This window comes from Oncorhynchus gorbuscha, linkage group LG11 (genome assembly GCF_021184085.1).
Source record: "Oncorhynchus gorbuscha isolate QuinsamMale2020 ecotype Even-year linkage group LG11, OgorEven_v1.0, whole genome shotgun sequence".
Classification (NCBI taxonomy): domain Eukaryota; kingdom Metazoa; phylum Chordata; class Actinopteri; order Salmoniformes; family Salmonidae; genus Oncorhynchus; species Oncorhynchus gorbuscha.
In genome coordinates, this window is record NC_060183.1 from 67,051,042 (window position 1) to 67,194,951 (window position 143,910).

General features: G+C 43.8%; 1 protein-coding gene and 1 non-coding gene across 2 annotated transcripts; both read left to right on the plus strand.

Annotated features, from left to right (window-relative positions):
- The first annotated feature begins 10,172 nt into the window (after positions 1-10,172).
- Positions 10,173-108,187, plus strand: LOC124049148 (formin-binding protein 1-like). Its single transcript, XM_046370517.1, is given in 18 exon segments — positions 10,173-10,301; positions 30,469-30,584; positions 46,688-46,744; positions 46,975-47,122; positions 64,785-64,847; positions 67,455-67,559; positions 77,662-77,790; positions 82,560-82,706; positions 85,486-85,689; positions 87,498-87,551; positions 87,554-87,682; positions 93,248-93,262; positions 96,646-96,755; positions 102,465-102,597; positions 102,759-102,889; positions 103,010-103,161; positions 103,331-103,489; positions 105,235-108,187. Coding segments are annotated over 18 exon segments (1,905 nt in total). The 5' UTR covers positions 10,173-10,256; the 3' UTR covers positions 105,243-108,187.
- A 7,739-nt stretch (positions 108,188-115,926) lies between these two features.
- On the plus strand, positions 115,927-116,055 carry LOC123989654. Its single transcript, XR_006830609.1, has one exon. It is a non-coding gene; the product is annotated as a U6atac minor spliceosomal RNA (small nuclear RNA).
- Positions 116,056-143,910: the final 27,855 nt, after the last annotated feature.

The following is a 143,910-nucleotide window of genomic DNA, read 5'->3' on the forward strand; positions in this document are numbered from 1 at the left end:
GTCCAGGCAGTGCTTGTAGGTCAGCTATTCCACTACCATTCCAGACCACACTTGTCTCCCTTGTGATCGAGAAAGCAGAATGCATTATAATACTAACACTTTTATTTAATGTAATTTAATGCTTGTTGGTGTGGTACCTGGGAGTCCGCATTGTAGCTGAAAATTAGGGATGCAGTCAGTGTGTTTGACGTTTTGTTTAGGCTAGATGTAGGCAGTACACACACTACATGTCCTAATGGGTTTGTCTTGGAACCACACCATAGAACAAGGAGAGTCTTAATAGGAAGGTCTGAGTTGACAGGATATAGGGCTGTGGCTTCTCAGAAGCTACTTTTTCAGAAGCTACTGTTACACACACCACACTGTGCTGTCATTGTCAGCCATGTTGTAATCAGCCAAGTGACAGCTGATTTTCACAATGCAGCCAGACAGCTCTCCTCCCATGTCTCACACATACAACCAAGACAGCATCATAATCAAAACCGGTTGTGCCACGGATTGACATGAACTCGCTTGATTTAGCGAAAGCTTTTTTATGAACATATTTTAATATAATATTTTGCATCAATAATGATATTTAAAAATGTAAAACATTCTATGATAATGACCTTTGTGGGCAAACAGTTGCTAGCGAAAGTCACCCCTTGCACAGTCTTCACATTTTGCTGAATTAAAATGACATCTCTAAAGGATTACATTAGATTTTGTTTGCCGAGCTCATGCACGTGTTTATAGTACAGCTATAGTACAGCCGAGCTCATGCACGCATAGTACAGCTATTAATCATTTTGAATACGATTCTACTAACCTTGCACAACTCTTAGGGCAATATAATCATTGTTTTTGTCAAAATGACTCAAGCTCAGTCAATTTGATTTGGAATCATTGATGGACAACAATATTCAATGCTTGTCACTTATTTTCAAGCCGATTTCAGTCAGGAAAAATTAAGACTTGTTCCGCTGAAAAATACAACTCTATCGTAGGTTTAGGTTTTCAGAAAACTATGGCAGTTTTTCCTCTTAACTTTTTACCTGTCCTTTGCACCTTTCATATTTATTTTGATCCTAACATACTCCCCAGACTCTGCTGGTAACAAGCATACCCATAACATGATGCTGCCACCACAATACTCATTCACACCTGTAATGTGTGCCAATGGTGCTTCCACTAAGTATTAAATATGGCAGGTCTGCCAGAGAACGTGTGACGAGGCGGAATTTTCCCAGCACTTTTCAATCAGGTGTGACTTTTTGATTTAGTTTAATAAAATATATTGACGATACGGGTTAAAAAGATGGAGCAAAGTCTGTCATTTTTTTACCGATTTGCCTCATGATTTGACAATTAGCTCACAATTGCTCTGTCCTTCACATCGGAGTCCTACTGCAGGCTCTGTGCATGTCTTGACCAATCCGATTCACGGAAATTGTAGGCCGGCACCACCGTAGTGAATGATAGAGAGCAGCGCCATTGAGGCAAGCTCCATTTTGAAGAAGACAATTTTCCTCTTCATGATTGGATGAACCCTACTGATGACCTGGTTGGACATGACTCTAACAGGGTCATCAGAAGGGATCTGCTAATGAAGTTGATGTTGAGCACCTGAAGCATTCGCACAAGATATAAATACATGCATGAGACACATGCATACTTGCCGAGCTCATGCACGTGTTTGCATAGTTCTGCTTATGCTTCAGGTGATACTGGTAAAGTATGTTCAAATATAATTTTATTCAAAATTCTGGCTAGTAAAGGTCGTGAGAGGAAACTGTCCTGAACATGCATTTCTACCCGACGTAGAATTCAATGCAATTTAATGTCAGGTTTCCAGGCAAGGGTGGAGCTGAATACCACTGACAATTCCACAGTTATGACGCCACATTTCATCCACCCACTCATGTTCCCTGGTACTAAATGTAGACTAGTCAGTTAAGCTACAACAGACATCGAACGTTGAAGAAAGGCTCTGCCTTTATTCAGCTTGTCTGCTTTTGGTGCCCAAAGGCGGGCACCTTCATTCTTAACCAACTACATTTTAAGAGGGGCTTCGGATGTTCAGAAGGATGGATTCCCAGAAGACCACACACATACACACAAATCCCGCGCCATGTGTCGTAAACTCCGGCACGAGCGTTCTGAAAATTATAGGACTGCTACAGCAATTTTTACAGAGCCCTAATAAGTAGTCGCAGCCTCTGGAATTCCTTGTTTGCCTTTTGTTTCAGATTTTGTTGTAGTTGTGCTGTAAAATGATAGCTTGATGTCTCATCATGATTCTTCCGCTGCTCTACCGTTCACTACATACTTCAGTCTGAGACTGCCATCATTGAAGTCGTTTGTGGTGACGTCACAATGAGAGCTGTTGTATGAAACAAAGTCATCAGCAATTGGATCATCTCTAACCAATCAGAGTATCAAAGCCAATGATGCATTTTCTAAACGTCGCTTTACCCACATGTTTTCTGACTCTGGCCCAATTAGGGGTGGACTGGGCAAGAAATCGGTCCAGGCCAATTTTTTTCTCCTCTTTAGCCCCCCATTATTAGTCATGATAATTATAATTTTGCACAAAAAAAACACTATCACATGGCCATTCCACCCTTGGGCCCAACTCATCAGTTTCTGGGACCAATCAGAATGGTTAGAATGTGTTTGTGTTCTAGAAATCGTCGGAGGTATTCATATCCAGATTCATTGCAGAGGATAAACTAACTGGGTGTGGGTGTGGTATTGTGTTTGGGTCGCCAGGAAAGTAGAATTTGCCAATGGTTAAACATTTACTGGTAAATGTACTGTGTGGGATACAATTAGGCCTAGATCCTAGTGGCCTATTGTGTACTTCATATCTGATACATGCTTCAATCTCAGCGATGGGAACAGGGAAGTTGTAAATTGTGTGTGGTTGTGGCGAGTTCCTTGCCTCCTGCTGAAGTCAGAAACAGCCAGGTCTGGAGAAGGTAAAATCTAGTACGTGTATCTCCTCTTGAAGGTCAGCTCTCCTGGTCTAAAGTTCATGGAGACCAATGTTAGTGCTTCAGAGGCCTAGTATTTCTATGTTATGACTTCAGCCCTATATCTCTTACTACCTGAGTGCCTGAACAAGAAGCACTGCTCTGCTGCCCAGGCACTGGGTATAGAGCATTGCCCCAGGGTGTTCCAAACACTTTCATGTGTGCTTTCCGACATGCTTTCTCTCTAAAAAGCATGTGTTAATGTTGCAAATAATGGTGTATTACAACCAGATGCTCAGTGCTTTGATAGGACTGAATGACACCCAGACACTAGTTGTAGTTTAGATTCCAGTTACAACCAAACAGAACTCTACAGGTGTGAGCTGGGAATGAAGGCTAGAAGTGGTAAAGCTGGTAGTGAGTTCAGTGTCCCTGGCTGTCATGTTAAACTCAAGTTAGGATGGGATGTGCGCTGCCCTCTCTCCTTTGTCCTGTGGTGACATCTCTGTTGTCATTTGTAGAACAAGTGCATCTTAACTTATTGTTGTAGGCCTAGTAGAAGGAACATGATGCGAGCAGAGTTCAGCCATTTATTGGTGTGTTATTACACTGATTGCTGTTAAATGGCTATGTGACAGACGGGGAAGGAGTGGTGGGGCACCACATGGTGCTTGTCAGGCTCAGCTCTTGGTGTTTTCAGCCTAAGCACAGAGAGGAAGGAAGTGATATGTCAGGAAGTGTGGTCACCGTCACAGTCAAGCTGTGTTTCTGAACCACTCGAGAAGAACATCACTGGAGATAGTTATAGGCCTTCCTGTGATGTGACGCTCTCAGCTTTTTTCTGTGGGTCTTGAGGAGAAAAGGCAGGGAAATGCCAAAATAGCCTACGCTTAATTGCATTCTAGGTTAAATAATGCGTTGAGCATCATTAGAGAGTGTTCCATTTTGTTATTAACGGTACATTGCTGTTTTGGTCAGTCACTCTTTTCTGTTTAATTTTGAATCAGTCTTAGCTGAAATCTGTTTTTAGCTATCGCTTCATTGTAACAATGCAGCAACTCGCCAATGCTTTCCGAATGGTTGTGAGAGTGACTTTTGAGGCAGAATGAGCTGTAGCTCTACACCGTATGTGGTAATTCCAGTCATTTTTTCCTTACATCAAATGGACACCTTTGTGTGTGTGTGTGTGTGTGTGTGTGAGTCACTGTGAGTGAGTAATACCAGTAATATACTACCAATGGGTTAAGATAACAGATTTAAAGTTATTGCATTCCATCATAGTGATTATAGATAATAGTCTACCTCCATGTAATGATACTGGGGATGAATGTTGTCATGTCTAAATTAAAAGCAATAGGTTCCTGGCTAGTGTGAGCTCATCATCTCATCCCTTTAGTTAGTGATGTCATCCATAGGCGACTCCTACACTGCACTGCCAGTCACTGAAGTAAAGTCATTTTATTGGAAAAGCCATTCGCTTCTCTCCTCTTGCATGAGGCTGACTTAAGAGAAAAACAGATTTCTATTGACCTGCAAACTTGCATTTTCCACTTGACATAGAGAGGAGAGAGTATTGAACAGTCTAGACCAAACACAGAGAGTTGACCCGGTAAATCTAAACCACATTCTATTAGGTGTCTGTTATATTTGGACAAATCCTTTCTCTCAGCCTTGCAGCTCCAAATTCCGTGTTACACAGTCGGCCGAGTTGTTGTTTCTCATTGGTATTCTTGATGATTCAAAAAGGAGTATGGCCTATGACAAAAATAGGTCATATTACTCTTACCTGTTAACTTGGTATGTTTTGGTCTGTTGTGAAGAACATTTTTTTTTAGCTGGTACTAACTATAGTCCCACTGGTTCCATATTTCATGTGAAGGCCTAATTTTGTAGATTATTCTTTGGTCCAGAGGGCATGTAGTCTGTCCTCGGGTGGCTGTGTTCATCTTCCAGTCCAGCAGGAGGCATAAACTAGGGATGCACGATATATCGCTGAACATATCAGAATCGGCCGATATTATCTAAAAATGCCAACATTGATATTGGCCGATGTCTAGTTTAATGCCTATGTGCAAAACCGATGTCAAAGCTGACGTGCATACCTATATAATGTAGGTACATGACGTAATGACGCCAAGGAAAAGTTTGCGCTACACAGCATTCCTAACCTAGCCTGTGTCTGCTGTGTGAATTGAGCAGTCAACAAGTCGAGCAGTCATTTGAAAGAGTAAGAACATTTCAGCGAGACAACAAAGGCAAAATCCATTAATGGCAAGATAATGGAATTCATTGCCCTTGACAATCAATTGTTCTCTGTCGTGGGTAATGTTGGCGTTTGCCGACTGGTCGAACACCAGTACACACTACCAAGTGAGCTATTGTTCAGATGTTGCCCTACCGGAGTTGCACAGTAATAGCGCCACTGCTATTAGCTTCACGACATACATACTATGGAAGGCTGCTTGGGTCTTTGCATGTCAAAAGATATACAGTAGCACGGTCAAAGCTGTACGAAGAAGTCTGCAAACAAGCAAATACTGGCCACGAACGATGTGTTTGCAATACCACGTTGGTAATAAAGCATAATTTGTTAGACCGCAACTTCTGGGGTAGCTAGCTTTAGTTTGGTACCTAGCTAGCACCAATACAACCAGCCTGAAAACAATTACCAAATCAAATCAAATCAAATTTATTTATATAGCCCTTCGTACATCAGCTGATATCTCAAAGTGCTGTACCAGTAGGAACTGCAGTCATTTTCATTATTTTTAGCAATGATTTAGGAATCCTTGTGAGTAAGTATTAGCTAGGTTGCCACTTGCTGTTCGCCTATTGAAATTGAACTTCAGTTCATGAAAATAAATAGCTAGCCAGCTACTTAACCCTGTTGCCTCAAAGCTAACGTTATAAGCAGCCAGCTGGCTTCATCTGGCTAGTGAGGCGCGATTGTCATTTTGCTATGTTTTTGGGGAAGAACATTGTTTGCATCCATGAGCTGGCTAGCTTTTTTTATGATCAGCACTGTAGTTGCACGAGACAACTTTACCAGCATCATAGCATACGTATTGATGAATCGTTGTGACATATGAAATACAAGTGATTGTGTAATAACTACGTAAAAAATGAATGAACGCTTAAAATTATCATGCGACGTGCAGTCATATTCAGGTCCTGATTGGTCAACAAGCTTATGACACGTCAAATAGTGTTGTTTAACGTGTATCTTTTTTGACACGCAAAGACCCAAACGGCGTTCCATAGAAAATACTCAAATAAGGGCCTCCTGGGTGGCGCAGTGGTCTAGGGCACTGCATCGCAGTGCTAGCTGTGCCACTAGAGACTCTGGGTTCGAGCCCAGGCTCTGTCGCAGTCCGGGTTAGGGAGGGTTTTGCCGGTAGGGATATCCTTGTCTCATCGAGCACTAGCGACTCCTGTGGCGGGCCGGGCGCAGTGTACGCTAACCAGGTCTCCAGGTGCACAGTGTTTCCTCTGACACATTGGTGCGGATTGGATGCGTGCTGTGTTAAGAAGCAGTGCGGCTTGGTTGGGTTGTGTTTCGGAGGACGCATGGCTTTCGACCTTGATCTCTCCTGAGCCCGTACGGGATAATAATTGGAGAAAAGGGGGTAAAAATCCCCCCCCCCCCCAAAAAAAAGAACTGAAAAGACCCAAATGGCGTTCCATGAAATCCTGTTTGAGAATGAAATGACTCACCAAATGAACAACGAAACAGCACAGCAAGTAAGTGAAATAAATAGGTTTTGATCATGTTTTAGTGTAAATGCCAACAAAATAACTTTTTGGTGTGTGTGTGTAAACTAGGCAAGTCAGTTAAGAACAAATTCTTATTTACAATGAAGGCCTACTTTAAAACAAATGGAACACGCCCCAAATGGAATAGCCCAAACAGTTCACTTAGGATGTTACATGCCTACATTTAGAAATTAGGTGAAAGTTGGAACTGTCACCCTTGGCCATAAAAGTCAGGGGTTAAGGGTCACAGGTCATGCTGTTGATGGTAGTCACTGTCATTATCCACATGACATGTTTGTATAGGGATATTTACATTTACATTTAAGTCATTTAGCAGACGCTCTTATCCAGAGCGACTTACAAATTGGTGCATTCACCTTATGACATCCAGTGGAACAGTCACTTTACAATAGTACATCTAAATCTTAAAGGGGGGGTGAGAGGGATTACTTATCCTATCCTAGGTATTCCTTAAAGAGGTGGGGTTTCAGGTGTCTCCGGAAGGTGGTGATTGACTCCGCTGTCCTGGCGTCGTGAGGGAGTTTGTTCCACCATTGGGGGGCCAGAGCAGCGAACAGTTTTGACTGGGCTGAGCGGGAGCTGTACTTCCTCAGTGGTAGGGAGGCGAGCAAGCCAGAGGTGGATGAACGCAGTGCCCTTGTTTGGGTGTAGGGCCTGATCAGAGCCTGGAGGTACTGAGGTGCCGTTCCCCTCACAGCTCCGTAGGCAAGCACCATGGTCTTGTAGCGGATGCGAGCTTCCACTGGAAGCCAGTGGAGAGAACGGAGGAGCGGGGTGACGTGAGAGAACTTGGGAAGGTTGAACACCAGACGGGCTGCGGCGTTCTGGATGAGTTGAAGGGGTTTAATGGCACAGGCAGTGAGCCCAGCCAACAGCGAGTTGCAGTAATCCAGACGGGAGATGACAAGTGCCTGGATTAGGACCTGCGCCGCTTCCTGTGTGAGGCAGGGTCGTACTCTGCGGATGCTGTAGAGCATGAACCTACAGGAATGGGCCACCGCCTTGATGTTGGTGGAGAACGACAGGGTGTTGTCCAGGATCACGCCAAGGTTCTTAGCGCTTTGGGAGGAGGACACAATGGAGTTGTCAACCGTGATGGCGAGATCATGGAACGGGCAGTCCTTCCCCGGGAGGAAGAGCAGCTCCGTCTTGCCGAGGTTCAGCTTGAGGTGGTGATCCGTCATCCACACTGATATGTCTGCCAGACATGCAGAGATGCGATTCGCCACCTGGTCATCAGAAGGGGGAAAGGAGAAGATTAATTGAACATTAATTAATTTATATTTTTGTTCTTGACCTAGGCCTACACTCTTAGAAAAAATTGTTCCAAAACTGTTTAGCTGACCCCATATGAGAACCCATGTAGAACACTCTGTGGAAAGGGTTCTACCTGGAACCACAAAGGGTTCTTCGATCGAACAGCTGGAGATCCCTTTTAGGTTCTAAATGCCACTGAAGGAGATGGCTGCCGTTTTTCGATCCCGGAAATGTGCAATTGTGTATGTTTTTTAGCGTTATTTGTAAGTTATTTTGTCCATAATGTTTCTGCCACCGTGTCTTAAAACAGACAACAGATCTCTGAGCTGTTTCATCTGGAAATGTGACTCTGGGATGGAATTACATGGGGCATCAGCCAGGGTTAACCTTTCTTCTGGTCTGCAAGCCCCATGAGAATGTCATAATGGAGTTGAAGTTGAACCTCTTATATGATAAGATCGTCACTTAGATTATTAAAGGAAGAAAGACAATTAAATAAGGAGAGAAATTCCCCAAAACAAGTGCACATACACTGTGTGTACAAAAGATTAGGAATATATGACATTGACTGACCTGGTGAATCCAGGTGAAGGCTATGATCACTTATTGATGTCACCTGTTAAATCCACTTCAATCATGTAGATGAAGGGGAGACAAAATATTTAAGTGCCTTTGAACGGTGTATGGTAGTAGGTGCCAGGTACACCAGTTTAAGTGTGTCATGAACTGCAACGCTGCTGAGTTTTTCACAAACATTCTGATTCCCGTGTGTATAAAGAATGCTCTATCACCCATCCAGCCAACGGCAGGCCAGTGGTCGAAAATGGGTCATTGATGAAAGAGGACAAAGGAGGCTGGCACGAGTTGTGCAGAGCAACAGACAGGCTACAGTTAGTCAACTGACATCCCAGTACAGCATTGGTACCCAAAGACCCATAAAAGAATGCACATCTTGTCGTACCTTGACACGAATGGGGTATGGCAGCCGACGACCTTAGACTTCCACTTCTTTCAGCAAAAAACAAACTGTGGTTGGAGTCGGCTAAGGAAAGAAAACACTGGACACTGGAGAATATGAAAAACATTGCCTCATCTGATGAATCCTGGTTCCTGCTGTTTCAAGCTGATGGGAGGACTAAGGTATGGAGAAAACCACGAGTACATGCATCCATCATGCCACATGTCAACATTGCAGGCTGGTGGTGGTGTGATGGCGTGTGGTGTGTTTTCATGGCACACATTGGGCCCCTTGTTAAAAGTGGAGCAATGTTTGAATGCCACAGGATATCTGAGCATCATTGCCAAACAGGTGCATCCCTTCTTGGCAGCAGGATAATGCCCCATGCCAGAAGGCTAGGAATGGTTCCACCAACATGACAGTGAATTCAGCTTACTGCAGTGTCACCAGATCTCAATCCAATTGAGCATCTGTGGGATGAGATGGAACGAGCTATTTGGAGTAGAAATCCACTACCAGCCAACTTGACACAACCGTGGGAAGCATTGGAGTCGACATCCCTATGGAAAGCTTTCGACACCTTGTAGAGTCCACATGGACCAGCATCTCTGTGGAAAGCTTTCGACACCTTGTAGACTCCACGTGGACCAGCATCCCTGTGGAAAGCTTTCGACACCTTGTAGAGTCCACGTGGACCAGCATCCCTGTGGAAAGCTTTCGACACCTTGTAGAGTCAACATGGACCAGCATCCCTGTGGAAAGCTTTCGACACCTTGTAGAGTCAACATGGACCAGCATCCCTGTGGAAAGCTTTCGACACCTTGTAGAGTCCACGCCCCAACGAGTGGAGGCTGTTCTGAGGGCAAAAAAGTGGGGGACTCAATATTAGGAAGGAGTTTTCAGTGTTTTGTATTTCCACTGTGTATATAATGTTGTAACATGGCAACCAGCCAGGTGATGTATTTTCCATGTCAGTCAGAGTGAGCCCTAGACATTTAGATTCCCATAATTTTAATAAGCTTTCTTAATTCATTTACACACTAAATGGATCGTAGCAAGGAGTCCATATACATACTACACAATTCACTTTAGTACTCAATCCTATACTGCTCAATCTCAGCTCTGAAAGGGGAAATAGGACAGCAACCTTTAGTGGTCGTTACTTTTAACACACCTTTTTCACTTCTCTTAGGAATTTGGTCAGGTGCGGTATGAGAAAGAGACAGACAAACACATACAGACAGATACTCACATTTATACTCACACATTCCTATACACAGACTGAGGGAGCCCCATTTCTGACGGGCCTGCCGATGGAGTCAGGGAGGGCAACACTGCTCAAAGAGCAGCAACTGAAGGTAAGTTTTGGCTGAAACACTACTCCACATTGATCGAACACGACAGATGTCTATTCCATTTTGGTTCAACATAATTTCATTGTAAATGACGTGGACACAACAAGGCTTGTACGGTATACCGTTTACTTAGTATTTCAAAATACCAATGGTATGATTTTCCATATCGCCTTGCGGTGGTGCATGCTAAGCCACTGCTTTTAACAAAGTTAAGTAATGCTCTAAGAAACCTCATGAACCTCATTGTTTGTTTGAACGACACTCATGCATCGATAGTTGTAATAGAGACAGTGCCGAGCTGTTGTCGGGTAAGTTAGTTTGTGCTGTACTGAGCTGTGAACGGGCCGAGGGTTTTAGAGTTTTCACTCTGGTTTCCTGAGTTCCTTTTCCCTTGCCTGGCCCCCCTGTTCCCTGTCCTGGCCCCCCTGATCCCTGCCATGGCTCCCCTGTGGTTCACTTTACATTCAGGGCACTTCTGGGGCTGAAACCTGAGCCTGCTTGTTTTCTCTCCGTGAGTGTGCGGGGGCGGAGATAGTCTAATATTAAGTCTACAACCCCTTCCTCTTGTTGTCACAGGGGTCTCCATTTCTTCGCTTTCTCCTCTTCACTACTCCTTCACCCACCTGCTGAGTGGCAGTGTTATTAATGTTTCCCCCTCCCCTTCCTCTCTGACTCCCTCTCTGACCTCCCCAGGAAGCCTACAGAGTGTTGAGTAGGTTCACCTCTGATCTGCGTGTTCCACATTACTCCAAGGAGGAAATTAGAAAAGAAAGAGAGGAGGGTTGGAGATAGGGAGAACCACATTTCTCCACAGGAGAGGAGAACAAGGGACAAGGAGAAAGAGAGGAGCGTTGAGAGCGAGAGGGGAAAAAAGAGGCCTGTGATTGAGTGACATAAAAAGTGTTGAGATATGCAGGAAAAGGGTAGCAGCAGCCTAATGATTTGCATGATATTATGGGTCCTTTTCATATGACGTCTGCCTTTTTGTCATTGGGTGGTTTCACTGGAGTTGCCTCCTCTTTCTCATTCGTTCCTCTATAGGGAACTGCTCTCCTGAAACCGGTAGCCACCTCAACGACGCCGGGCTATAAAAGTGAAACTTCTCCACAACGTTTCTAAGACTAATAGCAGAACCTTGACTCTACGATTCAATAGGGTTCTGTTTCAGGTCTACCGCCTACACTGAGCTTGTTAAGACAGGTGTCAGAGTGTCTGGTCTTCTGCTGAGTTGGAGAGGGTATACTGTTGTTGAGGAGCCATACTGAGATTGTTTGAAGCTACAGGCTTGTGTTGAGGCTTGTGTTAACCAATAGTTAATTGAACTGAAACATTCACAGCAGATTTCCCCTGAACTAATCAGTGATTTACACCTACACACGATGAGCCTTGATCAGAAGCAAACCGGGTGAAGTCAGAAGAAGTGAGAGTGCTACTAGTTTTTCTCTGAAGCAGAAGTTGCTCCTGGGCTCACATGCTGAATATTGTCTCTCACGCACCACCCGTGTTCCTTAGCAACCTAAGAGGAACTGAATAAATATTTATCAGATTTTAGATCGAATGACAGAGAAAACACACAAACAAAGCAAACTCTTGACTTACAGATTGAAAAGTTGAGATTTACAGATGTTTATTGGAGAGTAAGAATTGAAGATGTTTTCATGCAAGTCGTGTGTTTGTGTGTGTCGTATGAGAACAGGATTTCCTTCAATGTTTCAACTAATCTCTACGTCAGACCACAGAATGTTCTCTCTGTCTCGGTCTGTCTCTCTCTTTCTCTCTCTGTGTCTTAGTTCAAGCCACGCGGGGCTGGGCGGGGTGTGGAGGAACTAGTCCCGTCTCCATGGGTAACAGTTTGTGACACGTGCCAGACTCGGATCTTACGATTAGCTTTTTCCCCTGTCTGACAATGATAAGATTATGGCTGGTGCCCCACTTGCCAGATCCCTCCTTGAGATCATCCATCTAGTGTTTATGAGCCTGGACCTCTGTGTCTGCCTTAGGCCTGAGGGGAAGACTGTTTCAGTCCATGTACTGATCTGGTTCAGTATCCCTGAAAGTATAGCTCTCATGTTTGATGCATGTTCAATTGGTCTTCCCTCAAGTGATGAGTCAGTACAGCCTAATACTTTTCAGGGTTGATATCTGGGATCTGACATATGTCAGAGAGAGTGAATATTGTTAGCAATGAAATAATTATTGAATCATTGCAGGTTGAATGTTGAGACAACACACTTGAGATCCCAAAGCCAACTCATCCCTGCACTGTATGTAGGCTATAATGATGTGTGTTTTTTAAAATTATAAATAGCCTAGATTGATGTGTATTGGGTACAGCCATCATGTGTGACCACTCCTGACTCGCCATTGATTTTGCTCTCTACTGGCGAAGGCAAATGATTGGCTGATTGCTTCAGTCAGTTCTAGTGCGAGTCTCCAACGGTGACAATTGCCTCAAGGTAAATCTATTCATTCTCCTGCTGTCAGGTGTTCTATAAGAGCCTGACAGGTCTTTGCCTTTGGACGACAGAGAGACAGCTAGCATCACTTCTCACTTACAAATGTAATCAGATGGCCATGGAAAGCCAATTATGGTCATTCATCTGTGATTTTCTCCAGTCCAAAAACAGATGTTCCTCTTAAATTTTTCGCATCACCTAGCTAACACAAAGAAGAAGAACACCCTCCCACTTTAATTAGGCCTTGTTCCATGTTTCTTCCTTGTAAACTTTTGCATTATTTCCGCTTTACTCTCAAGTCAGGTTTCACTACTGTTCTCTCTGTGACCTCAACCAGAGCCACCAGTAGGGAACTGTGAAATGGACTGGCCAGCTAATGTCAGCATTACATCTGGTGAATTGATCACCTTTTCTCTGTGATTTTAAAACAGGGTGGTATAGAGTAAAGTGCTGGTTGTTGTAGCTCTGCTATAAACAGACTGCCAGTGCTGGTCTCAATCTTCTCATTAGCAACCCTTTTGAGAGAAATATTGGAACAGAGTTACAAATGAGCTCAACATCTTCTGGAGTCTAATAAATATGAAATGAACAGTGTGCCTCTCAGCCTGTCTGTTCTCTCAGCCTGTCTGCCTTTCAGCCTGTCTGTTTGCTCATATCTCCACCATTAGGTATTGTTCCTGTTGCTTCCTCACCCTTGACAGCACTTCATTACGCCTGGTGTTGTGTGGATGTTTCCTTTTTGGAGGAAACAGGACCATTGATTGGTCCCCTGGAAGGAGGAACTGTTGTTTCTTTGGCGTTGGCTTGGAGGGAAGCCAATACATGTTGTGCTGGAGGGGAAATGTACATTAGAAACAGGAAGTTGTTGTGATGCCCTGATAGTTCTGCATCAAGTTATATCCTGCAGTGTTTCCAGAATTGTACTGTGAAGGATGATAGTGAAAAGAGAGAAAATTAAACCAGACCAGGCATGATATCTATCACAAATCTGTCCACCACCATGTGCTCCCTCCCCAGTGATCTAGAATGCAGGGAAACGGTCGAAAAGCTATTGGCGCACCTCCAAACACAAATTAGACTCAAGGGCCAGATACTTGCTAAAAGTCACTCTGGACAAATGTCTGTGTAAAGGGTTCTACGGCTAGAAGGAACATCTAGTGTGCCGCTGATTTCACAGTACAAGTCTTTTATATAAAAAAAATGATAACATGCCAGATGTGCTTGTATGAAAGAGGACTCTGTACTTTGGAAGGCAGGTGAATTGAATGGCCATTTGATGTGAAGTGATTCAGGGATTTAATGATTTGGCCCAGGCCTATTTCTTGTTTCAGTTCATCTTCATTGTCTGCTAAGTATCCTCCCAGTTCTCTGCTGCCAATGACTGGAATGAATTCCCTCACTAACCTTAAGCATCAACTGTCTGAGCAGCTCACCAATCATTGCACCTGTACACAGCTCATCTGTAAATAGCCCACCCAACTACCTCATCCCCATACCGTTATTTTTTTGTTTTGCTCCTTTGCACAGTATCTCTATTTGCACATTCATCTTCTGCACATTTATCACTTCAGTGTTTAATTGCTAAATTGTCATTATTTTGCCACTATGGCCTATTTATTGCCTCACCTCCCTAATGTCACTACATTTGCACACACTGTTTATAGATGTTTCTATTGTGTTATTGACTGTACGTTTGTTTATTCCATGTGTAACTCTGTTGTTTGTGTCGCACTGCTTTGCTTTATCTTGGCCAGGTCGCAGTTGTAAATGACTTGTTCTCAACTGGCCTACCTGGTTAAATAAAGGTGAATAAATGATAATAAAAGTAGCTGTGTGAGAATGAACCATATCCTTTTAGGTAGATCCAGCCTCCATTGCTTCCCCACTCTCTTTCTCTTTTTTTCCCCTCTTTCTTTCTCTCTTTCAATTCAAGGACTGTATTGGCATGGGAAACAAACGTTAACATTGCCAAAGCAAGTGAAATGGATAAACAAAATTGAAATAAACAATGAAGTGAACAGTAAATATTACACTCACACAAGCTCTCTCTCTCTCTCTCTCTCATTAGGTCTCTTTTCCTCCTTCCCTCTCTCCTTCTTTCTCTCCATTACTCCTCTTTCAAGACTGCAACTGGTACAGATCTAATGCTCTGATGAACTAAATAGATTGTGTGTGTGGTTCTGGGGGTTCACTAAAGGCTCATGGGGGAGGTTTTTAGTGAGGAAAAGTGGGTTAATTCTGTCTAAAACTCCCCTCAAATCCTTAAATGAATTAGATTAATGCTCAATTTTAGCATAAAAATGTATAACCAGATGTCAGTTTGTGTTAGATTGTAAAGCAGTGTAGACCACACCCCAAGACCCTATGTGGCCCGACGCTTTCATGTCCAATGTTCTCATCACTGCAGATCATCTTCCATCCAGAGCCTAATTAACAGCCTGTCCCTGCCAACATCCATTTCCACAATGGTTTACTCTTTGACACATACCCATGAATGCAGCTAGTCTTCAAATGGCCACATGGAAGTACAATCAAGTTCTGACCACACTGCTGCCCTATGTACATAGTCATGGAACACTGGTTATTTTAATAATGTTTACATACTGTTTTACCCACTTTATATGTATATACTGTATTCTAGTCAAGGCTCATCCAATATAATGACTGCTGTACACACCTTTTCTGTTCATAAACAGTCCATACTGTCTTTACACACCAATATATGTATATATATTTATATACACACCAATATATGTATATATATTTATATACATTACAGTGGGGCAAAAAAGTATTTAGTCAGCCACCAATTGTGCAAGTTCTCCCACTTAAAAAGATGAGAGGCCTGTACTTTTCATCATAGGTACACTTCAACTATGCCAGACAAAATGAGAAAAAAAATCCAGAAAATCACATTGTAGGATTTTTAATGAATTTATTTGCAAATTATGGTGGAAAATAAGTATTTGGTCAATAACAAAAGTTTATCTCAATACTTATATATATTTTGTTGGCAATGACAGAGGTCAAACGTTTTCTATTAACACAAGCATCTTGCTGCAGATAACATCTGCAAATCTGTGTACGTGACCAATACACTTTGACTTGAACATGCCATAGTGACAGCCAGGAGGCAGAGCAGTATGCAACTAAAACAAAACTCCTTTATTTGGTGGTTAGATGACTGGTGATTTAAGAGAATATCTTTATTCATGGACCGGTACATGGCTGATAAACAGATGTCTCGACTGAATTGAACTTCTCTCTCTGTGTGTGTGCGAGAAAGAGTTGTTTCCTCACGTGGTCTAAATCAGCAGAAAAGCAACTGGAAATATATGAGCAAACTTAACATGTGTATATATTTGTATGAACATAAGATTTAACAACTGAGACATAAACTGAACAGTTTCCACAAACGTGAGTAACAGAAATTGAATAATGTGTCCCTGAACAAAAGGGGGGTCAAAATCAAATGTAACAGTCAGAATATTGTGTGGCCACTAGCTGCATTAAGTACTGCAGTGCATCTCCTCCTCATGGACTGCACCAGATTTGCCAGTTCTTGCTGTGAGATGTTACCTCACTCTTCCACCAAGGCACCTGCAAGTTCCCGGACATTTCTGGAGAGAATGACCCTAGCCCTCCGATCCAACATGTCCCAGAAGTGTTTAATGGGATTGAGAACCGGGCACTTCGCTAGCCATGGCAGAACACTGACATTCCTGTCTTGCAGGAAATCACGCATAGAACGAGCAGTATGGCTGGTGGCATTGTCATGCTGGAGGGTCATGTCAGGATGAGTCTGCAGGAAGGGTACCACATGAGGGAGGAGGATGTCTTCCCTGTAATGCACATTGTTGAGTTTGCCTGCAATGACTACAAGCTCAGTCCGATGATGCTGTGACACACCACCCCAGACCATTTTTTATTTTTTTTATTTTACCTTTATTTAACCAGGCAAGTCAGTTAAGAACAAATTCTTATTTTCAATGACTGCCTAGGAACAGTGGGTTAACTGCCTGTTCAGGGGCAGAACGACAGATTTGTACCTTGTCAGCTCGGGGGTTTGAACTTTCAACCTTCCGGTTACTAGTCCAACGCTCTAACCACTAGGCTACCCTGACGGATCCTCCACCTCCAAATCAATCCCGCTCCAGAGTACAGGCCTCGGTGTAACTCTCATTCCTTCAATGATAAACACGAATCCGACCATCACCCCTGGTGAGACAAAACTGCGACTTGTCAGAGAAGAGCACTTTTTGCCATTCATGTCTGGTCCAGTGACTGTGGGTTTGTGCCCATAGGCAACGTTGTTGCCGGTGATGTCTGGTGAGGACCTGCCTTACAACAGGCCTACAAGCCCTCAGTCCAGCCTCTCTTAGCCTATTGCGGACAGTCTGAGCACTGATGGAGGGATTGTTCGTTCCTGGTGTAACTCGGGCAGTTGTTGTTGCTATCCTGTACCTGTCCTGCAGGTGTGATGTTCGGATGTACCGATCCTGTGCAGGTGTTGTGACACGTGGTCTGCCACTGCCAGGACGAGCAGCTGTCCATCCTGTCACCCTGTAGCGCTGTCTTAGGCGTCTCACATACGGCAATTTATTGCCCTGGCCACATCTGCAATCCTCATGCCTCCTTGCAGCATGCCTAAGGTACAGATGAGCAGGGACCCTGCTCACCCCTTTTCAGTCAGTAGAAAGTCCTCTTGAACCATAGCTAAACAAGCATTTGTGTAAGAGTATTGATAGCTAGCATAGCATAGCATAGCTAAATGCTAAATGCTAGTTTGCTATGGTTGAGAAGCATAATTTTGAAAATCTGAGATGACAGTGTTGTTAACAAAAGGCTAAGCTTGAGAGCTAGCATATTGATTTCATTTAATTTGCGATTTTCATGAATAGTTAACGTTGCGTTATGGTAATGAGCTTGAGGCTGTATTCATGATCCCGGATCCGGCATACTGCTCGTTCTGTGCGCGATTTATTTTACCCCCCCCAATTTCGTGGTATCCAATTGTTTTAGTAGCTACTATCTTGTCTCATCGCTACAACTCCCGTACGGGCTCGGGAGAGATGAAGGTCGAAAGTCATGCGTCCTCCGATACACAACCCAACCAAGCCGCACTGCTTCTTAACACAGCGCGCATCCAACCCGGAAGCCAGGCGCACCAATGTGTCGGAGGAAACACCGTGCACCTGGCAACCTTGGTTAGCACGCACTGCGCCCGGCCCGCCACAGGAGTCGCTGGTGCGCGATGAGACAAGGATATCCCTACCGGCCAAACCCTCCCTAACCCGGACGACGCTAGGCCAATTGTGCGTCGCCCCACGGACCTCGCGGTCGCGGCCGGTTACGACAGAGCCTGGGCGCGAACCTAGAGTCTCTGGTGGCACAGCTGGCGCTGCAGTACAGCGAGGAGACTGAAAAGATTTGGCATAGGTCCCCAGATCCTCCAAAAGTTCTACAGCTGCACCATTGAGACAATCCTGGCCGGTTGAATCATCGGCTGATATGGCAACTGCTCTGTATCCGACCGTAAGGCGCTACAGAGGGTAGTGTGTACTGCCCAATACATCACTGGGGCCAAGGTAGAAATGAGCAAATATTTCTCTTTTTTTATAAAAAGTATTTTTTAAACTCAGCCTACCTTAGGCTTTCCGAAAGTATGCTACAAGAGAATTAATTGACAAGAAAAGGAGAGAGAGACAGTCAATTTCATACTATTGCCTATCATTAAAATATAAAGAAATACATGTCCATAGTCTATTTATCAGCATTGATTAGTCCATGAATTAAGTGAGGTGACGAACAGGTTTGACTCAACATTTTTTAGAGGGTTTGACTAACTGAACAGTGGTGTGATTTTACAGTGTAATCTCTGAGATAAAGAAATATGCAATCTACATTAGGCCTTTATGTCACTAAGGCACATTTTTGTGGTGATACTCACTGGTCTAGTGTACAAGTTTGTGTGTGTGTGTGCACAAACTTGTGTACTGTGTGTCCGTGCATTTGTGAGGATACGCAGTTTGTGTGTGTGTGTCTGTCCCCTCGGCCCAGGGGTTACTGACTTCTCCTGTAGAGAGTATTGTTCCCACCCAGTCCGCTGGACAAAGACTGTGCTCGGAACCCGGCTCAGCATCTCCCACTAAATATTTGTCCTTGTGGTCGGATGCCCACTCTCGTGAGACACACTGAAGAAATGCATTGACATATTGACATACACAGGGCTCAGAGGAAACTGATATTTTGCTCCATTGTGTGCTGTAGTTTATTAGACAGGCCAGGTCCAGAGCTTCTCTTGGTGCATGCATTGTAGACTTGCTAGCAGAGATGGGATATTCATTGGGGGGGTTAATGACTAATGAGTCTGTCCTATACCACCAACCAACCAATTAGGGATATTTTGTGCATCAGAGACTCAATGAGAGAGAGTCTTAGAATGACCTCATTGAAAACCCCCTCTCACCTCTCACTTCTGTTAAATAGATATGACATTTAGACTACAGGAGATCAAAAATAATGCTGTATTACAAAATTACTTTTCCCCTGTTAGTAAAACAGTGATAATATTGCTATACTGACCTGTGGTCCTCACCTTTGGCTCTGTATGTTTCATTTACTAGATAATGAGTTGTATGTTTACCAACAAGTGCCAACAGAATAGCTTCTAGGCTACATCATGTGACTTGGTGCACATAGGTCCAGTTCTGTAACTCAGCATCAAGCTGTGGGGAGCTTCCTCAAGATGCTCCCTCCTGATCTATTATGTCATACATAGAAACCAAATCTCTCTAATCAGCCTAATATTTGATACTACTGTAGCCTATGTGATAGTTTTCAGTGGAACTACTTATTCCTTCCTTGTAACAAGGACACAGAGTTTGTCTCTGTCCATGTGAACTGACCAGGAAAACTTCTGTGACGTAGTTAGGCCTATAGCCAAGGAAAACCTCTGGGCCCTAGTTAGGCATATAGCCATGGCATTTTACCTTGTCAGGTCACATGGTCAGGAAAATCGCCTCTTAGCCCTCCCTACACATAACATCTGGTCCACACTTCTATTCTACTATTATGTAAAGGATCACTGACTGAGACAATTACTTCTAAGCCCTCTTTAGCTATTGTCATTTTCCTCCTCTTTAAACACCCAGCAGAACATCTGTGTCCTCTGTGCCCCCCCACACTCCTCTGTTGGGACATCTGGTGTCCCTCTCTCCACGTTTCCTGTGGTGGAATGGTATTTCTGGAGGAACAGTGGGAGACTGCTTTTTAATGTGTTCTGTCTGTCTGCATTATAGTAATACTGGTGGTATACCGCAAAGAGACTCCTAAAATAACTTGCTACATACAATTTATAGAATTTCCCATGTGAAGAAAATAATTTAGGCCAGATGATGAGTATAAGATAGGTTTGAAACCATGATGCTTTGAAAAAACACTCCTATTTAGGATATTTCTGTGATTATGCAGTAATATGCTGACTATGTTTAGGCTTATCTTTAGCAGCTGATCGGTGTGTGCATGTATACTAGCAGCATACCACCCTGCATACCACTGCTGGCTTGCTTCTGAAGCTAAGCAGGGTTGGTCCTGGTCAGTTCCTGGATGGGAGACCAGATGCTGCTGGAAGTGGTGTTGGAGGGCCAGTAGGAGGCACTCTTTCCTCTGGTCTAAAAAAATATTGGGGACACTGCCCTGTGTAGGGTGCCGTCTTTCGGATGGGATGTTAAACTGGTGTCCTGACTCTCTGAGGTCATTAAAGATCCCATGGCACTTATTGTAAGAGTAGGGGTGTTAACCCCAGTGTCCTGGCTAAATTCCCAATCTGGCCCTCAAACCATCAGTTTAATCCCCAGTTTACAATTGGCTCATTCATCCTGTAACTATTCCCCAGGTTGTTGCTGAAAATGAGAACGTGTTCTCTGTCAACTTACCTGGTAAAATAACGGATAAATAAATAATGTGATTTACAGAAACGTGTAGGTCCATGACTCTTGCTCATTTGGACAACTACTTAACGGTCTATTAGATTAGGGCTGCCCCCGACTAAAAAAAACTTCTTAGTTGACTGAAAGTCGTCTGTTCTTTTGGTTTGATGAAATAAGACAAATGCCTCAAGTGGGTACAAGAGATCTAGATAACGAGAAGAAAAAAACTTTACCTGACCCAACTGTTCTTGTCCCGCTCGTGCTGGCTTTCACAGATTCTGCCATCACTGTCCTGAAGTTGCAGATATTAGGCTACACGAGGAGTCCACAACCTTTCTCATGTGGAATGCCAATTTACCTTACCCTTTCTACCGATCTGCGTGCCAGCTATGGTTTTCATATGCACATTACCATAACAGTTTTATTTCATTTATAATAATGTCTTTGTATCTCAAAATCATTGTCATGTGGTTAATCAAAATTCTATCCTAATCTAAATGAAAATGATACAAACTTAAAAAGTAACTTCTATTGCCATCGCCAACTATCTAAAAATAGCCTACATAAAGCCAACAAATAAAAACATTGCAGCTTGCAGATTTTAAAATATCCTATATATCACATTGGCTACACATGGTCTGTCTGCAACAAACTTGAAACATTGTATCAACTGTTAACTTGGGTCTGGCACGAAGCTTGCACTGGCAAACTTGCAACATTGTATAAAATATTCTGGGCCCTAAGAGTTTCCCGTGCCAGTGAGCTCGGGCTTGGGCAGAAGCTCACCGGAGCTGAGTACCGGCACCTCTAACTTTCAACTGCTTGAGCTCCTGTTCCTTTTATAGAATATTAGCTCTAAAGTATTGTGGAGCACCTGCACCTAAAAATGAACAGTACCAGCACACAAAATGAGTATCGGAACCTATTTCAGTCCAAGTCAAACACTGATAAGTAATCAGGTAGGCCTATTTTATGACATTTCCACTGAATCAGAGCATGACATTTTTCCCTTTCACGCGAAGTGGTTATCGAATGGGAAAGAGCTGGAAACATTTTTCAAATACATTCAGGAACTATTTGTAATTCTCAATGGGATGTAACAACATACCTTGTTTGCTTGCTGTTTGAGGTGAGGAAAACAACATTACTTTGAGAAGCTCCACAGGTCATTAGTGGTGGTGAGTTAAGCCAATCAGAATTTTTTATTTTTTTATTTATTTCACCTTTTTTCAACCAGGTAAGCTAGTTGAGAACAAGTTCTCATTTACAACTGTGACCTGGTCAAGATCAAGCAAAGCAGTGTGACAGAAACAACAACACAGAGTTACACATGGAATAACTTGTTATGGCTGCAATCCCCCTATCGGGATAAGTGTCATCAACAACCGCTGAATAGCATAGCGCTACATTCAATAAATATTACTACAAATATTTATATTCATGAAATCACAAGTACAATATAGGAAAACACAGCTTAGCCTTTTGTTAAAAACCTCTTGCAACTAGGGGGCACTATTTTCATTTTTGTAAAAATAACATTCCCAAAGTAAACCACCTGTTTCTCAGGACCAGATGCTAGAATATGCATATAATTGACAGCTTAGGGTAGAAAACACTCTAAAGTTTCCAAAACTGTCAAAATATTGTCTGTGAGTATAACAGAACTGATATTGCAGGCGAAACCCTGAGGAAAATCAAAACAGGAAGTGGCTTCTATTTTGAAAACTCCATGTTCCATAGCCCTCCTTTGCTGGATTTAAAGGGATATGAACCAGATTCCTTCTCCAATTGCTTCCTCAAGGAGTCAACAGTCTTCAGACATAGTTTCAGGCTTTTATTTTGAAAAATGAGCCAGAACGATAACATCGCGTCAAGTGGTCACATGAGTTTTGCTCGCGCAACAGAGTTTGGATAGGTATTGCTTTTCCCTCTCCTACTGTGAAAGACATTTGCGGTTTATATATTATTGATTATATATTTTAAAAACAACCTGAGGATTGATTATAAAAAATGTTTGACATGTTTCTGTGGACATTATGGAAACTATTACGATTAACTACGATTAATTTGATTGCTTTTCTGATTTTCGTGACCAAGCTTCCTGATGCTAAGTGTACTTAATGTTTTGTCGTCCGATCGATAAACTTACACAAACACTTGGATTGCTTTCGCTGTAAAGCATAATTTCAAAATCAGAAAAGCAATCAAATTAATCGTTTACCTTTGATCTTCGGATGTTTTCACTCACGAGACTCCCAGTTACACAACAAATGTTCCTTTTGTTCCATAAAGATTATTTTTACATCCAAAATACCTCCGTTTGTTTGTCGCGTTATGTTCAGAAATCTACAGGAAAAAGCGGTCACGACAACGCAGATGAAAATTCCAAATAGTTTCCATAATGTCCACAGAAACATGTCAAACATTTTTTATAATATATAATCAATAATATATAAACCGCAAATGTCTTTCACTTTAATTAGGAATTGATAGTTAGAGTCTATCAAACACAAACAATTCACACAATGAATTTATGAAATAATGAAGGTGCACAAATTGGTGGGAGAGCGCGCATTCTGGAGAGAGAAGTGCATCTGGGCGCATGGTCAATCCGACATCTGCATTGGCCATGCAGCATTTACGGTGATATGGCCTCAGCCCTGCCGTGCAGCATTTACTGTGATATGGCCTCAGCCCTGCCGTGCAGCATTTACGGTGATACGGTCTCAGCCCTGCCGTGCAGCATTTACTGTGATATGGCCTCAGCCCTGCAGTGCAGCATTTACTGTGATATGGCCTCAGCCCTGCCGTGCAGCATTTACTGTGATATGGCCTCAGCCCTGCCGTGCAGCATTTACTGTGATATGGCCTCAGCCCTGCCGTGCAGCATTTACGGTGATATGGCCTCAGCCCTGCCGTGCAGCATTTACGGTGTTACGGCCTCAGCCCTGCCGTGCAGCATTTACAGTGTTACGGTCTCAGCCCTGCCGTGCAGCATTTACGGTGTTACGGTCTCAGCCCTGCCGTGCAGCATTTACTGTGATACGGCCTCAGCCCTGCCGTGCAGCATTTACGGTGATACGGCCTCAGCCCTGCCGTGCAGCATTTACTGTGAAAGGGCCTCAGCCCTGCCGTGCAGCATTTACGGTGATACGGCCTCAGCCCTGCCGTGCAGCATTTACGGTGATACGGCCTCAGCCCTGCCGTGCAGCATTTACGGTGATACGGCCTCAGCCCTGCCGTGCAGCATTTACGGTGTTACGGCCTCAGCCCTGCCGTGCAGCATTTACGGTGATACGGCCTCAGCCCTGCCGTGCAGCATTTACGGTGATACGGCCTCAGCAGAAGTCAGGGCATTTATACTTCTTTGCGGGGCAGTGCAGAGCTGTTGTCAAGAAAGTGAGTTTGTGTTTTCTACAGGATGTCCTGCCCCCACCTACCATCAACCAATCATGTCAATGCAGAGCTGTACAGAACCCCTGCATACAAAATGTGGGAGGCACATGGCGATGCAGTACGGAGTTGGATTTGACCTTTGCATGCCTCCTGGAGGCTGTGCAATTGTGTCACACCCTCCATATGGAGCCTCCCACCACATTTTTGGATCAAGCATAAATGGGCTTTTAGCCTCTGCAATGGATTAGCTCACTGAGATGTTACTAAAACAATCTCGCTAGATCAACAGCCTATCGACCAAACAATCTACCAGTCTACTAATTGGCGTCAGCTGTATATTAGATATCATTCCCATATTTCAGATGACCTGCTAGGAACACTGACCCCTCACCTCTCTGGCCTATTGATTTCCTCTTGTGACTCTGACAAGGGTTTTTATTGAGAGCACTGACCTGTAAAGATGTGTTGGAGGTAGTTGTAGTGGCTATACAGCCTACAACAAATGGAGTGTAACTTACTGTAGGGTTTGACATAGACCAGTCCTAGCCTGTCATGATTGGAGGCGTCTTTGAGTCAGCCTAATCCTGGCTAGCATCAGCAGTCTTCCATTAGTATGAAAGTACAACAGCAAACCACCAACTTGTGGTTATGTGCCAACAAATGAATCTGAATCTGAATATAAAAAGCTTATATAGGAGGTTTCTCTAGATCTGTGAACATTACTTGACTATCTATTATTTTGGAAGGCTCTGAATGGATGATTTCATTATTTTTCCTTTTATCCTCTTTCACAACCCCTCAAAAAGAGAGGGCACCATGTCAAACATTTCATCAGAAGTTTTTGTCTTCCTTCTTCTAAGACCTGTCGTAGTGAATCAACATGTAACAAGGCTTACAGGACAATTATTATGCCGGTCTAGTTTCTGGCTGTTGAATTGTAGCTCTTTGGTGTTCTGTTCTGACAGAGATTAAAAAGAAGCAACCACAGCAGGCAGTCCCTCTGGAAAACTGATGTGTCAATGGAATGTGTTTGTTAGTGTGCAAGAGAGAGGGAGGGAAATAGAGAGGGGGGCCGAATAGAGATTGAGAGGGGGGAGTGAGTACTTCAATGATTTGCAGACCCTCTCTGAGTGTTGTTGACCGATCACCTTCAGGGGCCTCTACCACCCCCTGTGGCTTAAATAAGAAATGCACAAACCAGGTTATTACCTAGGGGGCTTTATGCATAATCATTGCATTAGTTTACAGTAGCAACAAAAGTAATCTTTTACCTTTCATTCCATGTTAGAAAAGTGGAAAGTGTTGGGGAGAGTAGGAGGAGGAGGAGGAGGAGAGAATGGGAGGATGGTAAGGAGGTGGTAAGAAGAAGAGTGGTTTGGAATGTAGCCAGATAGTCCATTCTCATACACAGTGGCAGCAGCATTCTAGTGGTGGCTAATGTATTATATAGAAGCTGGCTGCTGTCCACACTGTGTCTGATATAAAAGGCAGAGCAGCCTGGATTATACCAGGAGTGATATGGTATTGTAGCACAGAAAGAGAAGGAGAGAGAGGCGCTATGTCCCATAGTCATGTTTTCATCTGAGGTGTTTTCAATATGAAGGCAGATTTTATATAGACTTCAGAAATTGATTGAAACAATGATGAAGTGTTTCATGAAGCGGAACCCCAAGATGCTGGTGAGCTTTGACTGTCTGCCCCTCCCTTTTTTCTGCTGTTTTGATGTGTCAAGGTAATAGAATGTGGTGATGATGGCTCTGTGTGATATTAGCGTGAGCCTTTGACACAGATTCCCTCTCTGTAGTTTTCCTTGATATTTTGTTCCAATGTGCCTGTTATTCAACATTTATTAGCCCTTTTCCGCCTGTGGGAATCATCTGGCCAAGGGTTTGTCCTTTTTTACTGGAAAGCCCGTCTCTATCTCATATCTGCTCTCGCTCTCTCTCTCTCGCTCTCTCATGAACTAGCCTAGTATTCATTTATTCAGACATTTGTCACATTGTAATTGTGACACATCTTTCGCAGAAATGTCCCCACAGTCCTGCTGCCGTGTGCTGTCCAGGTAATGAATGAGGTGATGTTGGTCATCACTGCATTTTCCTTAGTCAAAGTGGTCCCTCTTTCTCTCCACTCCAGTGCCCTCCCTCTTAAATCCTCCTCTTCTCTCCACTCCACCTCTTTTCCTACCCCCTTTTTTCCTCTACTCAATGAATCATTCCCCGTCTCAGGTCCCACTGAGACCACCTCACGCCTGACGGAACATTTAGCTTGCGTGCTCCCAGGCTACGGCTGGTCTCAGATGTAGAGTGTGTGTAGGATTGTGAATGTCTGTCTCAGTCAGGACTGAATCTCTTGCTCCGGGACCCTCGTTGCTTTCAGACAGAGGAGTGCTTCTCTCAGACAGATACGATTTTGGTCCATGTGGTGGAAATGGGGACAAGGAATAACATATTGCTCTTAAACTTCAGAATTGTCTGGGGAATGATACCCTTTCTAACCTAACCACAGTGAGGCTGCCTTAGCTATTACTCTGGGAAGGGGAGGGTTGGACCTTCGTTTGATTTTAACGTTGGACAGGGGTGTACCTTTCCCCTCTGCAACTATAGGATACCATGCTGCCTCAACTGAGAAGGGTAATGTGATTTTGTTTTAGTGCAAAATCCAAATAATTGATGCATCAACAAGATCTGTGTTGGATTCCGGAGGATATCACTTGAAAACATTCATTTAAACACTTATTTTTAATGTTGTCATCCACGTGTGTGTGTGTGTGTGGGGGGTGTGTGTGTGGGGGGGTGTGTGTGTGTGTGAAGGGTGTGTTGTATGTGTGAGTGAAGGGTGTGTTGTATGTGTGAGTGAAGGGTGTGTTGTATGTGTGAGTGAAGGGTGTGTTGTATGTGTGAGTGAAGGGTGTGTTGTATGTGTGAGTGAAGGGTGTGTTGTATGTGTGAGTGAAGGGTGTGTGTGTGTGTTGTGTGTGTTGTATGTGTGAGTGAAGGGTGTGTGTTGTGCGTGAGTGAAGGGTGTGTGTGTTGTGTGTTGTGCGTGAGTGAAGGGTGTGTGTGTGTGTGTTGTATGTGTGAGTGAAGGGTGTGCGTGTGTGTGTTGTGCGTGTGTGTGTGTGTGTTGTATGTGTGAGTGAAGGGTGTGTGTGTGTGTGTGTGTGTTGTATGTGTGAGTGAAGGGTGGTGTGAAGGGTGTGTGTGTGTGTGTGAAGGGTGTGTGTGTGTGTGTTGTATGTGTGAGTGAAGGGTGTGTGTGTGTGTGTTGTGCGTGAGTGAAGGGTGTGTGTGTGTGTGTGTGTGTGTGTGCGTGAGTGAAGGGTGTGTGTGTGTGTTGTGCGTGAGTGAAGGGTGTGTGTGTGTGTGTTGTGAGTGAAGGGTGTGTTTGGATGTAGTGAGGTTGTGGAGGATTACTCTATTATAGCACTTATGTATTTGGATGAACAGCATTATGTGTTTCTATGGTGAGATCCTGTTGAGCCGCTGCTATACAGTGTTTTAATGAACCATTCACTGTGGGGAGATTTGCTGAATCTAATTGACACAGAGGCTGACAACGAGCGTCGAGCCCTTCCTCAGGGAAGAAGGGATGAGGAGAAAGAGGGAAGAGGAGCGCATGCTGTAGAGAGAGGGGGGGGGGGGGTGACAAAAAAAATATGATAGAGAGGAAGCTACTAGGGCTTCTTTTTTAAATCAATCGAATAGCCAATTGTTTTGCATCTCACATTTCTTCACATGAGTGGGTTGGTGAGTGGGTTCATGAATGAGTGGTTGTTGCAACTGAGGGACGTTGGTGTGAAAAGACCCTCCAACTGAATGTTGTCCTTGTTTGCCCTAGATGGCAAACATCCATGTTTTATGACAGTACCAAGCTACATTCCTGGTTTGATGCTTCCATTCATCCCTACATTAACAATCATCATGTATTAAACATGTGTTTGCCTTCATGTTGGCTGTAGCATTATGTTCATTGCAGCAATGGTACAGACTCTGATCCACAGTCGCCCCCCCCCCCACAAAGACCGAAATTTTGAGCATCAAGCACTTATGTTAAGCTGTTCAAACCACATCCACTTCCTGTGTCTGAGGCAGCTAGCTGTAGCAGTCAGGCAGTGTAAAAAAGGGATTAAAGCAGCACAAAGACACCCCCACTCAGAACCTTGTCGAGCTCATAGGACTGGTCTGGGACAGTCGCTCAGTGACAGTTGGGGAATATACTGCATGAAGTGCTGCAGGCAGCTTTGGTTGGGTTGAGGAGGACAGACATTGGGTTTGGGTTGAGGTGGACTACAGATGATGGAGGAGAGGATGGGGAACTGTTGGAGCTATACCAAGGTGAATGTAAAACTAACCCTAACCAAGCTGTATCGTCTGTGTTCCTTTGCTAGTACTGTCAATGGACGGAGACGCATCATTGCAAAATGTTCTGAGGGGTAGGCTACTCGAGTGTGTGATCCACTACAGTAGGGATGTTTTTTGTACAGTGTAACTGTTGTATATGGACTCGCCTGTTTGTAGTGTAGCCTATTTCTATTCTCCAGACATTTAGGCTGAAATCAGGTGTTTTAACAAGGTGATAGATAAGGCAACATTATGCAGCATCCTTCAGTTTGTCCGTATTCTACACATGCTTAGGTTATATGACGGAGAGACAATGCATAGAAATGATGAATTTGACAATCGTGCACCTTTTCGTTCCTGTTAGACTGTACAGTACTGATGAGGGACAGTGTTAAGGCGGAATAACTGTATTAAGCTATGAATAATGTACAAGGCCATTGTGGGTTACGGTACTCTAAAACTAGCCTACATTTGAAGTCTTTACTTGAGTGAAGGAGACTGAATGGGTTTCTGTAAATGGTGAAAAGTCCCTCTGAGTCAGGGCCAGTTCATCGGTGGAGGCGTTTCTGCTTGTAGCCAAAATAGCTTACAGCAATACTACAGGGTTACAGTGTTTCTTCTTGTAACCTCAATACTGTATAGCTACAATGTTTCTTCTTGTAACCTCAACACTGCGTAGCTACAATGTTTCTTATTGTAACCTCAACACTGCGTAGCTACAATGTTTCTTATTGTAACCTCAATACTGCATCGCTACAATGTTTCTTATTGTAACCTCAATACTGCATCGCTACAATGTTTTTCTTGTAACCTCAATACTGCGTAGCTACAATGTTTCTTCTTGTAACCTCAATACTGCGTAGCTACAATGTTTCTTCTTGTAACCTCAATACTGCATCGCTACAATGTTTCTTCTCGTAACCTCAATACTGCATCGCTACAATGTTTCTTCTTGTAACCTCAACACTATATGATTAGTGTTTCTGCTTGTAACCAAAGTACAGCAATACTACAGGCATATATTATCCCATAGAGGACAATGTGGGTCATAGCCACACTATTAGCTGTTTATGGAACCTCCAAACATCACAATGACGTCAAAAACATGAATTACACCTATCAATAAGTCAAGCATTTTATCTGATTGGTGGCTTTGGCTGGTAAGTCTCTTTTGCAATTGGTACAGCTAGCTCCAAGAAGGACTAGGCACTAAGGTAGAAAGGCCAGCTTGTTCCACTGTTAAATTCAATTACCTGAACTCTTTTTATTCGACCCTATTAGCTTATTAGAAGGCAGGTGTGCCAAATAGACTTGGATAATAAGTTAGATGCACTATGCAGAAAAGCACTCTGCCATTTCCTTGTTGCTAAAATTTGAATAGTTTGCCTAATTTCAGTTTGTGGCAAAACAATCAAGTAGTGTAGAGAATTATAGTACCACCTAAACTGCTGTGAAATACCTTTTCCATAACAAAAATATTATATCTTCAGCTGATTGAATCTGGTGTACAAAATCGAAAGTAAAAGACGCAAAAACAAACATTAAAAATGGGACGCATAGGAATAGTGCATATAGAACAGATCTACCGCATCTTAGACTTGCTTTCAAAGAGAATGAAAGATCTAATATTTCACATCTCTATGTGAATTTTGTCGGGTCGTCTAAAAAGTTACATGTTAGAGCTTTAAGTGCCCGCATCAAAGTGAGAGAGTATAGCTAAATGTTGACTGTGAAACCCTTGGCCTTAGTGAAGGGAAAATATTAGCACGGCGTTGTGAGTAATGTGAGCAGGCGTTGTACAGCCATTATAATGTATATCTAGAAACGTTAAACTCGTTGGTATTTCAGTACTACTGGCAAAAAGTGAGGCTAACATGTTGTCAACACATGTAAAAGGTCATGTAGGAAACTTTTCGTCCTCGCAGCTAGAAAGGATTGCGTTTGTGGCACTGAGAATCCGCCACAACAAAATCGCAGAACGCTCTTCCTAAGTATTGGGATGTTATATTCATGCCTGTTTTTCTCTCTCTCTTTCTGTTTGCAGGATCAGTTTGATAACCTAGAGAAGCATACACAGTCAGGCATCGAGTTCGTGGAGAGGTACAGTAAATTCGTCAAAGAGAGATCGGATATTGAAATCAGCTATGCAAAGCAGATTAGGTGAGTGTTTCTGTTTTGCCCTGTTATGATACTGCAAGTCTAGTTCTCTGTCTAGATATTTCACCAGTGAATGAAATGGATAGTATTCTTCAATAATTCAATCATTTCGGCCTCAGCCTTCTTCAGCATACAGAGTATAACATACAGTGCATTCGGAAAGTATTCAGACCCCTTGACTTTTTCCACATTTTGTTACATTACAGCCTTTTTATAAAATGGACAAAATAGTTTTTTCCCCCTCATCAATCTACACACAATACCCCATAATGACAAAGCACCGTTTTTGCAAATGTATCAAAAAATATATGTATCACATTTACAGACCCTTTACTCAATACTTTGTTGAAGAAACCTTTGGCAGCAATTACAGCCTCAAGTCTTCTTGGGTACGATGCTACAAGCTAGGCGCACCTGTATTTTGGGAGTCTTCCATTTTTCTCTGCAGATCCTCTTAAGTTCTGTCAGGTTAGATGTGGAGCGTCGTTGCACAGCTATTTTCAGGTCTCTCCAGAGATTTGTGATCGGGTTCAAGTCTGGGCTCTGGCTGGGCCACTCAAGGACATTCAGAGATTTGTCCCGAAGGCACCCCTTTGTTGTCTTTGCTGTGTGCTTAGGGTTGTTGTCCTGTTGGTATGAGAACCTTTGCCCCAGTCTGAGGTCCTGAGCGCTCTGGAGCAGGTTTTTATTACGGATCTCTCTACTTTGCTCCATTTCCCTTTGATCCTGACTAGTCTCCCAGTCCCTGCTGCTGAAAAACATCCCAACAGCATGATGCTGCCACCACCATGCTTCACCATAGGGATGGTGCCAGGTTTCCTCCAGATGTCACACTTGGCATTCAGGCTTCTCTGATTTCATCAGACCAGAGAATCTTGTTTCTCATGATCTGAGAGTCTTAAGATGCCTTTTGGCAAACCCCAAGGGGGCTGTCATGTGCCTTTTATTGAGGAGTGGCTTCCGTCTGGCAATTCTACCATAAAGGCCTGATTGGGGGAGTGCTGCAGAGATGGTTGTCCTTCTAGAAGGATCTCCCATCTCCACAGAGGAACTCTGGAGCTCTGTCAGAGTGACTGTCGGGTTCTTGGTCACCTCCCTGACCAAGGCCATTCACCACCCATTTCTCAGTTTGGGCAGGCGGCCAGCTCTAGGAAGAGTATTGGTGGTTCCAAACTTCTTATATTTAAGAATGATGGAGGCCACTGTGTTCTTGGGGACCTTTAAAGCTGCAGAAATTATTTGGTAACTTTCCCAGATCTGTGCTTCGACACAATCCTGTCTCGGACCTCTACGAACAATTCCCTCGACCTCATGGCTTGGTTTTTGCTCTGACATTCACTGTCAACTGTAGGACCTTATATAGACTGGTGTGTGCCTTTCCAAATCATGTCTAATCAATAGAATTTATCACAGGTGGACTCCAATCAAGTTGCAGAAACATCTCAAGGATGATCAATGGAAACAGGATGCACCTGAGCTCAATTTCAAGTCTTGTAGCAAAGGGTCTGAATAGTTATGGAAATAAGGTATTTTGGTTGTTATTTTTTTTGTAAATTTGCAAAAATGTACAAAAACATGTTTTCGCTTTGTCATTATGGGGTATTTTGTGTAGATTGATGAGGATTTTTTTTTAGAATAAGGCTGTAAAGTAATAAAATGTGGAAAAAGTCAAGGGGTCTGAATATTTTCCAAATGCACTGTAATTATAACATATATCTTGTGTACATAAACTGACTTTTAGTGTCTTGAAAAATGCTTAAAATGAATTGAAAAAAATGAATATTTTTTATTTATTTTTAATTTCACCTTTATTTAACCAGGTAAGCTAGTTGAGAACAAGTTCTCATTTACAACTGTGACCTGGCCAAGATAAAGCAAAGCAGTATTGTTTAAGATACTGTATTTCACTGCCATTAAAAACAAGCTTTATCATGTTTCCACACAGACATATTCACTGACAGTTTGACAGTGTACACCTTATTCAGCCTGCAGTGAACACATCACTACTGAGCTTGTTTAAGTGAGGTCATATCAGAGAGCTCAGCCTGACAGACAGAGGGATGTTAGCTTTACCCAGGTGGATGGCTAGATAAACAGAATGATAATGCCTGTAGCCGAAGTCTCTCTCTTTGTATTCATAGTTTCTCTGTAGTTTCTCTCTTTCGCTCTGTCTCTTTCTGTCTCTGTCTTTCTCTCTCTCTCTCGCATGACAGTGTATTCTTGGTGTTTTTTTTGTTGCTTGAGGACAGAGGAAATAAGGTTGGCGACGGGTGGGGGGTGGGAGGCATGTGTTTCCATAGTAACAAGGTATCAGTATTATCATCCCCAGCCAGTGCTGACCCACATTTCTCTTTATCCAATCATGGTGGAGTATCAGTCGTTTAGTTCTGCCCCCTTTTTAAATACCCCCAAGCCCTACTCTCCTCAAATAGAGTAGGGGTGAGGGTGTGAGGGCATACTCTTCCTAGGCTCTCTTTTACCCCAACAACAAACAGAAGTCTGCCCAAAACAATCCCTTATCTGGTTCCCTAGAGAGGGCCAAGAGGAAGGCTAAAGAATCTAATTACTGACTACTGACCAACCCCCACCCATCACCCCTCATCTGCACCCTTAAACCCCTAACCCCACCTACTTCTCATTCTAGGTAAATATCCCTTCACTAAGGAGATAATAGAACTAGCAGATCCTTACTCTGTTTGCATGGCACACACACACACACACTCACGTAATGACCTAATTAGTTTCCGTATGTGTCTCACTTTGGTATCTGTGACCCAGGGATAGTCTTTCCATGTTGTGATGTGTTTTATTGAACCTGACGACTCTGCAGATGTGGCAGTCAGATGTTTTAATTCACTCTGCTTAAACAGTATAACTGTAGGACTCATCTCTTCATCTGAAACACATTTGTTTTCCACGTGGATGGCCTTCTGCTATCACAGGAAGATACGATTTGCAAGTTACAGAATGGATAGGCCTGTTTATAAAGCTTTTTTGGGTTAGACACAATGTGCATCTTTGTGTGTGTTGTTTGTTTCTGCATCCGGACTAATTATTCTCCCCCTGATAAAGTTAGCTCGTTAAAGCAGGTTGAATCTACTGGGCACGCTCAGACCCATAGAACACAGCCCTGCTACAGTAGATCTAATAAACACACTGAAATGGGCCCTTTGGTCATCCATTCGTCACTCCTTTATGCTGGAGGAAGTTTGGTTCGCTACTGCTGTTTTTCTCTTTTTCCTCTCCTCCTTCTCTTTCCTGCCTCTCTTCTCCCCTGTTGTTGTCTCTTTTTCCTCTCCTCCCACTCTTTCCCTCTCTTTTCCCCTGTTGTTGTCTCTTTTTCCTCTCCTCCCTCTCTTTCCTGACTCTCTTCTCCCCTGTTGTTGTCTCTTTTTCCTCTTTCCCTGACTCTCTTCTCCTCTGTTGTTGTCTCCCTCTCCTGCCTCTCTTCTCCCCTGTTGTGTTGTTGTTGTCTCTTTTTCCTCTCCTCCACTCTTTCCTGCCTCTCTTTTCCCCTGTTGTTGTCGTTTTTCCTCTCCTCCCTCTCTTTCCTGCCTCTCTTCTCCCTCCTCCCACTCTTTCCTGCCTCTCTTCTCCCCTGTTGTCTCTTTTTCCTCCCACTCTTTCCTGCCTCTTTCTCCCTCCCTCCTCCCTCTCTTTCCTGCCTCTCCCCTGTTGTTGTCTCTTTTTCCTCTCCTCCCTCTCTTTCCTGACTCTCTTCTCCCCTGTTCTCTTTTCCCCCTCCCTCTCTTTCCTGACCTCTCTTTTCCCCTGTTCTCTTTTCTCCTGACTCTCTTCTCCCCTGTTGTTGTCTCTTTTTCCTCTCCTCCCTCTCTTTCCTGACTCTCTTCTCCTCTGTTGTTGTCTCTCTTTCCTGACTCTCTTCTCCCCTGTTGTTGTCTCTTTTTCCTCTCCTCCCTCTCTTTCCTGACTCTCTTCTCCCCTGTTGTTGTCTCTTTTTCCTCTCCTGCCTCTCTTTTCCCCTGTTGTTGTCTCTTTTTCCTCTCCTTCCACTCTTTCCTGCCTCTCTTCTCCCCTGTTGTTGTCTCTTTTTCCTCTCCCTCTCTTTCCTGCCTCTCTTTTCCCCTGTTGTTGTCTCTTTTTCCTCTCCCTCCACTCTTTCCTGCCTCTCTTCTCCCCTGTTGTTGTCGCTTTTTCCTCTCCTCCCTCTCTTTCCTGCCTCTCTTCTCCCCTGTTGTCTCTTTTTCCTCCCACTCTTTCCTGCCTCTCTTCTCCCCTGTTGTCTCTTTTTCCTCTCCTTCCACTCTTTCCTGCCTCTCTTCTCCCCTGTTGTCTCTTTTTCCTCCTCCCTCTCTTTCCTGCCTCTCTTTTCCCCTGTTGTTGTCTCTTTTTCCTCTCCTCCCTCTCTTTCCTGACTCTCTTCTCCCCTGTTGTCTCTTTTTCCTCCTCCCTCTCTTTCCTGACTCTCTTCTCCCATGTTGTTGTCTCTTTTTCCTCTCCTCCCTCTCTTTCCTGACTCTCTTCTCCTCTGTTGTTGTCTCTCTTTCCTCTCCTGCCTCTCTTTTCCCCTGTTGTTGTCTCTTTTTCCTCTCCTTCCACTCTTTCCTGCCTCTCTTCTCCCCTGTTGTTGTCTCTTTTTCCTCTCCCTCTCTTTCCTGCCTCTCTTTTCCCCTGTTGTTGTCTCTTTTTCCTGACTCTCTTCTCCCCTGTTGTTGTCTCTTTTTCCTCTCCTCCCTCTCTTTCCTGACTCTCTTCTCCTCTGTTGTTGTCTCTCTTTCCTCTCCTGCCTCTCTTTTCCCCTGTTGTTGTCTCTTTTTCCTCTCCTTCCACTCTTTCCTGCCTCTCTTCTCCCCTGTTGTTGTCTCTTTTTCCTCTCCCTCTCTTTCCTGCCTCTCTTTTCCCCTGTTGTTGTCTCTTTTTCCTCTCCCTCCACTCTTTCCTGCCTCTCTTCTCCCCTGTTGTCTCTTTTTCCTCCCACTCTTTCCTGCCTCTCTTTTCCCCTGTTGTTGTCTCTTTTTCCTCTCCTCCCTCTCTTTCCTGACTCTCTTCTCCCCTGTTCTCTTTTTCCCCTCCCTCTCTTTCCTGCCTCTCTTTTCCCCTGTTCTCTTTTCCCCCTCCCTCTCTTTCCTGACTCTCTTCTCCCCTGTTGTTGTCTCTTTTTCCTCTCCTCCCTCTCTTTCCTGACTCTCTTCTCCCCTGTTGTTGTCTCTTTTTCCTCTCCTCCCTCTCTTTCCTGCCTCTCTTTTCCCCTGTTGTTGTCTCTTTTTCCTCTCCTGCCTGTCTTCTCCCCTGTTTTTGTCTCTTTTTTTCCTCCTCCCTCTCTTTCCTGCCTCTCTTCTCCCCTGTTGTGTCTTTTTCCTCCTCCCTCTCTTTCCTGCCTCTCTTTCCCCCTGCTGTTGTCTCTTTTTCCTCCTCCCTCTCTTTCCTGCCTCTCTTCTCCCCTGTTGTTGTCGTTTTTTCCTCTCCTCCTTCTCTTTCCTGCCTCTCTTCTCCCCTGTTGTCTCTTTCCTCTCCTCCTTCTCTTTCCTGACTCTCTTTTCCCCTGTTGTTGTCTCTTTTTCCTTCCTCCCACTCTTTCCTGCCTCTCTTTTCCCCTGTTGTTGTCTCTTTTTCCTCTCCTCCCTCTTTCTTCTCTTCTCCCCTGTTCTCTTTTCCCCCTCTCTCTTCCCCTCTCTTTTCCCCTGTTGTCTCTTCTCCCCTGTTGTTGTCTCTTTTTTCCTCTCCTCCCTCTCTTTCCTGACTCTCTTCTCCCCTGTTGTTGTCTCTTTTTCTCCTCCCTCTCTTTCCTGCCTCTCTTTTCCCCTGTTGTCCTCTTTTTCCTCTCCTGCCTGTCTTCTCCCTGTTGTTGTCTCTTTTTTCCTCCTCCCTCTCTTTCCTGCCTCTCTTCTCCCCTTTGTCCCCCTCCCTCTCTTTCCTGCCTTGTTGTCTCTCTTTTCCTCCTCCCTCTCTTTCCTGCCTCTCTTCTCCCCTGTTGTTGTCTCTTTTTCCTCCTCCCTCTCTTTCCTGACTCTCTTCTCCCCTGTTGTCTCTTTTTCCTCCTCCCTCTCTTTCCTGCCTCTCTTCTCCCCTGTTGTTGTCTCTTTTTCCTCTCCTCCCTCTCTTTCCTGACTCTCTTCTCCCCTGTTGTTGTCTCTTTTTCCTCTCCTCCCTCTTTCCTGCCTCTCTTTTCCCCTGTTGTTGTCTCTTTTTCCTCTCCTCCCTCTCTTTCCTGACTCTCTTCTCCCCTGTTGTTGTCTCTTTTTCCTCTCCTCCCACTCTTTCCTGACTCTCTTTTCCCCTGTTGTTGTCTCTTTTCCTCTCCTCCCTCTCTTTCCTGACTCTCTTCTCCCCTGTTGTTGTCTCTTTTTCCTCTCCTCCCACTCTTTCCTGACTCTCTTTTCCCCTGTTGTTGTCTCTTTTTTCTCTCCTCCCACTCTTTCCTGCCTCTCTTTTCCCCTGTTGTCTCTTTTTCCTCTCCTCCCTCTCTTTCCTGACTCTCTTCTCCCCTGTTGTTGTCTCTTTTTCCTCTCCTCCCTCTCTTTCCTGACTCTCTTCTCCCCTGTTGTTGTCTCTTTTTCCTCTCCTCCCTCTCTTGCCTGACTCTTCTCCTCTGTTGTTGTCTCTTTTTCCTCCTCCCTCTCTTTCCTGACTCTCTTCTCCCCTGTTGTCTCTTTTTCCTCCTCCCTCTCTTTCCTGCCTCTCTTCTCCCCTGTTGTTGTCTCTTTTTCCTCTCCTCCCTCTCTTTCCTGCCTCTCTTTTCCCCTGTTGTTGTCTCTTTTTCCTCTCCTCCCTCTCTTTCCTGACTCTCTTCTCCCCTGTTGTTCTCTTTTTCCTCTCCTCCCACTCTTTCCTGACTTTCTTCTCCCCTGTTGTCTCTTTCCTCTCCTCCTTCTCTTTCCTGCCTCTCTTTTCCCCTGTTGTTGTCTCTTTTCCTCTCCTCCCTCTCTTTCCTGACTCTCTTCTCCCCTGTTGTTGTCTCTTTTTCCTCTCCTCCCACTCTTTCCTGACTCTCTTTTCCCCTGTTGTTGTCTCTTTTTCCTCTCCTCCCACTCTTTCCTGCCTCTCTTTTCCCTTGTTGTCTCTTTTTCCTCTCCTCCCTCTCTTTCCTGACTCTCTTCTCCCCTGTTGTTGTCTCTTTTTCCTCTCCTCCCTCTCTTTCCTGACTCTCTTCTCTGTTGTTGTCCCTTTTTCCCCTCCTGCCTCTCTTTTCCCCTGTTGTTGTCTCTTTTTCCTCTCCCTCCACTCTTTCCTGCCTCTCCTCTCCCCTGTTGTTGTCTCTTTTTCCTCCTCCCTCTCTTTCCTGACTCTCTTCTCCCCTGTTGTCTCTTTTTCCTCCTCCCTCTCTTTCCTGCCTCTCTTCTCCCCTGTTGTTGTCTCTTTTTCCTCTCCTCCCTCTCTTTCCTGCCTCTCTTTTCCCCTGTTGTTGTCTCTTTTTCCTCTCCTCCCTCTCTTTCCTGACTCTCTTCTCCCCTGTTGTTGTCTCTTTTTCCTCTCCTCCCACTCTTTCCTGACTTTCTTCTCCCCTGTTGTCTCTTTCCTCTCCTCCTTCTCTTTCCTGCCTCTTTTCCCCTGTTGTTGTCTCTTTTCCTCTCCTCCCTCTCTTTCCTGACTCTCTTCTCCCCTGTTGTTGTCTCTTTTTCCTCTCCTCCCACTCTTTCCTGACTCTCTTTTCCCCTGTTGTTGTCTCTTTTTCCTCTCCTCCCACTCTTTCCTGCCTCTCTTTTCCCTTGTTGTCTCTTTTTCCTCTCCTCCCTCTCTTTCCTGACTCTCTTCTCCCCTGTTGTTGTCTCTTTTTCCTCTCCTCCCTCTCTTTCCTGACTCTCTTCTCTGTTGTTGTCCCTTTTTCCCCTCCTGCCTCTCTTTTCCCCTGTTGTTGTCTCTTTTTCCTCTCCCTCCACTCTTTCCTGCCTCTCCTCTCCCCTGTTGTTGTCGCTTTTTCCTCTCCTCCCTCTCTTTCCTGCCTCTCTTCTCCCCTGTTGTTGTCTCTTTTTCCTCTCCTCCCTCTCTTTCCTGCCTCTCTTCTCCCCTGTTGTTGTCTCTTTTTCCTCCTCCCTTTCGTTCCTGCCTCTCTTTTCCCCTGTTGTTGTCTCTTTTTCCTCTCCTCCTTCTCTTTCCTGCCTCTCTTCTCCCCTGTTGTCTCTTTCCTCTCCTCCTTCTCTTTCCTGCCTCTCTTTTCCCCTGTTCTCTTTTCCCCCTCCCTCTCTTTCCTGACTCTCTTCTCCCCTGTTGTTGTCTCTTTTTCCTCTCCTCCCTCTCTTTCCTGACTCTCTTTTCCCCTGTTCTCTTTTCCCCTCCCTCTCTTTCCTGACTCTTCTCCCCTGTTGTTGTCTCTTTTTCCTCTCCTCCCTCTCTTTCCCGACTCTCTTCTCCCCTGTTGTCTCTTTTTCCTCCCTCTCTTTCCTGACTCTCTTCTCCCCTGTTGTTGTCTCTTTTTCCTCTCCTCCCTCTCTTTCCTGACTCTCTTCTCTCCTGACTCTCTTCTCCCCTGTTGTTGTCTCTCTTTCCTCTCCTCCCTCTCTTTCCTGACTCTTCTCCCCTGTTGTTGTCTCTTTTTTCTCCTCCCTCTCCCTTTCCCCTGTGTTGTAATTGTACTGTATCTTCACGTTGTCTGGAGTCTGTTAGATCTTTGGTATATCTGTTCTATGGTCTCTGGGGCTGAACAGGGTGATAGCTCTCTGCTCTGTGTGAAGTATCTTACAGATGGTTGGTGAGCAGTTTGGCACCACTACTTCAGCCATTAGCACTAAATGCTCAACAAGACAAACACCTCACTCTGCTCTGCAGATAACATGGCACTACACTGCATCAGTAGACATGTCAAAAGACATATCAAAAGAGAAATGGCGGAAAGTTTGACCTCCACTGTATCGAATGGATAAACGTGCACAATGTTTCAAGGAGGTTAACACACTGTTCCTAGGCCATCATTGAAAATAAGAATTTGTTCTTAACTGAGTTTCCCAGCACGGTAACACACATTGGTTTAATCCACAGTACAAGACAGTAGGTTAAGGTCCGTGTGCATACTATTTAGGGGAATGGGTATTAAAAATACACTGTGTGGCACAGTATCACTCAATATGGGGCACAATAATTCATATTCCATTACCCCAACACACACACACATTGGTCTAATCCTCATTAAGTAGGCACCCTCTGGTTGTCTATGTGTTGGTTAACTATGCTACGGAGGAGGAGGAAGGGCAAATGCATTCTGCCATGACATCTGGCCATGAGTGAGAGACGGCCAGGTTCAAAAGCGAGGGAAGAGAGGTAGATCTGCCTAGCAACAGAGCAGACACAAGGTTAGAGGAGTAGGGGGGTTGTGGTAGAGAGAGAGAGAGAGAGAGAGTCACGTTCGTTATAAGGATCAGACCAAGGCGCAGCGTGGTATGCGTACATTACTGAATGAACACCGAATAAACCAACAAAATAACAAAACAAAATGTGACTCTATACAAAATAGTGCTGACAGGCAACTACACATAGACAAGATCCCACAAACACCAAAGGGAAATGGCTACCTAAATATGATCCCCAATCAGAGACAACGATAAACAGCTGCCTCTGATTTGGAACCATATCAGGCCACCATAGACATACAAATCACCTAGACCTACAAAAATCCTAGACAATACAAAAACTAGCGTACCCACCCTAGTCACACCCTGACCTAACCAAAATATAAAGAAAACAGAGATATCTCAGGTCAGGGCGTGACAGAGAGAGAATACATGCTTTAGTTCTTTTACATTTACATTACATTTAAGTCATTTAGCAGACGCTCTTATCCAGAGCGACTTACAAATTTTACCACGTGCATGATTCATTCTTGATGGAGTTATTTATTTGTGTATATATGTGTGTATATATATGTATGTATATATATGTATGTATATATGTGTGTGTGTGTGTGTGTATGTGTGTGTATGTATGTGTATGTATGTATGTATATATATCTATTATTATATATATATTTTGATATCCATGTATGGGACAAGGTATGTATGTATGTATGTATAAGACCCAGGCTGGGATCAAACCCGGTCTGTAGTGATGTATATATATGCACTGCGATGCATGTATGTATTATATATATGTATGTATATATATATGTATGTATATATATATGTATGTTAATATATGTAGTATATATATGTATGTATAGTCTATATAATGATGATTGTATATATTTTTATGTTATGTATGTATGTATGTATGTATAGACTATGTATGTTGTTAGTCATGTATGATTATGTATGTATATGTCCATGTTATATTGGTACAGTAATATAATAGTATGTATTTATTGTAGCACAATATTTTTTCTTCCATTATACATGATGTATGTATATGTATGTATGTATATGACCATGTTGTATGCAGGGGTTCTATGTATATGTACTGTTTCTATGTCGACCTGTATATGTATATCATATGTATATATATATACCTCACCTCTATTCCTACTGAAAGGGTTAATGGTCCAGACATCAGTATAGTAAACAGCAGCACACCATGCATGAGTGAAGAGGACCTATACAATGTGACTACCATTTGCTATATGTAGCATGCCTCAATTATATATGTATATATATGTATGTGTATATATATGTATATATATGTCTGTGTGAAATCTAATTGGCTTGTCTGTATGTATGCCGTTTGTATATGGATTCTTCTAATAGGTTTACCTATTTTTATTATGTATGATTGATAGCCTATGTATGTATATATGTGTGTGAATATATGTGTATATATAGTCTGTATTAAACTGTGTACACATATGTAAAAATGTAGCTGGGTGATATATGTGTATATCCAACTATCACTATTAAACAAACAAACACAGGAACAGAGAGAAAGACAGTACTGGGTGTAGTATATATGTGTATGTGTTATATATATATATGTATGGGTACATATATATATATATGGACAGTGCGTAATATATATATAGATATGCATGTGTGTAATATATATACATATGTATGTGTGTAATATATATATATATATCGATGTGTGTAATATATATATATATATGTATGTGTTCAGGTATATATAACTATGGGTGTCCTATATATTAACCCTTATGTGTGTAATATACAGTATATGCATGTGTGTACATATATTTAAACAGCATACTACATACTAAATCTGTATGTGTGTAGCATGTTTTATTTGATATATGCATGTGTGTGCCAGCAGGCTTGTGCAGCCTATATCATAAATATATGTATGTGTGTAATATATATAAAATATGTATGTTTAATTATATATATGACGTGTGTAATATATTATATATATGTATGTGTGTTATTTTTATATATATATATATATATATGTGTGTGTGTGTGTGTGTGTGTGTGTGTGATGGTGTGTGTGTGTGGGTGTGGGTGTGGTGTGTGTGTGGTGTGTGTGTGTGGAGTGTGTGTGTGTGTGTATATCTTTTTTACCCCTTTTGATATCCAATGGGACAAGGACATCCTGGCCCAAGACCCAGGCTGGGATCAAACCCGGGTCTGTAGTGATGCGTCTAGCACTGCGATGCAGTGCCTTAGACCGCTGCGCTACTCGGGAGGCCTATACTGCCTTGTTAAGGGTGGAGTTCGGCTTGCATGGTAGTCTAATAATGATGATTGTCTAATTTTTCTTCTACCAATTATAGACTAGTTGTTAGTCAGCATGATTAATATTGTCCATGTTATATTGGTACAGTAATATAATAGTCTTTATTGTAGCACAATTTTTTTTCTTCCATTATACAGTTGACATTAAAAGGGCAGCTATGACCATGTTGTTGCAGGGGTTCTGTTCTACTGTTTCTGTCGACCTTCATTCTACTCACCATGTAGGACCTCACCTCTATTCCTACTGAAAGGGTTAATGGTCCAGACATCAGCATAGTAAACAGCAGCACACCATGCATGAGTGAAGAGGACCTAGCTACAATGTGACTCACCATTTGCTGCCTGCCTGCCAACCAGCATGCCTCAATGCTTCCTGATTCACTCTGCGTCTGTCTGCTGAAATCTAATTGGCTTGTCTGGTCTGTTGCCGTTTGTAGGTGGATTCTTCTAATAGGTTTACCTATTTTTATTGGCTGATTGAGTAGCCTAGTATGTGTGGTTGTGTGTGAATACATGCGTGTGCTTGTTAGTCTGTATTAAACTGTGTTGACACACGGAAAAAATGGAGCTGGGTGATGAGTTGATCCAACTATCACTATTAAACAAACAAACACAGCAACAGAGAGAAAGACAGGACACTGGGGAGACGGAGTGAGGGTTAAAGAGAGAGGGACAGAGCGAGATAGAGGCAGAGAGAGGTGGAAGCGAGCAAGACAAAAGCGAGGTAGAGATGTGAGTGCATGAATCTCAGTATATTCGTCACACGGTTCAGGTTCAGGACTCTGGGGTCCTCTCATTAACCCTTCACTTACAGTACAGCTGACAGTTTTAAACAGCATACTACATACTAAATCTGTATGCCAGCCTGTTTTATTTGACACACTCATCTTGTGCCAGCAGGCTTGTGCAGCCTATGTCAGAAAGAGGGTGTAGTCTGGAGGAAAAAAGCATGTTTCTTCATGGTGACTGTGAATTTTTGATCCTGGGGCCATAAGCATTATTAATGGAACAGAGTGCGTGGAGATGGAGGTGGGAGGGCGGAGATGGAGGTGGGAGGGCAGAGATGGAGGTGGGAGGGCAGAGATGGAGGTGGGAGGGGAGGATGGAGGTGGGAGGGCAGAGATGGAGGTGGGGTAGGGGAGGGATGGAGGTGGAGGGGAGGCATGGAGGTGGGATGAGAGGGTGGAGGGGAGGCATGGAGGTGGGGGGGGGAGGTGGGTGGGGGGAGGCATGGAGGTGGGAGGAGAGGCATAGAGGTGGCAGGGGAGGCATGGAGGTGGGAGGGGAGGCATGGAGGTGGGAGGTGAGGGTGGGAGGAGGCATGGAAGTGGGAGGAGAGTGTGGGAGGTGAGGCATGGAGGTGGGAGGCATGGAGGTGGAGGGGAGGGTGGAAGGGGAGGCATGGAGGTGGGAGGAGAGTGTGGGAGGGGAGACATGGAGGTGGCAGGGGAGGGTGGCAGGGGAGGCATGGAGGTGGCAGGGGTGGTAGGGCATGGAGGTGGAAGGAGGAGGTGGGAGGAGGCATGGAGGTGGGAGGAGGTGGGAGGTGAGGCATGGAGGTGGGAGGCATGGAGGTTGGAGGGGAGGGTGGAAGGGGAGGCATGGAAGTGGGAGGAGAGTGTGGGAGGGAGACATGGAGGTGGGAGGGGAGGGTGGCAGGGGAGGCATGGAGGTGGCAGGGGAGGCATGGAGGTGGAAGGAGAGGGTGGGAGGGGGGTGGCATGGAAGTGGGAGGAGAGTGTGGGAGGTGAGGCATGGAGGTGGGAGGCATGGAGGTTGGAGGGGAGGGTGGAAGGGGAGGCATGGAAGTGGGAGGAGAGTGTGGGAGGGGAGGCATGGAGGTGGGGGGAGGGTGGAGGGGAGGCATGGAGGTGGCAGGGGGAGAGGCATGGAGGTGGAAGGAGAGGGTGGGAGGGGAGGCATGGAAGTGGGAGGAGAGTGTGGGAGGTGAGGCATGGAGGTGGGAGGCATGGAGGTTGGAGGGGAGGGTGGAAGGGGAGGCATGGAAGTGGGAGGAGAGTGTGGGAGGGGAGACATGGAGGTGGCAGGGGAGGGTGGCAGGGGAGGCATGGAGGTGGCAGGGGCGGTTGGGAGGTGGACGGAGGCAGGGTGGGAGGGGAGGCATGGAAGTGGGAGGAGAGGTGGGAGGTGAGGCATGGAGGTGGGAGGCATGGAGGTTGGAGGGGAGGGGGTGGAAGGGGAGGCATGGAAGTGGGAGGAGAGTGTCGGAGGGGAGACATGGAGGTGGCAGGGGAGGCATGGAGGTGGAAGGAGAGGGGGTGGGAGGTGGAAGTGGGCATGGAAGGGGAGGTGGGAGGGAGGAGAGGCATGGAGGTGGGAGGGGGGGAGGCATGGAGGTGGGAGGAGAGGGTGGGAGGTGGAGGCATGGAGGGTGGAAAGGGAGGCATGGAGGTGGGAGGGGAGGCATGGAGGTGGGAGGAGAGGGTGGGAGGGGAGGCATGGAAGTGGGAGGAGTGTGGGAGGTGAGGTATGGAGGTGGGAGGCATGGAGGTTGGAGGGGAGGGTGGAAGGGGAGGCATGGAAGTGGGAGGAGGGTGGGAGGGGAGACATGGAGGTGGCAGGGGAGGGTGGAAAGGGAGGCATGGAGGTGGCAGGGGAGGCATGGAGGTGGGGTGAGAGGGTGAGAGGGGAGGCATGGAGGAGGGGGTGGGTGGGTGGGAGGAGGGAGGTGGGAGGAGAGGCATGGAGGTGGCAGGGGAGGCATGGAGGTGGGAGGGGAGGCATGGAGGTGGGAGGGGAGGCATGGAGGTGGAAGGAGAGGGTGGGAGGGGAGGCATAGAGGGGGTTGGAAGGGGAGGGTGGGAGGAGGGCATGGAGGTGGCAGGGGAGGCATGGAGGTGGGAGGGGAGGCATGGAGGTGGAAGGAGGGGTGGGAGGGAGGTATGGAAGTGGGAGGGTGGGGAGGTGAGGCATGGAGGTGGGAGGCATGGAGGCAGGGGAGGGTGGAAGGGGAGGCATGGAAGATGGGAGGAGGCATGGAGGTGGCAGGGGAGGGTGGGAGGGGGCAGGCATGGAGGTGGGGGGAGGCATGGAGGTGGAGGAGGTGTGGGAGGGGAGGCATGGAGGAGGGGGTGGGTGGGTGGGAGGGGAGGTGGGAGGAGAGGCATGGAGGTGGCAGGGGAGGCATGGAGGTGGAAGGAGAGGGTGGGAGGGGAGGCATGGAAGTGGGAGGAGAGTGTGGGAGGTGAGGCATGGTGGTGGGAGGCATGGAGGTTGGAGGGGAGGGTGGAAGGGGAGGCATGGAAGTGGGAGGGGAGAGGTGGGAGGGGAGACATGGAGGTGGCAGGGGAGGGTGGAAAGGGAGGCATGGAGGTGGCAGGGGAGGCATGGAGGTGGGGTGAGAGGGTGAGAGGGGAGGCATGGAGGAGGGGGTGGGTGGGTGGGAGGGGGCAGGAGGTGGCAGGGGAGGCATGGAGGTGGGAGGGGAGGCATGGAGGTGGAAGGAGAGGGTGGGAGGGGAGGCATAGAGGGGTGGGTGGAAGGGGAGGGTGGGAGGGGAGGCATGGAGGTGGGAGGGGAGGGTGGAAGGGGAGGCAAGAAGATGGGAGGAGAGGGTGGGAGGGATGGAGGTGGGAGGGGAGACATGGAGGTGGGAGGGGGTGGGAGGCATGGAGGTGGGAGGGAGGCATGGCAGAAAGCACTCTGGTATATATGGTCTGTTGGCACGGTGACATGAATATCAGTAATGGAGGAGGAACACAGTGGAGTGCTATTATAATAACCCATTGGGATAGTAAACACATTATAATAAACCATTGGGATAGTAAACACATTATAATAACCCATTAGGACAGTAAACACATTATAATAAACCATTGGGATAGTAAACACATTATAATAACACATTGGGATAGTAAACACATTATAATAAACCATTGGGATAGTAAACACATTATAATAAACCATTGGGATAGTAAACACATTATAATAACCCATTAGGATAGTAAACACATTATAATAACCCATTAGGATAGTAAACACATTATAATAACACATTGGGATAGTAAACACATTATAATAACCCATTGGGATAGTAAACACATTATAATAACCCATTGGGATAGTAAACACATTGTAATAATAATAATTTGGTGGGTACTTATGGTACTTATATGTTTCCTGCTTCACATGTGGAAATTATTTGTTTATATGTCAACTCCCCCTGAGACACCCTTGGATAGTGGGGTCATGGCCAGGATCAGCCACAATCAGCGGTGACACTGGAGCAATTATGGTTAAGTGCCTTGCTCAAGGGCACGCCGGCAGATTTTTTTCACCTTGTCGGCTCGAACTCGAACCAGTGACCTTTTGGTTACTGGCTCAGCGCTCTATCCACTAGGCTACCTGCCACCCAAACAAATCATAAACATACCATAGTAGTAACTGTATACAGTATATTACTGTGGTTGTAACTAGTAGTAACTATATATATATATATATATATATATATATGCAATATTATTGTGGTTGTATCTAGTAGTAACAGAACCCTGCTGCTTGTTATTTTTTTCACAGGAATCTATCAAAGAAGTATCAACCGAAGAAGAACTCAAGAGAAGAGGAGGAGAACAAGTGAGTTTGGCACCCAGACACAACCACACAGTTACTTAAATCACTGTTATATACTGTATTGCATTTGGATTGTTCGTTAGGCTATTTCCTCTGTTGGTAGCTAATGAAGTAGGCCTAATGTTTCTCCCGACATCTGAGCATCTTATAGCACCCTAGATAAGATGCTGTGTCAGGCCCCTCTACGTCGCCGCCTTCTCTGACATCACTTCCTTTGACATGTGACCTGTCAGATACACGTCATGCCGGGCCTTCCTGTCAACGCTGAACGAGCTGAACGACTATGCAGGACAGCACGAGGTCATTGCTGAGAACCTGACCTCTCAGATCATCACTGAACTCTCACGGTACCTCACAGAGCTCAAGGCAGAGAGGAAATCGGTGAGAACACATACACTTCCTGTTTGTATTCTGATCCATCTACTGTTTGTTTGCGCTATATATTTTATATATATCTATATCCATCCATCCATCTTCCTGGTCTGTTTCTCAGTATTCGGTCTGTTTATATTTCTGTGTATGTTGTTCCCTCTCTGTCTCGCTCTGTCTTTACATCTATTGTTCTCTCCTACACTTTTTACCCTTAAATATACAGTTTACTTTATAGACAGTAAAACTAGGCTGTAGCCAGAAACCAGGCACATTTGCCCACAGGAAAGAGAGAGAGAGCCAGGCCCATCCCCTCTGTGTGTGTCACGCCCTGACCTTAGAGATCCTTTTTATGTCTCTATTTTGGTTTGGTCAGGGCGTGAGTTGGGGTGGGCATTCTATGTTTTGTGTTTCAAATCAAATCAAATGTACGTGCACCACTCTTCACCTTGGTCCAGTTGCAGCCAACCGCACAAAGACATGCCACTGGGCCAACATGACTCCATGCCTGCATCTCAAATGGCACCCTATTCCCTAGGGCTGTGGTAAAAAGTACTGTACTATATAGGGAATATGGTGCCATTTGGGATGCTGTCTATGACTCCTTTATATGGAACAGATCATAGACTTCACTATCATATCTTATCATTAAGAGCTTATTTTTCTCTTATGAACCACCTGGCAAAGATGCATGGAACATACAGTCTATTTAAACTCTGAACTCACGTTTTTCCTTCCCATTATAAAGTAATTTGTTAGAGCAGGAGAGGTGCAGAATGCAGCATTAACACAGTAATAGTATCTTAGAAGGAAAAAAGAGAACAGAAAAGAGGGGCTACCTTTTAGACATCTACCTTCGTCAAACAAGAGGGGAAATGACTCAACTGGAAAAAGAGCAGTTTGTCAGAAAAGCCATCACAACCTCTCATGTCACGGAAGCTCAGCGAGGGGAATCCATTGAAGAAAACTGCAAAGAGCAGGTTGCCAGTGGCTGACATGACCTTTCAGACTGACCTCTCTAAGCATTTGTATACACACCGCACAGTCAAGAACAAGCAGCAAAACTGTATGATCTCCCTCCTTACCTTTAAAAGACCACGTCAGGAAGACAGGAAACACTAACGGATTATTGATTCATCCATTTTCCTCTTAAAGCTCATTTAGAACAACAAAGAGGGCAGGGGGGATTTCCAGTGAGCTCTAACTGTCTCTGGGTTTGTTTGAAGAAGAATCCTCAGGCCCTCAGCTTGGCCTGGTTCTGGCCCCGGGTCTGGGTCTCTGTTTGTCTAGTGTCTTGTCTTGTGTTTGGCACTGCTTCCAGAGGATTGGCCCTCATTCATTCGAATGTTCCCCCTCAGACTATCTGCAAGATGCTACTGTGGCCTACACACACACACGGTATCCATTCACATCCAGCCATTATTATGAGCTGTCCTCTCGGCAGTCTCTACCATACGTGTTAAGAGAAGGAATCAAGAGATGCTAGAACAAGGAGTAACCAGTGATACAGTAACCAGTGATACACAAACCAGTGATACAGTAACCAGTGATACAGTAACCAGTGATACAGTAACCAGTGATACAGAACCAGTGATACAGTAACCAGTGATACACAAACCAGTGATACAGTAACCAGTGATACAGTAACCAGTGATACACAAACCAGTGATACAGTAACCAGTGATACAGTAACCAGTGATACAATAACCAGTGATACAGTAACCAGTGATACAGTAACCAGTGATACAGTAACCAGTGATACAGTAACCAGTGATACACTAACCAGTGATACACTAACCAGTGATACAGTAACCAGTGATACAGTAACCAGTGATACAGTAACCAGTGATACAGTAACCAGTGATACAGTAACCAGTGATACAATAACCAGTGATACACAAACCAGTGATACAGTAACCAGTGATACAGTAACCAGTGATACAATAACCAGTGATACAATAACCAGTGATACAATAACCAGTGATACAGTAACCAGTGATACACAAACCAGTGATACAGTAACCAGTGATACAATAACCAGTGATACAATAACCAGTGATACAGTAACCAGTGATACACTAACCAGTGATACAGTAACCAGTGATACACTAACCAGTGATACAGTAACCAGTGATACAGTAACCAGTGATACAATAACCAGTGATACAATAACCAGTGATACACTAATCAGTGATACAGTAACCAGTGATACAATAACCAGTGATACAGTAACCAGTGATACAATAACCAGTGATACAATAACCAGTGATACAATAACCAGTGATACAATAACCAGTGATACAGTAACCAGTGATACAGTAACCAGTGATACAGTAACCAGTGATACAATAACCAGTGATACAAAACCAGTGATACAGTAACCAGTGATACAGTAACCAGTGATACAGTAACCAGTGATACAGTAACCAGTGATACAGTAACCAGTGATACAGTAACCAGTGATACAGTAACCAGTGATGCAGTAACCAGTGATACAGTAACCAGTGATACAGTAACCAGTGATACAATAACCAGTGATACAGTAACCAGTGATAAACCAGTGATAAAACAACATTGGAACTACTGTTGCTCGTTACCTGACACATCCCATTCCTTCCTGACGGATTCTATGGTACCAGTTATGTTGACGTAGATCTGTCCACAAGAGATTATATCAGCTCTATACCAACAAATACCCTTCATCCAGAGATGGTAGGCTCTCTGTTAAGCAACATTAAAGTGGCTTTTCCCCCCTCACTCAATTCCATAGCTTTTGTCAGTTTATTGGTTTGGAGGGCAGTTAATGAGTTTTATCTGTATGATGGTGATGACTGACCCTGTGTTCTCCTATTCATCTATAGTCCGTCTTTGTTACTGACACATATCACTATCCCATAGTTCCCTCTATTATGGAACCACATAGTGTCAGTCTTTGACTGGTTCATTGGCACATGGAGACAATGTCTGGAGCTCGGTTTTGGCTGTGTTTGTTCAATGTTGTCACAGTTTGTTGTTGGTCTACTAGAGTACTACATGATAAGAATGCTTCCAGCATGTGGATTTTGTGGTTTTTCCTTGTGCTTCCAGGAGAAGTTGTCAGCCTGATGGGCTGTGACCTGGTGCTCAGCCTGATGGGCTGTGACCTGGTGCTCAGCCTGATGGGCTGTGACCTGGTGCTCAGCCTGATGGGCTGTGACCTGGTGCTCAGCCTGATGGGCTGTGACCTGGTGCTCAGCCTGATGGGCTGTGACCTGGTGCTCAGCCTGATGGGCTGTGACCTGGTGGTCAGCCTGATGGGCAGTGACCTGGTGGTCAGCCTGATGGGCAGTGACCTGGTGGTCAGCCTGATGGGCAGTGACCTGGTGGTCAGCCTGATGGGCAGTGCCCTGGTGGTCAGCCTGATGGGCAGTGACCTGGTGGTCAGCCTGATGGGCAGTGACCTGGTGGTCAGCCTGATGGGCTGTGACCTGGTGTTCAGCCTGATGGGCTGTGACCTGGTGCTCAGCCTGATGGGCAGTGACCTGGTGCTCAGCCTGATGGGCAGTGACCTGGTGGTCAGCCTGATGGGCTGTGACCTGGTGGTCAGCCTGATGGGCTGTGACCTGGTGATCAGCCTGATGGGCTGTGACCTGGTGGTCAGCCTGATGGGCAGTGACCTGGTGGTCAGCCTGATGGGCTGTGACCTGGTGGTCAGCCTGATGGGCTGTGACCTGGTGGTCAGCCTGATGGGTGTAACCTGATGGTCAGTGTGTCACTCTGTCTAGCAGCCAACATCCTTGTCGTTGTCATGCCAAACACACAGCAGAAAGAGACTGGTACAGCCTGTTGTGCAGTGCACCTGTGTTCTGACTGTGTTGTTGAATATTATACTGTACAGTATGTCAGTGCATGTCGATAATATGCAAAGCTCGAGAGCTACACATGCTCATTCATAATTTCTGATTCTATCTGTGTCTGTTACTAGTTTGCTTGTAGTAACAGTACTGGATATATAAAACATCTGAAGAAGCTGTCTAGAATAGAAACAGGTGGCCTTGTTCAGAGAGACCCTCTATGGTAAACGTTTGGCCCAGAGTAAGTAGCCTATTATTTATACTGCATGGTTATTTATTCAGCTGGGCGAGAACAGGGATACGTTCTGCCTCTCTTCAATCAATCAAATGTATTTATGAAGCCCTTTTTACACCAGCTGATGTCACAAAGTGCTGTACAGAAACCCAGCCTAAAACCCCAAACAGCAAGCAATGCAGATGTAGAAGCACAGTGGCTAGGGAAAACTCCCTAGAAAGGCAGGAACCTAGGAAGAAACCTAGAGAGGAACCAGGCTCTGAGGGGTGGTCAGTCCTCTTCTGTCTGTGCCGGGTGGAGATGATAACAGAACATGGCCAAGATGTTCAAACGTTCATAGATGATCAGCAGGGTCAGATAATAATAATCACAGTGGTTGTAGAGGGTGCAACAGGTCAGCTCCTCAGGAGTAAATGTCAGTTTGCTTTCCATACACATGTAATCATTAACACACACCTTCATAGTCATAAACACTAGTCATCAGTATCTAGCATAGTCATTTGTTTTACAATTGAACGATCTGCAGACAGACAGGATCGTCAAGTTCCTGTCTATGACTGGCCCTCCTGGGAGGCTTACAGGAGCCTACTGGCCTTTCATTGGGACAGGACAAGACAGGTTAATCTGTCTACAGTACAGAAGGAGAGGAGCAAAAATTGAATGGCTGAGGCTATGAATACTGAGTTTTCTCCCCTGCCCTCTAGAAATGTATTTGTCATGTGTAAGGATCCGAATCACGTTCTGCGTGTGTGTTATTAACACACATTCTCTTTACTCACCCTCTTCTGAACCCTCAACCAATATAATCGATATGATGATGTAGCCTCTGTCTGTCTCTGACGCATATTTCTGAACCGCTGCAATTCAAACGAACGTTCCAGAAATATACATGAAGGGCCGGCTACAACTTTCTCCGTCTGTTAGAACGGATATTGCTGTAGCACAAGCAAGACACAGTCTTCACATTGCATTGGGGCAAAACAATTAGCGTTTTGTGTGATGATGTCATCTTTATAGTTATGCTGAGATATAGCCAGGAGTCCACCCATACGTAGAATGTATGCACACATGACTGTAAGTCGCTTTGGATAAAAGTGTCTGCTAAATGGCATATATTATTATTATTATTATATTATTCAATGGTGATGGACTGGTGATGACTGCCTGCCTGTGTCTTGCTTGTGTGTTATGCTGTGTAGGCTACATAGTTGGCCTAAATAGCTGCATATAGCACCCCTCCTGAAAAAACATGAAATTGCTTGACAACCTCTTTGTGTCATGCTTATGTTTGCAATAGTCTACTGTTACAGCAGACAAATACATGTTTGTTGGAACTGTTTAGTGTACAAGTGGCAGCGGAGTGACTGAGCAGCAGCTGAAAGGAGGTAGGCTAGTGGATCCTGCATGCGTAGAAATCTCTATTTTTCTCAGCAATTCGGGTTACAGACAATCCTGAACCGCAGCCACTCCTTAAATGAATACGCTCCATTATTTCCACAGTTATGGAGCTTGATTTGTACTGTAACCTCCCTCCCTCCTTCCTCAACCCCTCCCATTTCTCCCTGGTTGAACTCTCGGTAAGCCCAGCTCTGGGGGGCAGGAAGGGAGGAGAGGCGGATCAGGGTCGAGGTCTCCTGTTGTCTCCTCAGCCCAGACAGACCCAGACCTCATTCATAAATGACGGTTTCTCACTGTACCTCCACACTGACTGAAGTGGCCCTCGATGAGCTAAACATGAGGGGTAGTGTTTCACTCTGTTTTCATAGCATCTGATGTGTCGGTGTAGACACACTGGTGGATGAATTGTGGGTCTTTATATCAGTCAGTCAGTTAGTTAGTGTGTCTTGCTAAGGTTGCATAACCTAGCTGCTTTGGGTCGCTAATTCTCCAGACCTGACAGTGAAAAATGTGCACCTGCGCACTGATTACATAGCAGAGAGACACACACAGAGGTCCACAGAGTAGCTCAGTGTGGAAGAAGAAAGTGTCCTCGTGTGTCTCCCTGAGAGCTGGTAAAAACATGGAACACATCAAATGGACAACACAGACCATTTCACTGGAGAGAGAACAATGTAAGACAAAGAGAACATTGAAGAACAGTTTGTCTTTTTCTGACCTCTGCACTATCGTGTCATAATAGGGAACTACAGTGGCAAGAAAAAGTATATGAACCCTTTGGAAATACCTGGATTTCTGCATAAATTGGTCATAAAATGTGATCTGAAAAATGTGTCATTATCCTAGGGGTTCACATACTTTTTACAACCAACACTGTGAATGTTTAAATTATATATTAAAAATAGGCAAGACAAATATAATAATTTATGTGTTATTAGTTTAAGCGTACTGTGTTTGTCTATTGTTGTGACTTAGATGAAGATCAGATCAAATTTTATGACCAATTTATGCAGAAATCCTGGCAATTTCAAAGGGTTCACATACTTTTTCTTGCCACTGTATATCAGTCTGTTTGTGAGTTGTTTTTCTCACACTCACTGTGTGCACCAACAGCACCATATACATGTATCTTGAGGAGTCGGCCTCTACACAGAGCTGGGGCACGGTTCTCTTTGGACCGGCCAGGGCAAGGAGAGGGAGGCCAGTGTGGAGAGAGAGAGAGAAGACCCCTCTGATCCTCTTGCCCGGTCTGTCTATTCTTCTCCAGTCCCACAGCTCCTACCATAATACACATCTCTCAGAGAGGATGATGATTGGACTAATGAGTCTGGCGTGGTGTGTGTGTGTGTGTGTGCTCGCTTGTATACATGCGAGAGAGAATCAAGTAGTGTGTGTGAGAGAAAGAGAGGACATGTAGTCGTTTCGTGTCACGGGAGAGTCCGAGTGCAAAGATTGGAAGCAAAATAATCTAACTTGTGACGGTTTCAAGGCTCTATACAGTGTTGTGGTTTTGTTCTCTTCACAGCCACATTCATTGGTCATGCTTGGCTGGTGGCTATGGTACCTGGAGCCAATCCATCCAGCCAGAGCAGGGTCATGTTAGGCCATCTCTATATAATGGTTCACTAGTCTGCTCTCTACTGTACCAGGAGCGTAGTGGGCAAGCATGGACAATTACTTTGTCTGGGATAAGAAAACATGTGTCCAAGTGAAGGGCTGCCAACTGAACCTGGCATCACAAGACAAATGATTTCAAAATCTCTTCTGCCTGACTGGGACTCAACCCATTTTTTAAAAACATTACCCCAAATCATTACTCCTTGGTAGCCCCAAGCCCTGGAAGTCACATGTTGCTGTTCTGAAGAGGTGAGGAGAGGGAAAAGAGGGAGGTAGGAGAGGGGGGTAGGATGAGGGGAGGCTTTGTTGGGGAGATCAAAGTGGTGTTTCCATAACTATACGGGCTGGATGGACCTGGGCCAAGAGGATCGCTGCAGCAGCCTAGTCCAGAAATGTAAATATGGACAGACAGTGCTTCTCAGTGTCTGCCAGTCTGTCTATAGACCATATTGCCCATACAGATGCCAATATAGTCTATGTTCTCACCAGAATACCTACAGCATACCACCCTGCATTCCACTGCTGGCTTGCCTCTGAAGCAAAGCAGGGTTGGTCTTGGTCAGTCCCTAAATGGGAGACCAGATGCTGCTGGAAGTGGTGTTGGACAGCCAGTAGGAAGCACTCTTTCCTCTGGTCTGAAAAGAAATATCCCAATGCCGCAGGGCAGTGATTGAAGACATTGCCCTGTGTAGGGTGCTGTCTTTCGGATGGGATGTTAAACTGGTGTCCTGACTCTCTGTGGTCATTAAAGATCCCATGGTACTTATCATAAGAGTAGGGGTGTTAACCCCAGTGTCCTGGCTAAATTCCCAATCTGGCCCTCATACCATCATGGCCAGCAAATCATCCCCAGCTTCCAATAGGCTCAGTCATCTCCTCTTCCCTGTAACTATTCCTCAGGTTATTGTTGAGAATGTGTTCTCAGTCTACTTACCTGGTAAGGGCGCAGTGGTTAAGGGCGCTGTACTGCAGCGCCAGCTGTGCCACCAGAGACTCTGGGTTCGCGCCCAGGCTCTGTCGTAACCAGCCGCGACCGGGAGATCCGTGGGGCGACGCACAATTGGCATAGTGTCGTCCGGGTTAGGGAGGGATTGGCCGGTATGGATATCCTTGTCTCATCGTGCACCAGCGACTCCTGTGGCAGGCTGGGCGCAGTGCGCGCTAACCAAGGTTGCCAGGTGCACAGTGTTTCCTCCGACACATTGGTGCGGCTGGCTTCCGGGTTAGATGTGCGCTGTGTTAAGAAGCAGTGCCGCTTGGTTGGGTTGTGTATTAGAGGACGCATGACCCTCAACCTTCATCTCTCCCAAGCCCGCACGGGAGTTGTAGCGATGAGACAATATAGTAGTTACTAAACATTTGGATACCACGAAATTGGGGAGAAAAAATGGGGTTAACATTTAAAAATAAATAAATAATAACAGTACCAGTCAAAACACCTACAGTACTCATTCAAGGTTTAAAAAAAACAACTATTTTCTACATTGTAGAATAATAGTGAAGACATAAAAACTATGGAATAACACGTATGGAATCATGTAGTAACCAAAAAAGTGTTAAACAAATCAAAATATATTTGATATTTTAGATCCTTCAAAGTAGCCATCCTTTGCCTTGATGACAGCTTTGCACACTCTTGGCATTCTCTCAACCAGCTTCACCTGGAATGCTTTTCCAACAGTCTTGAAGGAGTTCCCACATATGCTGAGCACTTGTTGGCTGCTTTTCCTTCACTCTGTGGTCCAACTCATCCCAAACCATCTCAATTGGGTTGAGGTTGGGTGATTGTGGATGTCAGGTCATCTGATGCAGCACTCCATCACTCTCCTTGGTCAAATAACCCTTACAGAGCCTGGAAGAGTTTTGGGTCATTGTCCTGTTGAAAAACAAATGATTGCCCCATGAAGTGCAAACCAGATGGAATGGCATATCGCTGCAGAATGCTGTGGTAGCCATGCTGGTAAAGTGTGCATTGATTTGTAAATAAATCACAGACAGTGTCACCAGCAAAGCACCATCACACCTCCTCCTCCATGCTTCACAGTGGAAACCACACATGCAGAGATCATCCGTTCACCTACTGTTTCTCACAAATACATGGTGGTTGGAACCAGAAGTCTCAAATTTGGACTCATCAGACCAAAGGACAGATTTCCACCCGTCTAATGTCAATTTCTCGTGTTTCTTGGCCCAAGCAAGTCTCTTCTTATTATTGGTGTCCTTTAGTAGTGGTTTCTTTGCAGCAATTCAACCATGAAGGCCTGATTCACGCTGTCTTGTCTGAACAGTTGATGTTGAGATGTCTGTTACTTGAACTGTGTGAAGCATTTATTTGGGCTGCAATTTCTGAGGCTGGTAACTCTAATGAACTTATCCCCTGCAGCAGAGGTAACTCTGGGTCTTCCTTTCCTGTGGCGGTCCTTGTAAGAGACAGTTTCATCATAGCGCTTGATGGTTTTTGCGACTGCCCTTGAAAAAACTTTCAAAGTTCTTGAAATTTTCCTGATTGACTGACTTTCATGTCTTAAAGTAATGATAGACTGTCGTTTATCTTTGCTTATTTAAGCTGTTCTTGCAATAATATGGACTTGGTCTTTTACCTAATAGGGCTTTCTTCTGTATACCACGTTTGCCTTGTCACAACACAACTGATTGGCTGAAACGTATTAAGAAGGAAATAAATTCCATAAATGAATTTTAAACACCTGTTAATTGAGATTAATTCCAGGTAACTACCTCATGAAGCTGGTAGAGAGAATGCCAAGAGTGTGCAACGCTGTCATCAAGGCAAAGGGTAGCAACATTGAAGAATTTTAAATATAAAATATATTTAGATTTGTTTAACACTTTTTTGTTTACTACATGACTCCATATGTGTTATTTCATAGTTTTGATGTCTTCACTATTATTCTGCAATGTATAAAATAGTCAAATTAAAGAAAAACCCTTGAATGAGTACTGTAGGTGTGTCCAAACTTTTGACAGATACTGTATATTTCTACTGCAGTTGGGTCTGAATCAAAAACCCTGGGCTTTGTTCTAGAGTGAATAGCATCATATGGTGCCCATGCCTTGTAAAGCTGCCTGAGTTCAAATCATACACTTAGAAAACTCCTACAGTACTGTATGCTTAGATATTCCACCACAGCCCCGTCTTCTATACTAGAACATTGGATATTCTTTATAGCAGCTTGTTTGGGGAGCAATGTTTGTGTCTCAGTATCTGAGTCCCAAATGGAATCCTATTCTCTATATAATGCATTTGGAACAATGTGATTTGTTTATCTTTTATAGACGTCTTCCCCCTAACACACTGTCTCAGTTGCCTCTGCTCTTGCAAACTTCCCTCTGAAATGTTGTCATGGAGAAGAAAATATTTGCTTGACGGAGAGAGTTGTTGTTCCGGTCTTCTCTGTGTCTTGTGAAAAGACTTGCCGCCTGCCTCTCTCAGTGCGGTGACCTGGAGAGGTAAACATTCTTCTTTACTGTCAGTTATGATCGGCTTACAAACCTGTGATCTTTTAAAGGGGAGTTCCTTTTGGCGCTTTATAATAATAATATATGCCATTTAGCAGACGCTTTTATCCAAAGCGACTTACAGTCATGTGTGCATACATTCTAGAGGTCCCGAGACAACCCACTACCCTGACGTTACAAGCACTGGATGCTCTACCAACTGAGCTACAGAAGGACCTTTATGTTTCAGTTGTAGAGCTGAGACACTTGACTACGTCACTGGACTCTCCAATGCATTTCTAGTGGCTCACATCAATCAATCAATCAAATGTATTTATAAAGCCCTTTTTACATCATTGCCGATCATTCAGAGTTAGAGACAGCAGGTGTGGTAGAGGGAGTCTGAGAGAGGGAGTCTGAGAGATATCATGTCACTGTCTCAACCTACTCAAGTGACGCACCCCTCCTAGGGACGGCATGGAAGAACACCAGTACGCCAGTGACTCGGCCCCTGTAATAGGGTTAGAGGCAGAGAATCCCAGTGGAGAGAGGGGAACCGGCCAGGCAGAGACAGCAAGTGCGGTACGCCGCTCCAGTGCATTTCTGTTCACCTTCACACCCCTGGGCCAAACTACACTCAATCATAGGACCTACTGAAGAGATGAGTCTTCAGTAAAGACTTAAAGGTCGAGACCGATTCTGCGTCTCTCACATGGGTAGGCAGACCATTCCATAAAAATTGAGCTCTATAGGAGAAAGCCCTGTCTCCAGGGCTCTGGTATTTTCTGTATATCAGGGTGCTAGTTTCTTATGACAAATGTTTTTTTGTTTTTAATGGGTGCAACTGTATCTAGGGTATTACGCAAGGTTAAATTTAGTTCCTCAGTTAGTACTCTGACGTTCTTGGGTAGGTAGAGGGAGTATGGAAGGGCATCTAGGAATCTTTGGGTTGTCCGAGAATTTATAGCACAGCTTTTGATGATCCTTGGTTTGGGTCTGAGCAGATTATTTGTTGCGATTGCAAACGTAATAAAATGGTGGTACGATAGTCCAGGATTATGCGGAAAAACATTAAGATCCACAATATTTATTCCACAGGACAAAACTAGGTCCAGAGTATGACTGTGGCAGTGAGTAGGTCCAGAGTATGACTGTGGCAGTGAGTAGGTCCAGAGTATGACTGTGGCAGTGAGTAGGTCCAGAGTATGACTGTGGCAGTGAGTAGGTCCAGATAGAGACAGAATGCGTCGAGGACTTTTCCATGTGAATATTGAAGACACCAAAAATGTGAATATTATCTGCCATGACTACAAGGTCCGATCGGACTACAGGGAACTCAGTGAGTAATGGTGTATACAGCCCAGGAGGCCTGTAAACAGTAGCTATAAAAAGTGATTGAGTAGGCTGCATGACTAGAAGCTCAAAAAACGAAAACGCAGTCTTCTTTTTTTGTAAAATGAAATTTGCTTTCGTAAATATTAGCAACACCTCCGCCTTTGCGGGATGCGTGGGGGATATGGTCACTAGTGTAACCAGGAGGAGAGGCCTCATTTAACACAGTCAATTCATCAGGCTTAAACCACGATTGTCAGGCCAATCACATCAAGATTATGATCAGTATTAGTTCATTGAATATAACTTCCTTGGAAGTGAGGGATCTGACATTAAGTTGCCCTATTTTCAGATGTGAGGTATCATGATCTCTTTCAATAATGGCAGGAATGGAGGTCTTTATTCCAGTGAGATTGAAAAGGCGAACACCGCCATGTTTAGTTTTTCCCAACCTAGATCGAGGCACAGACTCTGTCTCAATGGGGATAGCTGAGCTGACTACACTGACTGTGCTAGTGGCAGACTCCACTAAGCTGGCAGGCTGGCCCTGTCTCATTGTGGAGCTAGAGGAGTTAGAGTCCTGTCTATGTTGGTAGATAAGATGAGAGCACCCTCCAGCTAGGATGGAGTCCGTCACTCCTCAGCAGGCCAGGTTTGGTCCTGTTTGTGGGTGAGTTCCAGAAAGAGGGACAATTATGTACAAATTCTATCTTTTGGGAGGGGCAGAAAACAGCGATTGAGTTGTGAGACTCTGCTGTAGAGCTCATCACTCCCCCTAACTGGGAGGGGGCCAGAGACAATTATTCGATGCCGACACATCTTTCTAGCTGATTTACTCGCTGAACCTATGTTGTGCTTGGTGACCTCTGACTGTTTCATTCTAACATCGTTGGTGCCGGATGTGGATAACAATATCCCTATACTCTCTACACTCGCCAGTTTTAGCCTTAGCCAGCACCATCTTCAGATTAGCCTTAATGTCGGTAGCCCTGCCTCCTGGTAAACAATGTATGTTCGCTGGATGATTATTTTTAAGTCTAATAATAATAATGGAGTTGCCAATGACTAGGGTGTTAAATTTTTCAGAGCTAATGATGGGAGGCTTTGGTGTCTCAGACCCCTTTTACGGGTGGAGGAGAGACCAGAGAAGACTTGGATTCTCACTCGTTGCTTAATGGGGAGATCCGGTTGAAAGCTTCTGTCGGCTGAATGAGCGACACCGTTTGAGCATTCCTGCAGCATTTCCTTCCAGAAGCCATGGCAAAATTGTCTGGCTGCAGGGACTGTGTGAGGGGATTTATACTACCATCTGTACTGATTGGTGGCACAGATGCTGTTTCATGCTTTCCTACACTTAAATTACCCTTGCATGATGATTGCATCTGAAACTGGGCTTGTAGCACAGCTATCCTCACCGGAAGGCGATTGTTCTCCTGTATATTATGAGTACAGTGACTGCAATTAAAATGCATAATGTTAATGTTACTACTTAGCTTCGGCTGGTGGAGGTCCTGTTGAACCATGCCCAGATAAAGCGTCCGGAGTGAAAAAGTTGAATTAAAAAAGTTGATAGAGGGGAAAAATAAAAAATATAAAACTGTAATTAAAAAGTAAAAACTGTAAAGTTGGCAGGTAGCAAAGAAACGTTAGCAACAAACCTCGCAGCAGCATGTAAACAAGTCTACAAGTTGTGACCGGCTCCAGGGTGGGCCATTCTCTTTAAGAGCTGAAGGAATTCCCCTAAAACAGTTTGAGAACTTCCCCATTTGACTCAGCTTCCCCAAAGATAGTCGTGGTTTCCCCAGTAAGACAAGGACGTGAGAAGTGACATTTCCAAGGTTCTGTCTAAACCCAGTTCAGTCATATTAACTTGACCAGGGTTTCCCAAACTCAGTCCTTGGGACTCCAAGGGGTGCACATTTTGTTTTTTGCCCTAGTACTACACAGCTGATTCAAATAATCAGCTAATCATCAAGGTTTGATCATTTGAATCAGCTGTGTAGTGTTAGGGCAAAAAACAAAACATGCACCCCTTGGGGTCCTGAGATCTGAGTTGGCTTAGACATTTACAGATATGTGCTCTAAATAATAAATTGGGTACAAATGAACTCTTGTCTTTCTTCTCGTGTGTGTGTGTGTGTGTGTGTGTGTGTGTGTGTGTGTGTGTGTGTGTGTGTGTGTGTGTGTGTGTGTGTGTGTGTGTGTGTGTGTGTGTGTGTGTGTGTGTGTGTGTGTGTGTGTGTGTGTGTGTGTGTGTGTGTGTGCATGCATGCATGCTGGCCGGCGTGTGTGTGCAGAATACAAGAGTTACTGTCGGGCCATTTAAAGTAGAAGCATTGATACGCCACTGAAATACAAGCGCTGGGCTTTTCATTCTCTATAATAATCTGTGTCTTTTATTGAAAGCCTGGGGAAGACATCGATATTCCACACAGCTACTGAGGTTGAGACCAGCATAGACTGGTGCTTGCTGGGCATAGCTCTCTTTCATTTGTTTCATTGATATCAACTGCTTCAATTAAATGTTCTACACTGTTTTATAATAGGAGTGATACATTCATTATTAGGCCTTTATAACACACCATGTTCTGTCCGTTTATGTATCTTTTGAAATGTTCAGAGACAATCCAGAGAAGACTGCAGAGAAACGTGTTCTGCCTTTTGGCTGAGTTGGGCTCTCATTCCTTCTCTCACTCCTTCTCTCATTAATTCCCTGGAGGGGGGAAGGCCAAGTGCGGCCTGTTAGGAAAAACACCCAGCGTGTTTACTGAGCATGCCCAGACCGACAGCTGCCATGTCCTCCCTGTGCAATATGCCACATCTTAGAATCTCTCTGTCGTTCCGTCACTATCTGTGTCTGTCTGGTATCTCTAGATCCTTTCAGTCACTATCTGTGTCTGTCTGGTATCTCTAGATCCTTTCAGTCACTATCTGTGTCTGTCTGGTAGCTCTAGATCCTTTCAGTCACTATCTGTGTCTGTCTGGTAGCTCTAGATCCTTTGTCACTATCTGTGTCTGTCTGGTAGCTCTAGATCTTTTCAGTCAGTTATAATAATAATAATAATATATGCCATTTAGCAGACGCTTTTATCCAAAGCGACTTACAGTCATGTGTGCATACATTCTACGTATGGGTGGTCCCGGGGATCGAACCCACTACCCTGGCGTTACAAGCGCCATGCTCTACCAACTGAGCTACAGAAGGACCACAGTTATTTCTCTCTCTCGCTCGCTCTCTCTGATCTTCATGTAAGTCACAACAATAGACAAACAGTGTGCTTAAACTAATGACACACAAATTATTGTATGTTTCTTGTCTATTTTGAATAGATAATTTAAACATTCACCATGTAGGTTGTAAAAATGATGTGAACCCCTAGGATAATGACTTCTCCAAAAGCTAATTGGAGTGAGGAGTCAGCTAACCTGCAGTCCAGTCAATGAGACTGCCTTGAGAGCTGCCTTGCTCTATATAAAAACACTCACAAAATTTGAGTTTGCTATTCACATGAAGCATTGCCTGATGTGAACCATGTCTCGAACAAAAGAGATCTCAGAAGACCTAAGATTAATAATTGTTAACTTGCATAAAGCTGGAAAGGGTTACAAAAGTATCTCTAAAAGCCTTGGTGTTTATCAGTCCACGGTAAAACAAATTGTCTATAAATGGAAAGTTCAGCACTGTTGCTACTCTCCCAAGGAGTGGCCGTCCTGCAAAGATGACTGCAAGAGCACAGCGCAGAATGCTCAATGAGGTTAAGAAGAATCCTAGTGTCAGCTAAAGATTTATTGGCATCTCTGGAACATGCTAACGTCTCTGTGGACCAGTCTACGATACAGAAAACACTAAACAAGAATAGTGTTCATGGGAGGACACCACGGAAGAAGCGACTGCTGTCCAAAAAAACATTGCCGTCTGAAGTTTTCAAAACTGCACCTGGCAAAATATTCTGTGGATGAAACTACAGTTGTTTGGAAGGAACACACAACACTATGTGTGGAGAAAAAAAGGCACATCACACCAATATCATAAACCTCATCTCAACTGTAAAATATGGTGGAGGGAGCATCATGGTTTGGGGCTGCTTTGCTGCCTCAGGACCTGGACAGCTTGCTATCATCGACGGAAAAATGAATTCCCAAGTTAATCAAGACATTTTGCAGGAGAATGTTAGGCTGTCTGTCCGCCAATTGAAGCTCAACAGAAGTTGGGTGATGCAACAGGACAAGGACCCAAAACACAGAAGTAAATCAACAACAGAATGGCTTCAACAGAAGAAAATACGCCTCCTGGAGTGGCTCAGTCAGAGTCCTGACCTCAACCTGATGAGATGCTGTGGCATGACCTCAAGAGAGCGGTTCACACCAGACATCCCAAGAATATTGCTGAACTGAAACAATTTTGTAAAGAGGAATGGTCAAAAATTCCTCCTGACCGTTGTGCAGGTCTGATCCGCAACTACAGAAAACGTTTGGTTGAGGTTATTGCTGCCAAAGAAGGGTCAACCAGTTATTAAATCCAAGGGTTCACATAATTTGACCACCCTGCACTGTGAATGTTTACACGGTGTTCAATAGAGACATGAAAACATAGAATTGTTTGTGTGTTATTAGTTTCAACATATTGTGTTTGTCTATTGTTGTGACCTAGATGAAGATCAGATCAAATTTTATGACCAATTTATGCATAAATCCAGGTATTTCCAAAGGGTTCACATACTGTTTCTTACTACTGTATATGTTGGTCATGCCTCAGTACACACGTGTAACATTTGGGGGAAATGAAGATGGGTGTCCTGTCCCCAGGCAGGGTAGCCATCAGCAGCTTCTCACCTTCCTGTCATATGTCACTAGTGTCCGGACACTCTAACCAATCAACCAGCTTCTGTTCTGCTCATGGACATAATGCATCGCTTTCACACAGACATGTAACGCTCCTCTACACCAATGAAGGTCATTGTGACTGAAACGCCATCATCTTTTCAGTCTAATAAGGGGCAGTAATGTAATATCCATCTGTAGGTTCAGAAAGGTGCAGAAAGTAGTAATCTCCATCTGTTTTGGGACAATCCTTTTGATGATGAATGGATAAGTCATTTTGAAGTCGCAGGCTGTAGCTGTGCACCTGTGATCTAGTGCTTTGTGCCAATTGGTCTGTCACTGTAATCAAATCTGTGCCATCTCCTGGGATTAAGTACAAACGTCTACTGCAGGGATCATCAACTAGATTCAGCCGCGGTTCAGCCGCGGACCAATTTCTTTCTTGAGCGGATGGTCATGGGGCCTGAAAATAATACAAAATAATTTGGAGACTGCAAATTGACCGCAAGAAGCCCAAACAGATATAATATTTGACATAAACAATCATTTCAAACCGTGTTTACATTTGTATAAGATGCTGTCTCTATTATGCGTGGGAATACTTGGGAACAGATGTCCAAAATCTAAATCACTTGGAGCTGATTTTCTGGTGTTTTTAAGGTCTTTTATGTACAACAATGAAAATTCCGCCTGTTAGGGAAGCCTGGTCTTCTGTATTAGCCCTAGGTCTGGGACATGGTGAGGCTAACCTGCATCTCACAGGGTAGCTGCTTTTAATCCATAATCTCCTGGTGTGTCACAGCATAAATCATACATCCGACAGAAACATCAGTCACCCGTCATCTCGTCTGCCTTCCATCTCTTTAATCAAAAGAAAACTCATAATTTCTCTACTTTCTTTACCCCCCCAACCCGCCCACTGCTCTTGTAGATATGATTTATGAGCAAACGTTGTGATAACTTTTTTCTCTTTCTCGATCAGCACTTCCATGATGGACGTAAAGCGCAGCAACAGATTGAGAGCTTGTGGAAACAGCTGGAGTCGGTAAGTACTGTATAGAGTAGTATTACTGAGTATGTAGTACTACTATAATACTATTTCAGCCCTGTAGTCCTAGTACTACTACAGTTATGACAGCCCAGTAGTAGTAGTAGTACTACTACAGTTATGACAGCCCAGTAGTAGTAGTAGTACTACTACAGTTATGACAGCCCAGTAGTAGTAGTAGTACTACTACAGTTATGACAGCCCAGTAGTCGTAGTACTACTATAATACTATTTCAGCCCAGTAGTCCTAGTACTACTACAGTTATGACAACCCAGTAGTCGTGGTACTACTACAGTTATGACAGCCCAGTAGTCGTAGTACTACTATAATACTATTTCAGCCCAGTAGTCCTTGTACTACTACAGTTATGGCAGCCCAGTAGTCGTAGTACTACTACAGTTATGGCAGCCCAGTAGTAGTAGTAGTACTACTACAGTTATGACAGCCCAGTAGTCGTAGTACTACTACAGTTATGACAGCCCAGTAGTCGTAGTACTACTATAATACTATTTCAGCCCAGTAGTCCTAGTACTACTACAGTTATGACAACCCAGTAGTCGTGGTACTACTACAGTTATGACAGCCCAGTAGTCGTAGTACTACTATAATACTATTTCAGCCCAGTAGTCCTAGTACTACTACAGTTATGGCAGCTCAGTAGTCATAGTACTACTACAGTTATGGCAGCTCAGTAGTCATAGTACTACTACAGTTATGGCAACCCAGTAGTCATAGTACTACTACAGTCATGACAGTTTAGTGGTTATAGTACTACTACAGTTATGACAACCCAGTAGTCGTGGTACTACTACAGTTATGACAGCCCAGTAGTCGTAGTACTACTATAATACTATTTCAGCCCAGTAGTCCTAGTACTACTACAGTTATGGCAGCTCAGTAGTCATAGTACTACTACAGTTATGGCAGCTCAGTAGTCATAGTACTACTACAGTTATGGCAACCCAGTAGTCATAGTACTACTACAGTCATGACAGTTTAGTGGTTATAGTACTACTACAGTTATGACAACCCAGTAGTCGTGGTACTACTACAGTTATGACAGCCCAGTAGTCAGTACTACTATAATACTATTTCAGCCCAGTAGTCCTAGTACTACTACAGTTATGGCAGCTCAGTAGTCATAGTACTACTACAGTTATGGCAGCTCAGTAGTCATAGTACTACTACAGTTATGGCAACCCAGTAGTCATAGTACTACTACAGTCATGACAGTTTAGTGGTTATAGTATGCATGGATTTGCTAAATTGCAGTATTGCAGGTGGAGAAACTGAAACCCATTACCTGGCAGTGAATGGAATCACTCCTGTTTAAGGATTAGTTGGTATCGAATGTATGGAACTGTGTGTTTAATAAAAATCACTAGACAGGGATTTACACAGGATTACACTCATAACATGCAGCCCTTTATCCCTAAGCCATTCCATCCCAATGAGAAACTAAACCAAAACAATGTCCCTTTTTCTTGTGAATGTGAAATATTGTTGAGGATAGGACTGCAGAGCTCAAAGTTTATCAACGGTCATACAGTAGCTGCATCTCAGATTGAATTTAGATCAAATGTAGAAGGGAAGTGGAGATGGTAGGAGCCGTAGGCTTCCTGGACAAATATCAAATCAAAATCAAATGGTTAAAGAGACTCAAGTCCTTCTGTTCACCTGATTTAGAATTCCTCACAATCAAATGTCGACCGCATTATCTACCAAGGGAATTCTCCTCGATTATAATCACAGCCGTATATATTCCCCCCCCAAGCAGACACATCGAAATAGAGATGTATCCAAGGTTCATTGGTCTACAATTTGACCGTAAACGTTGAATGAACCATCAGACTGTTCCATATGCAGGGTAGATTAAGACATTACCTCATTAACAGGTTAACAACAGGTCTGAAGACTGCATTAATTCAGACTGAGTTTCTCAAGGACAGTGCAGTAGATTGTTGTGCATTCCTAAAGCCTAGCATAAAGGCATCCCTCCAAGCTGATCACAAGGAGTGGAGGAGGAGAGGCCAACAAATGAATGAGTGTCAGTGTATTTGTTTTCTCTGTAAAGGAGAGCCTATCCCTGTGACTGTTTGAGTCTCTACAGGGCCTTCCTTATCACTATCTGGACAGAGAGAGAGAGAGAGAGAGAGAGAGAGAGAGAGAAACATTACAGTCCCATTCCTCTCCTCCTCCCTCTCTGAGCGCTCAATGTTCCCATTGTGTTCAGGGCAGCGAGGCAAGGGTTAGAGTGCATCCTCACCGAACAAACACTGATTGTTCCGAGCGAGGGATGGAAGAAGGGATGATTTTGAGCACAAACAGCCACCAACATTTATTTAATCTTCCAACAGACTTGACTTTGAGAGATAGACCCTTTGGCTGTGTCAGAATCACATGTCCAATGTAGGCTAACTGACATCTATGTCACACAATGCCTGGTCTAAAACGATATGACTTCCATGTAACCTACACTGTATGTGACGTCTATCCCTCTCCAAGTTCCCAAAGGGTAAATGTTTATTAGCCTATATTAGTGAGCTATAGGCCATACTGTATAAGTGACACCTAAAATAACTATGCGACTGTTCCCCCCTCAGAGTAAACGGCGGTTCGAGAGAGACTGTAAAGAGGCGGACCGGGCGCAGCAGTACTTTGAGAGAATGGACGCCGACATCAATGTAACGAAAGCAGACGTGGAGAAGGTATGTCCTGTCATCGCTCACCACCAACCAATCTAAAACTAGCCTGCCCACCACTGACCAATCACAAGCAAGTGCATTATAATCACACTGCTTAAACATAACTGCTTTATCTCTCCTCTCTGTGCATGAAAAGAGAAAATAGTTCATGTACTGTATAACAACCCCCTCTTTTCCCTGACCCACCCCACGTGAGGCATCAGTAACAGTTGGTTTTGCTCCAGGGCTTTCTGCACAGGCTGGCATTGCGTCTCTCTGACAGCAGCACAGTAATAGTGATCTCCCGCTTCTCACCACGGTGATAGCAGGACTTACTGACTGAGTCATTATCACTGTTGGCCAGGCAGACCAGGAGCAGAGCAGCCAGTCATTGTGACCTGCCTGTCTACCATGTGCGTCGCTTGGCAGCACAACCAGCTGTGTGTGTGTGTGTGTGTGTGTGTGTGTGTGTGTGTGTGTGTGTGTGTGTGTGTGTGTGTGTGTGTGTGTGTGTGTGTGTGTGTGTGTGTGTGTGTGTGTGTGTGTGTGTGTGTGTGTGTGTGTGTGTGCGTGCGCACATTGTTGTCCCTATCTAACCTTCCTTCCTTGCATGCGGGAAAATGAGTATTGTGTCGTGTGAATGTGTTGTTTATCTGTATATTTGCGTTTCTGCTCTCGCTGGTGAATCTCAAGTCATCAGACTTTGGAGTCTTGTGTTGATGTCACATCCTGTGTCCCTAATCATCGGGAATTGGGATTGCCTCTGACGTACGTGTCTTTAACCCACGCGCTGCCATGTCTCAAGGCATCATGGGTTACACCACCCCGTGTGTTGCTTCATCAGCAGTCCACCCAGCAGTGGACCAGGCTCAGAGCTCAGAGCGGACACGGTTCAGATCCGATTATGATGCTAATACAGGCCTGCACAAGGAGCCTTTATGTCCTCAGTCTCTCACAGCCAAACACAATGGATGGGCTCAGACCATTGGCTCGGACCAGAGCAGCACTGTACAGCACTGGACTGACAGGAACTGAACTGACATACAGCATCAGCCCTGCTTCTCCCTAAGCAACCAACACAAACACATACCAAGTCTGGCACTGTGTCTGAGTGGAAATTAAATTATTCACTCCTTGGTTTTGAGAAACAAACCAGTTTTTAGTCATAACAAGGATGGTTTTAATGCATTTGAAGATTGGTGTTAGTCATGTACACTCAATATGTGATTCTCTATATGATATTATGGCAAGGCAACGTAGCTCTTGATCTGGAGTTTTGTATGGAGAGTTTATTGCCAGTGGAAAGTCTAAACAGGCACTTTCATAGATAAGCGTGATTCTGTAGGTGCTCCCTTTCCCCCACGCGCACACACACTGCTGTGTTCCCAGTTGTGTGTGTGTGTGTGTGTGTGTGTGTGTGTGTGTGTGTGTGTGTGTGTGTGTGTGTGTGTGTGTGTGTGTGTGTGTGTGTGTGTGTGTGTGTGTGTGTGTGTGTGTGTGTGTGTGTGTCGCTATCTAATGGAAGACTGCAGTAATGTTAACAGACCCTACATTATTCATACATAGTATGTGTTGTGTGCGTGTCTGTCTAACTCTGACCTCACTCGCCTCCTCTCACTTACTCAGATTCACTTTCTCTCTGATTAAATTGAGAAAACAAAATAAATATACATTATTTCATTTCTTCTTCTACAATACCCAGCTGACATTGGGACGGACATTAATTCCGTTTTTTTACTCCCTTTTATTTTTACATAATTTCCGGCATCTGCTCTTTTACTCTGTGGCTTTTCTTTCCAACAGTTACTCAACGTTTGTCTTGTTTCGGTTGTCGTGGCAGTTCTTTGTTCCAGGCAGGGAATTAGAGAGCTGAGGTGGATGAAGCCTTACTATTTTAATGTGACCTGTGTTACTCCTAACACTCTCTCATTCTGGAAACACACACTGGCACATGATATCATGGACACAAATTTGCCACCACTCTGATGTCATTAGTACTAAATCATGTAATAAATCCATCACTTTCTATGTATCATGGTCTGTAAGGATCTGCCTTTCACTATTTAGTGTATTAACCAGGCCACATAATACGCTGCTAGATGATCCTGATAAACCAAGCGCTTCCATGTGTTCCTCCTCTGACTGCAGACAAGATTCCCTCCATCATTTAGGAGACATTGGAGTATTACATCATCGGAAAACATGACATGTCACCACCTTAAGCATTAATGTGTTGACTTGTTATACTGATGGTTATAGGCTAAGTGTTGGATTGTGTGTTGTCTGTTTAGCAGTCTTGTGGTTTTGTGGTATGACATTTCAAGCACTGCTGAGAGAATTCAGATAATTCAGTAATGGAAAAACTGTAGCGTAAATCTTCAGATACACTCACTTGCTATGTTTTAAATTAATAGCAGTATTCCACTTGGGATATATTTGGACTTGGGGAATCTGAGCCGTGTAGTCTTAGTTAGGACCATATCTCAGAGCACTGGGTATATTCCAGAGAGGCTAGAGTTTGTTGAGCTGGGGTTCTGGTGGTCTGGTAAGCAGCTGGTGCCAACCTCAAACTGCTCCCTATCCTCCACTGGCAGACAAATCCTTCAAATTACGGTTTGGCCGCTTCGCCACTTAGATTAAGACATGTCCCCTCTGTGTGGACTTTTACTGAGTATCCTATGATAAGTAGTCTCCGCTGGAAAGCACTGAAGGAAGTAGAAAAGATGGCCTACTGCTCGGTGGCCCTCAAGTGTCAGTTGTAAAGGAACAAGGCCTATTGGCCTACCACCTAGAGCCCCTGGAGCAATGACTGTAGCTGTGTCTATAAAAGTTTCTGCTTCCTGTTCAGCAGGAAGTGGCTAACTTTGTGTGCTTTTGTTGTTATTTATTTTTCTGCCATACCTTGAAGCAAAGTTCCTACAAGGTAGGTCCACACTGGGCAGAGCATGTGCTATAACTGTCTCAAGTTTCGACCTTGTTTCTCATCGCTTACACAGGTCACCCCAAAACACGATCACCTGTTCAAGCACACACTGGTTGAATCAACTTTGATTCCACTTCATTTAATTAAAATGACATTGATCCAACATGGAATAGACGTTGAATTGACGTCTGTGCCCAGTGGGATGTTAGTGGCCTCAGCATCCCGTCTTGAGTATTGTCCTATATGTTACGGTTTTCTTCCTGGGAAGGAGAGGAGGACCAGAATGCAGTGTGGTTATTTATAAACATCTTTAATGAAAGATGAAAACGTGAACACTATACCAAATAAGAAAACGTGGAAAAAACGAAACAGTACTAACTGGTGCAAAACACAGAGACAGGAACAATAACCCACAAAATTCCCAAAGAATATGACTGCCTAAATATGGTTCCCAATCAGAGACAACGATAAACACCTGCCTCTGATTGAGAACCACTCTAGGCAACCATAGACTTACCTAGAATACTACACCGAACACAACCCCATCAATCTACAAAACCCCTAGACAAAACAAACCGATAATCGCCCATGTCACACCCTGGCCTAACCAACATAATAAAGAAAACACAGAATACTAAGGCCAGGGTGTGACAGTATCCCCCCCCCCCCAAAGGTGCGGACTCCCGGCCGCACACCTAAACCCGTAGGGGAGGGTCTGGGTGGGCGCCTGTCCACGGTGGCGGCTCAGGTGCGGGACGTGGACCCCACTCCAACACTGTCTTAGTCCACTTACTTAGCATTCCTTGAGTGGCGACCCTCGCCGCCGACCTTGGCCTAGTAACCTTAACAAAGGGCCCCACTGGACTGAGGGGCAGCTCGGGACTGAGGGGCATCTCGGGACTGAGGGGCATCTCGGGACTGAGGGGCATCTCGGGACTGAGGGGCATCTCGGGACTGAGGGGCATCTCGGGACTGAGGGGCATCTCGGGACTGAGGGGCATCTCGGGACTGAGGGGCATCTCGGGACTGAGGGGCATCTCGGGACTGAGGGGCATCTCGGGACTGAGGGGCATCTCGGGACTGAGGGGCATCTCGGGACTGAGGGGCATCTCGGGACTGAGGGGCAGCTCGGGACTGAGGGGCAGCTCGGGACTAAGAGATAGCTCAGGCAGGTTGACGGATCCTGGCAGACTGGCGGATCCTGGCAGACTGGCGGATCCTGGCAGACTGGTGGCTCTGGCGGATCCTGGCAGACTGGCGGCTCTGGCGGATCCTGGCAGACTGGCGGCTCTGGCTGCTCCATGCTGACTGGCGGCTCTGGCTGCTCCATGCTGACTGGCGGCTCTGGCTGCTCCATGCTGACTGGCGGCTCATGACAGACGGGAGACTCTGGCGGCTCATGACAGACGGGAGACTCTGGCGGCTCATGACAGACGGGAGACTCTGGCGGCTCATGACAGACGGGAGACTCTGGCGGCTCATGACAGACGGGAGACTCTGGCGGCTCATGACAGACGGGAGACTCTGGCGGCTCATGACAGACGGGAGACTCTGGCGGCTCATGACAGACTGGAGACTCTGGCGGCGCATGACAGACGGGAGACTCTGGCGGCGCATGACAGACGGGAGACTCTGGCGGCGCATGACAGACGGGAGACTCTGGCGGCGCATGACAGATGGGAGACTCTGGCGGCTCATGACAGACGGGCGACACTGGTGGCTCATGACAGACGAGCAGCTCAGGCGACGCTGGAGAGGAGGAAGGCTCTGACAGTGCTGGACAGGTGAGGTGCACTGCAGGCCTGGTACGTGGTGTCGGCACTGGTGGTACTGGGCCAAGGACACGCACAGGAAGCCTGGTGCGGGAAGCTGCCACCGGAGGGCTGGTGCGTGGAGGTGGTACTGGCTAGACCGGACCGTGCAGGCGCACTGGAGCTCTTGAGCACCGAACCTGCCAAACCTTACCTGGTTGAATGCTCCCGGTCTCCCTGCCAGTGCGGCGAGGTGGAATAGCCCGCACTGGGCTGTGTAGGTGAACCGGAGACACCATGCGTAAGGCTGTTGCCATGTACGCCGGCCCAAGGAGACGCACTGTGTAGAGCCGGCTTCATGGCACCTGGCTCGATGCCCACTCTAGCCCAGACGATACGTGGAGCTGGTATGTACCGCACCGGGCTATGCACCCGCACTGGGGACACCGTGCGCTCCACAGCATAACACGACCTGCCCGGTCTCTCTAGCCCTCCGGTAAGCACAGGAAGTTGGCGCAGGTCTTCTACCTGGCTTTGCCACACTTCCTGTGTGCCCCCTCCAAGACATTTTTGGGGCTGACTCTCGGGCTTCCTTGCCAGCCGTGTACCCTCGTATCGACGGCTCCTCTCTCCGGCTGCCTCTGCTCTCCTAGCTGCCTCCACCTGTTCCCATGGGAGGCGATCCTTTCCCACCAGGATCTCCTCCCAAGTGTAGCAACCATTGCCGTCCAACACATCATCCCATGTCCATTCCTCCTTGCGCTGCTCCTGCTGCCTGTCACCTCGCCGCTTGGTCCTGTTGTGGTGGGTGATTCTGTAACGGTTTTCTTCCTGGGAAGGAGAGGAGGACAAATGCAGCGTGGCTATTTATAAACGTCTTTGATGAAAGATGAAAACGTGAACACTATATAAAATCAGAAAATGTGGAAAAACCGAAACTGTCCTAACTGGTGCAAAACACAGAGACAGGAACAATCACCCACGAAATACCCAAAGAATATGGCTGCCGAAATATGGTTCCCAATCAGAGAAAACGATAAACACCTGCCTCTGATTGAGAACCACTCTAGGCAACCATGGACTTACCTAGAATACTACACTGAACACAACCCCATCAATCTACAAAACACCTAGACAAGACAACACATAATCACCCATGTCACACCCTGGCCTAACCAACATAATAAAGAAAACACAGAATACTAAGGCCAGGGCGTGACACTATATCTGGACTCAATACTGAGCATTGTCCTATATCTGGACTCTGTCCAATACTGAGCATTGTCCTATATCTAGACTCTGTCCAATACTGAGCACTGGCCTATATCTAGACTCTGTCCAATACTGAGCACTGTCCTATATCTGGACTCTGTCCAATACTGAGCACTGTCCTATATCTAGACTCTGTCCAATACTGAGCATTGTCCTATATCTGGACTCTGTCCAATACTGAGCATTGTCCTATATCTGGACTCTGTCCAATACTGAGCATTGTCCTATATCTGGACTTTGTCCAATACTGAGCATTGTCTTATATCTGGACTCTGTCCAATACTGAGCACTGTCCTATATCTAGACTCTGTCCAATACTGAGCATTGTCCTATATCTGGACTCTGTCCAATACTGAGCACTGTCCTATATCTGGACTCTGTCCAATACTGAGCACTGTCTATATCTAGACTCTGTCCAATACTGAGCATTGTCCTATATCTAGACTCTGTCCAATACTGAGCATTGTCCTATATCTAGACTCTGTCCAATACTGAGCATTGTCCTATATCTAGACTCTGTCCAATACTGAGCATTGTCCTATATCTGGACTTTGTCCAATACTGAGCACTGTCCTATATCTAGACTCTGTCCAATACTGAGCATTGTCCTATATCTGGACTCTGTCCAATACTGAGCATTGTCCTATATCTGGACTCTGTCCAATTCTGAGCATTGTCCTATATCTGGACTCTGTCCAATGCTGAGCACTGTCCTATATCTAGACTCTGTCCAATACTGAGCACTGTGCTATATCTGGACTCTGTCCAATACTGAGCACTGTCCTATATCTAGACTCTGTCCAATACTGAGCACTGTGCTATATCTGGACTCTGTCCAATACTGAGCACTGTGCTATATCTGGACTCTGTCCAATGCTGAGCATTGTGCTATATCTGGACTCTGTCCAATACTGAGCACTGTCCTATATCTGGACTCTGTCCAATACTGAACATTGTGCTATATCTAGACTATGTCCAATACTGAGCACTGTCCTATATCTAGACTCTGTCCAATACTGAGCATTGTCCTATATCTGGACTCTGTCCAATACTGAGCATTGTCCTATATCTGGACTCTGTCCAATACTGAGCATTGTCCTATATCTGGACTTTGTCCAATACTGAGCATTGTCTTATATCTGGACTCTGTCCAATACTGAGCACTGTCCTATATCTAGACTCTGTCCAATACTGAGCATTGTCCTATATCTGGACTCTGTCCAATACTGAGCACTGTCCTATATCTGGACTCTGTCCAATACTGAGCACTGTCTATATCTAGACTCTGTCCAATACTGAGCATTGTCCTATATCTAGACTCTGTCCAATACTGAGCATTGTCCTATATCTAGACTCTGTCCAATACTGAGCATTGTCCTATATCTGGACTTTGTCCAATACTGAGCACTGTCCTATATCTAGACTCTGTCCAATACTGAGCATTGTCCTATATCTGGACTCTGTCCAATACTGAGCATTGTCCTATATCTGGACTCTGTCCAATTCTGAGCATTGTCCTATATCTGGACTCTGTCCAATGCTGAGCACTGTCCTATATCTAGACTCTGTCCAATACTGAGCACTGTGCTATATCTGGACTCTGTCCAATACTGAGCACTGTCCTATATCTAGACTCTGTCCAATACTGAGCACTGTGCTATATCTGGACTCTGTCCAATACTGAGCACTGTGCTATATCTGGACTCTGTCCAATGCTGAGCATTGTGCTATATCTGGACTCTGTCCAATACTGAGCACTGTCCAATATCTGGACTCTGTCCAATACTGAACATTGTGCTATATCTAGACTATGTCCAATACTGAGCACTGTCCTATATCTAGACTCTGTCCAATACTGAGCATTGTCCTATATCTGGACTCTGTCCAATACTGAGCACTGTCCTATATCTAGACTCTGTCCAATACTGAGCATTGTCCTATATCTGGACTCTGTCCAATACGGAGCACTGTCCTATATCTAGACTCTGTCCAATACTGAGCACTGTCCTATATCTAGACTCTGTCCAATACTGAACATTGTGCTATATCTGGACTCTGTCCAATACCGAGCACTGTCCTATATCTGGACTCTGTCCAATACTGAACATTGTGCTATATCTGGACTCTGTCCAATACTGAGCACTGTGCTATATCTGGACTCTGTCCAATACTGAGCACTGTTCTCTGTCCTCTCAGGTGTGTCTATATATCTCTGTTTGTAGGGTTGCTTTTTACTTTTTAGCATAATAAGTTGTCTTTGGTGGTCTGTTTTCTGTGTCTTCATACCTGTTGTTTTTTCTGTGAGTTTAGGCTTATATCGCTCAGTCTCTTCATGTGTGTATTTGTCAAGACCTTCTGCTTTCTTTATCCTTAGCACCGTTGACATTAATCAACGTACTGCTTGGCTAATGTGGCTATGCAAGCAGAAGCATCAGACATTTATTTCTGTCCCTTTTTCTTTATTCAAAACACTGACAAGACATGTATGTCGGTAAGGTGCATTTATTTATTTCTGGAAGGTCTCGGACACACCAATCGCTTTTGCTGGCCCAGACTACTTAGCACCTCTGAATGTAATTTGCAAACTGAGTGCACGGCTATTCTACTACACGATGAATGAGCGGCAGTCGAACGCTAGATTAGGTGCAATATGTGCGAGCCTTAAGACATTTCAGTCTCAGTTTAGCTTTGTGGTTTTAGATTTGTTTCAGAGATTAAAGTGTCTCTGCAGAAGAGGTGTGTGTTTGGTGTGTGTATCATACTGAGCTATCCACTGTTTACTGCCTAGTGCGTCAACAGGATGTGAGGCAGCTGAAGTTAGAGTTTGAGGTTTGTTGATCATTAGTGTTGCCAGGGTGTATCTATCCTTCCACACACCTGCCTCTCTTTTACACACATTCACCACTCTGTTCACTCTGTATAGGTGTGGTAGTCAAGAAGTTGTGTCCCTCCTCCATTTGATTCTTATGCCAGCCCTGTGTGTGTCTGTTTCTGTGACTTGGGGGGGGGGGTTATGGTATGGGCAGGCATAAGCTATGGACAATGAACACAATTGCATTTTATCGATGGCAATTTGAATGCACCAAAATACCGTTGCGAGATCCTGAGGGCAATTGTGAGGTACAATATCTGTGACCAACAGATGTAAATCTTTATCCCAGTTATGTGAAATCCATAGGTTAGGGTCTAATTTATTTCAATATGAACTGTAAATCAGTAAAATCAATGAAATTGTTGCATTCGTATTTTTGTTCAGTTAAATTGAAGGCAGTCAATTCAAGTGATTTGAATGTAAAATTCTGAAATGTAAACACATAAAAAATAAATAGCTGGGAATTCAGTGTATTGAGAAGTCACTGAAAATAAATTTGTTTACTTGTTTACTTTGTTTACTTCCTGAATTGACTGCCTTCAATTCGAATGGAACCTAACATTGATAGAAATATGGTATGGCTCAGGTCAGGCCTGCGTGACAGGGACAGGCCTGGTGTACTGTAGGGAGGAGACAGACAGGGACAGGCTTGGTGTACTGTAGGGAGGAGACACACAAATATAGGTCTGGTGTACTATAGGGAGGAGAGGGACAGGCCTGGTTTGCTGTAGGGAGGAGAGGGACAGGCCTGGTGTACTGTAGGGAGGAGACAGACAGGGAAAGGCCAGGTGTACTGTAAGGAGGAGAGGGACAGGCCTGGTGTGCTGTAGAGAGAAGGTAGACGGGGACAGGCCAGGTGTACTGTCGGGAGGAGAGGGACAGGCCTGGTGTACTGTAGGGAGGAGACAGGCGGGGACAGGCCTGGTGTACTGTAGGGAGGAGAGGGACAGGCCTGGTTTACCGTTGGAAGGAACTTACTTTGGGCAGCCATGACCTGCACTATGGTGAGGACTGTCTGAGGATCACATGACATAGAACTCTGTATGTAGTCTGTGGTGAATTCCATTCCTCTCATTCAAGGGCTATGTTGGGTATTTATGGCTCTTTAGGTTATTTCCTGTTTGTGTGTGTATCACTCAACATACACTGTGTGTTGCTAATGGCTTCTGCTACTGCTGCTCCCTCAACAGACCTGCATCTGGGATAGTGTGGGTGTGTGTGCATGCGTGTATGCGTGCACATGTGTGAGTCATGAAGGCACCAAGTTCATTAAGTGTGTATGTGTGATGTGTGTTTGTTTCTCCTCAGGCGCGGCAGCAGGCTCAGATGAGACACCAGATTGCAGCAGACAGTAAGACTGAATACTCCAACTACCTGACCAAGTTCAACCAGGAGCAGAATGAACATTACTACACACTCATCCCCAATATATTCCAGGTAATACTACACCCTCATCCCCAATATATTGTATTTAATTCTACACACTCATCCCCAATATATTATATTTATACTAAACACTACTCCCCAATATATTCCGGGTTTTACCACACATTACTACACACTAATCCCCAATATATTCCAGGTATTACAATACATTACTATACATTACTCATCCCCAATAAATTACAGGTAATACTACACACTAATCCCCAATATATTCCAGATAATACTACACATTACTACACACTCATCCCCAATATATTCCAGATAATACTACACCCTCTGTCACGGCCTACTAGGAGTGGTGGGTTGGAATCAGGCGCAGAGAGGAGGGTTAATTTATTCTCCGGCAAAAACGGTCACACCAACATACAGGGTGCATAAAACAGACCAGCCCAAACACAGGACCAAACAGTCCGGAGAATACAAACATGAAACCACAACCAACAGAGTAACAAAAAACAATCCCGCACAAAAAAAGGGCGGGTCAAACTACTACATATAGGAAGCTAATTAAACGAAAATACACACAGGTGAAACTAATAAGATAAAACCAACAGACAAACGAAAAAGGGATCGGCAGCGGCTAGTAGGATGGTGACGACGACCGCCGAGCACCGCCCGAACAGGCAGGGGAGCCAACTTCGGCGGAAGTCGTGACACCCTCATCCCCAATATATTCCAGATAATACTACACCCACATCCCCAATATATTCCAATTAATACTACACCCACATCCCCAATATATTCCAATTAATACTACACCCACATCCCCAATATATTCCAGATAATACTACACCCACATCCCCAATGTATTCCAGGTAATACTATACCCTCATCCCCAATATATTCCAGGTAATACTACACCCCCATCCCCAATATATTCCAGATAATACTACACCCACATCCCCAATATATTCCAGGCAATACTACACACTCATCCCCAATACATTTCAGTTAATACTATACCCTCATCCCCAATATATTCCAGGCAATACTACACCCTCATCCCTAATGTATTCCAGATAATACTTCACCCTCATCCCCAATATATTCCAGGTAATACTACACCCCAATCCCCAATATATTACGCGTAATACTACACTCTCATCCCCAATATATTCCAGGTATTACTACACATGTAACGGCTTTCTTGTGGTGAAGGAGAGTCGGACCAAAATGCAGCGTGATGATGATTCATGATATTTTAATGGAGGAAAAAACTGTACATGAAGAAACTTCAAAATAATGAAATGTGAAAACCGAAATAGCCCTATCTGGTGCAAACACAAAGACCGGAACAAGGACACAAAGGATAATCACCCACGAAACACACAAAGAATATGGCTGCCGAAATATGGTTTCCAATCAGAGACAACGATAAACACCTGCCTCTGATTGAGAACCACTTCAGACAGCCATAGACTTAACTAGAACACCCCACTAAGCTACAAACCCAATACCAACACACCACATACAAAAACCCCATGCCACACCCTGGCCTGACCAAATAAATGAAGATAAACACAAAATACCTCGACCAGGGCGTGACAACACATTACTACACCCTCATCCCCAATATATTCCAGGTAATACTACACCCTATCCCCAATATATTCCAGTTAATACTACACCCTCATCCTCAATATATTCTATTTAATTCTACACACTCATCCCCAATATGTTCCAGTTAATACTACACCCACATCCCCAATATATTACGGGTAATACTACACCTTCATCCCCAATATTTTACAGGTAATACTACACACTCCTCCCCAATACATTTCAGTTAATACTACACACTCATCCCCAATATATTCCAGGTAATACTATACTCATCCCCAATATATTCCAGGCAATACTACAACCTTATCCCCAATATATTCCAGGTACACATTACTACACCCTCATCCCCAATATATTCCAGGTATTACTACACCCTCATCCCCAATATATTCCAGGTAATGCTACACCGTCATCACCAATATATTCCAGGTATTACTAAACATTGCCTAACCCTAATACCCAATATATTCCAGTTAATACTACACTCAACCCAATATATTCCAGGTATTACTACACATTACTACACCCTCATCCCCAATATATTCCAGGCAATACCACACCCTCATCCCCAATATATTCCAGGCAATACCACACCCCCATCCCCAATATATTTCAGTTAATACTACACCCTCATCCTCAATATATTCTATTTAATTCTACACACTCATCCCCAATATGTTCCAGTTAATACTACACCAACATCCCCAATATATTACGGGTAATAGTACACTCTCATCCCCAATATATTCCAGGTATTACTACACCCTCATCCTCAATATATTCTATTTAATTCTACACACTCATCCCCAATATGTTCCAGTTAATACTACACCAACATCCCCAATATATTATGGGTAATACTACACACTCATCCCCAATATATTCCAGGCAATACCACACATTACTACATCCTCATCCACAATATATTCCAGATAACGTAAAGAAAATACACGTTACTACAGACAGTGATGCCCTCATCTGTCTCAATGTGTTTTGATTTAATTGACAATTTATAAATACATTACAACCCCAACTTATGGACACAATGCATTTGAAGATGACACTAAAGTTAATAATAAAAAGATTTTGATTTTGGTCCTCTTATTAACAATTATGTAGATGAATAAAACAGAGGTTGATGATGATCATCGTAGAGTTCCTTCACAACGGACTGTGCCCACTCATGGTGAAGACTGGTGCATCTGTTGGCAACCCATTTGAGTAAGATGATAGTTTGATGATGGTGATACCAGGTGATGACATGACGTTAACACTCTTGGCTTGCCGACTCTGATGTTAACCATGGCCTCTTTACAGCCGGTGATAGTAATGGAGTTTGCTTGCTGGCCAGTGGTGTCAGAGCCAGTTTGAAAAGCAACTATGGTACAGTGCCGAACTATGGTACAGTGCCTTGCGAAAGTATTCGGCCCCCTTGAACTTTGCGACCTTTTGCCAAATTTCAGGCTTCAAACATGAAGATATAAAACTGTATTTTTTTGTGAAGAATCAACAACAAGTGGAACACAATCATGAAGTGGAACGACATTTATTGGATATTTCAAACTTTTTTAACAAATCAAAAACTGAACAATTGGGAGTGCAAAATGATTCAGCCCCCTTAAGTTAATACTTTGTGGAGCCACCTTTTGCTGCGATTACAGCTGTAAGTCGCTTGGGGTATGTCTCTATCAGTTTTGCACATCGAGAGACTGACATTTTTTCCCATTCATCCTTGCAAAACAGCTCAAGCTCAGTGAGGTTGGATGGAGAGCATTTGTGAACAGCAGTTTTCAGTTCTTTCCACAGATTCTCGATTGGATTCAGGTCTGGACTTTGACTTGGCCATTCTAACACCTGGATATGTTTATTTTTGAACCATTCCATTGTAGATTTTGCTTTATGTTTTGGATCATTGTCTTGTTGGAAGACAAATCTCCGTCCCAGTCTCAGGTCTTTTGCAGACTCCATCAGGTTTTCTTCCAGAATGGTCCTGTATTTGGCTCCATCCATCTTCCCATCAATTTTAACCATCTTCCCTGTCCCTGCTGAAGAAAAGCAGGCCCAAACCATGATGCTGCCACCACCATGTTTGACAGTGGGGATGAGGTGTTCAGGGTGATGAGCTGTGTTGCTTTTACGCCAAACGTAACGTTTTGCATTGTTGCCAAAAAGTTCAATTTTGGTTTCATCTGACCAGAGCACCTTCTTCCACATGTTTGGTGTGTCTCCCAGGTGGCTTGTGGCAAACTTTAAACAACACTTTTTATGGATATCTTTAAGAAATGGCTTTCTTCTTGCCACTCTTCCATAAAGGCCAGATTTGTGCAATATACGACTGATTGTTGTCCTATGGACAGAGTCTCCCACCTCAGCTGTAGATCTCTGCAGTTCATCCAGAGTGATCATGGGCCTCTTGGCTGCATCTCTGATCAGTCTTCTCCTTGTATGAGCTGAAAGTTTAGAGGGACGGCCAGGTCGTGGTAGATTTGCAGTGGTCTGATACTCCTTCCATTTCAATATTATCGATTGCACAGTGCTCCTTGGGATGTTTAAAGCTTGGGAAATCTTTTTGTATCCAAATCCGGCTTTAAACTTCTTCACAATAGTATCTCGGACCTGCCTGGTGTGTTCCTTGTTCTTCATGATGCTCTCTGCGCTTTTAACGGACCTCTGAGACTATCACAGTGCAGGTGCATTTATAAGGAGACTTGATTACACACAGGTGGATTGTATTTATCATCATTAGTCATTTAGGTCAACATTGGATCATTCAGAGATCCTCACTGAACTTCTGGAGAGAGTTTGCTGCACGGAATGTAAAGGGGCTGAATAATTTTGCACGCGCAATTTTCAGTTTTTGATTTGTTAAAAAAGTTTGAAATATTCAATAAATGTCGTTCCACTTCATGATTGTGTCCCACTTGTTGTTGATTCTTCACAAAAAAATACAGTTTTATATCTTTATGTTTGAAGCCTGAAATGTGGCAAAAGGTCGCAAAGTTCGAGGGGGCCGAATACTTTCGCAAGGCACTGTATCTTTGAACCAATTATAGACATCTTCATAGATTTACAGTACCTTACATACTTGGCAGCAGTATAGTGTGGTACGACCACAGAGCTACTGTCTTATAGTATGTAATAGGATGCTGGTGTTACAGCATTGTAATAAGGATCGTTGTGTTTTTGTGTGTATGTAGAAACTCCAGGAGATGGAGGAGAGGCGAATCGAGAGGGTGGGTGTGTCCATGAAGACATACGCAGAGGTGGACCGTGAGGTGCTGCCTATTGTAGGGAAATGTCTAGACGGAATGACCAAGGCTGCTGAGTCCATCGAGCCAAAGACTGTGAGTATGGATGCACAAGATTGTATGTACAGTCTTCTTCCAGGCTAGAACCATGTGGGTACTATGTGTTGTTGATGGTATTCCTCCCTCACCAGAGTCCAGGCTCTTGGCCTTACAAAATTCAGAGATACTGAGGTATTTGCCTCACCCATCCACCTCAAATGCTCATCTGTTAAGTCATAACAAGACCTGGGATTAAAACGGGTGAGAATGCTTTCTTTGGAGCCTTCTCATTCACTCAGCCGCCTGACTCAGCCAATCATCTCTGGGCTAATTTAAGACCCATCCCTTGACACTCCCACAGTTAATGGTTTCAGAGAGCGATCTGGGAAAACAGCAAGTGAACAGGTGCAATAATGAGAGAATGAGTGCAGAGAAATAGAGGCCTATGGGGGGAGAGAGAGAAGGGGAGAGATAGGTACAGACAAGGATCTCTCTGTACTTTGCTCCGTTCATCTTTCCCTCAATCCTGACATGTCTCCCAGTCCCTGCCGCTGAAAGACATCCCCACAGCATGATGCTACCACCACCATGCTTCACCGTAGGGATGGTACCAGGTTTCCTCCAGACGTAGTGTCTGGCTTTCAGGCCAAAGAGTTCAATCTTGCTTTCATCTGACCAGAGAATCTTGTTTCTAATGGTCTGAGTCCTTTAGTCACCTTTTGGTAATCTCCAAGCAGGCTGTCGTGCCTTTTACTGAGGAGTGGTTTGCGTCTGGCCACTCTACCATAAAGTCCTGATTGGTAGAATGCTGCAGAGATGGGTGTCCTTCTGGAAGGTTCTCCCATCTCTACAGAGGATGCAAAATTTTCTAAAAAACAGTTTTTGCTTTGTCATTATGGACTATTGTGTGTAGATTGATGAGGGGATTTAAAAAAAAATCCATTTTAGGATAAGGTTGTAACATAACAAAATGTGGAAGGGGGGTGAATACTTTCCGAATGCAATGTATTGGGACAGTGAAGCTAAAACTTTTAATTTGGCTTTAAATTCCAGGATTTTGGATTTGAGATCAAATGTTTCATATGAGGTGACAGTACAGAATGTCACCTTTTATTTTAGGGTATTTTCATAAAAATCTGATTTACCATTTAGAAATCAAGTATTTGAAGGTCAAATGCACTTTTGTGTATTAAAGTAGTAGTAGTATTTGTTCCCATATTCCTAACACGCAATGACTACATCAAGCATGTAACTCTACAAACTTGTTGGATGCAGGTTTTTTTTTGGTTGTGTTTCAGATTGTTGTGCCCAATAGATATTAATGGTAAATAATGTATTGTGTCATTTTGGAGTCACCGAGAGGTGGGGCGAGTACTTGATTGAGCAGAGTAGCGTGATGCTGCCACTACCTTTGTTTGACCGATATGGTACCAGTCTGGACGCATAGCACCTTTTTTTTTTCAAAGATTGTATCTAGAACCAAAAAGGCTGTCCCATTAGGAGAACCGTTTGAAGAACCCTTTTGGTCCAGGTAGAACCGTTTCCGCAGAGTGTTCTACATGGAACCCAAAAGAGTTCTAACTGGAACCGAAAAGGGTTCTGCCTAAAACCAAAAAGAGTTCTCCTATGGGGACAGCCATAGAACCCTTTTGCAACCCTTTTTTTCTAAGAGTGGCTGGTCCTAACTCAACACAATACTACACAGATATAGCAAAATAATAATATGTTGCTGTACACTTCTATATGAATGTGGATGCTACCATGATTACAGCTAATCATGAATTAATTGTGAATAATGATGAGGTAAAAATGTACAGAGGCACAAAGATCATGCCCCTGAGACATGCTAACCTCTCACCATTACCAGTAACGGGAGGTTAGCATTTTTTGTTGGGTATATTTATGCATCTGTAACTTTCTCACTCATCATTATTCATGATTTATTCATGAATAAACTCAAATATGAGGTGACATTCTGTACTGTCGCCTCATATTAAACATTTGATCTAAAAAAAAAAAATAGGCTGGAGTATAGTGCCAAATTAAAAGTTTTCGTTTGTGTGAGTGTTGCGTGAAGTATCACACTACATTGTGTAAGGAGGGAGCAGCTAGTCTGGATCTGGCCACTTCACTGTCTGCACACACAAGGTTAACTATGAGTTCCCCACTTCACCAGAAAACATACACACGCTTGACAGTATACATACACACACGTGAGTCATTTATATGTGACTCATTGAGTAAAAAAAACATTGGATTTTTCAAGCATTCAATCCAGTATGCCAAGATGGCGGACGCTATTTTAGTGCTAGCTATAGAAAATCATCAGCCTAATATATTGAGATGTCTCATGTTGGCTGCATGCCTGGTTTGACAAAGCCTATCCCTGGGGTGTCACTAAGGGAAGGAGGGGAGATTACTAAATGAAGGCCTGTGCTGTTCCAGTAAAAAGAGTAGGAATAATAGATTCACATGGAATGGCTCCCTTCCATATCCTCTCTACACAGAACCCTATGGCTCTGTCTCTACCGCCAGCAGCAGTCAGGCTGATGACCTCTTACCTCTTCCCTCTGGCCTTATCAGTATAAAGATACCGATACAGACCCTGTAACTCTGTCGTGAACAATGAGCGGTGTCCTAATTGACACTTTATATTTCTGGACTTTTACATTTAACCTGCTTTTTAGGAATTCTTGGAATAGAAATGGAGTTTTCTGATCATATTAAAATGTTATTATGAAACTGTTGACATAAGAGATAGATCTGTTAGGTCTCTCTTATCTCTCCCCTTACTATCTCTCACTCTACCATCTCTCCCCCTACCCCACCCCACCAGGACTCTAAGCAGGTAGTGGAGTCGTACAAGTCTGGGTTTGAGCCCCCAGGGGACGTAGAGTTTGAGGACTACGGGCCGGGACAGACCATGAAGAGGACTGTCTCTGAGACCAGCCTGTCCAACTCACGAGGAGAGGCCAAGGAACGTCCCGGCGGGGGCAAGAGCAAAGGCAAACTGTGGCCTTTCATTAAGAACAAGAACAAGGTAACATACACTCCCACATACTCAAAGGTACTGGGTATAGTGATACCTCACAGGGTCAAGTGTATTATTTGTGGAGTGGTTGTGACATCACTTCATTCTCCCTGTACAAGAATGTCCAATGTTTTTGGCCACACTGTTGGCTGTAACAAGGCTTAAATACTGTAACTTCAGGGGACATTGTTGTAGGTTACACTGTCAAATGTGACTTTAATGCTCTATTTTGGTTATAGTTCTGTTCAGTTCGTTTTAATTTATCATTGTAATTGCAATAATTCTGTCGTTACAGTACGTCAGTAGTATTGTCAGTGTGGTTGTTATTATTTGCCATCCTTTTCCTGGTTACTCACTAGTCATCATCGTCACCATCATTGTCGTTGAGCCACCAACTCTCAACTTAACCAAAGCCCACTAATACATCGATAACTGAGTCCCACCACCCCATCCCCCTCTCTCTCTCTCTCTCTCTCTCTCTCTCTCTCTCTCTCTCTCTCTCTCTCTCTCTCTCTCCCCCCTCTCTCTCTGGTGATAAACTAAAATGACAGATTAACTCACTCCTCTGCACTCTGATTGTATGTCCTGTAGCCTAATAACAGTCTCACTCCCTGATCGTGCTCTTACAATGGTAGTCTGTCTGGAATGGCCTTCTCACAGCCCCTTGCTTCTGTGTGACTCAGCTGTCTAACATGGGGCCATTTGGGATGAGGTTTTAAGGTTGAGGTGGCACCGTGATAGAGCAGAGCACTAGGGTGTCCTTCCCTAGCTCCGACTCCCTGAGGTTTCATCCCGAAAGAGGGAACCCCATGATGTGTGTGTTGTTTGGTGTTCCTCCTGTTCATAATGTGTCTGTGTTCAAACTCAAGAGCATAAGGGACAGCTGATGACAGACTATTTGTCCTCACCTTTTGAGTGAGGCCATGCACGTACTGTACCCTAAGAGTGTGAGGAGAACAGAATGTCCTGGAAGGAGAGGAGACACACACACTCACGTTCACACAGCATGGTGAAAACGTGAGACATTTATATCCGAGCATAGCAGAGATGGGAGACCCTAGTCCAAGTTGTATCCCTTTCTATAAACAGAACTCCTCTTTGAATATAAAAAATTATATTGCAAACCATTTACGTACATTTATTTACTCCTTTGGTTTTAAAAAGACGGGTATACTAAGCTCTTGTGTGCATGTTCACTCACTGAGTAACGTTTGCTATCTGTCAGTACAAATTGCAGATCTCTCTCTAGCTCCCAAATGGCTGGTAGCTCATTAATTGAGCATTAAAGGGTTTGGGCAGAGAGAGTTAGGTTTCTGTGATGATGACCTGAAATTCAGCTGCTGTCGCATCTCGGAGGATGTGGGGAATTTCTAGTCCAACCGCTCGCATGTGATGAGGTTTCCAGAAAATTGATATTACAAAATGGAAGCTTGCATGTGCTTCTCTGTGAAACTGTCTGCTTAAATGTGTTGCAGCAGCACCCTAGCTCTAACACTATTAACGCTTCTCACTCACTCTGGTTACGTTACGACCTTCGACCTTTGTTTTACTTTGTTTGTTTGACAAGATTATACTACATTACTACAGAACAGCTGGGTATGACACTGGGTTTGTTTGTGTTTGACATCTCTCTTGGTTGTCTCTGTTTCCGTTGGGTTTTTCTCTTGTTTTTAACATTATTTGGGCCCTTTATTTATTTATCTCATTTTGTGTTCCTCCCTCCTTCCTTTTTTGTCCTCTCGTTTTGATTCTGCACCTTTTCCTCCTCCTCCTCCTCCTCCTCCTCCTCCTCGGTCACGGCTCCCTCTTAATGGTAGCTTATGTCCCTGTTAACGTCCCCTCACCAGCCCCCCCCCCCCCCAGCCTCCAGCCCCCCTCACCCTGTGCTGTTCCCAACGACCCCCAGTCTCCCAAGCAGAACAAGGAGCCCCTCTCCAACCGCTTCAACGAGTTCATGGCCTCCAAACCCAAAATGACCTGCCTCCGGAGCCTGAGGCGAGGGGTAAGTGTGTGTGTGTTGTGCTGTGGATGTGGTCGTTTGTGTGTGAGAGAGAGTGTGTGTGTTGCGTGTTTTTGTGTGTGTGTTGCGTGTGTGCTCGCCTGTCCCCGGGCTCTGTAGCGCCGCTGTATGACGGAGGTTCATCAGGTAGTGTTGACATTAGGCCTATGTTCTTCCGTTATTAATCATTAATTGGCTATATATTATGCGTATTACATCATCCGTTTCATGTTATCTCTGGAACACTGGGGAATCATCTCAACAAAAAATGTATAAAAACTATACTGGGCCAAATCTATCTTGGACATCTGTCTATCCTCCAGCCTCCTCCATTCAGCGTTCTGCCTGTATCATTCTCCGTGTACCGCTCTCTCTAGCATGCTTCCATAGTTCTGCTCTACCAGAACCACACAGTCTGTGTCCGTCTCTCTCCAGACATAAACTCAAACTCTCCACCCTGTCTCCACTTTGAACTCTAAAACTGCTTCACACACAATGACCGTGTCGTCTGAGCTCCCTCCTCGTGACAGACATGAGTAGGTGTCCTGCTATATTGTAGCTCTCCTTGAAGTGTTGTCATAATGATGCAATGAAGGAAATCACAAGTAATACATTGCTAGAAGTAGTAATAGGGAGAGTATAAGCAACTGGAAGAAGTTTTGTTCTTTAGTCAAGAATGACTTCTTCCTAAACAACCTATCTGGGTCGAACTGAAAATCAGTAACAGTATAATGTATAATGATTATGCATAAAGTCAAAAGTCTGAGTATATTGAATATGATGTTGCGCTGTATGCTGATTGAGTCACTGATTCTGTCGGGCCAGGCCCGGCTTTTAGAAGTGCTATTTTAGAAGCAAGCCCCTGAGGTTCAACACACCCTCTTTATCTGCGGACAGACACGCTGCAGCTATCTGGTGTCACGCTGAGTTTCTATTCCTAAACCATGATCCCTGTCCAGGTCAGGCCATGCCCACGGCACCCCACAAGGCTCCCCTTGACCTCAGGAATGGGCTAGGCTGCTCACGTGTTATTTCCGGCCTCTACGAATAAAGGAATGGACCAGAGCCATACATTTCTCATAGCTCGGCCCACAACGTATGTGTAACGCTCAACGAAATACGTAGACCAAGGCGCAGCGTGATTTGGGTTCATCATATTTTATTTAAATGTGAACCAGGAACAAAACAATAAAGAGAAACAAACAAACGAACGTACAGCCTTGTAGGACTCAAAAGCAACAATACAAAAACAAGATCAGGTGGGAAAAGGCTGCCTAAGTATGATCCCCAATCAGAGGCAACGATGGACAACTGCCTCTGATTGGGAACCATACCAGGCCAACATAAAAATACAAAAACTAGACTACACATAGAAATAATAAACTAGAACACCCCCCCAGTCACGCCCTGACCTACTCCACCATAGAAAATAAATGCTATCTATGGTCAGGACGTGACAGTATGACATCTATAAGAACAGAGGATAAGTAGTGGTAATAGTAAAACAATGTTCTCTCTGGGATCATATCAAGGAGGAAATAATTGAAGGTCAGGAGAATGAGGAAATGGGGCGAATCTAGCAGGAAGTGAACGTCTTCAATAGAGGAAGTGGAGTAACGGTCATATTCTAAACGTGCAGGCCAGGGTAGTGGTTTTAAATCTGAAGCATTGTTTTCTGTCAATGTTGCAGATTTAAGTTAGTCCCTTACTGTATTCCTTTTACGTAGTACTGTATTGCAGGGAAGGGAGAATAAGAAAGTTCTGGTTTTTGTTTTGGTCGGTCAGGGTGATGTATTGAGCACCAGATTACCTGTTTTTTAAGATTCATATCGCTATATCTGAATCTCTCAATCATCTTCCACCCTTTTCATATTCCATATTGATTTAGTATTTCTGTTTTTTTGTCTGTATATTAACATGGTTAAGAATACTTTTACACTTTATTTTTGTGTTAAACTTTTTTTAACCTTTTTTTATTTAGAACAGTAGAGAAGTCAATTCAAAACAAGAGCTTTCTTCTCTGTCCTTGAGAGATAAGGACACAGCAGACACTTAAACCGATTAGCCAAAAACTGACCCTTACCTTATTAACCACATTTTTATCAATTCTGAAATGAAATATCGGTTTGGGCTTCAGGTGTGTCCTTAGCCTTTTCTTTTCTGCTCTGACCAAACTGGCACGGGCGGACATATTGCTTAAACGCCTGCTCAGTTGGACAGCACCCCAGTGTAATAGTAATCCAGAATACCTCTTAAAGAAGTACCGGTCAGCCTGGTCTAGTTATTAGTCTGTATCGTAGTACAGCACTATACTGTACAGGTGCTGTTAATGAGTGAAAGTATTCACATTATCAATTTCATAAAGCTCAGTACTAAGCAGAATATTAGTTATGAAATAAAAGTTTACTTCCCTTGATACAGTATCTTTGAGAGGACAAATGTCAGTTTTTGAGCATATTATTACTTTTTTTTAATTGACTTGGTTATATAAAATGTGATATGAGTCTGTATTTGAATATCATGCTAGATGTGTCTGTAGGTGGGGTTCTGGGTTCAGTCTCTGGCAGCACAGCAGAGGGATTTTTCCACCAGCATGCCCCAGTGGGAGGGCCTGTTATTCCTCAGCCTTCTGGGGCCCGACCCTCTGATCCAATGAAAGAGAGAGAGAGAGAGAGAGAGAGAGAGAGAGAGAGAGAGAGAGAGAGAGAGAGAGAGAGAGAGAGAGAGAGAGAGAGAGAGAGAGAGAGAGAGAGAGAGAGAGAGAGAGAGAGAGAGAGAGAGAGAGAGAGAGAGAGAGAGAGAGAGAGAGAGAGAGAGAGAGAGAGAGAGAGAGAGAGAGAGAGAGAGAGAGAGAGAGAGAGAGAGAGAGAGAGAGAGAGAGAGAGAGAGAGAGAGAGAGAGAGAGAGAGAGAGAGAGAGAGAGAGAGAGAGAGAGAGAGAGAGAGAGAGAGAGAGAGAGACCTTTGAATGAGTGAGCGTGTGTGGGGGGGAAGTAGTAAACCCATTAGCTTCATTAGTAGCCCTGTGCTAATTGATGAAGCTGTTTTCTCTCTGATAACCACGGCAGCAGCCTCCTACTCGACCTCGCTTGCTCTGTTATCACAAAGACTGGAGGACTCTGGGCATACCCACTTATGCTTTCGAGGCTAGTCAACATGTCGTAAGTGCGTATGTTGGCCGACTGTGTGTTCGTTTGCATTAGGAAATATATGTGTGTGTGTCTGGGCCATGTGCGGCATAGACAGTAGTCTCATTTAATGATGATAAGTATATATACACACACATTTATCACATTTACAGTCACACAAAAACATAGAAATAATCATTTATTTCCTGTTATCTGTTTCTTTAGTCATTTTCGGTAGTTTTGCTTCCTTCTAAATGAGGCTAGTGTCTGTGACTGCGTCAGGCTATTTCACATGGCCCTGCTGCCCTGTCATAAGACCACACTAGTCAAATGATCAGAACAAAAGAGGACCTCATTTCCTGTCCCACATCTCAGCTTGAGGCACTATTTGTCACAACAGCAGAATTGCCTTGGACTTTCTGTTGCTGCAGTGCACATTTGTTAGTGGTTAATTCGCAAAGTGTCACAAGCACTACATTTAAACTAAGGAAGTAGGATTGGAGCATGGTGGATGATGGTCACCCCACCGTTTGCTCCTATATCTTATTTTTTGGGGTGCACAACATTGGGTTTGTGGTGCTCGTTACACTTTCAGGAAGTTTAGTCTACCCTGCTCTTCTTTCAGTGTGCTGACACCATTGCACCATAGCCTGTATGTATATAGACCATGTATGAATATGTACCTGTATATACACCTGTCTGTCTGGGATGTCTGCTGAGTCAGGATTTGGCTCAATATACCCCGCAGGAATTTGACTATTTCCTTGAAGGAAATAACAAACGTGAGAACCATTTGAAGTGTAGAGAAGTATACAGAGAGGGAGAAATAGGCTGATCCTGGGCCATTCCATGTGGATGACTTGATTACAGGACTGAAGTGAGTATAACCCCCCTATCCTAGCTCCTGAGTGCAGCCTGTGAGCTGTTACCTGGATTACAAATCTATAGCAGCCCAGTGCATGTTAAAGTATCTCTCTATGTCCTCATAATAAGTCATTACAATGATTCAGACTGGAGTGACCCACTGTGTTAAAGTATCTCTCCTCTCTAGAACTATGGAGCTAACAATGAGCTCTAATGATCTGTAATAGTGAACTCACTACATGTGCAATTAAACCAAAGCAATTAACATAAACCTCTTTTCCGCCTTAAATTATTTTTCCAGTTCTATTTTCTATAAATAATTTTCCTTAATTGTCCTTTAATTTAACAGTTATCAATCATAAGTCACTGTTTCTTTGCAAGACCCCTCCCCCTCAATTAACCATTGAAGAAGGTGAATGAAAGTCATTATGGTTATAGTTTTATTGAACTCATTGATACAGAACGTTACTACTGTAGGTCCTGGTATAGCTTTGAATCTAGGAGCAACTTCTCCCTAGCATGAGTTCGTCTGTTTATGCTCTTTTGCCAACTCAGATTGGCACAAACAGACTTAGGCTAACCTCTTTTAGGAGTGAATGTCCAGTCAGTTTGAAACATACACACTGCCTCTGAACTGTCATCATGCTTAGCCATGACACATGCTGCTATCACCCCCTGCTGTTACAATGCTGTCATTGTGGGGGAAGAAATGAGGGATTCAGGAAGGGAAGAGGAGAGGGTTGTGGAATCATCCCCTAATCTGACCTCCTGTTTCCCTACAATGAGTGTGGGTGCGTCCACTCGTCTCTCCATCTTTCTCTTCTCTCAAGTTGCTCGCTCTCATTTGCTGTCCTGTGCAGTATAGACTTGTGAGTTGGCTTACCTATCATCTCAAGTCATTCATAACACTTTTCTTATTTTTTCATTCATCCCTGAAAGCTGACATTGAACTTGGCCAAATTAGAAAAAAAGTTAACCAGAGCCATACGTTAGAGTAACATATGGCTCAGGAAGACATTAGAAGGGTCCTGAGAATGACCAGGTATTGTCTTGGCATGACCTATTGCTGTGGTAACGCAAACTTAGTTTTCCATTGTAATCAGAAGAAACTGTGGCATCCGATATCCACGGATATACATGAGCATCCAAACTAACCAGCATCTGCAAAGAACCACAGACCCTTAGCACCTCTCATATCTCATCGGTCATTTTCACAAATGCTCTCATACCTGATGGATCTATGCATTTGCTGTTTGGTTTTGAAAGTGCCGGTTATCTCTTTGGTCAATACCACAGGGACATATTTGGTGTGGGTTTGATGATCAAAGCTCAGCAATATATCATACAAGGCATCCAATACTTCTACATTCCCCTTTCCAGGTTAAAAGCCACCTCTTTTCATCATATTGGGAAGTGTGGCAAAGGAGCTGCTTTGTAATCAATATATCCATGTCAACGTACATGTGCATGCTACGCCAGGGGGAAACATGACCAATGCTACATGTTATTCTGCTGTTGTCTGACTTGTCTGTTCTCTTTCTCCTGCCGTTTCCCTCTCCCCTCTTCCTCCCATGAAGCTTTCTCTCAAGTTGGTAAGCATGACTGTAACACTGCATGACCGTAACACTGCATGACCGTAGTGGCATGAACCGTATTCTGAGCGTAGCGTGCACGTCCTCCTAGCAACACAAAAATGGTTGATAATTCTGTGTGACCGTTGTTTGTGTTCAGTTCTTTTCGTCCGAACTTATTTATTCATTTTGTTGTGACATGACGATGGATTTTACAGACCTTTGTTGTCTCATTTGTTTATTTTGTTGTGTGTCTTGTTTGTTGTGTCTCTCCCACTGTGCCTGTGTGCTCTGTGCAGATCACATTCAATTCCCACGTCCGGAATCTGATTGAGGTGATCAGAATTACTGTTATTGTTTTGTATGTCTGTCTGTCAGAACTGGGTTTCAATTACTATTTGAAATCTTTTAACTTAAGCCACTATTCTAATCCATTGCAACAGACAAGCACAGCTGAAGGATTTTGACATTTTTTCAGATAGTATTTTGAACCTAGTTCTGTCTGTCCATCTGCTAGTTCCATTCCCTTTGATCTATCACCATAATCGTTAGAATAAAAGACAGATGATCCCAATAAATAAATCATAGCTCCCTACAATAGATAAATCATAATCATAGCTGATAAAGATAGAATCAAATATGTTTAACGAGATAGATGCAGTGCATTCACAATGCAGGGCTCTAAAGATGTTGTTCAGCATTCGCTGCCAGACTCCGAGGTTCTGATGTATAAATTAATGGCACGAAAAAAGAGCTAGACTAAAACATCCAGATAATTCTAAGCCTTCCAGGAATACCATGTATTTTCCACTGAAATGCAGAAGAGATGGGAACAAAGGAAATGGGAGCTTTTGGTCTGTCAGGTAGAAACTAAACTCATCTCCAGGCTCAATTGCTACAGAGAGAGAGCTGGCTGGTGGATGAGATTAGATTAGATAGAGATGGGCTTTGAAAAAGGTTTCTATCAGGACTTATTCAATGTAATGTAATGTTTTGATGAATTATCTACACCTCTAAATTTCAAGCCCTGTGAAGAATTTGGATTGATCAATTATAATCAACTGCCCTGAAATGATTGTAGATCTCCTTAGTCTATCACAATAACATAATCCATGATAATCATTAGTTAATAACTTTGTGCGTAGTAATAATTATCGAATGGTCAACTATGCATGTCAAACCCTTTGTGTAGAGATTAGAAATGATCAGGATCTGTCAACAGTGATTAAATGTAATCAAGTAGATTTGAATGGACAGTACCAGTCAAAAGTTTGGACACACCTACTCATTCCGGGGTTTTTCTTTATTTGTACTATTTTTGAGTGTAACGGCGTTCGTCTGTTGAAAGAAGAGAGTCGGACCGAAATGCAGCGTGTAGGTTACTCATGACTTTAATGAAGGAACGCGGTACATGAAATAACTGATACTAACTACAAAAAACAACAGAGCGGAACGTGAAACTAATTACAGCCTATCTGGTGACTACTACACAAAGACAGGAACAAACACCCACAAAATACAAAGCGAACTCAGGCTACCTAAATACGGTTCCCAATCAGAGACAACGACAAGCACCTGACTCTGATTGAGAATCGCCTCAGGCAGCCAAGCCTAACAACACCCCTAATCAGCCGCGATCCCAAATAATACAAACCCCAATACGAATCACAACATATAAACCCATGTCACACCCTGGCCTGCCCAAACATATAACAAAAACACAAAATACAATGACCAAGGCGTGACATTGAGATTGTAGAATAATAGGGAAGACATCAAAACTATGAAATAAGACAGATGGAATCATGTAGTAACAACAAAAGTGTTAAACAAATCAAAATATATTTTAAAGTAGATTCCATTTGTTATTTTAAATTTTTGATGTCTTCACTATTATTCTACAATCTCAAAAATAGTAAAAATAAAGAAAATGCCTGGAATGAGTAGGTGTGTCCAAACTTTTGACTAGTACTGTATATCTGAGTGTGAACTTTATATTACTGGATAAAAAAAAACACATGTATAGCATATTGTCTTGTGAGTGGTGTGGAGTATTTCGTTTTTACCAACATCTACAGAAATCAATAGCAAGCATGTTGTTCTTTATTCTTGTGATTAACTATTTACATACAGTAAATAATATAAGTATTTTTTGGAGCATAATCAAGAGCATGTTGAATGAAACCTGTTTGTTGTCTTGCATGTTGTCCGGTTGGTAAGTGTTGCACAGTGTTGCAGCGCTATGGGATGAAGATCCAGAGCATATTGAATGAAACCTGTTTGTTGTGTTGCATGTTGTCCGGTAAGTGTTGCACAGCGGTGCAGAGAGATGGGGTAAGGAAGGTCATCGCCATGGTAGCCTAGCCTGCTGCTGCGTTTCAATCGGCTTACGTACCAGTAAACTCCAGTGACCTCTGACCCCTGGCCAGTAGGACGTTGTCCTTTGGTTCTGCTATGTTACCACAGAGTATTGTCTGAGCCTTAACCGATCCAGTCCACGCTCATGATCACACAAATACCATAATATTACTGCAGGGTAAAATGTTACATCAATAATACATGAACATGTGAGTAATGCCACAGTAAATAAACCTTCCAGTGGGTTACTCTATATTGACATGCATTCAACAATTATCCAGTTATTGTATTGTAATACATGCATTTCTAAAAAAAATTAAAATAAACTGACCAAATAGCACCACAAAGTGCTGTGTCTCTGAACTGCAGCATAAACAGAAGACAAAAGGCAGGTTGTTAATTTGGAAAGTGGAGCAGGTCGAGCACAGAACAGAGAGAATGACTCACCCATCATCAGAGATGATCGATATGTATTCTATCCAAGAATCTCCTTTATCAGGAAACATTATACCGTCTGCCCTCAAATGGTCCCACAGATTTCATTTCAGAAACACTACCTCCTTTTAACAGGAGTCATCTTCTCTCTCAACAGTTATGAAATGAACACAGAAATGTGATTTGACTGGATAGGAAGTGATACAGCCTAATATATTTTGAGGCTTGGGACTGAATAGGTGAAAGGTGGTTGTAGGGCTTACCTTCACACAGAGACCCCCCCCCTCCTCCCCCAACCAGAGCTCAGAGGTTAGTGGTAGACTATAGTGCTGCAGTATCTCCTTCACCAGCTGCCATAACTCTATCAGATACACAACCCTAAATGATAGGGAATTAATTTATCCTAATGGATTTTCTGGAAGGGGGATACTGCACCTAAAGGTTCCTAGTGTTAGATAGAGAGTCTGGACATCCGAGAGGGATGTTACATGTTATTCATATATTTTACAAAGAGGGTGTACAACGCTCCCGAAACTCACTTTGTCTCCAACTTGTCTTGTTCTCTCCCACTCTCTTGCTACCATTTCTCTCTCCATTTCTCTGTCTCTCAGGGCTCTGGACCAGAGGACTTCAGCCACCTGCCCCCAGAGCAGAGGAGAAAGAAGCTTCAGGCCAAGATAGACGACATAAATAAGGACATCCAGAAAGAGATGGACCAGAAGTAAGTTTGTCTGTGTTTTCAACATAAGCCTCAGCCATATTTGTTTGGAAATGGTGTCCTACCTCGTCCCTAAAAGCTCACTTCCTTTAGTGTCAGCCCTGTTGTGGAAACAAAATGTCCCCAGTAAAACTGCAGCGATGATGCAAAAGCCATCATATGATGCAAACACATCATCATGATGTGGCAAGTGACACATTGCTTCTTGAAAATCCTATATCTTGAAAACATGCAAAAGCATTTGGATTGTCTTAACAGTGGACTAATTAAACAAATACCAAAATATATACACACACATGTATATGTATATGTGTATATATATGTTTATTTAACCTCTTGTTTTTTGGCACTAAACCGTCTAAGCCCTGTGTAAACTGGGGGTGGGGGGTGGTTCTACTAATTTATCTGGAATTGTTTTAAGAAGGCCACGCAAAGGATAATTATGCTATTTGAGATTGATTTTTTTTTAAATATAGAAAAAATATTTAATTACAACATCAAATCAAATGTGATTTGTCACATGCACTGAATACAACAGGTAGACCTTAGCCCAAGCCCTTAGCCAACAATGCAGTTTTAAGAAAAGTAAGTGTTAAGTAAAAAATAGTTGAGGTAATATGTGCAGTTGAAGTTGGAAGTTTACATACACCTTAGCCAACTACATTTAAACTCCGTTTTTCACAATTCCTGACATATAATCCTAGTAAAAATGACTTCGGTCAGTTAAGATCACCACGTTATTTTAAGAATGTGAAATGTCAGAATAACAGTAGAGAGAATTATTTATTTCAGCTTTTATTTCTTTCATCACATTCCCAGTGGGTCAAGAGTTTACATACACTCAATTAGTATTTGGTAACATTGCCTTTTAACTTGTTATGGCTGCAATCCCACTATCGGGATAAGTGTCATCAACAACCGATGAATAGCACAGCGCTACATACAATAAATATTTATATTCATGAAATCACAAGTGCAATATAGGAAAACACAGCTTAGCCTTTTGTTAATCCACCTGTCGTGTCAGATTTTGAAAGTATGCTTTACAGCGAAAGCAATCAAAGCGTTTGTGTAAGTTTATCGATCGCACGATAAAACATTAAGTACACTTAGCATCAGGTAGCTCGGGCACGAAAATCAGAAAAGCAATCAAATGAATCGTTTACCTTTGATCTTCAGATGTTTTCACTCACGAGACTCCCAGTTACACAACAAATGTTCCTTTTGTTCCATAAAGATTATTTTTATATCCAAAATAGCTCCGTTTGTTTGTTGCGTTATGTTCAGAAATCCACAGGAAAGAGCGGTCACGACAACGCAGATGCAAATTCCAAATCCTTTCCATAATGTCCACAGAAACATGTCAAACGTTTTTTATAATCAATCCTCAGGTTGTTTTTAAAATATATATTCGATAATATATCAACCGCAAATGTCTTTCACAGTAGGAGAGGGAAAAGCAATACCTATCCAAACTCTGTTGCGCGAGCAAAACTCACGTGACCACTTGATGCGATGTTATCGTTCTGGCCTGAAACTATGTCTGAAGACTGTTGACTCCTTGAGGAAGCGATAGGAAAATGAATCTGGTTGATATCACTTTAAATGGAGCAAAGGGAGGCTATGGAACATGGAGTTTTCAAAATAGAAGCCACTTCCTGTATTGATTTTCCTCAGGTTTTCGCCTGCAATATCAGTTCTGTTATACTCATAGACAATATTTTGACCGTTTTGGAACATTTAGAGTGTTTTCTATCCAATACTAATAATAATATGCATATATTAGCAACTGAGACTGAGGAGCTGGCCGTTAACAATGGGCACTTTTCATCCAAGCTACTCAATATTGCCCCTGCAGCCATAAAAAGTCCAATTGTTTTGGGTAGTCTTCCACAAGCTTTCCACAATAAATTGGGTGAATTTTGGCCCATTCTTCCTGACAGAGCTGGTGTAACTGAGTCGGGTTTGTAGGCCTCCTTGCTTGCACACACTTTTTCAGTTCTGCCCACAAATTTTATATGGGATTGCGGTCAGGGCTTTGTGATGGCCACTCCAATACCTTGACTTTGTTGTCCTTAAGCCATTTTGCCACAACATTGGAAGTATGCATGGGGTCATTGTCCATTTGGAAGACACATTTGGGACCAAGCTTTAACTTCCTGATTGATGTCTTGAGATGTTGGTCCAATATATCCACGTAATATTCCTCCCTCATGTTGATCTATTTTTTGAAGTGCACCAGTCCCTCCTGCAGCAAAGCACCCCCACAAAATGATGCTGCCACCCCCGTGCTTCATGGTTGGGATGGTGTTCTTCGGGTTGCAAGCATCCCCCTTTTTCCTCCAAACATAACAATGGTCATTGTTGCCAAACAGTTCTATTTTTGTTTCAGAACAGAGGACATTTTTCCAAAAGGTACGATCGTTGTCCCCGTGTGCAGTTGCAAACCGTAGTCTGTCTTTTTTATTGCGGTTTTGGAGCAGTGGCTTCTTCCTTGCTGAACGGCCTTTCAGGTTAATGTCGATATAGGACTCGTTTTACTGTGGATATAGATACTTTTGTACCTGTTTCCTCCAGCATCTTTACAAGGTCCTTTGCTGTTGTTCTGGGATTGATTTGCACTTTTTGCACCAAAGTACGTTCATCTCTAGGAGACAGAACACGCGTTCAACACTCCTCCCTGAGCGGTATGACGGCTGAATGGTCCCATGGTGTTTATACTTGCGTACTATTGTTTGTACAGATGAACGTGGTACCTTCATGTTTGGAAATTGCTCCCAAGGATGAACCAGACTCAGACTTCTGAGGTCTTGGCTGATTTCTTTTGATTTTCCCATGATGTCAAGCAAAGAGGCACTGAGTTTGAAGGTAGGCCTTGAAATACATCCACAGGGTACACCTCCAACAGACTCAAATAATGTCAATTAGCCTATCAGAAGCTTCTGAATCCATTACATAATTTTCTGGAATTTTCCAAGCTGTGTAAAGGCACAGTCAACTTAGTGTATGTAAACGTCTGACCCATTGGAATTGCGATACAGTGAATTATAAGTGAAATAATCTGTCTGTAAACAATTGTTGGGAAAATTACTTGTGTCATGCACCAAGTGTATGTCCTAACCGACTTGCCAAAACTATAGTTTGTTAACAAGAACTTTGTGGAGTGGTTGAAAAACGACTTTTAATGACTCCAACCTTAGTGTATGTAAACTTCAGACTTCAACTGTATTTAACTCCTTATTTTTGTCACTCCATACATTTGTACCTTCAGACGAGTCTTGTGAGGCCTGTGGGTGTTCTGGAGCAAAACAACTGACATGTACATGTTCGTTAGTCTCACCTTTACATATTAGTGTGTAGCCCAAACTGTTCAGACGATACAGACAGAATTTGGCAGATCGGCTGTACCGACTTCAGATGAGTCCCAAGATGGAGAACACCATCGTGCTTGTGAGAGTCCCATCTTTCCATTGAGGGGTCATAATAGTTTTTAGGTCAAATCGTTTGGCCGCTACACACAATTTTGTGAGAGACCGATTTTCAGGATGTCTCATGGTCTGACAAACACCGCTCTAGCTCGGTCACCTTTCACCACAGATGGGGAGGTGTTACATAAGAGAATGCAATGGATTGAGATGCATCCAATGCAGTGGCGATTTTAGCCACTTATTGGGGAGGGGGTGGAGTTTGACGCATGCCAGCAAATCCACTACACAACACTAAACAATACATGAATTGCACTATAGCGGTGACAAACGATGCCCACAAACTATTAGGACATATATGAAGCTGTCCCAAAACCTTAACACTGCTACACCTGACTATTAGCAGAGCCTCGTCTGGCAGCGAAACAGTTCCTTCAGCCTCATTTACTGCCTTTTAAAAAAACATAGCTGACACGGCTGACCTGCTTAAACAAATGTGGTTTCTACTGACAATTGATATGTACAAACTATGACATAAGGGGACAACGCGCACATAAGAGGCAATCCATAATTTAGTTTAAGACTATGAGTGCGCTAGGATGGACGTAGTCAATATAACTATTTGTTAATGCACGGCGATAGAATTCAGAACATGGGCCATTATTACAGTATTGTCCCTGTACAGCAAGTTAGAACTGTAGGATAAATAAAGGGGGCATATAAGCAGACAATGAAAGCTCTTACAATATTAAACAGGCTATAGGCCTAATCTGCACCACCAAGTAGGCTAAATTGTGCGGTGAAAAGGGAGCAAATTATTAGGGTGAGGTACATGGGCTACTAACAGCTTACTACACAACATACACTTAGTATTACTAACTTAGCTACCGTATACATATCCCCCTGGCATATTACATAATTTATGCAACAGCATACAATATATTTTTGGACTCACCTTGTTGTGCTGTGCTCACTTGAACAGGAAGGTGGCGCGGCGGGCCTTCTTGTGGGCTCTAGAAAGAGGACCGAAATCCAGACTTGGAATTCAGAGTTAGATGACCGTTCAAAATGATTTTCCGTATTTTCCCAGTCGGAGCTAGTTTCCCAGTTGTCTTGAACGTGGCAGAAATCATGCTGGATTGACAGCATGGCCGATGTATTCAAAACTCTCTGGCCCATGGCGTTACCCCCCTTTTTCGTGATATCCATTTGGTAGTTATGATATTGTCTCATCACTGCAATTCCCCTACGGACTTGGCAAAGGTCGAGAGCCCGCACTGCTTCTTGACACACTGCTCGCTTAACCTGGAAGCCAGCCGCACCATCTCAATGTGTCGGAGAAACACTGTCGCTCTGACGCCCGAAGTGGACCGACCGGCCTACAACAAGGAGTCGCTAAAGCACGATGAGACGAGGACATCACGGTCGGCCTAACACGGACGACGTTGGACCAATTGTGCACCGTCCCATGCGTCTCCCGATCACGACAGGCAGTGACACAGCCTGGGATCGAACCCCGGGCTGTAGTGGCGCCTTATCACTCATTGTTGAATTTGCGATTTACAATTGATGTAATGTTTATGTCTAATGGCCGATAATGTTTTATCTACAATTTATTTTTATATGGCAAGGATTGAAAAGGATTTGCCAGTAGATTGCCGACTTGATGCATGATGATGACTGCTTGTCATCAAGATTTTGAAAGTATGAGGTTGACATCAATCCAATCAAAGCTATGGTAGATATAACGTGATTTTACATTTTATCTGTGGCCAATGACCTTGAGCCTTCTTGGATGGGCACTTCTCATGTAACTCTATGGCAGCACCCAAGGGACTTGAATTTTCGAGCTCTACCTGTAGATTTTGTGGTGACGTAGTGTCCCCATGAGTGAAATAACACTGAGCCAATCACAGCGCAACTAGAGAACTCCTAGTTACGTATTTTCCGCTGGCTGCTCCACCACCACAGAAAGCACTGAGCTAGGCTGAAACACCTGCATGCAGCTTTATTAACTCAATAATGGATGCATTTTTATATTGTTTGCAAACTGATATGTGAAACATATTATGCCAGAATAACATGCAAAACAGAAAGAAGAAAAATGGCTAAACAGGTGGGGCTCTCCTCTGAAAGACACGTCGCCACTGATCCAATGCAAAATAAATGAGATCTCTAGCTTAAACTGACATATGTATGGGGATTTGGTTATTATGCTAATTCGATTTCTGCGGGGGAACGGACGATGAAATTAGTTAATATCTCTTCCTCTGTGTCCATCCATCAGAGATGCCCTAACTAAGATGAAGGGTGTGTATGAGAAGAATCCCCAGATGGGAGACCCTGCCAGTGTGGACCCCCGGCTAGTAGAGATGTCAATGAACATCGAGAAACTGCAGTCCGAGGTCCAGAAATTCGAGGTGAGTCATCCTAAGCCCTCTTGACCTATCCCAGACATGAATTTATTTCTAGATGCTGGACGAACTGTGAGTGTTGCTAGTATAGCTCTGGAATGAACTACACTAGCAGATCTCATCTCACATCCCTAACGTACGTGTGTGTGTCTGACTGTCCCTACCAGGGATGGCTGGCGGAGGTGGAGGGGAGGTTACCGTCGAGGAGTGACCCTCCCAGGAGACAGAGTGGTCTGTACGAGTCACAGAACAGCAACAGCACCATGGTCGACAACAACTGTGCACAGGACAGAGAGAGGTACAGTACACACAACACACACTCCATTAATCAACACAGCTTTCTAGTTTGTTACAGTATGTGTTGTGAGATTGCTATAGTTACTGTGTGTGTGTGTGTGTGTGTGTGGTCCTTGAGCAGCCCGGATGGCAGTTACACAGAGGAGCAGAGTTCAGAGACTCAGGTCAAGGTGGCCATAGCAAACACTCCAGAGTTTGATGATGAGTTTGATGATGGGGATGAGGAGACACTGCCCACCATCGGCACCTGTAAAGCCGTCTACTCATTTGAAGGTAATACACCTTTAACAGGTAATACACCAATCAGAGACAACAACACGGGTAATGGGGGCTGGCACATCTATTTGACTATTTGAGAGAAACGCAACAATTTTACTTTCCCAACTATTTATTTTACACTGTCTCTCTCCCTCCCTCCCTCCTTCCTTTCCTCCTCCCTCAGGTCATAATGAGGGGACTATCTCAGTGACCGAAGGAGAGCTGCTGTTTGTAATAGAGCAGGATAAAGGTGACGGCTGGACGAGGGTCCGCAGGAACGAAGAGGAAGAAGGCTACGTACCCACGTCCTACGTCGAGGTCTTTTTGGAAACGAACACCAAAGGTGCTATGACATACATTTAACTGAAGGGGTTTTCTTTTTGGATGGGACAAACTAAGGATTTGGTGAGAGAAGATGGGAGGAGTGAGGGTGATGGTTGGTTAGACCAGAGTAGACTCCTCCCACTCTCTCCCTCTCTGAAAGATGGACCAATCAGAATTTCCATCTTGCTCTGTCAGGGTTTCCACCCGGGTCAGTTTTGCATTTTAACCTAGAAAGGTGAAGGTTAGGGTTGTGGAAGCTAATCCTAGATCGGTATCTAGGGGAGCGTTGTTTTCCCACTGGTTCTGAGAGAATCCTCTCCTCGTTTGCTTTAGTGCCACTGAGTGGCCAGCTGGGAGCACTGTCATTACCTCTCCAGTCAACTCAATGGGAATCAGGCCAGTTTTAATGAGGATTTCAATGAGTGCTGCTGTCCTATTGTTCTTGATATGCATAGGGTCATATTTCCCAACTTTTGAATCTGCTGCCATTTCTTTCTCCCCAGACATGTAATCAACTGACCTCAAAGATATATTTTATCATAGCCAATGGCCTCAAAGATAGACTAGTTGAGGTCAGGATGAAAACAAAATGGCAAATGTAAGTTTGTGTCTGTATCTGTGTTTGACTAAGATAAGATCTGTCTGTATCATCTTCCCACACAGAGGTGGTATTTGAAGATAACTAATATAGGCTCTCAAATAAACCTTTTGGGGGGTTTAAACCACAGGATAGTTTTCAAAGAGCATGTGGGGAAAAAATCAACACCAGTTGCTTGCTGTCCCCAGTAGTAAAGCATGCTAGATTGTACAATGTAAAAATATGCTAATGAGAAATTACTGATTCTGCTATACATAATGACTACATGCTGTACCTAATTCACAACCCCTATCCCTTAGATTGTCTCACTCCTGTACAGTCAACATGCACCAATCACATACTTAAAGGTCCAAGAAAGAGACAACTTTATATATATATATATATTTTAGTTTTGGACTATTCTGGGCCTTTCTTTTCATACGGGAATACAGGATTGAGAATGAGCTGTACCGCCATTTTCCCTCTCGGTGAGAACATTGTGAGAACGGACTGTTGTGGGGCTGATTGGAGCGTTGGTGCTTGGTTGGTTGCCAGCTCATGCATGGTTTTTGAGTAGCACCCTTGTGCAGATGAGTCGATTTGAGAAGCATCTGTGCTAAAGTATGGTGTTGACAAACTGTTTTATGCCTCTAAAATATCCAGGCATTTATCTTTTGAAGATTACTGAATTGTGCAATCATAGGCCCAAAAGGTCTCTTGGGAGAGATTCCAACTTTGTCAAATCTCAAAAAGCTCAACAAATATGCCTTCACAACCCTTTCTTCTCAAGTAGTAAAGTCCCATTTCTGTCAGTGCTAACACACTTCCCCCAAACCAGGGTCCAAATGAAATGTGAGGCATGTTACATTTGTAGTCATTTTATGTTTTACATAACATGTTTTGGTGCATGTTTGAAATTGTTAAAAGCTTAAGTGTCTCTTGGTTTTTGGAAATGATAGATTCACACACAAAGCTGACATTTAGAAACAGTAGCAGAATCAAAAGATTAAATTTTTAAGGTATAGCAACTGATATTAAAGCCAGAGAGAAGGAGCTTCTTGGGTTCTCTGGATTAGATAGTTATCTGACTACAGAACAATATTTCCTTCAGAAGACGAATGCAAAGAATAGTGAACTACATTTTCTTTCTGAGATTCTCGTGTTTATACTTTTTTTTCAAATTGCAGATTCCTAAAAGTGTGAGAGCCGGCTCAGGAATGGCAGGGCAAGCAGCCTCAGCGACAGAGCGACCACGTTCACGTTCCTTTACGGTCAGAAAGTCAGAGAGAGCGACATGACCGAGGCAAAGACAGGAGGCCTATGATTCATCTCAATTTCCAACCTGAGACATTTGTAGAGTTCTCTCCTTCTGCAACGGTCTTTGACCAGAAGCAACAATAAGAGAAAAACAAACCAAATTGAGCGCTCGGAAATCTTTTATTTTTTAATAGGTTATTACCCATTTATCATTTAGCTTCTTTTGTCTCTGCAAAGCTTTGCTTCTCAATGTACTAACTCCGCTTCCGCTATGCAGCGTTACCATGGACGCTGTTGGCTCTCTCACCTCGAATGCCCCTCGAGTCCCAACCCACTTCCCTGACACTCCTCCCTAACCCCCCTCCTAAAGCACGGCAGGGTGTGGTCAGACAGGGCCGGGTCCAGCTCTGAAGCAACCCAATCCCTCTCCAGTCCACACTCCCATACAAATCAATCAGGTGGATGCAGTTGCAGAATCTCTCACTCATTGACTCAGAGCCATCATCGCAGAAGGAACAGTCCAGATCCAGCATCACATGGAGTTTCCATGGAAACAACACATTTATTCCACTCTCTGATTCGTCATCTGTATGACTGAAGTTCATTTATAGTGTGTGTACGCGTGTGGGTGCCTGTCAGTATCATGTACATCCCCCATACACACTCCATCCATGACTGAGAAAGGGACAGGACTGGGAGTTCCAGGAACATGGGGTTGGAGACAGGTTCACATTACTTCACTCACCTTACCATACCATCATGTGTTGTTCTGGCATCCCGTCTGCTCCTCTCTGGCCACACCCCTCCCCTCCCCTGCAAGTGTCAGTCGCTGGTCATTGAGCGCCATGTCACCGCTTATGGTGGGGCGTGCGGTGTGCATGCTTGCCCTGTCTCCTCCTTGGCTCGCCCCCTCCCGCTTGGCTCAGGGGGCTAGCTTATGCTCGTCACCCGGCCTTTTTTGTTTAAGTTAACCCCAACGGCCTGTTACACTTCTTAACCAGTTTATCCATTCGTCACCTTTTGGGTTCTGTGCCTGTGGATCATCTACTAGCTGTTCCTTATTTAGTTTTTTGTTGTGGCTGTTTGACTGTTCGTCGTCTCTGAAAGCATGTTCACCTACCTGTGTTTTTAACAGTGAGTGTGTGCTCTCCCTCACAGTAACTCCTCTAGCTCAAATCTCATTACCGGAAGAGAAGAAAATGTGGGATTCCAAAATGTCTGTTTCTGAATGATATCATGCACAGTAAAACATTGAATTTGTCTATTTGTTATACTGTATGTATGTAATGTTGTTGGCTGACATTGTACGTGTTTGAGAAGTGTGTTGAAGGCAAGCGGTCGTTAGCGTCATCCTGTGGATACATGCTGCGGTGTTTCACGTCTCCACTGTATATCCAACAGACAGTGTCCCCTGGAAGAGAACTTGAAGATGATTTTAAATTCTCATGTAGTTTGCTTGGGCCACTTACTACTGCGTGTGGAAGTATTGTATACTATGATCCACACACTTTCCCACAATGTTGTGACTGAATATGAGACAAGACAAACTTCCTATTGGGCCTTAACTGGGTTGATCCTAGCTACCACTTAATCTAAAAACAAGTTCAAGTTGTGTCACATGCACAAGTACAGTGAAATGCTTAACTTGCATGCTCTACCCAACTGTGCAGTAATTAGGGGGAGTAAGATGCCATTCTATTATCTATGGTATGTTGACTAGGTCGAGACATCTCGTTTTTTTATAAAGGTGGTGAAGGAAGATTACTCTCAATGTCTACAGAGATGATGATGTCCACTGTTTCCCTTTCTTGAACGCATATAAACATTTTAATTTTGTAATTATTTTTTAACAGTGTTTGGTCGAAGAGATTGCTTTTTAATTTGTAGCTAGTTTCTAGCTGGAAAACTGTTGCACCTGAATTACAAACCACTTGATTATGAAACCAGTTGTTTGATCTGCCTGAAGTCACTGTAGATAAAGTAATGAAAAACATTTGTTTTGTGTAATGAAGCAATTAGTGATATTATTAGCTTCAGGTATGTCCCAAATGGCTCCCTATATAGTGCACTACTTTTGATCCGGCTCTGGTCAAAATAATTACACTATGTAGGGAATAGTGTGCCATTTGGCACTCTGCCTTAAGTGTTTTGAAAAAAAAATGTATTCCAGTATTATTACTCAAGCAACATTTCAGGGAGCAGCAACTGAAATTGTATCAATGCAAACCATGTATATTATCAGCAGAACCACAATTGAACAGTGATCCATCACCATGTGGAGTCCCAGTTACTTGACATAATTTAAAAAGACAAGCAGCGCAAATCTGCATGTTCTGTGGCCGAGAATCAGGTCAGGTCAAAGTTTTACTTTGCTATTCCCACCCGTCCAGCTCTTATTTTGACTAGTGTAGATATTGACTTGGCAGTTGTTTTGTTTGTTTGTGAGAAGGCAAAACTAATTTTTATGCAGACCATCAGAAGGTGCATCTCTGTGCTATGCTGACTGACAGACATACCCACTCAGAGAGCCAGTATAGAGAAAAATCTGCCTAACTCTCAACTGAGACCAACCCAGACCTCCATCCAGGCCCCAGTGCACCTGTACAAAAGAAAATGGCTTGTTGAAATTAGAGAGAATATATATAAATAAATATGGATTAAACTAAGACAAAAAAGGAAATAAATATATTTTAAAGGTTAAGTATTAAAGGCCTTACTTTGTTTTCTCTGCTTTGCTAAGACTGTTTTTTTTGTAAAGTCTGCCAAATGGTGTGTGTAGCACTTTTGTTTGTGTTCAAGTTGGTATATGCTTATGTTTTAGAGCACTGAATACTTTGTATTGTGTTAACTGTGCCAATTAAATACATGTTGAAAATAACATACTTTTTTTATTGTGTGAGTGGTCTGAATCAGGCTTACACTGGAACATACAAAACACCTGCTCTTTCCATAACGGACTAACCAGGTAAAAGCTATGATCCCTTACGGCTGTCACTTGTTAATAACCTCTCTGGGATATGTGGGACGCTAGCGTCTCACCTGGCCAAAAGCCAGGGAAAATGCAGAGCGCCAAATTCAAATAACTTACTATAAAAATCACACATGCAAGATGGCAAATTAAAGCTACACTTGTTGTGAATCCAGCCAACATGTCAGATTTCAATAAGGCGGTGAAAGCAAACGATGCTATTATCTGAGGATAGCACCATAGTAAACAAAGAGAGAAACCATTATTTCAACCCTGCATGCGCGACAAAACGCAGAAATAAAAACATAATTCATGCCTTACCTTTGACGAGCTTCTTTTGTTGGCACTCCAATATGTCCCATAAACATCACAAATGGTCCTTTTGTTCGATTAATACCGTCGATATATATCCAAAATGTCCATTTATTTGGAGGGTTTGATCTAGAAAAATACCGGTTCCAACTTGCGCAATGTGACTACAAAATATCTCAAAAGTTACCTGTAAACTTTGCCAAAACATTTCAAACTACTTTTGTAATACAACTTTAGGTATTTTTCAACGTAAATAATCAATCAAATTGAAGACGGGATGATCTGTGTTCAATACAGGAGGAAAACAAACTGTAGCATGCTTTCTGGTCACGCGCCTCTAACAGTACACTTCAAGTTACCCACGTTCCAGATGGCCGTACTTCTTCATTACACAAAGGAAAAACCTCAACCAATTTCTAAAGACTGGTGACATCCAGTGGAAGCGGTAGGAACTGCAAGAGAAGGTCCCTTAGAAATCTGGATTCCCAATGAAAACCCATTGAAAAGAGTGACCTCAAAAAAAAAATCTGAATGGTTTGTCCTCTGGGTTTCGCCTGCTAAATAAGTTCTGTTATACTCAGACATGATTCAAACAGTTTTAGAAACTTCAGAGTGTTTTCTATCCAAATCTACTAATAATAGATTCCTGGGAGTGCATTCTGATGAAGATAAGTGAATATTTATAATGCTATTTCTGACTTTGTTGACTCCACAACATGGCAGATATCTGTATGGCTTGTTTTGTTGTAATAATAATAATATATGCCATTTAGAGTGCTGTCATGTGTGCATACATTCTATTATTGCATGGTGAGCTGAAGTTGTCTGAGTGCTGTACTCACATTATTGCATGGTGTGCTTTTTCGGTAAAGGAGAAGTGGATATAAATCCCATGCATAACACTTGTATCTTTTAGCAATGTTTATTATGAGTATTTCTGTAAATTGATGTGGCTCTCTGCAAAATCACTGGATGTTTTGGAACTACTGAACTTAACGCGCCAATGTAAGCTGAGATTTTTGGATATGAATATGTACCTAGTAACAGAAAACAGAAAAAGCAGAAATAGAGAAAAATTCATCACTAACCGTTGATGATCTTCATCAGATGACACTCATAGGACTTAATGTTACACAATACATGTATGTTTTGTTCGGCAAAGTTCATATTTATATCCAAAAATCTGAGTTTACATTGGCGTGTTATGTTCAGTAGTTCCAAAACATCCGGTGATTTTGCAGTCACATCAATTTACAGAAATACTCAAAATAAACATTTTTTTTTTACTTTGAGTACGGCGCTCAGACAACAAATCAAGCCAAATTGATATCGGCCATGTTGGAGTCAACAGAAGTCAGAAATAGCATTATAAATATTCACTTACCTTTGATGAACTTCATCAGAATGCGCTCCCAGGAATCCCAGTTCCACAATAAATGTTTGTTTTGTTCGATTATGTCCAAATAACTATTTTTTTGCGCATTCAGTACACAATCCAAACCCACGACGCGCAGTAACTAGCAGCAGATGAAAGGTCAAAAAGTTCCGTTACAGTCCGTAGAAACATGTCAAATGATGTATAGAATCAATCTTTAGGATGTTTTTAACATAAGTCTTCAATAATGTTCCAACCTGAGAATTCCTTTGTAGAAAGGCAATAGAACGCAAGCTAACTTTCACTTGACCACGCACGGTTCAGCTCGTGGCTCCTAGCAGACCTCTGACTCATTCCCCTCTCATTCTCCCCCACATCAGAGTAGAAGTATCAAACAAGGTTCTAAAGACTGCTGACATCTAGTGGAAGCCGTAGGAAGTGCAACATGACCCCATAGACACTGTGTATTCGATAGGGCAAGAGTTGAAAAACGACAAACCTCAGATTTCTCACTTCCTGGTTGGATTTTTTCTCAGGTTTTTGCCTGCCATATGAGTTCTGTTATATTCACAGACATCATTCAAACAGTTTTAGAAACTTCAGTGTTTTCTATCCAAATCTACTAATCATATGCATATTCTAGCTTTTATGGCTGAGTAGTAAGCAGTTTAATTTGGGCACGCTTTTCATCCAAAATTCCCAATGCTGCCTCCTACCCTAGAAGTTAACTGACTTGCCTAGTTAAATAAAGGTTAAAAAGAAATGCTATCATGCTATGTTGTTATATTTATTTCTCAGCTGCTCATATTAAGCACATGCTCTGCTATAAAATTGAAGTAGCCTACAAAAGGTAGAGGGGGATACCTGGTCAACTGAATGCATTCAGCTGAAATGAGTCTTCCGCATTTAACCCAACCCCTCTGAATCAGAAAGGTGCTACTGGATGGAAAGCGCCTGGCCTCCATTCGCTATTTGAGTATATGTATGACGTCTTTTTCCCCCTGCGCCTGCCCTTTTAATAATGGGCCATTCTAAATCAAAACAAATTTTACATATTAGATTAAGAATAAATTCAGAATAGTCTGTGTACAGTCGTGGCCAAAAGTTTTGAGAATGACACAAATATTGATTTCCACAAAGATAGCTGCTTCAGTGTCTTCAGATATTTTTGTCAGATGTTACTAAGGAATACTGAAGTATAATTACAAGCATTTCATAAGTGTCAAAGGCTTTTATTGACAATTACATGAAGTTGATGCAAAGAGTCCATATTTGCAGTGTTGACCCTTCTTTTTCAAGACCTCTGCTATCTGCCCTGGCATGCTGTCAATTAACTTCTGGGCCACATCCTGACTGATGGCAGCCCATTCTTGCATAGTCAATGCTTGGAATTTGTCAGAATTTGTGGGGTTTTGTTTGTCCACCCACCTCTTGAGGATTGACCACAAGTTCTCAATGGGATTAAGGTCTGGGGAGTTTCCTGGCCATGGACCCAAAATATCGACGTTTTGTTTCCCCACTTAGTTATAACTTTTGCCTTATGGCTGGAAAAGGCATTGTTCGTCACCAAACTGTTCCTGGATGGTTGGGAGAAGTTGCTCTCAGAGGATGTGTTGGTACCATTCTTTATTCATGGCTGTGTCCTTAGGCAAAATTGTGAGTGAGCACACTCCCTTGGCTGAGAAGTAACCCCACACATGAATGGTCTCAGGGTGGTTTACTGTTGGCATGACACAGGACTGATGGTAGTGCTCACCTTGTCTTCTCCGGACAAGCTTTTTTCCGGATGCCCCAAACAATCGGAAAGGGGATTCATCAGAGAAAATGACTTTACCCCAGTCCTCAGCAGTCCAATCCCTATACCTTTTGCAGAATATTAGTCTGTCCCTGATGTTTTTCCTGGAGATAAGTGGCTTCTTTGCTGCCTTTCTTGACACCAAGCGATCCTCCAAAAGTATTCGCCTCACTGTGCGTGCAGATGCACTCACACCTGCCTGCTGGCATTCCTGAGCAAGCTCTGTACTGGTGGGTGCCCCGATCCCGCAGCTGAATCAACTTTAGGAGATGGTCCTGGCGCTTCCTGGACTTTTTTGGGCGCCCTGAAGCATTCTTCACAACAATTGAACCGCTCTCCTTGAAGTTCTTGATGATCTGATAAATGGGGTTGATTTAGGTGCGGTCTTACTGTCAGCAATATCCTTGCCTGTGAAGCCCTTTTTGTGCAAAGCAATGATGACGGCACGTGTTTCCTTGCAGGTAACCATGGTTGACAGAGGAAGAACAATTATTTGAAGCACCACCCTTCGACGCTTCCAGTCTGTTATTCAAACTTAATCAGCATACAGAGTGATCTCCAGCCTTGTCCTCATCAACACTCACACCTATGTTAATGAGAGAATCACTGACATGGTGTCAAATGGTCCTTTTGTGGCAGGGCTGAAATGCCGTGGATATGTTTTTGGGGGATTCAGTTCATTTGCATGGCAAAGGGGGACTTTGCAATTAATTGCAATTCATTTGATCACTCTTCATAACATTCTGGAGTATATGTGTAACAATTTAGCTTCCGTCCCTCTCCTCGCCCCAACCTGGGCTCGAACCAGGGACCCTCTGCACACATCAACTACAGCCACCCTCGAAGCATCGTTACCCACCCCGCCACAAAAGCTGCGGCCCTTGCAGAGCAAAGGGAACAACTACTTCATGGTCTCACCGATTGAAACGCTATTAGTGCGCACCACCGCTAACTAGCTAGCCATTTCACATTGGTTACATATGCAAATTTCCATCATACACACTGAGGCAGCAGACTTTGTGAAATTGTATATTTGTGTCATTCTCAAAACTTTTGGCCACGACTGTACAGCCTGAGGCAAGGAACAGAGAGCAAGTTTCAATAGCCTATATATCGCACCATACAGTCCATATATGTTTTGATTTCTAAGACATAATAAGGTTTGTATTATTCACAACTAAAGTTGCCAAATAAATCTAAATCCAGCATATAGGACCTGTTTCAAATTATCACCTTAATGCTCAACATAGCCATTTCAAATGCACACTCGCTCTGGAATGGGAAAAATATCCTCTCCATTTAATTTATCTAAGTTTAATTATATTCTTTAGACCAGACTAAAATAAGTAATGGATTTATTGTGATGATGTATATTAAATAGATTTATTAGACTTTCTAAAAATGTAGACGTTCCAAAGGCTCGCATCAGCAGCTTGTATGCATAGAGGCCTGGAGATGCAAAAATGTATGTTAATTAACATTTAATTACCATAAAACTGGCACTCTTTTGCATGACAACAACTGACAGACAGAATTACTTGACCCCCACAGCCCTAGCCCTCCCCAACAACTTCTAGAACCAAATCAGAATGGCCATAATTTGATTGCATTCTAGAAATCATTGGGTAGGGAGCCAAATACAGACTCATCTTGGAGAAGAAACATCAGTTGGCCGGAGCGATGTGGATGGGTAGCCAGGCAAGGGGGTCAGCTTACCTGAGCGATGTCCAGTACAACCACAGGTTGGACAAGTCCACTGCTGTAGAGTGCCTCTCACCAGCACCATCTGCGAAAACAGAAAACACCAGTGACAAAGATTAGATAAACAATACATGCAGTGCAAAGACTCACATACAATCAAATGTATTTATAAAGCCCTTTTAACAGTTGTCACATGCACACTTTAAAATACTTGTGTATCAGCAAAGATAAGCATGAAAGCTAGAGGAGAATGAGGACAGACAACTATGCTGTTACACATACTATCTACACTACATATAATCAAAAGTATGTGGACACCCCTTCAAATTAGTGGAGTCAGTTATTTCAGCCATCCCTGTTGCTGACAGGTGTATACAAATCAGGCATAAAGCCATGCAATCTCCATAGACAAACATTGGCAGTATAATGGCCTTACTGAAGATCTCACTGACTTTGAAAGTGGCACTGTCATAGGATGCCACCTTTCCAACAAGTCAGTTTGTCAAATTTCTGTCCTGCTAGAGCTGCCACGGTCAACTATAAGCGTGGTTATTGTGAAGTGGAAACGTCTAGGTAGGAACCCACAATCGCCAAGTGCTGGAGGACATAAAAATGTGTCTGTTGCAACACTTACTACCGTGTTCCAAACTGCCTCTGGAAGCAATGTCAGCACCAGAACTGTTTGTCAGGAGCTTCATGAAATGGGTTTCCATGGCCAAGCACACACAAGCCTTAGATCACCATGCGCAATGCCAAGCGTTGGCTGGAGTGGTGTAAAGCTCGCCGCCATTGGACTCTGGAGCAGTGGAAACACATTCTCTGGAGTGATCAATCACACTTCAACATGTTTTATTTTATTTTACCAGGCATTCAGGTAAGAACAAATTCTTATTTACAATGACAGCCTAGGAACAGTGTGCCTTGTTCAGGGGCAGAACGACAGATTTTTACCTTGTCAGCTCTGGGATTCGATCGAGCAACCTTCCTTTTCTGGCCAAACACTAACCACTAGGCTATCTGGTCGTCCGATGGACAAATCTTAACGCTACAGCATACAAAGACATTCTAGACGATTCCGTGCTTCCGACTGTGTGGCAACAGTTTGAGAGTTGCCCTTTCCTGTTTCAGCATGACAATGTCCCTGTGCACAAGGCAAGATCAATACAGAAATGGTTTGGAACACTTGACTCTCCTGCACAGAGCCCTGACCTCAATTATTTCTCGCTGATACGAAAGATAAGGTCCTTATGCTTCCAAAAACATAACGCAAGTGGTGTGTTAGCTAATGTTCAGACCGAGCGTCTGGGCTCTTAACAAAACTCCCCCGTACAGAAGATGCCTTCATCCATTGACTCTTATGCGTATTGTAATGGAACTGAGTCATGATCATGGGCTAGATACTAACTAGCTATAGCTAACTGCCCCCCTTTTAAAGTGTAGGTAGCGTAAACGTAACCACATTTAACAAATGGATTTGTAATTACATGCTAGCACAGCTAGTAAATAACGTTACCACTGAGACTGGGATCTAGCTAGGTAGCACCGGTTCTGCATATGATGTTGAGAAAATTGTGCATTGTGGGTAGTTCTGAAGATATCCGGAAATAAGTTAATAGATGTGTAAAAACACAACTATGTTTGTAGTTATAGATAACCCTACCTACAACTAAGTTACTAAGTATTTGACCAGACTATGTTGTTACTTTGAGTAAAAACACCTGATTCCTACCCTTTAGGAAGGCTAGGTTTCTGTTAGCTATCATTGGCGTCTAAAGGGCGTAGCTAGTTAAGACTGGTAAAGTAAACTGACAACCAGCAGCTATAAATTTAAAATGAGCTATACCTAGTTTAAGCATTTTGACCACTCATCTGTCAATAAGTATATAATGTGACCACAGATGGAGAGGGATATCAACAACTTCCAACGCTACAGTACTGTTTTGTCTTGAGCTGAACATTTCAAAACGTGTTATTTTGCCATACTTCCCTTCCCCATTCAAATTCTCTCGTTAAAGACATTTCTCATTGAACCAATCCAATCTATTCTGTTCTGTTTGAACTTTAACCTACTATACGTCATTGGCGTCAGCTGATGGAGTAAGTAGACAACTACAATCAGAAACCGAATAGGTAGTTGTTTCATAGCATACACCAAAACGGTCTGGTTTAAATGCTAAAATATTTTGTTGACTTCCTGGTTTGAGGCGGTCAATAACTCGATGTCATTGGCTCACACCAATGATATGGAAATTTTAGGCAATGCATTCTGGGCGTTTTTGTAGATAGAACGAATAAATTAATATAACTACTGATTTGGATTTAGAAAAACATTGCACGTATTAGATAATAGGATATTCTATAATTGTTATTGTATATTTAGCCATATTGGTAGATTCAATTTGAGTAACCGTAGGAAATACGTTTATACTCTCGCAGTCATATATATAGAGGTCATTTGACGGTAACAGTTTGTGTTGTATGAAAGGAGAGAAGGTTAGCACTCCCCTTGACAAGGATGGAAGAGGCCCTTAGTGGTCTTCAACACACATATGGTTAAGGCATTGTCACTTACTTCGTGGCATCTTCAACCAATTTTTTTTAAATGGTACATCCTCACAGGAATACATACTATTTTTCTTAGTATTTTAAGAATTATGAGACATCCTTACCGGAAAAATGAAACGGGACAATTATTTAATTGGCTGTTTTGATTGAAGAATTATCACTATGGCATTCATATTCACTAAACTAGGTAGCTAGTTATGCCCCCGTAGCATAACCAACAGACAACAACAGCATGTAACGCATCGACTCAAGATGAGAATGCTGCGTACATCCTGAACTCTTTGTGTAGGGTTTTTCAATAACCAGAAGAGGGCAGTCATGTTCTACCAAAGATAGAAGAGCTAAGACTTCCTACTTCAATCCATCATCCTTCAAAAAGGTATGCCTGGTTTGTAAGCATGTGAAATAAAGATGTGTTTTCAATAAGCTTCAGCTGAACATTCCTTGAATGTGAAGAGATCTTGATAGGCCATAGACTTACTATGCTGGTGAATATGAGACATACAGTAGCTTATTGTTGGCAAAGTCCCCCATACTTTTCTCTGAGCCCGAATCAGAAATGCTGTGAGGCTGATGGGGGCAGCAGACCTCCAGAGATCCATCCGCCCTTTCTTCCTCCGTGAAAGCCATCAGGAATCATTGCCCAGGCCACAGCAGGCCACCTCAGTGTGCATGTGTGTGTGTGTGTCTGGGGCTACTGCATTAGGCAGGCAGACTGGTGAGATAGGGATATGCACAGGGCCGAACTACCGCATTTCACCTAATAGACAAACAAATTATCACGACACAGATGCAGACAGGGAGGCTGATAGTACGGTTCTCAGATGATTTATTAGAAACACGGGCAGGCAAAGGGCATGTGGAGGACAGGCAGAGGTTCGTGATCAGGTCAGAGTCAGGCAGGTACAGGACGGCAGGGCAGGCAGAATGGTCAGAACCAGAAAAAACTAGGAAATAGAACTAGAGAAAAAGGAATGTGGGAAAGAACGCTGGTAAGACCTGACAAGACGAACTGGCAACAGACAAACAGAGAACACAGGTACAAATACAAATGGGATAATGAGAAGATGGGCGACACCTGGAGGGTTGGTGGAGACAAGCACAAAGACAGGTGAATCAGATCAGGATGTGACACAAACAACTTTTTTTGTGGGGGGGGGGGGGGCAGCTAACTTCCCACATTTCAACACATTTTGCCATGAGGCAGAGAGAAAAATGTGCAGTTTTATAATGCATTTTGTCATGAGGCTGATTTTTTCCCCTTTCAGTTTTAACCTCTACGGCAGGTATACCCCTGGCCTTCGGGGGGTACGCCAATTAAAAATCACATGAAAAATAAATAAAAATACAAATGTATATTTTCCAATGTGGCTATACATTTGGGTGAGGTTTTTTTCTCGCCATCTAGTGTTCAGCGAAATAACAACACAATGTCAAATACAGGTATCCTAGTCAAATAATTACCATCCAATCACATTAACCGTTATTCTCTCACGGGAATTCCACTAACGGTCCGTAAGGAGCCAAACGTAACTGTGGCTAAGACACTGATGCCCTTTGCAACCACGTACCTATGTGAGGGTGGATTCTCGCCCTCAGTGGCATGAAAGCTACAGGCACAGACTGTGTGTGGAAAATTATTTAAGACTGAGACTCTCTCCAATATAATCCAACATTACAGAGTTACGTGCATCCTTTCAAGCACACCCTTCTCATTAACCTGTGGTGAGTTATTCACAATCTTCGATGAACAAATAAGGTATATATATATGTAAGATGGTTAAATGAAGAGTAAAATTATTGATTATTATTATGTTATTATTTGTGCCCTGTTCCTATAAGAGCTCTTTGTCACTTCCCACAAGCCTTGGTTGTGACAAAAACTCACACTCATTATTATGTAGTGGCATGATTTTGAAAAGCAGTAGGAAAAGTGAAAAATGTGAGAGCAGCAGTTGGTCTGTTGGTTGGTCGTTCCTCTCCTCCATCTGGACTAGATATGTTGCCACCGCTGCTCTACTCCCCTCCACACGGTGAGCTGAGACTTGAGGTACTCTTTGGACCGGGGCTACAGCCTAGTGGAGCCCTTTGGATTATATTAGCTACAGTGCTGTGCTGGTCCCAATGAAAAGCTCCAAACGCTGTCCAACTCCCCTACAACAACATCATGACTATGGTCAACTGCCAGCTGGCTTGAGGACCTGTAAATTGTCAACAAAAGTCTATTAAAAAAGGTCATTGGGGATTAAGCCTACCAGATTGCAATAAAGCAGTATAGAAGAATAGACTAGTTACTGAGAGGAATTATTTCTGAATCAGTGGAGGCTCCTCGAAGGAGGAAGGGGAGGACCAGCCTCCTCAGTGAATTTCATAAAAATAAAAATAGCAAACATTAATTTTACGATAAAACTATACTAAATATATTTACGTCACCAAATAATTGATTAAAATGCACTGTTTTGCAATGAAGGTCTACAGTAGTCTCAGCAGCACCATGCGTTAGCCGGAGGACAGCTAGCTTCTGTCCTCCTCTGGGTACATTGACTTCAATACAAAATCTAGGAGGCTCTTGGTTCTCACTTACAGTGCATTCGGAAAGTATTCAGACTCCTTGACTTTTTAAAACTTTTGTTAAATTACAGCCTTATTCTAAAATGGATAAAATAGTTCCCCACCTCATTAATCTACACACAATACCTCATAATGAAAAAGAAAAAAACGTTTTTTTGAAATGTTTTCTAATTTATATATATTTTTTTAAAGAAGAAAAATATCACATTTACGTAAGTATTCAGACCCTTTACTCTGTACTTTGTTGAAGCACCTTTGGCAGCAATTACAGCCTTGAGTCTTCTTGGGTATGAGGCTACAAGCTTGGCTACCTGTATTTGGGGAGTTTCTCCCATTCTTCTCTGCAGATCCTCTCAAGCTCTGTCAGGTTGGATGGGGAGCATCACTGCACAGCTATTTTCAGGTCTCTCCAGAGTCCGGGCTTTGGCTGGGCCACTCAAGGACATTCAGAGACTTGTCCCAAAGCCCCTCCTCCATTGTCTTGGCTGTGTGCTTAGGGTGGTTGACCTGTTGGAAGGTGTGCCTTCGCCCCAAGCTGAGGTCCTGAGTGCTCTGGAGCAGGTTTTCATCATGGATCTCTCTGTACTTTGCTCCGTTCATCTTTCCCTTGATCCTGACTAGGCTCCCAGTCCCTGCCGCTCAAAAACATCCCCACAGCATGATGCTGCCACCACCATGCTTCACTGGAGGGATTGTGCCCCAGGTTTCCTCCACTTGGACACTTGGCATTCAGGCCAAAGAGTTCAATCTTGGTTTCATTAGACCAAAGAATCTTGTAACACCATAGTACCCTCCAAACTCGTCATCAAGCTCGAGACCCTGGGTCTCAACCCCACCCTCTGCAACTGGGTACTGGACTTCCTGACGGGCCGCCCCCAGGTGGTGAGGGTAGGTAACAACATCTCCACCCCGCTGATCCTCAACACTGGGGCCCCACAAGGGTGCATTCTGAGCCCTCTCCTGTACTCCCTGTTCACCTACGACTGCATGGCCACGCACGCCTCCAACTCAATCATCAAGTTAGCGGATGAAACAACAGTGGTAGGCTTGATTACCAACAACGACGAGATGGCCTACAGGGAGGAGGTGAGGGCCCTCGGAGTGTGGTGTCAGGAAAACAACCTCACACTCAACGTCAACAAAACTAAGGAGATGATTGTGGACTTCAGGAAACAGCAGAGGCGGCAGGGTAGCCTAGTGGTTAGAGCATTGGACTAATAACCGAAAGGTTCCAAGTTCAAATCCCCGAGCTGGTAGTAAGTTTTAAGTTCCTCGGTGTACACATCACAGACAAACTGAATTGGTCCACCCACACAGACAGCATCGTGAAGAAGGCGCAGCAGGGTAGCCTAGTGGTTAGAGCATTGGACTAATAACCGAAAGGTTCCAAGTTCAAATCCCCGAGCTGGTAGTAAGTTTTAAGTTCCTCGGCGTACACATCACAGACAAACTGAATTGGTCCACCCACACAGACAGCATCGTGAAGAAGGCGCAGCAGCGCCTCTTCAACCTCAATAGGCAGAAGAAATGTGGGTTGTCACCAAAAGCACTCACAAACTTCTACAGATCGAGAGCATCCTGTCGGGCTGTATCACCGCCTGGTACGGCAACTGCTCTGCCCACAACCGCAAGGCTCTCCAGAGGGTAGTGAGGTCTGCACAACGCATCACCGGGGGAAAACTACCTGCCCTCCAGGACACCTACACCACCCGATGTCACAGGAAGGCCATAAAGATCATCAAGGACAACAACCACCCGAGCCACTGCCTGTTCACCCCGCTATCATCCAGAAGGCGAGGTCAGTACAGGTGCATCAAAGCTGGGACCGAGAGACTGAAAAACAGCTTTTATCTCAAGGCCAACTCCAGCCACTTTAATAATGGGAATTGATGTAAAATAGCCACTTTAAACAATGCTACTTAATATAATGTTTACATACCCTACATTATTTATCTCATATGTATACGTATATACTGTACTCTATATCATCTACTACATCTTTATGTAATACATGTATCACTAGCCACTTTAAACTATGCCACTTTGTTTACATACTCATCTCATATGTATATACTGTACTCGATACCATCTACTGCATCTTGCCTATGCCGCTCTGTACCATCACTCATTCATATATCTTTATGTACATATTCTTTATCCCTTTACACTTGTGTGTATAAGGTAGTAGTTTTGGAATTGTTAGCTAGATTACTCGTTGGTTATTACTGCATTGTCGGAACTAGAAGCACAAGCATTTCGCTACACTCACATTAACATCTGCTAACCATGTGTATGTGACAAATAAAATTGTATTTTATTTTATTGATTTGATTTGATTTGGTCTGAGAGTCCTTTAGGTGTCTTTTGGCAAACTCCCAGCGGTCTGTCATGTTCCTTTTACTGAGAAGTGCCTTCCATCTGGTCACTCTACCATAAAGGCCTGATTGGTGGAGTGCTGCAGAGATGATTGTCCTTCTGCAAGGTTCTCCCATCTACACAGAGGAACTCTGGAGCTCTGTCAGACGGACCATCAGGTTCTTGGTCACTTCCCTGACCAAGGCCCTTCACCCCTGATTGCTCAGTTTGGCCGGGCGGTCAGTTCTAGGAAGAATGATGGAGGCCACTGTGTTCCACTGTGTTCTTGGGGACCTTCAATGTTGCAGACATATTTTGGTACATTTCCCCAGATCTGTGCCTCAACACAATCCTGTCTGAACTCTACGGACAATTCCTTCAACCTTATGGCTTGGTTCTTGATCTGACATGCACTGTCAACTTTGGGACCTTATATAGCCAGGTGTGTGCCTTTCCAAATCATGTCCCATCAATTGAATTTACCACAGGTGGACTCCAATCAAGTTGTACAAACATCTCAAGGATGATCAATGGAAACAGCATCCGCCTTAGCTCAATTTCGAGTCTCATATAAAAGGGTCTGAATACTTATGTAAATAAGGTATTTCTGTTCTTGGTTTTTCAGACATTTGAAAAAAAAAAAAAAAACTTTTGCTTTGTCATTATTGTGTGTAGATTGATGAGGATTTTTAAAAATGTATTATATTTTAGAATAAGGCTGTAATGTAACATAATGCGGAAAAAGGGAAGTGTGACGACCCTCCCACTCTGTCTGCCGTATTCTCTTTGTTGTTTCCTTATTAGGATGCTGGTGGGCGGAGTTGGGAGGGTCGTCAGCTACATGGGAAACACCTGGGCCCGGTGTCTCCCAGGATAAATACACCATTTCCCCATTCATGGAGGAGACTCTCTCCATGCAGACACTTTGATAGTTTTTTGGTGGTTTTTGGTTGTTTGCCTTAGCACCTTTCAAAACCCTACATTATCACATTCATGCAAACACTCACACTACTGATTACTGATTACACACACCATTGTATATTTTCCTTAGTTGCTTTAGTTAATAAATATATATTTTGTTACTCCTTATCTCCACGTTGTCTCCCTTTTGTTACGGGCTTTGAGCCGGTTCATGACAGAAGGGTTCTGAATACTTTCCGGATGCACTGTACACAGTAATTATGACAACTTCCAAAGGACGTCCTCCAACCTATCAGAGCTCATGTAGCATGAACTGACATTAGTGATGGTCAGTGCCGTTTAAGATGAGAGAGGATGATTTTTATTATGAGCATGGCGTTTTTTCTATTACAGCCTATTTGATGACTGTCATTCATATTCTATACACCCAGCTCAATGTAACATCGATTTGTTTAGGCTACTACACGTTACTCACATTTTCCCTGTATCCTTCATGAGGTTGCTACAACCTAACCTATGAATGGAAGTTTAAAATGTAGGTGCACAGGTCGAGAGAATTTTGAGTTATCAAGGTGATAGGCAGTGACACATTCAATACACCCTTGCACATCTATCGGATCTAGGGTGTAATCATTCGTCCAACAGTTGCAAATGAGAGTTTCTATTGGACAAATTCTATCTATGTTTATCCTCGTTTCGTTCCGTTTGCTTCCGTTTAAGAAACATTTTTCAACAGAATCGGCGGTATGTATACACCCCTGATCACACGCAAACACAGTTCACTTTCATAGCAGCCATATAAAAACAGCATGATCATTTTGTTCCATGTATACAGTATATATTGTAATTCCTTCTCTCAAATATCTACGCGCTTTCCTCTCACCTTTTCCTTTCACTTGTGGACTTCAGTTCGCAACAGATCAGCTGTCTGTGACCAGGCAAAAAATAAGCCAAACCTTCATATCATGACTGCTAACTGCTACACACAGTCGTTGTCACCTCATAGTCAACATAGCTACTAGAACTAACGCGTTAGTACATCCACTACAATCATGCAGTACAATGTACAGTCAGAAAGCAGTTTCGCAGTTACACCAGCGGGACACGGTGGCAATACATTTATAAAACCAAAAGCTTACCTTGACTTGGAAGAGTTCCGGTGTTGGACAGCCATAGCCACCTAGCTAACATAGCATCCCTCTCTGTTTGAGCCGGGTGTTTGAGTAGGCTAAACTAGCTAGTTGCATTCAGCTACCTAAGTGAAAGTTTTAAAAATACAACCCAATATAGCTAGCTCTCTCTCTAGCTTCCACTTAATTTTGGAAGAAAGTAATTTGTTCAAAACTGTTCAAATATTGTCTTTCTCTCTCTTTGAGTCAACTACATACCACATTTGGTGTCAACATCAGAAGCCTCCTCCCTAAGTTTGTTTTACTCACTGCTTTAGCACACTCTGCTAACCCTGATGTCCTTGCCGTGTCTGAATCCTGGCTCAGGAAGGCCACCAAAAATTCAGAGATTTCCATACCCAACTATAACATCTTCCGTCAAGATAGAACTGCCAAAGGGGGCGGAGTCGCAGTCTACTGCAGAGATAGCCTGCAAAGTAATGTCATACTTTCCAGGTCCATACCCAAACAGTTTGAACTACTAATTTTGAAAATTACTCTCTCCAGAAACAAGTCTCTCACTGTTGCCGCCTGCTACCGACCCCCCTCAGCTCCCAGCTGTGCCCTGGACACCATTTGTGAATTGATCGCCCCCATCTAGCTTCAGAGTTCGTTCTGTTAGGTGACCTAAACTGGGATATGCTTAACACCCCGGCAGTCCTACAATCTAAGCTAGATGCCCTCAATCTCACTCAAATCATCAAGGAACCCACCAGGTACAACCCTAACTCTGTAAACAAGGGCACCCTCATAGACGTCATCCTGACCAACTGGCCCTCCAAATATACCTCTGCTGTCTTCAACCAGGATCTCAGCGATCACTGCCTCATCGCCTGTATCCGCCACGGAGCCGCAGTCAAACGACCACCCCTCATCACTGTCAAACGCTCCCTAAAACACTTCTGTGAGCAGGCCTTTCTAATCGACCTGGCCCGGGTATCCTGGAAGGACATTGACCTCATCCCGTCAGTTGAGGATGCATGGTCATTCTTTAAAAGTAACTTCCTCACCATTTTAGATAAGCATGCTCCGTTCAAAAATGCAGAACCAAGAACAGATACAGCCCTTGGTTCACTCCAGACCTGACTGCCCTCGACCAGCACAAAAACATCCTGTGGCGGACTGCAATAGCATCGAATAGCCCCCGTGATATGCAACTGTTCAGGGAAGTCAGGAACCAATACACGCAGTCAGTCAGGAAAGCTAAGGCCAGCTTCTTCAGGCAGAAGTTTGCATCCTGTAGCTCCAACTCCAAAAAGTTCTGGGACACTGTGAAGTCCATGGAGAACAAGAGCACCTCCTCCCAGCTGCCCACTGCACTGAGGCTAGGAAACACGGTCTCCACCGATAAATCCATGATTATCGAAAACTTCAATAAGCACTTCTCAACGGCTGGCCATGCCTTCCGCCTGGCTACTCCAACCTCGGCCAACAGCTCCGCCCCCCGTAGCTCCTCACCCAAGCCTCTCCAGGTTCTCCTTTACCCAAATCCAGATAGCAGATGTTCTGAAAGAGCTGCAAAACCTGGACCCGTACAAATCAGCTGGGCTTGACAATCTGGACCCGCTATTTCTGAAACTATCTGCCGCCATTGTCGCAACCCCTATTACCAGCCTGTTCAACTTCTCTTTCATATCGTCTGAGATCCCCAAGGATTGGAAAGCTGCCGCAGTCATCCCCCTCTTCAAAGGGGGAGACACCCTGGACCCAAACTGTTACAGACCTATATCCATCCTGCCCTGCCTATCTAAGGTCTTCGAAAGCCAAGTCAACAAACAGGTCACTGACCATCTCGAATCCCACCGTACCTTCTCCGCTGTGCAATCTGGTTTCCGAGCCGGTCACGGGTGCACCTCAGCCACACTCAAGGTACTAAACGATATCATAACCGCCATCGATAAAAGACAGTACTGTGCAGCCGTCTTCATCGACCTCGCCAAGGCTTTCGACTCGGTCAATCACCATATTCTTATCGGCAGACTCAACAGCCTCGGTTTTTCGGATGCCTGCCTTGCCTGGTTCACCAATTACTTTGCAGACAGAGTTCAGTGTGTCAAATCGGAGGGCATGCTGTCCGGTCCTCTGGCAGTCTCTATGGGGGTGCCACAGGGTTCAATTCTCGGGCCGACTCTTTTCTCTGTGTATATCAATGATGTTGCTCTTTGCTGCGGGCGATTCCCTGATCCACCTCTACGCAGACGACACCATTCTATATACTTTCGGCCCGTCATTGGACACTGTGCTATCTAACCTCCAAACGAGCTTCAATGCCATACAGCACTGCTTCCGTGGCCTCCAACTGCTCTTAAACGCGAGTAAAACCAAATGCATGCTTTTCAACCGATCGCTGCCTGCACCCGCATGCCCGACTAGCATCACCACCCTGGATGGTTCCGACCTTGAATATGTGGACATCTATAAGTACCTAGGTGTCTGGCTAGACTGCAAACTCTCCTTCCAGACCCACATCAAACATCTCCAATCGAAAATCAAATCAAGAGTCGGCTTTCTATTCCGCAACAAAGCCTCCTTCACTCACGCTGCCAAGCTTACCCTAGTTAAACTGACTATGCTACCGATCCTCGACTTCGGCGATGTCATCTACAAAATGGCTTCCAACACTCTACTCAGCAAACTGGATGCAGTCTATCACAGTGCCATCCGTTTTGTCACTAAAGCACCTTATACCACCCACCACTGCGACTTGTATGCTCTAGTCGGCTGGCCCTCACTACATATTCGTCGCCAGACCCACTGGCTCCAGGTCATCTACAAGTCCATGCTAAGTAAAGCTCCGCCTTATCTCAGTTCACTGGTCACGATGGCAACACCCATCCGTAGCACACGCTCCAGCAGGTGTATCTCACTGATCATCCCTAAAGCCAACACATCATTTGGCCGCCTTTCGTTCCAGTACTCTGCTGCCTGTGACTGGAACGAATTGCAAAAATCGCTGAAGTTGGAGACTTTTATCTCCCTCACCAACTTCAAACATCAGCTATCCGAGCAGCTAACCGATCGCTGCAGCTGTACATAGTCTATAGGAAAATAGCCCACCCATTTTCACCTACCTCATTCCCATACTGTTTTTATACTGTTTTTATTTATTTATTTTTCTGCTCTTTTGCACACCAATATCTCTACCTGAACATGACCTGATCATTTATCACTCCAGTGTTAATCTGCAAAACTGTATTATTCGCCTACCTCCTCATGCCTTTTGCACACATTGTATATAGACTGCCCATTTTTTTCTGTGTTATTGACTTGTTAATTGTTTATTCCATGTGTAACTCTGTGTTGTCTGCTCACACTGCTATGCTTTATCTTGGCCAGGTCGCAGTTGCAAATGAGAACTTGTTCTCAACTAGCCTACCTGGTTAAATAAAGGTGAAATAAATAAATAAAAAATAAAATAAAAACATTTTATGTACTGCAGTGCTAGCTAGCTGTAGCTTATACCTTCAGTACTAGATTCCTTCTCTGATCTTTAGATGAACAACATGTCAGTCAGTGGAGGCTCCTGAGAGGAAGGGCAGTATGATCCTTCTCAGTTAAATTCATAATATGCATGTCAGTAAGGATATTCATATGCACAATTTCATGGAACAAATTAGGGAGAGTTTGGCCAGCCATGCTGTCCTTCTCCCATCGCACTCTAGCGATTCCTTGTGGTGGGCCGGGCGCATGTTCGCTGACTTCGGTCGCCAGCTGTATGGTGTTTCCTCCGACAGATTGGTGCTGTTGGCTTCCAAGTTAAGCTAGCAGTGTGTCAAAAAGCAGTGCAGCTTGGCAGGGTCGTGTTTCGGAGAACGCATGGCTTTTTACCTTCACCTCTTCCGAGTCCATACGGGAGTTGCAGCAATGGGAAAAGACTAACTACCAATTGGGGAGATAAATGGTAAAAAGTACATTTAAAAAATGATCTAAAAGTAACTTTTATTGCTATTGCCAACTATTTAAAAATAGCCTATATAAAGCCAACACATTAAAACATTGCAGCCTGCAAGTATATGCATGGCATGTCTGCAACAAACTTGAAACATTGTATCAACTATCAACTGGGTCGCCCAGAAACTCGAGTGAGCAAACTTGAAACATTGTATAATATATTCTGGGCCTTCAGAGTTTCGAGTCAGTAAGTTTGGGACAGACACAGCTGTAGGCTATTTGTGCAACGGGTATTTTATGACGTTTCCGCTGAATCAGAGCATTACATTTTTCCCTTTCATGTCGAGTGGTTATAGAAAAGGAGAAAGCTTGAAATATTGTTCAAATACTTTGAGGAACTATTATCATTCTCAATTGATTCTACAAACAGACTTTGTTAACTTGCTGTTTGAGGTGAAGAAAAATTACCACAGCTCATTAGTGGTGGTGAGTTAAGACAATCAGAACTACTATCAAACATCCCCGAATGGGCACATTTATAGGCCTGCATTTGTATGCAGGCCAGGTAGACTAGTCCTACTTCTATATGTGTAATCAGGTGTGCGTCCTTAATCAACATTGACAGGAGCGTTTCAAACTAAAGACGATGAATAAATTGATCAAACTCGTAAATGGAATGAAATAAACAAAAACGTGTTTTTCACAAGTGTAGCATGGGTTGTGGGTTCTGCAAAACACACGTCCACTCTGACAATGAGAACGGTAAATGACTATAATATTAATAATAATATATTGAATGCATTAACAGAGATGACCATAACAAAACAAGCATTGCAGATGAGAAATTATGGAAATTAACGGTAGCCTACCACTGGTGAAATAGGAAATGGGAATTGATAGACACCATAAACAATTCACACAATAAAGTTATGAAACAATGAATACCCACAAAATGGCAGGAGAGAGCACATTCTGGAGAGAGATGTGCCCTGAGCCACAATCCCCATATTCTTGGACCATGGCATCCCCGCAGCTTCCTCAATGGATTAGTCCACTGAGATAAGCACAAATCAGACAGGTGTCTGATTAAATCAAATTAAATCAATTTGTAACTGCTCGACATTTAAAAGCTAATGTTTTCAATACAGCCCCCTTTTGTCATACAGTATTCCAAATAAAGCACCCATAATTTATTAAATGTGCACAATATACCCTTAATTTTGTAATAAATCAAATCTAGTGATACTGTAAGGACCGACGCTGGAGTCGAGAAGCAGGTACGGGGAGACAAACATTTAATGAGGAACAGACAACAAGACAGGAACAGCATCAGCACACGGGTAACAAAATGACATACGAAAGTTAATGCAGAAGCGGGGAACAGAGCTGAGGGACAGACAGATATAGGGAAGGAAATAACACAGGTGACTGAGTCCAGGTGAGTCCAAATGATCGCTGTTGCGCGTGACGAGGGAAGCAGGTGTGCTAATGATGGTGGCAGGAGTGCGTAATGCTGGGAAACCCGGCGCCCTCGAGCGCCAGGGGGGAAGAGCAGGAGCAGGCATGACAGATACATAACTTGACATTTCTGCCATCCATTGTGACATTGTGGGAAGATAACCAACCTTCCAATTAATGGCAATGCATTTCTTAGTAGCTATAAATGCTAGGTTACACAGGTTCTTCTGATAACAGTCTCCAGTATCAACATTTCCAAGAAAAGAAAAACAGGAAGAAGGGAGAATCTGTAGACATGCTGAGATAAAAGAACATACTCTTTGCCAGATTTCAGCCAGCCTTCACAAGATCATAGCATATGCAAATATTTCCCCTTTTGTGTTTTACACCTCCAGCAGAGGACTTACATTTCTGAGTGCATGATATTCAGTTTCACTGGCATATAGTATGTTCTGTGGATGGTTTTAAACTGCAGTAATGTATGTCTAAGATTATATGACCATCACTGGGCATTCATCATACTGTATCTGTATCTATTCATCATCATCAATTGTGTCTTCCAGGTCTTCCTCACATGTGTTGTATAATCGAGAAAAGCCTCTATCAATCGTTTTGTTACAGTTTGGAAATCAACTTCAGAGGTTTGTCAGACTACCTTAAAATAGTTTAATATTTGAAGCTTCTGGCTTGTCCAGTGTTTGCTGCTTAGAGAGAATAAAGTATCTGCAAAAGTTCACCTCAGCGCTGTCACAGACTGGTCTTCCCCAGTGGCCTGACCCTGCTGAGACCACAGTCAACATATAATCCTGCTCAGATGAGGCATGACAAAGAATGACCTCGGTGTACATTTATACATTATATTATCCAAGAATAGAATCAATGGTTCAAATCTTCAATCATTTGGCCACTGGTTTCATCGTTTGATTCAGGCCTAGTGTGATTGAAGCAAAAATAATAGCTAAAGTTAGTGAGCTAGGTAACGTTAGCCAACTTTTGGCTAGCTCGAATGGTACATCAACTGGCGAAAACAACCCAAGTTAATTTACTTCTGTTGAAACGGGACAAAATGGCTACAAAAGATTTCCATATACATAACAGCTGTTAGATACTGCTACCTGACAGATAGCTCAGCACTGGGAATAAATATAAAATAAAATGCAATTTCTGTTAAGTCAAACAGCAGTTACCTTGCCAGCTACATTAGTCAATAAAGATTAGCCAGTTTCTGCTCTGCATGCTTTTACAGCTGGGAGAAAAAGTGCAACACACGCAGACAGCAGCATTGTGCTGGTCCAGCCTTTCAGAAGCTTTGCCTTTACACAGCCTGTCCGCATGCTCTGTGGTGTCTGCTAGTACTAAATTCAGCCGTCTGAAACCGCCAAACAACCTACCCGACAGCTCTGAGGCATCCGCATGGTCCTAAAGCACACCCATGCATGCCACTTTTTGTATCACAGTGCAAAAATAAAACTGCAATTTTAGAATGTGGGTGGGTCATGTCCCCCCGTCCCCAGTGAAAGTTGTGCCCCCTGGCGTGGACTGTACATTTTTGTGTGTGAACATGCCCTTCTAGCCACAGTAGCCTGTGGTCATAACATTTCAAGTCACCACATGGTGATGTCATCCATTTAAAATGCAGGCCTGCCTGTGCTTTAGGGCCTGAAGTTGTTTCAGTCACTTACTAATGACTTGTCACTTTCCTGCAGGCAATGGTCAGCCAGGCCACTGCTGACCAGTCTATCATTTGGCCTCTCTATATCTATGGAGATGGAGACTGAGGTCAGTGGGTCACAAACTATAAACCCCAAGCAACCAGAGAGATTTCTCTCTCTCTCTCAATTCAATTCAATTCAAGGGCTTTATTGGCATGGGAAACATGTGTTAACATTGCCAAAGCAAGTGAGGTAGATCATATATAAAGTGAAATAAACAATAAAAATTAACAGTAAACATTACACATACAGAAGTTTCAAAACAATAAAGACATTACAAATGTCATATTATATATACAGTGTTTTAACAATGTACAAACGGTTAAAGGACACTCTCTCTCTCTCTCTCTCTCTCTCTCTCTCTCTCTCTCTCACGAATCCCGCTTCCTGAGTCTGTGTTTGCCTGTGTTTCTGTCCTGGAGTGTGTTTCCGGTGTCCTGGAACGCACCCTGTCTGGTTGCCGGGCGAATTAGCTTGTTGGGAGATCAATGTTTACCCGCACCTGTATCCCATCAGTAATCTGCACACCTGTCCTGATCCTCACCTCTCCCCTTCAAAAGCTCTGACCTGACATCCATTCCCTGCCGGATCGTTAGCCATGAACAGTATGTTGTGCCATAGTATCAGCCTCAAGTTGGATAGAATTTGATTTGTTGTTTTTTACGTATTGCTTGCCTTAAACTTACCTCCGTTTGTTCTGTCTTCAGTTACTCACCCGGATCATTTACCCCATTCCCACCTGGTTGTTGGAGGATTCCGCTACCCCATTGGATCCACCTATTTACTCCCATCAACTCACCACCGCTGCCCGCTACGCCACCTGGATATATCTACCCATTCACATTCACTTGTAAATAAATACTCACCTTCTTCCTACTCTTCTTGTCCTGGTCTGCTTCTGGGTTCGATTTTGAAAGAACGTGACTCTCTCTCTCTCTCTCTCTCTTTGCTGCAAGCATGATGGTAGGATCCCATGAACATTGCAGGTAAAAAAAGAAGAGTGACTTAAATTTCAGAAGGAAAGTATTCTACCCCTGAGGTACATTGGAGCTTGCTCAGCATTTCTGTCTCAGTATTTTCATATTACATTTAAACTAGAAATCCAAATGGTGTGTTGCAGAGGAGGCTGGTGGAGGAGCTATATGGCTGGAATGGAATAGATGGAACGGAGCCAAATATGTGGTTTCCATGTTTGATGTATTTGATACCCTTCCATTTATTCCATTCCAGCCATTACAATGGGCCGGTCTTCCTATAGCTCCTCCCACCAGCCTCCTCTAGTATGTTTGTGCTCTACATAAGATGAGTCATAGGATACATTGTGTTCATGTTAAGTTGCCTAGCCACGCAAAGCCTTTGTGAGAGAGAGAGAGGGAGGGAGGGAGAGAAGGATTTCCTGATGAAAAAGGAGAAACATCTGGAAGTGCAAAGAAAAAAATATATTCATAAAATAAGTATGAGCTGCTGTGATTTGTCTTGTGGAGAGGGGCAGGTTTAGTGACAAAGTGGCCATAGGTTATGACCCAGAGATCTGAAGCAATGAGCCAACAATTCATCTCCTTTCCAACTTTTGAAACTATTTTTCTTACCTGTTCTCAATCTCTTTTTCATTTTCTGGTCTTCTCTTTTTTACATTTTCCTCTATCTTTTCTTGTCACATATACTCCTAGTGTTGTAATCATTAAGTAGTGTTTGCTTTGTATGGTTCTCCCACATCCCTATTACAATTGATTAGTTCTCTATCAGTCCCAAAATGGTCTGGAAAACAATTGTGAGTCTGGGGTTACGTCCAAGCCTTCGAACAACCTCGTTTTGAGCAATGTAATGACACTGATTAAAGCCATGAATAGCCAACACGCCCAGCCAGCAGTGAACCAGGAGTGAATTAAAGACCTATTCAAGACAAGACCTATTCACTTTTATGAATGTGCATATAAACATTTCAGAACCCTAGAATAGGCATGGGTTGTGAGACATGCAGAGATGCTTTAAACTTAGAAAGGTCAAGGGTCAACTGATGGATGACCCCCGTGCTTCCATTTACAGCACAGTGGGTGTCTCTCTCTGTTTGTGTGTATGTAAACTTATTCCTGTGTGTGTGTCTGTGACTCTGTGATTGTGTATTGCCCCTTCCAAACGACCCATTAAAACAAATGTAATTGCCAACAATGGAATTCCTGCTTGTGACCTCACCTTGGGGTGTAATTACGTTTCAACAGTGGCATTTTCACCAAAGGAATGGAAACCTCACTGGGACTCTGAGTTTATTTGTAAAACTCTTGGAGTCGTCGTCTTTTAACACCAGCAATAAATCACACATGCACATGTATGTATATGTGTATGTGCACGTGTACACACACACCTATTCCATTTCATAAGTCTTATAGTGGCTTGAGTGTGTGTGCCAGTATGGAACATGACATTTGGGAAATGAATGGCTGCTGCGTTTTGCCTTGAATCACAATGAATACCAGAAGGTTGAGTGAAAGGAATATGTTCACCACAGCACATAGGAACCTCTGTTTGCCTGATCACTCTTTGTAGTCTGTAGATATTTTTGGAAGGGCCGTTTTAAATGATGAGTTTCTACGGTGTGTGACTGCAGTGAGATGGACCGAGTGGATGGACGCTCCACATCATTTGACAGAAAGTATTCATACCCCTTGACTTATTCACATGTTGTGTTGTGCCTGAATTCAAAGTAGATTTTTTTTTATTCTCACCCATCGACACACTTACAACCCATAATGACAAAGTATAAACATGTTTTTAGACATTTTAGCAAATGTATTCCCCAGCACTTAACGAATAGCAGCATACCTGTAACATGCTGCACCCACCACTATGCTTATGGAGCATGGTACTCAGTAATGTGTTGTATTGTATTTGTCCCAAACATAACACTTTCTATTCAGGACAAGAAGTTAATTACTTTGTCACATTTTTTGCAATATTACATGAGTACATTGCCTTGTTGCAAACAGGATGCATGCTTCAGAATCTTTTTATTCTGTACAGGCTTCCTTCTTTTCACTCTGTCAATTAGGTTATTATTGTTGAGTAACTACAAGTAACTACCATCCCCAGTTTTTTCCTGTCACAGCCATTGAACTCCGTGCCTGTTGATTGGCATCATGGTGAAATCCCTGAGTGTTTCCTTCCTCTCCGTTAACTGAGTTAGGAAGGACACCCATATCTTTGTAGTGACTGGGTATATTGGTACACAATCTAAAGTGTAATTAATAACTTCACCGTGCTTAAAGGGATGTTCAGTATCCACTTTTTTTTTTACCCATCTACCAATACGTGCCCTTCTTTGCGAGGCATTGGAAAACTTCCCTGGTCTCTGTGGCTGAATCTGTGTTTGAAATTCACTCCTCAACTGAGGGACCTTACAGATAATTGTATGTTTGGGGTACAGAGATGAGGCAGTCATTAAAAAATCATGTTAAACACTATTATTGCACACAGATGAGTCCATGCAACGTATTATGTGACTTGTTAAGCACTTATTTAGGCTTGCCTTAACAAATGGGTTGAATACTTATTGACTCAAGACATTTCAGCTTTTCATTTTTTCTTAATTTGTAAAAAATGTTAATAACATAATTTCACTTTGACATTATGGAGTATTGTGTGTAGGCCATTTCAAATTCAGGCTGTAACACAACGAAATGTGGAAAAAATCAAGGGTTGTGAATACTTTCTGAAGGCCCTGTATGTGCAACCCCCCCAAACTCGCCCCCTCCCCAGCACCAACCAATCAAGATATATTGCTTCCTTTTTGCCAATGCTCTCCTATGTGTGTACTGTCTTCCCCACTCTTCATTGTCTCACGTTCTCCATCAATCTATTCTCTGTTCTGGGTGTTGTCGCTCTCTCTCTCTCTAGAGAGTATCGGTAAAGTCACAATTGCCTTTACGAAAAAAAACAACTCTTCCCTTCACTCCCTCCCACTCTCCTTTTCTTTCTTAGTGTCTTTCCCTTCTGTGTTCTGTTCCTGCCATGACTCCTACTTGATCCCTGACATGGCTCTGGTTAGCCCTGTGTCCTCCAACCAGATCTCCCAGCCCTCACCATGGTGGAGCCAGGAATCTGTGATCCTCATTGGTTAGAACCCAAATGTTAGTTCAGTGGTGGTTAGAACATTGGACTCCAAATACATGGTCTTGGGCTGTGTTTTTGCACATAATTCTATAGTACAGCAAATATAGGCCTGAAAGCTACAGTATCAATCATCTTTGCACTCATCGAAGGAAACGGGTTTTTGCTAACAGCTTGTTTCACTTGACTATTGCATTATTTTCTTGGTAACAGATGTAGGTTTTATTATGATGCCATCCTATTATTTGCTTCAGCTGACAGTCAATTCCATCACCATTACATCTCTTTCCTCCCCTCAGCACTGGAGATCTATTAAAAGTCATGTTGGACATAGTCTGGTTATTGTCCGTTGTCCAGGAGGGCGGAGGCTGTGTAGTGGTGTGTTGTGGATCGTGGAGATCCTATATCATGTTTTCGAGCCCAGCCAAATAGGGCAGGGTTAGAAACAAACAGGCAGTTTATGACAGGTGGCCTCCATGGGAGATGTCTTTATTCAGGTTTCTGTTGCATCATGGATGGTCAGGAGAAATATCTAGGCTTGGACACATTTCCTCAGAGCATGATGCTGGCACATTTGAGTTATGGGGTGAAGCGTTGTGGCCGAGTAGAAGGGGTATTTAGGGGTTGGAACTAACTGTCCAGGAGAGGATGGTGCATCCGATATCCCATTGTTTGTAGGGCCCTGTAGGGCTGGGCCTTGGACAAACAATCTGTGAGAATAAAACATTCCTTTTTCATTTTAATTCAAGCACCCGGGCAAAGAGATTATTGGATACAGTACCGTATGAATAGTTTTCCATAAATTCCATTATAGAAATTGAACAAAACCCAACTACAACACAAGGTTATGACTGAAATGCCCTGAACGTGGTCGAAAAAAAATGTTTTAGAAAATGACTGACTGAGAGCTTTGGATAAGTACATATAGGCCTACTTTATTGATTTTGTCCGCTACAAAATTATTGGCTTCTAATTTGATAAATAGTTTTTTCTTAAATGTTTCCCTCTAAAAATACACTCTGATGATACTGTATGGGAAAAACACAAGCGAATAGCTACTTGAGATATTTTGTTGGAAAGTTGGCAATTGGCTTGACAGAAAAGTCACAATAATATGGATAGAGGTCCAGCGATGTTATTGTTTGTTTCCTTACGAAAACACACAGAACGTACCTTGTTCCTCTGGCAGAGTGATGTAATCATGTGGTAGTCTAAAACAAGTGTATCATGTCTCACTATGTTGGTTTGAATGTGAGGTTTAGCAAAAAATGCACTGTTCTGAAGTATTTTTCCCAAACATTTGGTTGTTTTACATGTTACCCTACAGTTTAGTACAAACCGAAATCAAATAGCTACAGGTAGCCTACTACTGTATAAAGACCTGGATATGTGACAGGCACCACCATAACGTTTGCTGAAGTAAGAGAAAAAGAAACCTAAGTAAGCTCTATTTTGCTCCATTATTTCAAAGCCTGAAGCAGGCAGCCATAGTTGTTAGGGTCGCTTGGGTTTTGGAGATTACAGTAGAAATCAATCTATTTCTCAGAAACTGCTCCATTATGACCATCATCCACAACAATACAGGGACCAGCGTGGCCCTACAGATCTGGTTAAATTAGAGGGACCAACGTGGCCCTACAGATCAGGTTAGATTAGAGGGACCAGCGTGGCCCTACAGATCAGGTTAGATTAGAGGGACCAGCGTGGCCCTACAGATCAGGTTAGATTAGAGGGACCGGCATGGCCATACAGATCAGGTTAGATTAGAGGGACCAGCGTGGCCCTACAGATCAGGTTAGATTAGAGGGACCAGAGTGACCCTACAGATCAGGTTAGATTAGAGGGACCGGCATGGCCATACAGATCAGGTTAGATTAGAGGGACCAGCGTGGCCTATAGATCAGGTTAGATTAGAGGGACCAGAGTGACCCTACAGATCAGGTTAGATTAGAGGGACCAGCGTGGCCTATAGATCAGGTTAGATTAGAGGGACCAGAGTGACCCTACAGATCAGGTTAGATTAGAGGGACCAGCGTGGCCTATAGATCAGGTTAGATTAGAGGGACCAGAGTGACCCTACAGATCAGGTTAGATTAGAGGGACCAGCGTGGCCCTACAGATCAGGTTAGATTAGAGGGACCAGAGTGGCCCTACAGATCAGGTTAGATTAGAGGGACCGGCATGGCCATACAGATCAGGTTAGATTAGAGGGACCAGCGTGGCCTATAGATCAGGTTAGATTAGAGGGACCAGCGTGGCCCTACAGATCAGGTTAGATTAGAGGGACCGGCATGGCCATACAGATCAGGTTAGATTAGAGGGACCGGCATGGCCATACAGATCAGGTTAGATTAGAGGGACCGGCATGGCCATACAGATCAGGTTAGATTAGAGGGACCAGCGTGGCCCTACAGAACAGGTTAGATTAGAGGGACCGGCATGGCCATACAGATCAGGTTAGATTAGAGGGACCGGCATGGCCATACAGATCAGGTTAGATTAGAGGGACCGGCATGGCCATACAGATCAGGTTAGATTAGAGGGACCAGCGTGGCCTATAGATCAGGTTAGATTAGAGGGACAGGCATGGCCATACAGATCAGGTTAGATTAGAGGGACCGGCATGGCCATACAGATCAGGTTAGATTAGAGGGACCAGCGTGGCCTATAGATCAGGTTAGATTAGAGGGACCAGCGTGGCCCTACAGATCAGGTTAGATTAGAGGGACCGGCATGGCCATACAGATCAGGTTAGATTAGAGGGACCAGCGTGGCCTATAGATCAGGTTAGATTAGAGGGACCAGAGTGACCCTACAGATCAGGTTAGATTAGAGGGACCAGCGTGGCCCTACAGATCAGGTTAGATTAGAGGGACCAGCGTGGCCCTACAGATCAGGTTAGATTAGAGGGACCAGAGTGACCCTACAGATCAGGTTAGATTAGAGGACCGGCATGGCCATACAGATCAGGTTAGATTAGAGGGACCAGCGTGGCCTATAGATCAGGTTAGATTAGAGGGACCAGAGTGACCCTACAGATCAGGTTAGATTAGAGGGACCAGAGTGACCCTACAGATCAGGTTTAGATTAGAGGGAACAGCGTGGCCCTACAGATCAGGTTAGATTAGAGGGACCAGCGTGGCCCTACAGATCAGGTTAGATTAGAGGGACCAGAGTGACCCTACAGATCAGGTTTAGATTAGAGGGACCAGAGTGGCCCTACAGATCAGGTTAGATTAGAGGGACCAGCGTGGCCATACAGATCAGGTTAGATTAGAGGGACCGGCATGGCCATACAGATCAGGTTAGATTAGAGGGACCAGCGTGGCCCTACAGATCAGGTTAGATTAGAGGGACCAGAGTGACCCTACAGATCAGGTTAGATTAGAGGGACCAGAGTGGCCCTACAGATCAGGTTAGATTAGAGGGACCAGCGTGGCCCTACAGATCTGGTTAAATTAGAGGGACCAACGTGGTCCTACAGATCAGGTTAGATTAGAGGGACCAGCGTGGCCCTACATATCAGGTTAGATTGGAGGGACCAGAGTGGCCCTACAGATCTGGTTAAATTAGAGGGACCAACGTGGCCCTACAGATCAGGTTAGATTAGAGGGACCAGCGTGGTCCTACAGATCAGGTTAGATTAGAGGGACCAGATTGACCCTACAGATCAGGTTAGATTAGAGGGACCAGCGTGGCCCTACAGATCAGGTTAGATTAGAGGGACCAGAGTGACCCTACAGATCAGGTTTAGATTAGAGGGACCAAAGTGGCCATACAGATCAGGTTAGATTAGAGGGACCGGCATGGCCATACAGATCAGGTTAGATTAGAGGGACCAGCGTGGCCCTACAGATCAGGTTAGATTAGAGGGACCAGAGTGACCCTACAGATCAGGTTAGATTAGAGGGACCAGAGTGACCCTACAGATCAGGTTAGATTAGAGGGACCAGAGTGACCCTACAGATCAGGTTAGATTAGAGGGACCGGCATGGCCATACAGATCAGGTTAGATTAGAGGGACCAGCGTGGCCCTACATATCAGGTTAGATTGGAGGGACCAGAGTGGCCCTACAGATCAGGTTTGATTGGAGGGACCAGCGTGGCCCTACAGATCAGGTTAGATTAGAGGGACCAGCGTGGCCCTACAGATAAAGTTAGATTAGAGGGACCAGCATGGCCTATAGATCAGGTTAGATTAGAGGGACCAGCATGGCCCTACAGATCAGGTTAGATTAGAGGGACCAGTGTGCCCTACAGATCAGGTTAGATTAGAGGGACCAGCGTGGCCCTACAGATCAGGTTAGATTAGAGGGACCAGCGTGGCCCTACAGATCAGGTTAGACTAGAGAGATTTAGCCCTACGGATCAGGTTAGACCAGAGGGACTAGCATGGCCCTATAGATCACGTTAGAATAGAGGGACCAGTGTGGCCCTACAGATCAGGTTCGATTAGAGACGACCGGCTGGTCCGTCTCAGTGGGCTTGGTAGTGGAACCAGCCAAGGGACTACAAGGGGATTTAGTTTGCTTCCCAAATGGCACACTATTCCCTATATAGTGCACTACTTTTGACGAGAGCCCTGTGCCCTGGTCAAAAGTAGTGCACTTTATAGGGAATATGGTGCCATTTGAGACACAGACTACTTGCAATTGAGCTCAAAATATCCAACATCCTATACCTCATGGATTACTGTAGCCACAGGGGCGAATCGGATTAAAGCAATCGTTCATTTGATGCATGGCTTGTTCCCACTGTGTTTTCTGATGCTTGAAGGAATTGGGCCTGTTGTGTTGTTTTTCAAGAAAAGGAAGAGGAAAGAGTTAATTACTTGCGTAATTCATTTGAATCACTTGCTTTGGCAGTATATGTTTCAGATGCCAATAAAGCTCCTTTGACTTTAATTAGAGAGAGAGAGAAAGTGTGTGAGAGAGAGAGACAGAGAGAGAACCAAACCGAGAGAAAGGGACCAAGCTCAGTGTGGGTGGGCTATGGGCCTCCGTAGCTCCATAGGCTAGCTGACTGAAGAAAGATCATCTGATTTAGCTCAAGACTAAGCCACCAACAGGATCAGTTCACCTGTTAAAGCACTGCTAGACCACACAATGTAACACAGGCTGCTGTCACACTCCACACATACACTCAATGACAAACACACTATGTGACCAGTACTTTAGCCCAAAACTTTGTGTTTTTATATCAGTAGTTTGGTGTAAATCATGCACTGATATCATCCCTACAGTATGTGTGCTTTATATATCAATTTAATGATGCCCTCATCAATGGTGGTTCCTTGTTAGGCCTCTTTCTCGGTTTTAGAATTGAGATCTGTTTCCCTCATCTTAGTTCACATCAAATCAAATCAAATCAAATCAAATTGTATTTGTCACATACACATGGTTAGCAGATGTTAATGCGAGTGTAGCGAAATGCTTGTGCTTCTAGTTCTGACAATGCAGTGATAACCAACAAGTAATCTAACTAACAATTCCAAAACTACTGTCTTATACACAGTGTAAGGGGATAAAGAATATGTACATAAGGATATATGAATGAGTGATGGTACAGAGCAGCATACAGTAGATGGTATCGAGTACAGTATATACATATGAGATGAGTATATGAGGGTGGAGTAGTGTACCGGTTAGCTTCCAACCCTTAGATGCACACTCCATCATCTGTAGACTACACCACAGATGGCTCCAAGTGCCACAAATGTTGTCCTGTGTGGCTCAGTTGGTAGGGCATGGCATGTGCAATGTCAGGGTTGTGGGTTTGATTCCCATGGAGGACCAGTATGAAAGAAAAGAAGATAATATTTAAAGTGACCAGCCATGCCGTATCTTTGTTTCTGCAGGTATGGCATTTTCTTTGGAGATTATGTTAGGTATTTACCAGACTCAGGGAGGGACAGGCAGCGAGGTCATGGCAGTCACACTACACAACCTCTGACAGGCTAGCCACACTACACAACCTCTGACTGTTCACGTTTCTCTGAGTCATCTGACAGGCTAGCCACACTACACAACCTCTGACTGTTCACGTTTCTCTGAGTCATCTGACAGGCTAGCCACACTACACAACCTCTGACTGTTCACGTTTCTCTGAGTCATCTGACAGGCTAGCCACACTACACAACCTCTGACTGTTCACGTTTCTCTGAGTCATCTGACAGGCTAGCCACACTACACAACCTCTGACTGTTCACGTTTCTCTTAGTCATCTGACAGGCTAGCCACACTACACAACCTCTGACTGTTCACGTTTCTCTGAGTCATCTGACAGGCTAGCCACACTACATAACCTCTGACAGGCTAGCCACACTACACAACCTCTGACTGTTCACGTTTCTCTGAGTCATCTGACAGGCTAGCCACACTACATAACCTCTGACAGACTAGCCAACCTAAACACCTATGACTGTTCACGTTTCTCTGAGTCATCTGACAGGCTAGCCACACTACACAACCTCTGACTGTTCACGTTTCTCTTAGTCATCTGACAGGCTAGCCACACTACACAACCTCTGACTGTTCACATTTCTCTTAGTCATCTGACAGGCTAGCCACACTACACAACCTCTGACTGTTCACGTTTCTCTGAGTCATATGACAGGCTAGCCACACTACACAACCTCTGACTGTTCACGTTTCTCTGAGTCATCTGACAGGCTAGCCACAGTACACAACCTCTGACTGTTCACGTTTCTCTGAGTCATCTGACAGGCTAGCCACGCTACACAACCTCTGACAGGCTAGCCACACTACACAACCTCTGACACACTACACAACCTCTGACAGGCTAGCCACACTACACAACCTCTGACAGGCTAGCCACACTACACAACCTCTGACACACTACACAACCTCTGACAGGCTAGCCACACTACACAACCTCTGACAGGCTAGCCACACTACACAACCTCTGACAGGCTAGCCACACTACACAACCTCTGACACACTACACAACCTCTGACAGGCTAGCCACACTACACAACCTCTGACAGGCTAGCCACACTACACAACCTCTGACAGGCTAGCCACACTACACAACCTCTGACACACTACACAACCTCTGACAGGCTAGCCACACTACACAACCTCTGACAGGCTAGCCACACTACACAACCTCTGACACACTACACAACCTCTGACACACTACACAACCTCTGACAGGCTAGCCACACTACACAACCTCTGACACACTACACAACCTCTGACAGGCTAGCCACACTACACAACCTCTGACACACTACACAACCTCTGACACACTACACAACCTCTAACACACTACACAACCTCTGACAGGCTAGCCACACTACACAACCTCTGACAGGCTAGCCACACTACACAACCTCTGACAGGCTAGCCACACTACACAACCTCTGACTGTTCACGTCTCCCTGGAGTCCTGTGACACAACCTCTTTTTCTCTCCCTAATTTGTTCATGCAAAGGTCGCCTAGTAACGGCTACAACACCCGACCCCCACCTCACCTCCCTCTTCCATCTTATCGCCTCTCTCTCTCTCTCTCTCTTCCCCCACCTCAGTAATAAATGTTCAATTTCCAGTTGACGTATTTAAACAGACCAACAGACAGACTGCATGTCCTTTTGGGATGTCCAGGTACCATTGGTAGTCTGGGGGAGAGTGTGTGTATACATTTACATTTACATTTAAGTCATTTAGCAGACGCTCTTATCCAGAGCGACTTACAAATTGGTGCATTCACCTTATGACATCCAGTGGAACAGCCACTTTACAATAGTGCATCTAAATCTTTAAAGGGGGGGGGGGTGAGAAGGATTACTTTATCCTATCCTAGGTATTCCTTAAAGAGGTGGGGTTTCAGGTGTCTCCGGAAGGTGGTGATTGACTCCGCTGTCCTGGCGTCGTGAGGGAGTTTGTTCCACCATTGGGGGGCCAGAGCAGCGACCTCACAGGGTGTGACTGTTGGACCCAGCCCTTTCTCCTGTGTGAACATCCTCCTGTCCATCAATGCTGTTACTAGAGAAACAGGGGAGGGGCTTGAGACATGTTCTTACGGGAATTTTCACAAGTACAGTGCCTTCAGAAAGTATTCATACCCATTGACCTATTCCACATTTTGTTGTGTTACAGCCTGAATTCAAAATGGATTAAAATACATGTTTTCTCACCCATCTATACACAATACCTCATAATGAAAAAGTGAAAACTTGTTTTTTAAAACATTTTTGCAAATGTATTGAAAATGAAATACAGAAATATCTCATTTACATAAGTATTCACACTCCTGAGTCAATACTTGGTCAAGACTTTGTAGAAGCACAGTCTTTCTGGGTAAGTCTCCTAAGAGCTTTCCATACATGGATTGTGCAACATTTGCCCGCATTCTTAAAACAATTATTCAACTTCTGTCAAATTGGTTGTTGATCATTGCTCGACAACCATTTCAGGTCACTATAACTCGTCCACTCAGGAACATTCAGTGTCTTTTTGATAAGCAACTCCCGTATAGATTTGGCCTTGTGTGTTAGGTTATTGTCCTGCTGAAAGGTTAATTAATCTCCCAGTGTCTGGTGGAAAGCAGACTGAACCAGGTTTTCCTCTAGGAATTTGCCTTTGCTTAGCTCCATTTGTTTCTTTTTTAGCCTGAAAAACTCCTTAGTCCTTAACAATTACAAGCATATCCATAACATCATACAGTTACAACTGTGCTTGAAATCATGGAGAGTGGTACTCAGTAATGTGTTGTATTCAGTGGCAGTCGGTGCCGTTTAAGATTAGGGAGGCCTTTTTCTTTTTTTTTACGAGCATGGCCTAATTTATATTACATCATACTGAATGGCATATATGGCAATGGTCTATTTGCATATAGGGATACTGCAGCTCTGATTGGTTATGTCGCACAGGTCTGTAGAGTACCTGCTGAGTTGTGCCTGTCAGTGCAATTAGTATCCTACTCCAGCGCATTCTGCGTACAAGAAAATCTCTTGCGTAGTTAGTTTTGCATACTTGTTTGATAACTTCTGAACACTGTAAAATTCTATATTTATACCTTATAAATGTATCAATTGTACATAAATTTATGTTGGAAGGTAAAACCAAATCATATATGGATGTGGCTTTAAATGCTACATCATCATTCTTCTTCAGTGCTTCAATAAGACAAAGTGGAAAGAGTCACTATGTGCTACTATCTCGAATTATAGTGCATTGTACAATGCACTGCTGAAATACATGGGTTGTATATAACAATATATTCCATTCATTATCAGAATAACATTGATACAATGTACGCTGAGAGACAGGCGATACTGTATCAGTTGACAATTCACATTGAAAAGATGATCTTGTACAATGTTGCATGGGGCATAAATGGGATACAACAGTAGCCAACTGCTTTACAATACCCCTACTTCTGAGTACTGTATAAGGATAATGTAACTGTATAAGGATAATGTAACTGTAAGACTGACATATTTCTCAACATGCTCAAAACCTGCCATTAGATACAAATTATTGGCCAATTATCCGACACAGTGTGTGTGTGTGTGTGTGTGTGTGTGTGTGTGTGTGTGTGTGTGTGTGTGTGTGTGTGTGTGTGTGTGTGTGTGTGTGTGTGTGTGTGTGTGTGTGTGTGTGTGTGTGTGTGTGTGTGTGTGTGTGTGTGTGTGTGTGTGTGTGTGTACGTGCGCTTGTTTGTGTATGTGTGTACGTATGTGTGG